Below are 144,179 nucleotides of genomic sequence, written 5' to 3'. Positions count from 1 at the left end.
TTCTCTGGTCAGAAGGTAAGAACATTTAGGCCCGGATTTTCCGATCAGAACACATCCAGACAGCAATTCTGGCCACCAGCGTGACCTTGCCCTGACCCAACACATTTTCCTGGGTCAGGGTCATTATCATATGTAGTCCCAACACTATTATTGGGAGCTTGTCTCAGGCAACTGGTTTCAGCTGATTAAAGGGGCAGGCCAGTGATTTTAAAAACTGCGAAGAAAAACATAAGAGAAGTAGATCTGAGAGTGCTGCAACAGAACACAGAACCACCAAGTTTACATTCTCCTACATAAAGGTTTTATTGGCCCAAATAAGGAAAGGAGGGAGCAGCTCCCTGGCACCGAGGGAAGGAAGCCAACAAAAGCAGTGGTCCAAGCACAGTAAAAGGAGGTGCCCTTGTCAGTCAATGCCATCTCAACCAACCCCCACATAACAGCTCAGTGCCATGAGAGGTTCAGTGACCTTACCAAGTTAGCCAAGGTAAGAGGAGGCAGTCACACCTTGCAACAAGCAGTGTAAACAGCAAGGTTCATATTGCAGCCACCTCATTATTCTGAGAATGGGACAAAGAGACTAAATTGAGCCATAAAACTTAGTTCCTTACTGTTTTCGCAACATCTTCAAAAATCTCACCAACTTCTTCTTTATTACAGGTTTCTTCCATACACTCTCTTTCCAGATTCCCTTGCATAAGCTCCTCTGGAAAATGGTTAGCCCTGCGGAGCCGAGGCAGGAAACGCGCAGCAGATGATTTCTGTAAAAATACTCAATAATGCATCCATATTATTAAAAACCTTGTGCCTGTATTCATATAATGTATCATTATGTTGTACCATTGTAATGTGGTTTTCTCTGAAGTGCTTGTGATATCCTGAAGTGTGAAAGACACCATATAAATGCAAGTTCTTCTTTTTTTCTTTTAAGCATGTGAAAAGTCAGGAATCTAGGCTGGAGTTTCACTGGATATGATGAGACTGGGGTGTAAAATATCACAGGATATAGGGCTGTGATAGGGAATCTCTCAAAATATTGAAGGAAAAAATGTAACAAACTTCTTTTCAAGAATTATTTTGGTGCTACAGTACTATGGCCTCAAAAGGTTAATTGAATCATGGTGTTATATATGCAATAAAGGTTCAAACCGAGTACTGTTTAGCTAAGCAAGATACAACCTTGATTCTGCTTTATTCTGGCCCAAAGTGCCTGACTCACAAAATGGCTGGCCTTTTACACCAGAGCAACACCATGTGCATGTTGCTCAGTGACCTCCAACAATGACACCATTTGGTGGCTGCAAACAGCATGTACATACATGACACATGGAATCATAGAAATTTACAGCACAGAAGGAGGCCATTTCAGCCCATCGTGTCTGTGCCGGCCAACCAAGAGCTACCCAGCCTAATCCCACTTTCCAGCTCTTGGCCCGTAGCCCTGTAGGTCACAGCACTTTAAGTGCACATCCAAGTATTTTAAAAATGTGATGAGGCTTTCTGCCTCTACCACACTTTCAGGCAGTGAGTTTCAGACCCCGATGAAGAAATTTCCCTTCATATCCCCTCGAAACCTCCCCCCAATTACTTTAAATATATGCCCCCTGGTTGTTGACCCCTCTGCCAAGGGAAACAGATCCTTCCTATCCACTCAATCCAGGCCCCTCATAATTTTATACACCTCAATCAGGTCTCCCCTCAGCCTCCTCTTTTCCAAAGAAAACAGACCCAGCATCTCCAACCTTTCCTCATAGCCAAAATTCTCCAGTCCAGGCAACATTCTTGTAAATCTCCTCTGCACCCTTTCCAGTGCAATCACATATTTCCTGTAATGTGGTGACCAAAACTGCACATAGTACTCCAGCTGTGGCCTAACCAGTGTTTTATACAGTTCAAGGATAACATCCTTTTTTTTAATATTTCAAAATATACTTTATTCATATAAAAATTTGTACAGTACATTCAAAAGCAGTTCAGTACATTTAGCTGCGGTCAGCAATCCCATACACTACATTTGGGTGCTGACGACAGTTCCGTTCGATACATTTCCTTGCTTTTCAGTTCAAGTACAATTCGGTACAATACATTGTAGTACATTCAACAAATTACATTACATGTGTCACTATACAGTACATGGATAACATCCTTTTTTTTTTATTCGTTGCCAATCTTTCCAATTCTTTGTCAGATCATCTTGTCAGATTACAAACGCCAGAGGTCACCTTGCACACATCAAGGATCACTCTGCGCCAATGCTCTTAGCCAAAAGGCCTAGAGCCACTGCACCATTCCTGGAAGTACTGCAATACCAGGTTCGTGCCATGGAGGTGGATGGGTCAGGCCCCCCACACACCTCCGTGGAGGTGGATGGGTCAATCCACCCCACCCACCTCCTATTTCCAAAAAGCATAGGAGAATCACCTTCCTGATCCAGGGAGAACCACGTTGGGGTCAGGTCAGTTACGCATGATCTTAGCCAAAAGGCCGAGAAGCGATGTCCTTTTTTTAAAAAATTCGTAGCCAATCTTTCCAATTCTTTGTCAGATCATCTTGTCAGATTACAAACGCCAGAGGTCACCTTGGGCCCATTCAAGGATCACTCTGCGCCAATGCTCTTAGCCAAAAGGCCTAGAGCCACTGCACCGTTCCTGGAAGTACTGCAATACCAGGTTCGTGCCATGGAGGTGGATGGGTCAGGTCCCCCACACACCTCCGGAGGTGGATGGGTCAAGCCACCCCACCCACCTCCTATTTCCAAAAAAGCATAGGAGAACCACCTTCCTGATCCAGGGAGAACCACCTTGGGGTTATGGTGGTTACTCCCCTGTCAGGTCAGTTACGCATGATCTTAGCCAAAAGGCCGAGAAGCGATGTCCTTGCTCTTGTATTCCATGCCTCGACTAATAAAGGCAAGTATTCCACATGCCTCTTAACCACCTTATCTACCTGGCCTGGTACCTTTAGGGATCTATGGACCTGCACCCCAACGACCCTTTGTTCCTCTACACTTTTCAGTGCCGTACGATTTAATGTGTATTCCCTTGCCTTGTTAGAAATTCCCAAATGCATTCCTTCACACTTATCTGAATTGAATTCCATTTGCCACTGTTCTGCCCACCTGACCAGTACATTGATATCTACCTGCAGCTTCCTTCTTCATTGTCAATCACACAACCTATTTTAGTGTCATCTGCAAACTTCTTAATCATACCTCCAACATTCAAGTCCAAGTCATTGATGTATACCACGAAAAGCAAGGGACCCAGCACTGATCCCTGCGGAAACCCCACTGGATACAGCCTTCCAATCACAAAAACATCCATCAATCATTACCCTTTGCTTCCTGTCTCTGAACCAATTTTGGATCCAACTTGCCACTTTGCCCTGAATCCCATGGGCTTTTACTTTCGTGACCAGTCTTCCATGTAGGACTTTATCAAAAGCCTTGTTAAAATCCATATACACTACGTCATATGCACTGCCCTCACCGACCCTCCTGGTTACCTCCTTGAAAAATGTATTCAAGTTAGTCAGACACGACCTTCACTTAACAAATCCGTGCTGATTGTCCTGGATTAATCCATGTCTTTCCAAATGAAGATTTATCCTGTCCCTCAGGATTTTTTCCAGTAATATTCCCACGGCTGAGGATAGGCTGACTGGCCCGTAATACTCGGTCTATCCCTTTTTCCCTTTTGAAACAATGTTAGCAGTCCTCCAGTCCCCTGGCACCACACCTGTAGCCAGAGGGGACTGGAAAATGATGGACGTAGCTTCTGCTATTTCCTCTATTGCTTCTCTTCACACCCTGGGATACATTTCATCCGGCCCTGGGGATTTATCCACTTTCAAAGCTGCTAAGCCCCATAACACTTCCTCTCTCACTATGTTTATTTTGTCCAATGTTTCACATTCCTCCTCCCTCATTGCAAAGTGTGCATCGCCCCTCTCTTGTAAAAAGAGATGCAAAGTATTCATTAAGATTCATACCCACGTCTTCTGCTTGCACACACTTTGTTACTGCTTGGTCTATGACCATTACATATTACATTTTATGCACATTGTTAATTTTCTTCGTATGTTATGAAGTGTTCACTTTTACCTATTTTAACACACAAAATGTTTGGTTCCTGCCCACTGTGCTAGGATCAGGATGGGTATCGCCCAGAATTTACATATTGGGGCCCTGATTTTAACTGCAGGCGGGTTTCTGGCGGGTGATTGGCAGGGCGATTTAGAAATGCACCAGCTGCAGCAGGAAACAGGCCCAGGTGATTTTAACTCCCGGGCCTCAGTAACATGTTGCCATTCCGCTTCCCGTCTGTCTCTGCGGACAAACAGGTGGCCCGTGGCTGCCCATGGGCATGCAAGTAGATGTTGTTGAGTATGGAGAAAGAGTCAGACTGAACACTGTGAGCTCAAAGTAAAGTGTGATCTTAGTCTTTTATTGCAGGTCTCCAGAGTGTCCCTCCTTAAATACCTGTGCTCCCAAGGGATTATAGGATCCCTTGGGACTCCAGGGGATGAGCCCTCTGGTGGCTGTACAGAGTAAATGCAAGTTTACATATATAACAACACTCCCCCCCCCCCGCAAATCTATAGTGTAACTATTGACAATATGAGTCGATCTGGGGCCCTTCTTGCCCTAGTTGATCGTCTCGGTGTGAAAGCTGGTGTTGTTGAATCATTTGTTGGGCCCTCACTGGGCTGCTGTGCAGCAGGCCTTGCTGGGCTGCCTGGTGTGTTGGGCCTTGTTAGGCTATTGTGGATGATGGGTTCTGCTTCTTGGTCAACCGTGGTGCCGGTTGCCACTGGTGTGTATGTTGGGGGATCAAAAAAGGTAGGCTCCAAGGTGGCTTGCTCAGGATAGTCCATGAACCTGAGTTTGATTTGTTCCAAGTGTTTCCAATGAATGAGTTCATTTGAAAGTTTGACCCGAAACACCCTGCTCCCCTCTTTGGTCACGACAGTGCCGGGAAGCCACTTGGGACCTTGTCCATAATTCAATACAAATACAGGATCATTGATTTCAATCACGCATGACAGATTTGCGCTGTCATGGTATGCACTTTGTTGAAGCCGCCTGCTCTCTACCTATTCATGTAAATCAGGGTGAACTAACGAGAGCCTTGTCTTAAGTGCTCTTTTCATGAGCAGTTCAGCAGGTGGGATCCCAGTGAGCGAGTGGGGTCTCGTGCAGTAGCTAAGCAGGACTCGGGATAGACGAGTCTGCAGTGAGCCTTCAGTTACCCTTTTCAAGCCTTGCTTGATGGTTTGCACTGCTCTCTCTGCCTGATCATTGGATGCTGGTTTAAATGGGGCAGATGTGACATGATTGATCCTGTTACGGGTCATGAATTCTTGAACTCAGCACTGGTAAAACTGGCCCGTTGTCACTCACCAGGACATCAGGTAAGCCTTGAGTGGCAAACATGGCCCCCAGCTTTCAGTAGTGGCAGCGGACGTGCTAGCCGACATTATCTCACAATCAATCCACTTGGAGTACGCGCCTACAACCACAAGGAACATTTTACCCAAGAACAAACCTGCATAGTCGACGTGTACCCTAGACCACTGTTTGGAGAGCCAAGACCATAAACTTAGCGGCACCTCCCTGGGTACATTGCTTAACTGCGAGTATGTATTACATCTGTAAACGCAGGAATCTAAGTCCACATCGATACCAGGTCACCACATGTGGGATCTGGCTATCGCTTTCATCATTACGATGCCTGGGTGGGTACTGTGGAGATCATTGATGAAGGTATCTCTGCCCTTCTCGGGAACCACAACTCAATTGCCCCACAGAAGGCAGTCTGCCTGTATAGACATTTCACCTTTGCGCCGCTGGAACGGCTTTATCTCTACCTGCATTTCCACTGGGACACTGGACCAGCTCCCGTGAAGCACACAGCTTTTGACTTGAGATAATAAGGGGTCCAGGCTCGTCCAGGTTTTGATCTGCCGGGCAGTGATGGGTGATTGCTCACTCTCAAATGCTTCCATAACCATGGCTAGATCTGCGGGCTGCGCCATTTCCACCCCTGTGGTGGGCAATGGCAGCCTACTGAGAGCATCGACGCAGTTTTCTGTGCCTGGCCTGTGGCGGATGGCGTAGTTGTATGCGGACAACGTGAACGCCCATCTCTGGATGCGGGCTGATGCGTTGGTATTTATCCCTTTGCTCTCGGAAAACAGGGATATAAGTGGCTTATGGTCAGTTTCCAATTCGAATTTTAGCCCAAACAGGTATTGATGCATTTTCTTTATCTCATAGGCACACGCTAATGCTTCTTTCTCAATCATACTGTAGGCTCTCTCAGCCTTAGACAGACTCCTGGATGCATAAGCAACCGGTTGCAGTTTCCCGAAATCATTAGCTTGTTGCAATACACACCCGACGCCATATGACGACGCATCACATTCTAGTACCAAACGCTTACATGGATCAAACAACACAAGCAACTTTTTGAGCATAACAATTTTCTCACTTTTACAAAGACATTTTCTTGGCTTTTGCCCCAAAACCATTCGTCCCCTTTTCGTAGTAAGACATGCAATGGTTCTAACATTGTGCTGAGACCCGGTAAGAAGTTACCAAAGTAGTTCAGGTGTCCCAGAAACGACCACAGCTCCGTCACGTTCTGTGGCCACGGTGCATTCTCAATTGCCTCTGTCTTCGTGTTGGTGGGCCTGATGCCGTCCGCCGCAATCCTCCTTCCCAAAAACTCCACTTCAGGTGCCAGGAAAATCCACTTTGCGCGTTTTAACCTGAGCCCCATGTGGTTGAGTCGACTAAGAACCTCCTCCAGGTTCTGCAGATGCTCGACTATGTTCTGACTTGTGACCAAGATGTTGTCCTGGAAGACCACGGTGTGCGGGACTGACTTCAGTAAGCTTTCCATGTTTCTCTGGAATATCGCTGCCACCAATCGGATTCCAAACGGGCATCTGTTACAAACAAAAAGACCTTTGTGCGTGTTAATGTAGGTGAGGGCCTTCGATGATTCCTCCAGTTCCTGCGTCATGTAGGTTGAAGTCAGATCCAGCTTTGTGAACGTCTTTCCTCCCACCAGCGTTGCAAAGAGGTCATCGGCCTTTGGAAGTGGGTATTGGTCCTGCAGGGAGAAACGATTGATAGTTACTTTGTAATCCCCATAGATTCTGACGGTGCCATCTCCCTTGAGGACTGGGACAATAGGACTGGCCCACTTGTTGAACTTGATCGATGAAATGCCCTCTCTTTGCAGCCAGTCTAACTCGATCTTTACCCTTTCTCTCATCATGTAAGGTACTGCTTTCGCCTTGTGATGGATGGGTGGCGCCCCCGGAATTAGTTGGATCTGCACTTTTGCTTTTTCTAATTTCCCGATGCCTGGTTCGAACAGCGAAGGAAATTTGTTTAAGACCTGGGCACACGAAATGTTGTCAGCGGGCGAGAGCGCTCGGACGTCGTACCAGTTCCAGCACATCTTTCCCAGCCAGATCTTGCCGAGCAGCGTAGGACCATTGGCCGGTACCACCCAGAGTGGTAGCTTGTGCACCACTCCATCATAGGAGACCTTTATGGTAGCACTGCCGATTACAGGAATCAGTTCTTTTGTTTAAGTTCTTAGTTTCATGCAAACTGGAGTTAAGACTGGCTTTGAGGCCTTGTTGCACCACAATCTTTCAAAAGTCTTTTTGCCCATGATGGACCGGCTCACACCTATGTCCAGCTCCATTGACACCGGGAGTCTATTTAGTTCAACATTCAGCATTATCGGGGGACAATTCGTGGTGAATGTGTGCACCCCATGTACCTCTGCCTCCTCAGTCTGAGGCTCTGGTTCGTCGTGATCCTCCGTGGATCTGTCCTCCTCTGCAACATGGTGGTTTGCAGTTTCACAGGATTTGCAGCTCGCCTGCACGTTTGTTGGAGGTGTCTCATTGTTCCACAGCCCTTGCAAACGTACCCTTTGAATCGGCATGAATGGAAACGATGATCACCCCTGCAGCACCAACAAGGTGTTAATGGCCTTGCATTCATCACCCTTGATGGTGGACTCTGAGACATCTGCGGACGTGCAGCTGCAGGTATGTGTGACCTGCCCTGTACGTTACGATTCGAAAACAACATCACTTTGTTTACAGTACTTGTAGCAGCACTTGTGTGCTGAGAGATTTGCTTCGTATTGTCACTGGTGGCAATGAATGTCTGGGCTATCGCTATGGCCTTACTCAAGGTTGGGGTCTCTACAGTCAAAAGTATGGTTTCGTGGCCAATGCCAAGAATGAAAAAGTCTCTGAGCATGTGCTCCAAATGTCCTTCAAATTCGCAATGTCCTGCAAGACATCTTAGCTCAGCGACATAACTCGCCACTTCCTGGCCTTCAGACCTTTTGTAGGTGTAGAACCGGTACCTCGCCATCAGACCGCTTTCCTTCGGGTTCAAATGCTCTCGGACCAGTGTGCACAAATCGTTGTATGATTTCTCCATGGGTTTCGCTGGAGTGAGCAGATTCTTCATGAGGTCATTCATTGGTGCCCCACAGACGGTGAGGAGGATAGTCCTTCGTTTGGCAACATTCTCTTCCCCATCTAGCTCATTGGCCACAAAGTATTGGTCGAGTCACTTAACAAAAGTTTCCCAATCATCTCCCTCCGAGAATTTCTCCAGGATGCCCACTGTTCTCTGCATCTTTGGGTTCGCTATCTGTATCTCGTCGCCAGTTTTTAAGTATGCAGAAAGAGTCAGACTGAACACTGTGAGCTCAAAGTAAAGTGTGACCGTAGTTTTTTATTGCAGGTCTCCAGAGTGCCTCTCCAACCTGTGAGGACTCCTTAAATACCTGTGCTCCCAAGGCATTATAGGATCCCTTGGGACTCCAAGGGATGAACCCTCTGGTGGCTGTACAGAGTAAATACAAGTTTACATATATAACAGGTGTAGTGTGGGGGGGTTGTGGGAGGATCATTTCCCATATCTAGGGAGCCTCTTATCAACAAGAGCAGACATTGACGACGAGATTCAACACCGCCTCCAGTGCGCCAGAGCAGCCTTCAGCCGCCTGAGGAAAAGAGTGTTTGAAGATCAGGCCCTCAAAACTGCCACCAAGCTCATGGTCTACAGGGTTGTAGTAATACCCGCCCTCCTGTTTGGCTCAGAGACATGGACCATGTACAATAGACACCTCAAGTCACTGGAGAAATACCATCAACGATGCCTCCGCAAGATCCTACAAATCCTCTGGGAGGCACACCAGCATTAGCGTCCTCGACCAGGCCAACATCCCCAGCATTGAAGCACTGACCACACTTGATCAGCTTCGCTGGGCAGGCCACATCGTTTGCATGCCAGACACGAGACTCCCAAAGGAAGCCCTCTACTCGGAACTCCTTCACGGCAAATGAGCCAAAGGTGGGCAGAGGAAACGTTACAGGGACATCCTCAAAGCCTCCCTGAAAAAGTGCAACATCCCCACTGACGCCTGGGAGTCCCTGGCCAAAGACCGCCCTAAGTGGAGGAAGTGCATCCGGGAGGGCGCTGAGCACCTCGAGTCTTATCACCGAGAGCATGCAGAAATTAAGCGCAGGCAGCGGAAAGAGCATGTGGCAAACCAGTCCCACCCTCCCTTTCCCTCAACGACTATCTGTCCCATCTGTGACAGGGACTGTGGTTCTCGTATTAGACTGTCCAGTCTTCTAAGGACTCATTTTAAGAGCGGAAGCAAGTCTTCCTCGATTCCGAGGGACTGCCTTTGATGATGATGATGATGATGGGAGGGTCTCACGGGAGGGGCCTGGGGCGGGGAGGCCTCAACTTCCCTTGGGCCCATAGGATCCATCCTGCTCCTCCCAGTCTCACAAGGAAATGGAGAAAACTTATGTTAAATGGCCTCGTCTGGTCCAGGGTCCTCTTCTCGCTTGCCTTTACCTGGTGGGTGAGCCACAGTGGCTTTCCCACTCAGGCCAGCGATAAATTAACAGTCAGAGCCCGATGATGTCATTGGACGCTGATCTGCATATGTCACCAAGGACCCTGGCCACTTTTCATGGGCTGCTTAGCCACCCGTCCAGAAGCCTGAGTCCAAATCGCAGACAGTGGGATATGGGCAGCTCCAGGTAATGTCAGTAACCTGGGGCATTTTAATTGCCTATCAGCCCTGTTTCTGCCAGGTAGATAGGGTTAAAATCGTTACTGATCTATCCACAAAAATACTTTTCCAATTGTTTAAGTACCCTAATAGTAACCATTCCAAACACCATCATTCAATATCACACAAAGCCAGAAAGAGTTATATGTTAAGTTTGAAATCATTAATGTATTTGCAGCAAAAACTTTCCAATTTTTAAGAAATGAAATTGTTATCCTGTTCCTTGATCTCAACTATGCCTCGGGGCATGGTGCAAAGAAGAGGCACAGACAGTCCACGATAGAGAACGAAGAGCTGAGAGTGGCTAAACACCAGCGATCGACAGGCAGTGGGTGCAAGAGTCAAAGTGGCAGAAAACAGATCAGATCATCAATCTGTTCTTAGCCAGGGTTTGACTCACCACCACCTGTGAGAGGAACAGAGGGAGCCTGGGAAAATACGAATAAAAACACGGGAAACAGATTGCTCCAAGAATGATCATGAAAAGAGTTGATACTTACAGTCATTTGCCTGACAGCCAAAGAGAAGCAACAGCATTATCCCATAGTTCAAAATGACTGTCATCTTGCTTTCAAAACGCCTGCTGAAATTTAGCTTCACAGGAATGGTAAGATGTGGTATCGTACACAATAATTCTGCCTCACTCAAATAGATGTTTCACTGTTTATATAGAGTTTTTCTTGTTCCTGATGTATTTTAGTTAATAAATAACCAGTTATTTTAAAAGGTTCTCACAAATATCCACAGAGCACTTATTCTAGTAAAACATTGCCAGTATTGTTGATATCAGCAAAGAATATCAATTCTTTCTTTTTAGTGTAGACATGCATTGTATCTGCATCGCACAGTGCACACAGGATTTATTTTTGATGGCCGGTTTTGCTTTTCTGCGGTACAATTTTCCACTGCGCTGTCCCAATTTCCTGCCGCAACTTCCTGCTGTCCTGCCCAGTTTCCCCCTGCTATTTCAGACCAAGTCAAAACCTATGAACTCAACCACTTCCTGATTTAACACGTCCTGCAGGTAACCTACCCGTCGTGTCTGCAGACTGAGGCAAATATACTTCTGGCTTAAACAGCAGAATTTCCAGTACTACAGGGTTTTACCCTCAATTTATTGGGTGCTGGTAGATGTATTGAAATGACAGGATAATGAGGAAAACACAACTTCTGTCAGTACCCACATCCACTGGTATTTAGTTTACATTTTAGAAGAGCCATAACTCTGCCATAACTAAGTTCCACCTCATGATGGAAATTGGAACATTTCCTGATACTGACAAAATTCCGGGCTTGATAAGAACAAGTAAGGATTCGGTTTATTGAAAAAATGAACTTGAGGTACGTTTGGGGGGGCATTCCTGTATTACATGGGGAGGGATTATCCAATCACAGGTTAGTATTGTGCCAAATTGCTGCCGAGGCTGGAGACACAGATACTCACTCAGAACTCAGTATATAGGAAATTTCACCTAAATGGACAAGTTCAACAGTGACACACAGAGTGATGGGAGTAGTACGGTGGCAACAGCGAGGTAGAAAATAATGTCACAGAAAATGATACAGAAAGCAAATGTGATACTTACATAAATGCAGGCTTTGCACATGAATGTTAATAATATAGATTAAAGTTTTGAGTCTTTAACACTTTGTGTAATGCACTCAGCACTGGTGATGCCAAGGTTGGCAGCTCAGCAGAGCAGGGTGACTGTTTTAAGCTGAGACCGTTTCATTTTCCATAACTGTAACTTCAGCCAACCTCAGCACCTCTGTCAGTATGGCCAAATGATTCATGTTCAAATTTACTTTTTCTTATCACCGTTATTAAATCTTCACATTTTCTTCTTTTCTCCAGGTACTTCACATAAAGAGCAAGAGCCCCTGCCAATAGAGGAAGAAGGTGCATCGGGGGAACTCATCCCTCCTCAGGACGCACCGTCAAACGTTACATCCGTTGCAGACACCATCGGCAAGTAAAATGCAGCAAGGAATGCAAATGAAATTTTATTTTAATATTGTGAGCTTGCATTAGTTTGAAATCTGCTGTATGCTCCAATCATTCACCCGAAGTGGTACTTCTGTTTAAAAAAATAAATCGTATTGCAGCATTATCCTTAAGAGAGAACAATCTGGGAGCCATCCTTATCATAGGAAGTCAAATCCTTGAAAAGCAAAAGGAAGCTGTTCAATTACATCAGGATCTGATTAGTCACAAACAGAGCGTTTTCAACCTGGCAAAGAGAATACTCGAATAAATCAACTTGTAGCTCGGTTAAAGTAATATAAGCTTGAAATGATTCCTATGTTGGTTATTTTGAATGCAATCTTTAACAGATTATTATTAGCTGGTGTATGCTGAATAATTTTTTCAAAAACATTAAAATCTCATCTTTGGAATGAAAGAAGGACACTTTGTAGAATCCTTTGCACTTTACTGTAACGCTATGCCATAGGATTGCAGCAATTCGAAACATTATAGCTGTAATACTGAATTAAAATGCTTGCAATATTTTAGGTGTACAGCATATTTTGTGCTACAGAAATTAACCAGCAATATTTTATGAAGTACTTTACATCGAATTACATAGAATGTACAGCACAGAAACAGGCCATTCGACCCAACTGGTTCATGCTGGTGTTTATGCTCCACACAAGCCTCCTCCCACCCCATTTCATCTAACCCTATTAGCGTAACAACAACATTAACAACTTGCATTTATATAGGGCCTCTAACATAGTAAAATGTCCCAAGGTGCTTCACAGGAGTGTTATCAAACAAAATTTGACACCGAGCCACATAAAGAAATATTAGGGCAGATGAGATGACCAAAATCTTGGTCAAAGAGATAGGTTTTAAGGAGCGCCTTCACTGAGGGAAAAGAGGGGGAGAGGCGGAGAGGTTTAGGGAGGGAATTTCAGAGCTTATGGCCCAGGCAGCTGAAGGCACAGCCACCAATGGTAGAGTGATTAAAATCGGGGATGCGCAAGAAGTCAGAATTGGAGGAGCGCAGAGATCTCAGAGGGTTGTAGGGCTGGAGGAGATTACAGAGATAGGGGCGAGGCCATGGAGGGATTTGAAAACAAGGATGAGAATTTTAAAATCAAGGAGATGTTCAACCGGGAGCCAATGTAGGTCAGCGAGCATAGGGGTGATGGGTGAACGGCCTTAGTTTTCTATTCCTTTCTCCCTCATATATTTATCTAGCTTCTCCATAAATGCATCTATGCTATTTGCCTTAACTAATCCATGTGATAGCGAGTTCCACATTCTAACCATGCTCTGAGTAAAGAAGTTCCTCCTGAATTCCCAATTGAATTTATTGGTGACTATTTTATATGGCCACAAGTTTTGGACTTCCCCTACAAGTGGAAACATTTTTTCTACGCCTACCCTATCAAAGCCTTTCATAATCTTAAATACCTCTATCAGCTCACCCCTCAACCATCTCTTTTCTATAGAAAACAGCCCCAGCTGGTTCAGTCTTGCCTGATAGGTGTAACCTTAGTTCTGGTATCATCATGAGAAGGGGAGCAAAATGGGTACGTTATCCAGAGGCCTGAACTAATAATCTGGAGACATGAGTTCAAATCCCATGGCAGCTTGGGAATTTAAACTTCAGTAAATTAACAATCTGAAATAAAAAGCTAGTATCAGTAATGATGACCGTGAAACTAGCGGATTGTTGTAAAAACCCATCTGGTTCACTAATGCCCGTTAGGGAAAAACAATAATAAGAATAAAGCTGGACGGACCACCTGGCATCAATCTTGGCACCAGCTTCGGACACAACAATGGCACACCCAGCCTAGTCGACCCTGCACAGTCCTCCGCACTAATCATCTGGGGACTTGTCTCAAAATTGGGAGAACTGACCCACAGACTAGTCAAGCAAACAGCCTGACATGGTCATACTCACAGAATCATACCTTTCAGTCAATGTGCCAGACGCCTCCATCACCATCCTTGGGTATGTCCTGTCCAGTCGGACAGACCCACCAGAGGTGGCGGCACAGTGGGAGTCGGGAGGGAGTGGCTGAGGCAGTCCTCAACATTGACTCCAGACCCCATGAAGTCTCATGGATTTGGGTCAAGCATGGTCAAGGAAACCACCTGCTGATTACCACCTACTGCTCTCCCTCAGCTGATGAACCAGTACTCTTCCATGTTTAATACCACTTGGAAGAAGCACTGCGGGTAGCAAGAGCACGGAATGTACTCTGGGTGGGGTACTTCAATGTTCATCACCAAGAGTGGCTCGGTAGCACCAGTGCTGAATGAACTGCCCGAGTCTTGAAGGACCTATCCGCCCAACACGAGGGACAAACCTACTTGACCTCATTTTCACATATCTACTTGTCGCAGATGCATCTGTCAAAAGAGCTTGCCAAGAGCAGTACCAGGCGTATATAAAAATGAGATGCCAAGCAGACGAAGCTGCAATGACTACATGTATGCTAACCAGTGGAAGCAGCATGCTATAGACAGAGCTATGTGATCCCACAATCAACAGATCAGATTAAAGCTCTGCAGTCCTGCCACATCCAGTCATGGATGGTGGTGGATAAAAAAACAACTAATGGTAGGAAGGGGTTGCATGAATATTCCCATACTTAATGATGGCGGAGCACAGCACACGAGTGCAAAGGGCAAGGCTGAAGCATTTGCAACCATCTTCAGCCAGAAATGCCGAGTGGATGATCTATATCGATAGCTCTGGATTTCCCTAGCATCACAGAAGCTAGTTTGCAGCCAATTCAATTCATTCACGTGATATCAAGAAACGTCAAAGCGTACTGGGCACAACAAAAGCTATGGGCCCGTAACCGGTTGGCTTTAGAAATAAAACAGACTATTTTCTTGACTGAAGTACAGGCCCCGAGGTATATGAAACCCTGAAAAATGTGTTTGTTCTCATCAAGCCAAAGGACATGCCACTGACGGATATGCAGCTCTACAGTTCTGAGCCCTTGGAAATTCCTGAAAGCTGTCATTTTGGTATAGTTGATCAATTAATTGATGAGGGTATCAGTGAGTACATTAGAGCTTTAAAAAAGCTATCCATTCACTATCATTTCGGAAACTTTCAGGACTGAGCATTATGTGGGCCGCTTTGTGTTTGGGATTAAAAATGAAGCAATCAGAAGGAAATTGTTGACAACCCCTAACTTGACCTTTGATTTAGCTAGTCAGACAGCTATGTCAATGGACATGGCCGATGAATACGCCAGAGAATTTTGTGCCATTTCCAGTCATCAGACAATGAGGTGAATCGGCTGCAGGTTAACAGTAAAAAGCAGTTGGGCCCCAAGGCCTCAACAGCTGGCCAAGGTAACAGGACATTGAAGTCATGCTAGCGGTGTCTGGGACAACACATCACTCAAAGCTGTCCATATGTGAAGGAAGAGTGCTTCTTCTGCAAGAAAACTCGGCCTCTTGTGAAGGCATGCCAATTGAAAGTAAACCGATGTTCAATGCTAGAAGTTTAAATCGGCAGAAACTACATAGCATTGAGGAGGTTCTGGAGATGCATTTCATCAGGAGCATAAGGGTATCGAACAGCGATTCATGAAGTATCGTCATCCAAGTAGATGTTGCATAAACCAGGATACCCATTGAAATCGACACTGGTGCATCTGTGAGCGTAATACCGGAATCGCTATATCTCAACAAGTTGCGAGATTTTCCATTGGAGAAATTGAAGATCGAGTTGCGAAGCTACTCAGGAGAGCAAATCCCTGTGGTAGGACATATCACCACATTGATGAAATACAAGGATCAGTTTCAGAGCTTACCTCTCTTAGTAGTGGCAAAACACAAGCCTGCCTTGATAGGTAGAAATTGGTTGGGATCACTGAAGCTGGATTGGAATTAGATTTTTTGTGTGGAAACGAGATTTGCATCGAAAGATGACATCAGCAAGCAGTTTCCGAAGGTGTTCCGAGAAACAGGTAGTCCGATCCAAGGCTTCAAGGCGAGTGTCAGAGCACAGAATGACACAAGACCAGTTTACTGCAAGCCATGTCCCGTACCATACTCACTCACGGAGAAAGTTGAACAAGAACTCAAAGGACTAGAAACTGAGAACATTACCTCCAAGGTGGATCTAAGTAATTGGGCTACACTCATTGTTGTTGTACCTAAGTCAGACAGTAATGCTGATGGTATGTCTAGGTTGCCATCTCCATCACAAGTTACACCCAATAGGGAAGAAGTGTTCTATTTTTCATACATTGATGAACTGCCAGTCACAGCTGAAAGGTTTGGCATAGCAACCAAACGTGACCCAGTTATGCCAAAGGTGTATGATTACATAGAACATGGCTGGCCAAACCAGGTATTAGAGGAAGATATTCATCTATACTTCGTTTGTAGGAATGAATCGTCCATGGATAAAGATTGCATCATGTGGGGTGGAACAGTAGTTATTCCAAATACGTTCAGGTTCAAATTGTTAGGAGATATTCATGACCAGCACCTGAGAATGTGCTTGACCAAGAGTTTCACATGCAGTTACTTATGGTGGTCAGGTTTAGATAAAGATATATGGAGTACATCGTTAAGTCAATGTACAATATGTCAATTGGTAAGCAAAAGACCACCATCTGTACCATTACAGCCATGGGAATGGCCTCCCAGGATGTGGCAAAAGTAGATTTTGCTGAGCTAGAAGGACAACAATTGTTAATTGTGATTGGTAGTCATTCGAAGTGGGTAGAGGTGTTTCCGATGCGGAAAATAACAACAAGTAAAACAATAGAGAATTTGCGAAGATTGTTTTCTTCAAATGGCCTTCCAGAAGAAATTGTCTCTGATAATGAGCCGCAATATTGTTCAGAAGAGTTCGCACAGTTCATGAGCAGAAATGGTGTGAAATATACCAAAGTTCCATCATATCACCCTGCTTCAAATGGTGCAGCAGAGCGCACAGTACAAAGTGTAAAACGTGCCCTCATCAAGCAAATGTTGGATCCAAATCCAAAGAAATGGCAGTTGTCATTGGACCACAAACTAACAAATTTTCTAATTACTTTTTGTAATACTCCTCATATAACTACTGGTAGAACATCAGCAGAGTTGTTTCTCAAACAACAGCCACAAACCAGGTATTCATTGTTAAAGCCAAACTTGGCACAGTCAGTAGAAGAGAAACAATTAAGGCAGAAAGAGAATCATGATGGAGGTAGAGTAAGAGAGAGAAGTGTGAAGTTGAATCAGAAGGTGAGAGTGAAGAACCATCACCATAAATGGTTAAAGTGATTATCAGTAAGAATAGTTAAGATATGTGGCCCTTGCACATATTTGGTCAAGATGTTTGATCATGGACAGGTTAGGTTTGTTCACATTGATGATATTCTGCCTACAGATGTGGAAGAAGTTGAAAGTTGGAATGATTCGATTAATTCTGAACAGCCATATGGTCTTGTTACAAGTAGAGTACTAGTAGCAAATCCTACATCAGAAGTACTAGAAACAAATCCATGAGAAAGTCTGAATTTAAGTCTGAGTCCGAGTCAGGCAGAACAGTCTGAAGTCGTAGAGTCCAAATGTAAATCGAGGGTTGCCCTTGGAGAAAAACTCTCCTCAGGCTCAGCCTAGAATGAATCTAAATTCGACACCAAGTTTGGAAAGTTCTGTTCGAGAGCAAAGGTAACCTCTTTGAAACAGAAAACCAGTGGTTAAGTTTGATTTGTAAATATGGAAAAATAAGTCCATATCGTTTGTTGTGTATAACCACGCAAGTTTTGTATGATGATTATTTTGTTATGATTACTTCTTCATTACGGAGGGGAAAGTTTAATAGAGCTCCCCCTAGTGGACTACTGCTCCACCTAGTGGACTACTGATGTACTGCAACTACAATAAAGGGTTAAAGGGTCATGTGCCAAAGTCACATGCTGACAGGTTTTCTGTATTGGAGCCATCTTGTGTAGTGTGTTTTTGAGTGATGTCATGAGAATATATCACAAATGGGAATCAGGGGGAAAACTCTCCACTGGCTGGAGTCATACCTAGCACAAATGAATATGGTTGAGGTTGTTGGAGGTTAATTATCTCAGCCCCAGGACATTGCTGTAGGAGCTCCTCAGGGCAGTGTCCTAGGCCCAACCATCTTCAGCTGCTTCAACAGTGACCTTCCCACCATCATAAGGTCAGAAGTGGGGATGTTTACTGATGATTGCACAGTGTTCAGTTCCATTCACAACTCCTCAGATAATGAAGCAGTCCATGCCCGCATGCAGTAAGACCCGGACAACATTCAGGCTTGGGCTAATAAGTGGCAAGTTACATTTGTGCTACTTCTCCAACAAGTGAGAGTCTAACCACCGGCCCTTGAAATTCAATGGCATTACCATCGCCGAGTCCCCCACCATCAACATCCAAGGAGTCACCATTGAGCAGGAACTTAACCGGAGCAGTCACATAAATACTTTGGCTACAAGAGCAGGTCAGAGGCTCGGTATTTTGGGACGAATGTCTCACTTCCTGACTCTCCAAAGCCTTTCCACCATCTACAAAGCACAAGTCAGTAGTATGATTGAATACCCTCCTCTTGTCTGGATGAGTGCAGTTCCAACAACATTCAAGAAGCTCAACATCATCATGGACAAAGCAGCTCGCTTGATTGGCACCCCATCCACCACCTTAAAAATGTATTCCTCCACCACCGGTGCACCATTGTTGTAGTGTGTACCATCTACAAGATGCACTGCAGCAACTCGCCAAGGCTTCTTCGACAGGACCTCCCAAACCCGCAACCTCTATTACCTAAAAGGATAAGAGCAGCAGGCATATAGGAACACCATCATCTGCAAGTTCCCCTCCAACTTACATATCATTCAGACTTGGAAATATAGTGCCGTTCTTTCATAGTCGCTGGGTCAAAATCCTGGAACTCCCTCCCTGACAGCACTGCGGACTGCAACGCTTCAAGAAGGCAGATCAGCATCACCTTTTCAAAGGCAATTAGGGATGGACAATAAATGCTGGTCTTGCCAGCGATGCCCACATCCCAGGAATGAAAATAAAACAAAATCGTTTTTGCACCTTTTCAGTGCCTCTATATCCTTGTTATAATATGGAGACCAGAACTGTGCATCTAGAGGTGCCTTCCTGGAGCTATCTAATCGAGTACATTATAAAGTGTGTGTTATCAGGTGGTGAGTTATGTGATGTGTTCTCTGTAATGATCAGGAGGTTGTGGTTTCAATCCACCAGCAGGACTTCAGCAGGTCAGTATTGAGAGAATGTTCTTTTGTTGGAGATGGCATCCTTTGAATGAGATTTTAAGCTGAGGTCCTGACTCTTCCGGTAGCTCCAGAAAAGAACCCAGTGGGACACTGCTACCCACATCCAACCACGCTGAGATACAAACTGCCCTTAACTCCTACTCTTTGCTTCTTCCCTGTACAGTTTTTAATCTAATTTGCTAGTTTCCCCAAATTCCATACCCATTAATCTTCTGCAAAAGTTTCCTGTGTGGTAGCTTGTCAAAGGCTCCTTGGACATTCAGGTACAAGTTGCTTTCTCGTACAGAGTGCGGACTCACTGCAAGTGTTAAAAAGGCAGCTGGACAAATTGCTGGCTAAGGCTTATATTACTGTATCCAAAAGATATCTGTGATGTTGGCTGATGTGCCTCATGGTCATCGTGATCTCCTGGAACTTGGTTTAATCGTCTTCAGCACTCGGAGAGCGATTTGCCAGAATTGTCTTTTCCCTGATTTAATTTTGATTTCATTTTATCTGCTTTTTGGCCTCACCCAGGAGATGACATGGCTGCTGGTGGTGTGCAGCATTGGGAGTCAATGCAAGAAACAAGCTCAATGGACTATTTTGTTTAGATGGGAACAGTTACACATAAGCTTTCAGGTGGGTGTCTAACTGTATAACCATTGAATAACATTCACAACCTCCGAGTACATATACTGGAAATCATGCACATGTATTCACTTAAGAAATTTTAATCTAATTTAACATGAAATAAATAGCTGAATTGTAGATAAAAATTTTTTTTTCCAGATTTATTTCCTGAACAGATTTACTTCTGTTCAGCTTCTCTCACAAAAGTAACGTTGGGTATGAAGGAAAACCTTAAAAAATATTGGAGGTGTTAGAGCATTATTTGCAGCAAGTTGGAGGAAATGCTATTGGATGAGGTTGGAGCGCTATACCAGGCAAACACAACGGGGAGAACTTTTTGGGGGGGTCAGCGGGTGTGCTTGGTGGCATGGGAAAAAACACCTCTACCCACAGCGGGTTAGGACCCTGCTTTCAATCCGCCGTCTCGTTCCTTTCCAAAATGTTGGCTCTGTCAGCGCTGAACAGACCCAACACGCAGCAGCAGGAAAGGCAATTCATGTCATTATGACATTGTTAACAGCCCATTAAGAAGTATTTTGAGCTCAACTTTACATTTTACGAGGTTGCCAGGGGGTCCAGGCTGCTCGGGGATCACGTCAGATAAGGTGGTCGGGCGTTGTGTGACCATGGAATCATCTCATTCCATGACAGCTACAAATGTGCTATCAAAGCTCCCATCTCACAGCTATTCACTTTCCAAGCTCAGAAGCTGTGGCTTACTGCATTTGGAAGACAGATAGAGTTTTATGCAGGTTGCAGGTGTTTGGAGTAAACTCTCTATCCAGTGTCACCTCACTGGAGCAACTTCTCTCACCACTGACAGATCGCTTCTGTCATCTCAAGTTCACCTGCCGTCTATTACATCAGCACCAGTGCCCTTGAAACTATCTCACCTTGGTCCTCAGAATCCCACCATCATCAGCCCCAACACCAGGCACACCTGCAACAGCAACAACACCGACCTTCTCCACAATCAACTGATGCTGCACAGGACACAGGTCATCAGCATTCAGGCACATTGCTGCCCGGGATACCAGCGATGGCCTCACCATGGCCACATTTACTTCACTTAATGCTGTACAAACTGGCTGCCACATGATGCGTCAGGTTGGCACCACCCCACACCAACTCCATAAACATCACTACAATGCCCAAGCTATCTTTTTACACTCATCACCATTGCAGGGGTTATTGTTATGTCTCACCATTCACTGCAACTCACTAAGCCACTTCCAAAGGTGCAATCAGAACTGTCCAAGAATGCAAAGTGTTGAAAATAAAGATTTCAATAAAGTGTTGAAAATAAAGATTTCAATATTTGACAGGACATTAACAGAAACATTTTCATGAACATTGCATAAAACACCCAAGTGTTGTAAGTTGGTGTCTGCTGGGCCAGGCTGCATGCAGCTCCCTCCGCTCCCCGGCCTACTCCGATGGTGCTCGCAGGTCGGGGAGCAGAAGGAGCAGCGTGGCGGCATACCACTTCAAGGAGCAGCATGTGCTGGATCAGGAGAGCAGCGGCAGCGACGAGGCCGACTGGATTGGACGTCACCAAGATCCAGGTCGCTGATTGGAGCATGGGCAGCTACTGCAGGAGTGGCGATGCTGGGGCGAAGGAGTGGCGAGGTTGGGCGAAGGCACGGCAAGAGTTCGTAGAGGGACGTGATCGGGGCCCAGGAGCGGCGAGGGCCCTGGGGCAACACGGGCCAGCCCACACTGCGATATGTGTGCGCACTAGGTCCGTGCAGCAGAGCTGGTCTCCAGTCGTCCTGGTTAATCCCTGCCACTGGATCAAGCCCCTGTGGTGGCTGGTGTGCAACGTCCACCACACGTTAAAAAAATCCACACACAGGCATCTTCCACCCTTCAAGATGTAGTTCGAGATCCAGAATATTAGGTCTTTCATTGAAACACCTGTGAACTCATCCCTTTTCGGCATAGAAGCAAGTCATCCTCGTTTCGAGGGACTGCCTATGATGATGATGCTGTTGTGGGATTACAGACCCAAACTATGTCTGGACCAGGGTCAAACAGGGCTGCGTCATCGCCCCAACCCTCTTCTCAATCTTCCTCGCTGCCATGCTCCACCTCACAGTCAACAAGCTCCCCGCTGGAGTGGAACTAAACTACAGAACCAGTGGGAACCTGTTCAACCTCCGCCATCTCCAGGCCAGGTCCAAGACCACCCCAACCTCTATAGTCGAGCTACAGTATGTGGACGATGTCTGCGTCTGCGCACATACAGAGGCTGAACTCCAGGACATAGTCGACATATTTACTGAGGCGTACGAAAGCATGGGCCTTACGCTAAACATCCATAACACAAAGATTCTCCACCAACCTGTCTTCGCCGCACAGCACTGCTCCCCAGTCATCAAGATCCATGGCACGGCCCTGGACAATGTGGACCATTTCCCATACCTCGGGAGCTTCTTATCAACAAGAGCAGACATTGACGACGAGATTCAACACCACCTTCGGTGCGCCAGTGCAGCCTTCGGCCTGAGGAAAAGAGTGTTTGAAGACCAGGCTCTCAAAACTGCCATCAAGCTCATGGTCTACAGGGCTGTAGTAATACCCGCCCTCCTGTATGGTTCAGAGACATGGATCATGTACAGTAGACACCTCAAGTCGCTGGAGAAATACCACCAACAATGTCTCTGCAAGATCCTACAATCCTCTGGGAGGACAGACGCACCAACGTTAGTGTCCTCAACCACGCCAACATCCCCAGTATTGAAGCACTGACCACATTTGATCAGCTCCGCTGGGCAGACCACATTGTTCGCATGCCTGACACAAGACTCCCAAAGCAAGCGCTCTACTTGGAACTCCTTGGCAAACGAGCCAAAGGTGGACAGAGGAAACGTTACAAGGACACCCTCAAAGCCTTCCTGATAAAGTGCAACATCCCCACCAACACCTGGGAGTCCCTGGCCAAAGGCCGCCCTAACTGGAAGAAGTACATCGGGAGAACGCTGAGCAACTCGGGTCTCATCACCAAGAGCATGCAGAAATCAAGCGCAGGCAGAGAGCGTGCGGTAAACCAGTCCCACCCACCCCTTCTCTCAACGACTATCTGTCTCACCTGCGACAGAGACTGTGGCTCTCGTATTGGACTGTTCAGCCACCCAAGAACTCATTTTAAGAGCGGAAGCAAGTCTTCCTCGATTCCGAGGGGCTGCCTATGATGGATGATGGCCGTTGCGGGAACTTGCTGTGAGAAAATTGTCTGCTGCAATCCTACATTACAACAGCAACTACACCTCAAAATTACTTCACTGGCTGTGAAGCACTTTAGGTTGTGCTGAGATTGTGAAAGGCGATATATAAATGCAAGTCTTTCTTTTTTCTTTCTGGGAACTCACACATGCTACTCAGTTTACACTCATGGCTGGAATGATATGGGCTTTGCTCCCTTTTTAATTTTAAATCAATTATTTATTTTGAAATAATTGCATAAGCTGGAAAATTACTTTTTTGCTTTTGGAACCTGCTTTAGTTCGTTTAAGGAAAGGTTCCAGCTAATTAGGTAGTGTGATAAATCAGAGAAGGCATACCTCCAGAATAAATCCTTGAAGAGAGAAAAAGAAATCACTTTAATAACTGTGCACTTTTAAGGCCACAAAACAACTGAGCCTAATTAAACAGGCTTTGGCGACTAGGGTTTAAATATTGCGTGGTTAGGGAACTTTGCAGATTGGAATTTGCTTGTCATGGTTACAGCTCGGAATTACCCAGCACTTTTAATATTGATTTGCATCTGTGGCGATAGTACAACATGCTAAAAATACTGTTATCAGCACCAGGCACCCTCTTGTGCATTGTTTAAGTGGCAATTAATCAGACCAGAGCCCAGTCTGCCCAATCCCAGCAACAACTAGTCAAACAATCACATTCACTTTCCATCCCCTACTGAAGTTGACATCTTTAAATGTAGTTCTTTCTCTGAATATGATTGAATTTCTTGTATAAAGTTCCAGTTCAATCCCATGCCAGTTATTTCTTTGGTCAGAAGGTAAGAACATTTAGGCCCGGATTTTCCGATCAGAACACATCCAGACAGCAATTCTGGCCACCAGCGTGACCTTGCCCTGACCCAACACATTTTCCTGAGTCAGGGTCATTACCATATGTAGTCCCAACACTATTATTGGGAGCTTGTCTCAGGCAACTGGTTTCAGCTGATTAAAGGGGCAGGCCAGTGATTTTAAAAACTGCGAAGAAAAACATAAGAGAAGTCGATCTGAGAGTGCTGCAACAGAACACAGAACCACCAAGTTTACATTCTCCTACATAAAGGTTTTATTGGCCCAAATAAGGAAAGGAGGGAGCAGCTCCCTGGCACCGAGGGAAGGAAGCCAACAAAAGCAGTGGTCCAAGCACAGTAAAAGAGGTGCCGCTGTCAGTCAATGCCATCTCGATCAACCCCCACATAACAGCTCAGTGCCATGAGAGGTTCAGTGACCTTACCAAGTTAGTCAAGGTAAGAGGAGGCAGTCACACCTTGCAACAAGCAGTGTAAACAGCAAGTTTCATATTGCAGCCACCTCATTATTCTGAACACCTGAGATCTTCCCAGTTATCTGAGCAGGGAAAGGATGAGAAAGAGAAGACGGCAGCGAGAATGGGACAAAGAGGCTAAATTGAACCTTAAAACTTAGTCCTTACTGTTTTTGCAACATCTTCAAAAATGTCATGAGCTTCTTCTTTGTTACAGTTTTCTTCCAAACATTCTCTTTCCAGATTCCCTTGTTTACTCTCCTCTGCAAAAAAGTTAGCTCTGCGGAACCGAGACAGGAACCGCGCAGCAGATGATTTCTGTAAAAATACTCAATAATGCATCCATATTATTAAAAACCTTGTGCCTGTATTCATATAATGTATCATTATATTGTACCATTGTAATGTGGTTGGCTGTGAAGTGTGTTGTGATATCCTGAAGTGTGAAAGACACGATATAAATACATGTTCTTTCTTCTCTTTCAAGTAAGTGAAAAGTCAGGAATCTGGGCTGGAGTTTCACTGGATATGATGAGACTGGGGTGTAAAATATCACAGGATATAGGGCTGTGATAGGGAATCTCTCGAAATATTGAGGGAAGACTTGTGACAAAGTTCTTTTCAAAAATTGTTTTGGTGCTAAAGTACTATGGCCTTAAAAGTTTAAATCAATAAAATAAGTAAACTGGTAGTCATTTATTTATTTATTCAGCTTTGGTTAGCAGTAGAGTCAGTTTAAAAAAGACCCAAGTAACGAAGTTTCCCACAATCCTGTCAAATATACCCAGGCTCACTATCATCTGCTCAGTTATAACATGAGCTTTGTTGCTCCGGAACCTCGGTCTATGAACTTTACATATTAAATGTTATTTTATGTTAATTTTATTTGGGCATTATGAAATTTTCATTTTAACACATTACCCAGTTTAACATGCAAAATGCTTGGCTCCTGCAGACTGTGCTATGATCAGGATGGGTATAGCCCGATACCCAGAATTTGCATATTGGGGCCCTGATTTTAACTGTAGGCGGGTTTCTGGCGGTTGGTTGCCAGGGAAATTCTGGCAGAATTGCCCTGGCAACCTACCTACCTGGCAGAAACAGGGCTGGTAGGCAGTTAAAATGCCCCAGATTACTGACATTATCTGGAGCTGCCCATTTCCCACTGTCTGCGATTTGGACTCAGGCTTCTGGATGGGCAGCCCATGTAAAGCGGACAGGGTCCTCGTTGACGTATGCAGATCGGCATCCAATACACCAATGGCCCCTCGAACCTGCTCTACCATTCAATGAGATCATGGCTGATCTTCTACCTCAATTCCACTTGCCTGCACTATCCCCATATTCCTTGATTGCCTTAATATCCAAAATCTATCGACCTCTGTCTTGTGTATGTTCAACGACTGAGCTTCCACAGCACTCTGGGGTAGAGAATTCCAAAGATTCACAACCCTCTGAGTGAAGAAATTTCTCCTCATCTCTGTCCTAAATGGCCGACCCCTTTTTCTAAGACTGTGACCCCTGGTTTTAGACTCCTCAGCATCCTCCCTGCATTAACCGTCAAGCCCTGTAAGAATTTTGTATGTTTCAATGAGATCACCTCAAATTCTTCGAAAGTCAAGAGAATGTAGACCCAGACTATTCAATCTCTCTTCAAAGTACAGTACCCCCCCACTTCCCAGAAATCAGTCTGGTGAATCCTTCGATGCACTCCCTCTATGGCAAGTATATTCTTCCTTAGATAAGGAGACCAAAATTGTACACGCTATTCCAGGTGTGGTCTCACCAGGGTCCTATATAATTGCAGTAAAACGTCTTTACTCTTGTATTCAAATCCTCTAGTAATAAAGGCCAACATACCATTTTCTCTCTTAATTGCTTGCTGTACCTGCATGTTAACTTTCAGTGATTTGTGTACAAGGACACCCAGGTCCCTCTGAACACCCACATTTCCCAATCTCTCTCCATTTAAAACATACTCTGCTTTTCTATTTTTCCTACCAAAGTGGATAAGTTCACATTTCTCCATGTTATATTCCATTTGCCCCGTTCTTGCCCACTCACTTAGCCTGTCTATATCCCCTTGAAGCCTCTTTGCATCCTCTTCACAACTTACATTCTCACCTAGCTTTGTATCATCAGCATACTTGGATATATTACATTTGGTCCCCTCATCCACATTATTGGTATATTTTGCAAATAGCTGAGTCGAAGTGGCAGAGAACGGATTAGATCACCAATCTGTTCAGAGGGAGCTTGGGAAAATACGTATAAAAACACGGGAAACAAATTGCTCCGAAAATTATCACGAAAAGAGTTGATACTTACAGTCATTTGCCTGACAGCCAAAGAAAAGCAACAGCGTTATCCAAAATGACTGTCATCTTGCTTTCAAAATGCCTGCTCAAATTTAGCTTCACAGGAAAGATAAGGTGCAGTACTGTACTAAATAATAATGCCTCACTCGAACTGCTGTTTCACTGTTTATATAGTTAGCGATTTTTTTTCTTGTTCCTGATGTATTTTAGTTCATAAATAACCAATTATTTTGAGGGGTTCTCACAAAAGTTCACAGAGCACTTATTCCTGTAAAACAATGCCAGTATTGTTAACATCAGCAAAGAATATCAATTCTTTCTTTTTATTGTAGACATGCATTGTATCTGCATCGCACATAGGATCTATTTTTAATGCCGGTTTTGCTTTTTTGCGGTACAATTTTTCACTGCATTGTCCCAATTTCCTGCCATAACTTCAGCGGAAGATTGAACATAAAAACATAAGAAATAGGAACAGGAGTAGGCCATACGGCCCCTCGAGCCTGCTCCGCTGACCATGGCTGATCCGATCATGGACTCAGGTCCACTTCCTGCCCATTCCCCATAACCCCTTATTCCCTTATCAGTTAAGAAACTGTCTATCTCTGTCTTAAATTTATTTAATGACCCAGCTTCCACAGCTTTCTGAGGCAGCAAATTCCACAGATTTACAACCCTTCTGAGAGAAGAAATTCCTCCTCATCTCAGTATTAAATGGGCGACCCCTTATTCTAAGATTATGCCCCCTAGTTCTAGTCTCCCCTATCAGTGGAAACATTCTGTCTGCATCCACCTTGTCAAGCCCCCTCATAATCTTATACGTTTCGATGACTGTTATATATGTGGACTTGTATTTACTCTGTACAGCCACCATAGGGCTCATTCCCTGGAGTCCCAAGGGATCCCATAATCCCTTGGGAGCACAGGTATTTAAGGAGGCGTCGCAGGTTGGAGAGGCACTCTGGAGACCTGCAATAAAAGACTAAGGTCACACTTAACTTTGAGCTCACAGTGTTCAGTCTTACTTTTTCTCCATACACAACAACTAGCGACGAGATACTGGGTATCGGGCCATACCCATCCTGATCATAACACAGTCTGCAGGAGCCAAGCATTTTGCGTATTAAACTGGGTAATGTGTTAAAATGAAAATTTCATAATGTCCAAATAAAATAAAAATAAAATAACATTTAACATGTAAAGGTCATAGACCGAGGTTCCGGAGTAACAAAGCTCGTGTTATAACTGAGCAGATGATAAAGAGCCTGGGTATATTTGACAGGATTGTGGGAAACTTCGTTACTTGGGTCTTTTTTGATTATAAACTGACTCTACTGTTAACCAAAGCTGAATAAATAAATAAATAAACAAATAACTACCAGTTTATTCATTTTATGAGTACTTCTGCTCCTATTTCTTATGTTCTTATGACTCTTGCACCCACGGCTTGTTGACCGCTGGTGATTAGCTACTCTCAGGTCTGCATTCTCTATCGTGAACTGTCTGTGCTTCTTCTTTGCACAATCCCCCAAGACACAGTTGAGATCAAGGAGCAGGAATTAAAAATTAATGGTTTTTTTGAAAATACATTAATGATTTCAAACTTAGCATATAACTCTTTTTGGCTTTGTGTGATACTAGAATAATTGTATTTGGAATGGTTTCTATTAGGGTACGTAAACATTTGGAAAAATGCATTTTGTGGATGGATCAGTAATGATTTTAACCTTACCCACCTGGCAGAAACGGGGCTGATAGGCAGTTAAAATGCCCCAGATTACTGACATTATCTGGAACTGCCATATCCCACTGTCTGCGATTTGGACTCAGGCTTCTGGATGGGCGGCCAAGCAGCCCATGCAAAACGGACAGGGTCATCGTTGACGTATGCAGATCGGCATCTAATGACATCATCGGGCTCCGACTGTTAATTTAACGCTGGCCTGAGTGGGAAAGCGTTCTGATGGCGAGGTACCGGTTCTACACCTGCAAAAGGTCTGAAGGCCAGGAAGTGCCGAGTTGTGTCACTGAGCTAAGACGCCTTGCAGGACATTGCGAATTTGAAGGACATTTGGAGCACATGCTCAGAGACTTTTTCGTTCCTGGCATTGACAACGAAACCATACTTCGTAAACTTTTGACTGTAGAAACCCCAACCTTGAGTAAGGCCATAGCGATAGCCCAGGCGTTCATTGCCACCAGTAACAATACGAAGCAAATCTCTCAGCACACAAGTGCTGCTACAAGTACTGTGAACAAAGTGATGTTGTTTTCAAATCGTAACGTACAGGGCAGGTCACACATACCTGCAGCTGCACGTCCACAGATGACTCAGAGTCCACTATGAAGGGTGATGAATGCAAGGCCATTAACGCCTTGTTGGTGCTGCGGGGGTGATCATTGTTTCCATTCATGCCGATTCAAAGAGTACGTTTGCAAGGGCTGTCGAACAATGGGACACCACCAACGAGTGTGCAGGCAAGCTGCTAAACCTGTTAAACCTGTAAAACACGATGTTGCAGAGGAGGACTGATCCACGGAGGATCACGACGAACCAGAGCCTCAGATAGAGGAGGCAGAGGTATATGGGGTGCACACATTCACCACGAATTGTCCCCCGATAATGCTGAATGTTGAACTAAATAGAGACTCCAGGTGTCAATGGAGCTGGACACGGGCGTGAACCAGTGCATCATGGGCAAAAAGACTTTCGAAAGGTTGTGGTGCAACAAGGTCTCAAGGCCAGTCTTAACTCCAGTTCGCACAAAATTAAGAACTTACATGAAAGAACTGATTCCTGTAATCTGCAGTGCTACCACTCTGGGTGGTACCAGGCGATGGTCCCACGCTGCTCGGCAGGAGCTGGCTGGGAAAGATACGCTGGAACTGGGACAACGTCCAAGCGCTATCACCTGCTGATCACACTTGTGTGCCCAGGTCTTAAACAAATTTCCTTCGCTGTTTGAATCGGGAAATTCCAAGGAGCAAAAGTGCAGATCCACCTAATTCCAGGGGCGCAACCCATCCATCACAAGGCGAGAACAGTACCGTACATGATGAGAGAAAGGGTAGCGATCGAGCTAGACCGGCTGCAACAGATGCCCATTTGGAATCTGATCAGCGGCGGCGATATTCCAGAGAAACATGGAAAGTTTACTGAAGTCAGTCCCACACGCCATGGTCTTTCAGGACGACATCTTGGTCACAGGTCGGAACACAGTCGAGCATCTGCAGAACCTGGAGGAGGTTCTTAGTCGACTCAACTGCGAGGGGCTCAGGTTAAAATGCTCAAAGTGCCTTTTATGGCATCTGAAGTGGAGTTCTTGGGAAGGAGGTTTGTGGCAGACGGCATCAGGCCCACCAATGCGAAGACGGAGGCAATCGAGAACGCACCGAGGCCAGTGATGGAGCTGCGGTTGTTTCTGGGACTCTTGAACTACTTTGGTAACTTCTTACCGGGTCTCAGCACGCTGCTAGAACCATTGCATGTCTTACTATGAAAAGGGGGCGAATGGGTTTGGGGCAAAAGCCAAGAAAATGCCTTTGTGAAAGCAAGAAAATTGTAATGCTCAAACAAATTGCTTGTGTTGTATGATCCATGTAAGCGTTTGGTACTAGCATGTGATGCGTCGCCATATAGCATCAGGTGTGTATTGCAACAAGCAAATGATTTCGGGAAACTGCAACCGGTTGCTTATAAGAAACATAAGAATTAGGAACAGGAGTAGGCCATCTAGCCCCTCGAGCCTGCTCCGCCACTCAACAAGATCATGGCTGATCTGGCCGTGGACTCAGCTCCACTTACCCGCCCGCTCCCCATAACCCTTAATTCCCTTATTGGTTAAAAATCTATCTATCTGTGATTTGAATACATTCAATGAGCTAGCCTCAACTGCTTCCCTGGGCGGAGAATTCCACAGATTCACAACCCTCAGGGAGAAGAAATTCCTTCTCAACTCGGTTTTAAATTGGCGCCCCCGTATTTTGAGGCTTTGCCCCCTAGTTCTAGTCTCCCCGACCAGTGGAAACAACCTCTCTGCCTCTATCTTGTCTATCCCTTTCATTATTTTAAATGTTTCTATAAGATCACCCCTCATCCTTCTGAACTCCGAGTAAAGACCCAGTCTACTCAATCTATCATCATAAGGTAACCCCCTCATCTCTGGAATCAGCCTAGTGAATCGTCTCTATACCCCCTCCAAAGCTAGTATATCCTTCCTTAAGTAAGGTGACCAAAACTGCACGCAGTACTCCAGGTGCAGCTCACCAATACCCTGTACAGTTGCAGCAGGACCTCCCTGCTTTTGTACTCCATCCATCTCGCAATGAAGGCCAACATTCCATTCGCCTTCCTGATTACCTGCTGTACCTGCAAACTAACTTTTTGGGATTCATACACATGTACCCCCAGGTCCCTCTGCACCGCAGCATGTTGTAATTTCTCCCCATTCAAATAATATTCCCTTTTACTGTTTTTTTTTTCCAAGGTGGATGACCTCACATTTTCTGACATTGGCCAAACCTTAGCCCATTCGCTTAACCTATCTTAATCTCTTTGCAGCCTCTCTGTGTCCTCTACACAACCCGCTTTCCCACTAATCTTTGTGTCATCTGCAAATTTTGTTACACTACACTCCATCCCCTCTTCCAGGTCATCTATGTATATTGTAAACAGTTGTGATCCCAGCACCGATTTCTGTGGCACACCACTAACCACCGATTTCCAACCTGAAAAGTACCCATTTATCCCGACTCTCTGCTTTCTGTTAGCCAGCCAATTCTCTATCCATGCTAATACATTTCCTCTGACTCCGCGTACCTTTATCTTCTGCAGTAACCTTTTGTGTGGCACCTTATCGAATGCCTTTTGGAAATCTAAATACACCACATACATCGGTACACCTCTATCCACCATGCTCATTATATCCTCAAAGAATTCCAGTAAATTAGTTAAACATGATTGCCCCTTCATGAATCCATGTTGCGTCTGCTTGATTGCACTATTCCTATAGTTACCTGCCTTTTGTCTGCCCCCTTTTTTAAACAGAGGCGTTACATTAGCTGCTTTCCAATCCGATGGTACCTCCCCAGAGTCCAGAGAATTTTGGTAGATTATAACGAATGCATCTGCTATAACTTCCGCCATCTCTTTTAATACCCTGGGATGCATTTCATCAGGACCAGGGGACTTGTCTATCTTGAGATCCATTAGCACTACCCCACTAGTAATAGTGATTGTCTCAAGGTCCTCCCTTCCCACATTCCCGTGACCAGCAATTTTTGGCATGGTTTTTGTGTCTTCCACTGTGAAGACCGAAGCAAAATAATTGTTTAAGGTCTCAGCCATTTCCACATTTCCCATTATTAAATCCCCCTTCTCATCTTCTAAGGGACCAACATTTACTTTAGTCACTCTCTTCTGTTTTATATATCGGTAAAAGCTTTTACTATCTATTTTTATGTTTTGCGCAAGTTTACTTTCGTAATCTATCTTTCCTTTCTTTAATGCTTTCTTAGTCATACTTTGCTGTCGTTTAAAATTTTCCCAATCTTCTAGTTTCCCACTAACCTTGGCCACCTTATACGCATTGGTTTTTAATTTGATACTCTCCTTTATTTCCTTGGTTATCCACGGCTGGTTATCCCTTCTCTTACCGCCCTGCTTTTTCACTGGAATATATTTTTGTTGAGCACTATGAAAGAGCTCCTTAAAGTCCTCCACTGTTCCTCAATTGTGCCACTATTTAGTCTGTGTTTCCAGTCTACTTTAGCCAACTCTGCCCTCATCCCACTGTTGGCCCCTTTGTTTAAGAATAGTATGCTCGTTTGAGACACTACTTCCTCACCCTCAATCTGTATTACAAATTCAACCATATTGTGATCACTCATTCCGAGAGGATCTTTTACATGGAGATCGTTTATTATTCTTGTCTCATTACACAGGACCAGATCTAAGATAGCTTGCTCCCTTGTCGGTTCTGTAACATACTGTTCTAAGAAACAATCCCGCATGCATTCTATAAATTCCTCCTCAAGGCTACTCCGTGCGATTTGATTTGACCAATCGATATGTTGGTTAAAATCCCCCATGATTACTGCCGTTCCTTTTTCACATGCCTCCATTATTCCCTTGATTATTGTCCGCCCCACCATGATGTTATTATTTGGGGGCCTATAAACTGCGCCCACCAGTGACTTTTTCCCCTTACTATCTCTAATCTCCACCCACAATGATTCAACATTTTGTTCATTAGAGCCAATATCATCTCTCACAACTGCCCTGATATCATTCTTTATTAACAGAGCTACCCCACCTCCTTTCCCTTCTTGTCTATCTTTCCGAATTGTCAGATACCCTTGTATGTTTAATACCCAGTCTTGGCCACCCTGCAACCACGTTTCTGTAATGGCCACCAAATCATATCCATTTGTAATGATTTGTGCCGTCAACTCATTTACTTTGTTTCGAATGCTGCGTGCGTTTAGGTAAAGTGTTTTAATACTAGTTTTTAAACCATGATTTTTAGTTTTGACCCCTCCTGCAGCCCCTTTATATTCATACATATTGTCCCTTCCTATCACCTTGTGGTTTACACTTACCCCAGTGCTACTCTGCTCTGTTGCCTCCTGCCTTTTGCATCCTTTCATGGGGTTCTGTTCATCTGAGCTCTCACCCACTCTAACTAGCTGAGAGCCCTCTCCTGGGTTCCCATCCCCCTGCCAAGCTAGTTTAAAGCCCTCCCAACTGCACTATCAAAACCACCCGCGAGAACATTGGTCCCGTCTCTGCTGAGGTGTAACCTGTCCGGCTTGTACAGGTCCCACATACCCCAGAAGCAGTCCCAGTTGTTCAGGAAACTAAAGCCCTCCCTCCTACACCAATGCCCCAGCCACGTATTTATCTGACTGACCTTCCTATTTCTACCCTCACTAGTACGTGGCACTGGCAGTAATCCCGAGATTACCACCTTTGAGGTCCTGGCTTTCAATCTTACTCCGAGCTCCTAAACTCCGCTTTCAGGACCTCACCCCTCTTTCTACCTATGTTATTGGTACCAATGTGGACCACAACCACTGGCTGTTCCCCTTCCCTACCCAGAATTTCCTGCAGTCGCTCAGTGACATCATTGACCCTTGCACCAGGGAGGCAACACACCATCCTGATGTCACTTTTGCTGCCGCAGAAGCGCCTATCTGCTCCCCTAACTATTGAATCTCCTATCACTATAGCCCTTCCCGTCTTCTTCCTCCCCCGCTGTGCAGCTGAGCCACCCACGGTGCTGTGGACTTGGCCCTGGCTGCACTCCCCAGAGGCATCATCGCCCTCGCCAGTAGTCAGAATAGAGTACCGGTTGGAGAGCGGGATAGCCTCAGGGGACTCCTGCACTACCTGCCTCGCCATACTCTTGTGTGCGACGGTCACCCATTCTCTATCCTCCTGTACCCTTTTAATCTGTGGGTGACCAACGCCTGATACGAGCTATCCCCGTACCTCTCATTCTCTTGGATGCTCCTCAGTGCCTCCAGTCCTCGCTCAAGCTCCGAGACTCGGCGCTCGAGTTGGAGGAGCTGGAGACAATTCCTGCACATGTGGTCATCTCTGTTGCGGGAAGCATCCAGGAATTCCCACATGGCACAGATGTTGCATTCTGTTTGAATGAGCTGCCCTGCCATCCCACTAGTTACCCTTAAATTACCCAGCAAAAACACTGACTCTCACTACACACACTAAACAGCTATTTAGTAATTTATCCTCTTATCTATTAGAACACAAAATCAAAGAGATATACTCACCAGCCGATCAGCCAACCACTTTCCAGCTTGGCTGTGACGTCACTTTTTGATTTCTTGTCCCTCCTCCCCGCACTGCTCGCTCACCGACTGCCGCTGGGCCTTTGTAGGCCGCTGACCCCGGACTGCCGCTGGGCCTTTGTAGGCCGCTGACCCCGGACTGCCGCTGGGCCTTTGTAGGCCGCTGACCCCGGACTGCCGCTGGGCCTTTGTAGGCCGCTGACCCCGGACTGCCGCTGGGCCTTTGTAGGTCGCTGACCCCGGACTGACGCTGGGCCTTTGTAGGCCGCTGACCCCGGACTGCCACTGGGCCTTTGTAGGCCGCTGACCCCGGACTGCCGCTGGGCCTTTGTAGGCCGCTGACCCCGGACTGACGCTGGGCCTTTGTAGGCCGCTGACCCCGGACTGACGCTGGGCCTTTGTAGGCCGCTGATCCCGGACTGACGCTGACGTTGCTCCTCCCCGCACTCTGACGTCACCTCTCGATTTCTCACCCCTCTATCTTTGTCTGCAGCTGGTTGGGCTGGTCTCTGGGCCTCCGTCTCCTACTCTCGCACTCCTTATCAGCTGCTTTAGTGTCAGCACTGGTAGGAAAAACAAAGCAAAACAGCACCTGCCACCCCCGCTTGCCCGAACTCACCCACTTACCAAACTCACAAATGCCACTTTATGCTGCACCACCCAAGAGTCTGTCTAAGGCTGAGAGAGCCGACAGCATGATTGAAAAAGAAGCGTTAGCGTGTGTCTATGGGGTAAAGAAAATGCATCAATACCCGTTTGGGCTAAAATTGGAATTGGAAACTGACTATAAGCCACTTATATCTCTGTTTTCCGAGAGTAAAGGGATAAATATCAACACATTGGCACGCATCCAGAGATGGGCGCTCACGTTATCCGCATACAACTACGCCGTCCGCCACAGGCCAGGCACAGAAAACTGCGCCAATGCTCTCAGTAGCCTGCCATTGCCCACCACGGGGGTGGAAATGGTGCAGCCCACAGATCATGGTTATGGAAGCATTTGAGAGTCAGCAATCACCCGTCACTGCCCGGCAGATCAACACCTGGACAAGTAGGACCCCTTATCTCTAGTCAAAAGCTGTGTGCTTCACGGGAGCTGGTCCAGTGCCCCAGTGGAATTGCAGGAAGAGGCAGACTGCCTTCTGTGGGGCAATCGAGTACTGGTCCCCAAGAAGGGCAGAGACACCTTCATCAATGACCTCCACAGTATCCACCCAGGCATCGTAATGATGAAAGCGATAGCCAGATCCCACGTTTGCTGGCCCGGTATCGATGCAGACTTAGAGTCCTGCATTCACAGATGTAATACATGCTCGCAGTTAAGCAACGTACTCAAGGAAGCGCCGCTAAGTTTATGATCTTGGCTCTCCAAACCGTGGTCTAGGGTACATGTCGACTATACAGGCCCATTCTTGGGTAAAATGTTCCTTGTGGTTGTAGGCGCGTACTCTAAGTGGATTGAATGTGAGATAATGTCGGCTAGCACATCCGCTGCCACTACTGAAAGCTGGGGGCCTTGTTTGCCACACACGGCTTATCCGATGTCTTGCTGAGCGACAATGGGCCACGTTTTACCAGTGCTGAATTCAAAGAATTCATGACCCGTAACGGGATCAGACATGTCATATCTGCCCCAGTTAAACCAGTGTCCAATGGTCAGGCAGAGAGAGCAGTACAAACCATCAAGCAAGGCTTGAAGAGGGTAACTGCAGACTCGCCTATCCTGAGTCCTGCTTAGCTACCGCACAAGACCCCACTCACTCACTGGGATCCCATCTGCTGAACTGCTCATGAAAAGAGCACTTAAGACAAGGCTCTCATTAGTTCATCCTGATCTACATGAACAGGTAGAGAGCAGGCAGCCTTAACAAAGTGCATGATAGCGCAAGTGTGTCACGCGAGATTGAAATCAATGATCCTATATTTGTTTTAAATTATGGACAAGGTCCCAAGTGGCTTCCTGGCACTGTCTTGGCCAAAGAGGGAAGCAGGGTGTTTTGGATCAAACTTTCAAATGGACTCATTCACCGGAAACACTTGGACCAAATCAAACTCAGATTCACGGACTATCCTGAGCAACCCACCTTGGACCCTACCTTTTTTGATCCCCCAACATACACACCAGTGGCAACCGGCACCATGGTTGACCACAAAGCAGAACCCACAGCAGCCCTGCAGGGCCCAACACACCAGGCAGCCCAGCAAGGCCAGTTGCACAGCAGCCCAGCGAGGGCCCAACAAATGATTCAACAACACCAGCTTTCACACTGAGACAATCAACCAGGGCAAGAAGGGCCCCAGATCGACTCACATTGTAAATAGTTACACTATTGACTTTGGGGGGGGGGGGGGAGTGTTGTTATATATGTGGACTTGTATTTTCTCTGTACAGCCACCAGAGGGCTCATTCCTCATAAGTCAACCCCCTCATCTCCGGAATCAATCTAGTGAACCTTCTCTGAACTGCCTCCAAAACAAGTATATCCTTTCTTAAATCAAAACTGTATGCCGTATTCCAGGTGTGGCCTCACCAATACCTGTATAACTATAGCAAGACTTCCCTGCTTTTATACTCCATCCCTTTTGCAATAAAAGTCAAGATTCCATTGGCCTTCCTGATCACTTGCTGCACCTGCATACTAACCTTTTGTGTTTCATGCACCAGGACCCTCATGTCCCGCTGTACTGCAGCACTTTGCAATTTTTCTCCATTTAAATAATAACTTGCTCTTCGATTTTTTTTCTGCAAAAGTGCATAACCTCACACTTTCCAACGTTATATTCTATCTGCCAAATTTTTGCTTGTCTATGTCCTTTTGCAGGTTTTTTGTGGCCTCCTCACACATTGTTTTTCCTCCCATCTTTATATTGTCAGCAAACTTGGCTATGTCCTTTCATCCATGTCAATATAGATTGGCGGGAACCCTAAAGAAACACGCCTGTTCTGCCGAGTTTTCCGCTGCAATTTCAGACCAAGTCAAAACCTGTGAACTTAACCACTTCCTGGTTGAACACGTCCTGCAGGTAACGTACCCCCCTCGTCTGCTGGCTGAGGATAAGGCAAATACAATTCTGGCTTAAACAGCAGAATTTCCAGTAAATCAGGTTTTTATCCTCAATTTACTGGGTGCTGGTAGATGTATTGAAATGACAGGATAATGAGGAAAATGCTTCTTGTGATTACATCCGTTTCCACTGGAATCGAGTTTGCGTTTTAGAACTGCCATAACTCTGCCATAACTAAGTCCTACCTCTTATGACAGAACTATTCTCCTTTTGACCACCAAATAAAATCAATGATTTATGGACCTTGGAAATTTGAAAATTTCTTGGTACTGAAAAAATTCTGAGCTTGGTAAGAACAAGTAAGGACTCTGTTTATTGAAAAAAATGACCTTTAGAGGCACGTTTGGGGGGACATTCCTAAGTTACATGGGGAGGGAATATCCAATCACAGTGCCAAATTGCTGCCTATGTTGGAGACACAGATACTCACTCAGAACTCAGTATGTAGGAAATTTCATCTAAATGGAAAAATTCAACTGACACACATAGTGATGGAAGTGGCGTCATGGCAACAGCGAGGTAGAAAATAATGCCACGGAAAGTGATCATAGAATCATAATAATTTATAGCACGGAAGGAGGCTATGCAGAAACCGTTACCAATATAACCGGCGGCACATTTCCAACATGGAGTGAGTGCGGACACGTTGCTCAACATATTGTGTGCTTAGGAGCTCGATGTAAAATGGGTGTAGCATCTTCAAATTTACAACATCACATTTTGTTACAGATGTAAACCAATCTTAAAAAAGAAAGGCAAATTGCTTTTTTAGACTGGGGAGGAACCTATGGATATGGGGAATGGTAGTATTGTAGTTATGTTATTGGACTAGTAATCCTAAAGTCTGGACTAATTATCCAGAGACATGAGTTCAAATCCAACCACGGCAGCTGGGGAATTTAAATTCCGTTAATTAAATAAATCGGGAATAAAGGGCTAGTATTAGTAATGGTGACCATGAAACTGCTGGATTGTTGTAAAAACCCATCTGGTTCACTAACATCCTTAAGGGAAGGAAATCTGTCGACCTTACCCGGTTTGGCCTATGTGACTCCAGACACACAGAAATGTAGTTGACTCTTAACTGCCCTCTGAAAATGGTGGCTCACCACCACCTTCTCAAGGGCAATTAGGGGTGTGCAATAAATGCCGGCCTTGCCAGTGACGCCCTCATCCCATGAATGAATTTAAAAAAAATCAGTTACCAGTCTACAGAAAAACAATTATTGACATTCGATGTCCCTATGAAGAAATAGCCTTTAATTGACTTTGAGACCTGTCTGTTTACAGCAAGTGGATTTTATAGACTTAAAGGAATATGGCTCTACCTTGGCCGCAGAAGAACAAATTGGGGGAATTTTCCAGGAGGTCAGCGGGCGTGTTTGATGGTGGGTCGGGTGGAAAAATGTTTATTTTTGATAACGGGTCAGGATCCCACTGTCAACCCGCTGCTACATGCCTTTCCCAAATATTAGGTCAGTCACCTTACTTATTCTTACCAAGCCCGGAATTTTGTCAGAACCAGGAAATGGTCAAATTTCCAAGGTCCATAAATCATTGATTTTATTTGACGGTCCAAAGGAGAGTAGCTCTGTCATAGGAGGTGGGACTTAGTTATGGCAGAGTTACGGCTCTTCTAAAATGCAAACTAAATACCAGTGGCAGTGGGTGCTGACAGAAGTTGTGTTTTCCTCATTATCCTGTCATTTCAATACATCTACCAGCACCCAGTAAATTAAGGGCAAAAACCTGTTTTACTGGAAATTCTGCTGTTTAAGCCAGAATTATAATTGCCTCAACCTCAGTCTGCAGGTGAGAGGGGTAGGTTACCTGCAGGACGTGTTAAACCAGGAAGTGTTTGAGTTCACAGGTTTTGATTTGGTCTGAAATAGCAGGGGGAAACTGGGCAGAACAGGTGTGTTGCTTCAGGGTTTCCACCAATCTTCCGTTGAAGTTACGGCAGGAAATTGGGACAGCGCAGTGGAAAATTGTACTGCAGAAAAGCAAAACCGGCCATCAAAAATAGATCCTGTGTGCACTGTGCGATGCAGATACAATGCATGTCTACACTAAAAAGAAAGAATTGATATTCTTTGGTGATATCAACAATACTGGCAATGTTTTACTGGAATAAGTACTCTATGAACTCTTGCGAAAACCTTTCAAAATAACTGGTTATTTATTAACCAAAATATTTCAACAACAACAAAAGTGCTAACTATTTAAACAAGGAATCATCAATTAGAGTGAGGCAGAATTATTTTGTACAGGCATTTTGAAAGCAAGATGACAGTCATTTTGAAATATGGGATAATGTTGTTGCTTCTCTTTGGCTGTCAGGCAAATGACTGTAAGTATCAACTCTTTTCATGATAATTCTTGGACCAATCTGTTTCCCTCTGTTCCTCCCACGGGTGGTGGTGAATCAATCCCTGGTTAAGAACAGATTGATGATCTGATCTGTTCTCTGCCACTTCGACTCAGCTATTTGAAAAATATACCAATAATGTGGATGAGGGGACCAAGTGTAATATAACCAAGTAATGTAACCCAAGAATCAGTGCTTGCACCTCAGCGATTTACAATCTATATTAATGACTTAGATGAAGGGACTGTGTAATGTATCCAAGTTTGCTGATGATACAAAGTTAGGTGGGAAAATACGCTGTGAGGAGGAGACAAAGAAGCTGCAGAGAGATATAGACAGGTCAACTGAATGGGCAAGAACATGAAAAATGGAATATGGGGCCCAAGTTTCGGGCCGCGCCTAAAACGTCGCAGCCCAGACCTGGACGCCCGTTTTTCGCGGCAGAAAGTGCGCCTAAAAAAAACTTACCTATTCTCCGGCTCCCTGCAGGTCCTCTGGAGCTGGGCACGGCGCAGTACGAGCTGTAGGGGGCGGAGCCAGGTCCCTGCACTGAAAACAGTGCCGGGACCTCTGTGCATGTGCAGTAGCTCCAGGTGCCCAAAACTGTGGGAGGGGCCCGAAGCACGCAGCCCTTAGCCCTGGCCGAATGGCCTCATTGGGGCTGCGTGAATAAGGCTCCTCCCACCCGACCGGACCGACCCGACCCCCGCTCTCACCCCCCTTCCAGACCTCCGCGACTCTCTCTCCCCCCCACCCCCGGCCTCCGCGACTCTCTCCCCCACCCCCCCGGACCTCCGTGACTCTCCCCCCGCCCCCCCCGGACCTCCGCAACTCTCCCACCCCCCGGACCTCCGCGACCCTCCCCCCCCCCCCCCCTGGACCCTCCGCGACCCCCCCCCGAGACCCGACGCCACCTACCTGTAATCCAGCGAGTCTTGGGCCCAGCCGTTCAGCCTCCTTTTCTCCCTTCCCCCCACCCCCTCTCCTTCCCTCCCCCCTCTCCTTCCCTCCCCCCCTCTCCTTCCCTCCCCCCTCCTTCCCTCCCCCTCTCCTTTCCTCCCTCTCTCTCTCCTTCCCTCCCTCCCCCCTACCTCCTCCTCCCCTCCCTCCCTCCCTCCTCGCTCCTTCCCTAACTCCTCTCTCCTTCCTCTCTCCTTCCCTTCCTCTCTCCTTCCCTCCCTCTCTCCTTCCCTCCCTCCTTCCCTCCTCTCTCCCTCCCTCCCTCCTCTCTCCCTTCCTCCCTCCTCTCTCCCTCCTTTCCCTCTTCCCCTCTTCCCCCCTTCTCCCACTCTTCCCCCCTCTACCCCTCTTCCCCCTTCTCCCCCTCTCCTCCCCTTCTCCCCCTCTTCCCCCTCTCCTCCTCCCCCTCTCCTCCTCCCCCCTTCTCCTTGCCCCTCCTTCTCCAAACCCCTCCTCCCCTCCTCCCACCCTCCCACCCCTCCTCCTCTCCCCACCAACCTCCTCCCCACCCACCCCCCTTCCCCCTCCCCCCACCCCCTTCTCCCCCCTCCCCCCCCACCCCCCTTCTCCCCCTCCCCCCCCACCCCTTCTCCCCTCCCTTTCCCCCTCTCCCCCGCTTCTCCCCTCCTCGTCAGAAACACAGACACTGACAGACAGAGAGTGAGAGACACACACACAGACAGATAGAGAGATAGAGACACTGACAGAGACAGACTTTGGGGGGTGGGGGGGGGTGCGTCCCAGCACGCTGTTGGAGGACTCCCAGTGCTGCAGTCAGTAAGTAGAAAATGTTTTATTCATTGATTTTTATTAATTTTTTTTGATTGATTTATTGGTTGATTTATTGATGTATTTATCACTTATTATTGATGATGACTCTTTATTTGTAAAACTGAAGTGTTAATGTTTGTAAACTTCCCTTTAAACACCCCCCCCCCCCACCACCCCCCCGCCCCATGCCTAATTTGTAACCTACTCCTGATTTTCTAAAGTGTAGACAAGGTTTTTTCGAACGTACAAAAATCTTCACTTACTCCATTCTAAGTTAGTTTGGAGTTAGTTTTCACTGCCTAAACTTTGAAAACAGGCGTAAGTGGCCGTAACAGGCGTAATTTTGAAAAAAAATTCTGTTCCAAAGTGAAATTGTTCTAACTGACTAGAACTGGAGCAAACTAAATGCCGAGAATTCAAATTTCTAAGCTAGAACATAGAAACAATGGGCCCAAGTTTCCACATGATTTGCGCTTGATTTTTAGGAGCAACTGGTGGAGAACGGACTATCTTAGAAATCGCAATTCTCCACATTTTTTTTTCTGCAGTTCTAGTCAGTTAGAACAGTTCCACTTTGGAGCAGAATTTTTTCTTCAAAAGGGGGCGTGTCCGGCCACTGACGCCTGATTTCAAAGTTCCCACAGTGAAAACGTACTCCAAACTAACTTAGAATGGAGCAAGTGAAGATTTTTGTAGAACTGAAAAAACCTGTTCCACACATTAAAAAATCAGGCGCAGGTTACAAATTAGGCATCCAGAACGAGGGGGGGGGAGAAGGGAAGTCATTAAATTCTACAATAAATCCTTAGTTATACTTATACAAATATTATACAAATAAATCCAACCTGAATAAAAATTTATAAGCAAAGAAAAGATTAAATAAACCATGTTCCTACCTGTGTGAAAGTTCTTCAGGCAGGCCTTTAGGAAGCAGTTTGGCGTCGGGACCGAAGGCTGAACGGGCCGGGCCCGAGATTTCGGGCAGGGCCCGTCCCCAGCACCAGAGGTAGGTGGCGTTGGGTCGGGTCGGGGAGAGAGGTTCGGTTCGGTTCGGTTCGGGTCGGGGGGGGGGGGAGAGGAAGAGGGAGGGAGGGAGGTCAGGTCGGGGAGGGAGGTCAGGTCGGGGAGGGAGGTCAGGTTGGAGGGGGGGGGGAGGTCGGGGAGGGGGAGGTCAGGTTGCAGCCAGTCCGGGGGCGGGGGCAGGAGTAGAGTCGGGTCGAGTCGGGTGGGAGCGGGAGCGCCTGCGGCAGACGCAGACGGGTTGAGTCGGGTCCGGTCGGTGGGGGGGGCGGAAGCAGGAGCGGCAGCGACAGACGGGTTGAGTCGGGTCCGGTCCGGGGGGGGGGCGGAAGCAGGAGCGGCAGCGACAGGCGGGTCGAGTCGGGTCCGGTCCGGGGGGGGGGCGGTGGGAAGCAGGAGCGGGAGTTGGCAGGAAGCAGGAGCTGGCCGTGGGAGGAGCCTCATTCACGGAGCCCCAGTGAGGCCATTCGGCCAGGGCTAGGGGCTGCGTGCTTCGGGCCCCTCCCACACAGTTTCGGGCTACTGCACTTGCGTGCCCACTGTTTGCAGCACAGGGACCTGGCTCCGCCCCCCTACAGCTCCTGCTGCGCCGCGAGAGGGCCAGAGGACCTGCAGGGAGGTGGAGAATACGGAGGTTTTTTTTAGACGTACTTTGTGGCACGAAAAACGGGCGCCCAGCTCGGAGGGGCACCCGTTTTTTATCGTGTGGAAACTTGGGCCCATAGAAACATAGAAAATAGGTACAGGAGTAGGCCATTCGGCCCTTCGAAGCCTGCACCGCCATTCAATGAGTTCACGGCTGAACATGCAACTTCAGTACACCATTCTTGCTTTCTCGCCATATCCCTTGATCCCCCTAGTAGTAAGGACTTCATCCACCTCCTTTTGGAAATATTTAGTGAATTGGCCTCAACAACTTTCTGTGGTAGAGAATTCCACAGGTTCACCACTCTCTGGGTGAAGAAGTTTCTTCTTATCTCGGACCTAAATGGCTTACCCCTTATCCTTAGACTGTGACCCCTGGTTCTGGATTTCCCCAACATTGGGAACATTCTTCCTGCATCTAATCTGTCTGAACCCATCAGAATTTTAAATGTTTCTATGAGGTCCCCTCTCATTCTTCTGAACTCCAGTGAATACAAGCCCAGTTGATCCAGTCTTTCTTGATAGGTCAGTCCCACCATCCTGGGAATCAGTCTGGTGAACCTTCGCTGCACTCCCTCAATAGCAAGAATGTCCTTCCTCAAGTTAGGAGACCAAAACTGCACACAATACTCCAAGTGTGGCCTCACCAAGGCCCTGTACAACTGTAGCAACACCTCCCTGCTCCTGTACTCAAATCCCCTCGCTATGAAGGCCAACATGCCATTTGCTTTCTTCACCGCCTGCTGTACCTGCATGCCAATCTTCAATGACTGATGTACCATGACACCCAGGTCTCGTTGCACCTCCTCTTTTCCTAATCTGTCACCATTCAGATAATAGTCTGTCTCTCTGTTTTTACCACCAAAGTGGATAACCTCACATTTATCCACATTATACTTCAACTGCCATGCATTTGCCCACTCACCTAACCTATCCAAATCACTCTGCAGCCTCATAGCATCCTCCTCGCAGCTCACACTGCCACCCAACTTAGTGTCATCCGCAAATTTGGAGATACTACAATTAATCCCCTCGTCTAAATCATTAATGTATAATGTAAACAGCTGGGGCCCAGCACAGAACCTTGCAGTACCCCACTTGTCACTGCCTGCCATTCTGAAAAGTAACCATTTACTCCTACTCTTTGCTTCCTGTCTGACAACCAGTTCTCAATCCATGTCAGCACACTACCCTCAATCCCATGTGCTTTAACTTTGCACATTAATCTCTTGTGTGGGACCTTGTCGAAAGCCTTCTGAAAGTCAAAATATACCACATCAACTGGTTCTCCCTTGTCCACTTTACTGGAAACATCCTCAAAAAATTCCAGAAGATTTGTCAAGCATGATTTCCCTTTCACAAATCCATGCTGACTTGGCCCTATCATGTCACCTCTTTCTAAATGCGCTGCTATGACATCCTTAATAATTGATTCCATCATTTTACCCACTACTGAGGTCAGGCTGACCGGTCTATAATTCCCTGTTTTCTCTCTCCCTCCTTTTTTAAAAAGTGGGGTTACATTGGCTGCCCTCCACTCGATAGGAACTGATCCAGAGTCAATGGAATGTTGGAAAATGACTGTCAATGCATCCGCTATTTCCAAGGCCACCTCCTTAAGTACTCTGGGATGCAGTCCATCAGGCCCTGGGGATTTATCGGCCTTCAATCCCATCAATTTCCGCAACACAATTTCCTGACTAATCAGGATATCCCTCAGTTCCTCCTCCTCACTAGACCCTCTGACCCCTTTTATATCCGGAAGGTTGTTTGTGTTCTCCTTAGTGAATACCGCACCAAAGTATTTGTTCAATTAGTCTGCCATTTCTTTGTTCCCTGTTATGACTTCCCCTGATTCTGACTGCAGGGGACCTACGTTTGACTTTACTAACCTTTTTCTCTTTCCATTTCTATAGAAACTTTTGCAATCCGTCTTAATGTTCCCTGCAAGCTTCTTCTCGTACTCCATTTTCCCTGCCCTAATCAAACCCTTTGTCCTCCTCTGCTGAGTTCTAAATTTCTCCCAGTCCCCGGGTTCGCTGCTATTTCTGGCCAATTCCTTGGCTTTAATACTATCCCTGATTTCCTTTGATAGCCACGGTTGAGCCACCTTCCCTTTTGTATTTTTACGCCAGACAGGAATGTACAATTGTTGTAGTTCATCCATGCGGTCTCTAAATGTCTGCCATTGCCCATCCACAGTCAACCCCTTAAGTATCATTCGCCAATCTATCCCAGCCAATTCACGCCTCATACCTTCAAAGTTACCCTTCTTTAAGTTCTGGACCATGGTCTCTGAATTAACTGTTTCATTCTCCATCCTAATGCAGAATTCCACCATATTATGGTCACTCTTCCCCAAGGGACCTCGCACAACAAGATTGCTAATTAATCCTCTCTCATTACACAACACCCAGTCTAAGATGGCCTCCCCCCTAGTTGGTTCCTCGACATATTGGTCTAGAAAACCATCCCTTATGGACTCCAGGAAATCCTCCTCCACCGTATTGCTTCCAGTTTGGTTAGCCCAATCTATGTGCATATTAAAGTCACCCATTATAACTGCTGCACCTTTATTGCATGCACCCCTAATTTCCTGTTTGATGCCCTCCCCAACATCACTACTACTGTTTGGAGGTCTGTACACAACTCCCACTAACGTTTTTTGCCCTTTGGTGTTCTGCAGCTCTACCCATATAGATTCCACATCATCCAAGCTAATGTCCTTCCTAACTATTGCATTAATCTCCTCTTTAACCAGCAATGCTACCCCACCTCCTTTTCCTTTTATTCTATCCTTCCTGAATGTTGAATACCCCTGGATGTTGAGTTCCCAGCCCTGATCATCCTGAAGCCACGTCTCTGTAATCCCAATCACATCATATTTGTTAACATCTATTTGCACAGTTAATTCATCCACCTTATTACGGATATTCCTTGCATTAAGACACAAAGCCTTCAGGCTTGTTTTTTTAACACCCTTTGTCCTTTTAGAATTTTGCTGTACAGTGGCCCTTTTTGTTCTTTGCCTTGTGTTTCTCTGCCCTCCACTTTTCCTCATCTCCTTTCTGTCTTTTGCTTTTGTCTCCCTTTTGTTTCCCTCTGTCTCCCTGCATTGGTTCTCATTCTCCATTCTACTCCACTTGATACTCCATTCTAAACCAGTTGCTCCAAAAAAACAGGAGCAACTCAGGCCGAAACTTGGCCCCATAATGTGGAGAAGTGTGAAGTTATCCACTAGGAAAAACAGAATAGTTATTGAATTAATAGAGGCTGGAAATGTTGCCATTTAGAGGGGCCTGGGTGTCCTTGTACATGAATCATTAAAATGAAGATACAGCAAGCAATTAGGACAGCAAATGGTATGTTAGCTTTTGTTACAAAAGAGTACAAGAGTAAAGAAGTCTTACTACAATTATACAGTGCATTGGTGAGGCTATACTGTGTACAGTTCTGGTCTCCTAACCTACGGAAAGAGATACTTGCCTTAGAGGGAGTGCAACGAAAGTTCACTAGACTGGTTCCTGGGATGAGGGGATTTCCCTATGAGGAGAGATTGAGTAGGCTAGGCCTATATTCCCTCGAGTTTAGAAGAATAAGAGGTGATCTAATTAAAACATAAAATTCTTAAGGGGTTTGATAGGGATAATGCTGAGAAAATGTTTCCCTGGCTTGCGAATCTAGAACATGGGGTCACAGTCTCTGAATAAAGGGTCAGCCATTTAGAACTGAGATGAGGAGAAATGTCTTCACTCAAAGGGTTGTGAATCTTTGGAATTTTCTACCCCACAGAGCTGAGGCTGCTCAGCCATTAAGTATATTCAAGATAAAGGTCGATACATTTTTGGGAACTAAGGGAATTAAGGGACATGGGGATAATGCGGGAAGGTGGAGTTGAGATAGAAGATCAGCCATGATCTTATGAAATGACAGAGCCGGCTCGAAGGGCCTAATGGCCGACTCCTGCTCCTATTTCTTATGTTCTTATGTCCTTTGCACCATCCCCCGAGGCACAATTGAGATCAAGGAACAGGATAACAATTTTGTTTATGAAAAATTAAAGGTTTTTGCGCAAATACATTAATGATTTCAAATTTAGCATATAACGCTTTCTAGCTTAGTGTGACACTAAAATAATGGTAATTGGAATGGCTTTTATTAGTATTATATCTGTAATGCATTTATGAATGACTCCACGAGACAATGTGTTGTACACAAACTGTAGTGACTTTGGTCCTTTATTCCAAACTCCAGAGTGAGGCAGCCGCATGGTGGTTCCCCTTTTATACAGCCCCTGCCACCAGGGCAGGAAACCCCAGTCTCCACCAGTTGCACCCTCTAGTGGTGCCAGCATGTGTATACACAGTGTAAACCTTATTGATAGTACATCAGGTAAACAAGTCTCCATCTTATGCAACTATACAGTGACTACATAGAGAGTATATCTATAGTCTGCATATATAACATCACTCTCCCCCAAGTCCTTTGTGCCAATTACCTTTGCACTATGTGCTCTGGTTTAGCTCTCCCCAGACTTAAGTGCCAATAACCCTTGCACCTTGGCTTGGCTCTCTCCCTGTTAATCCCCAAGTCCTTTTGCCACAACATTGGGTAGTGGTTACCAGTTTGGATGGTTCGATGATGCAGTGGAGGTTCCAGTGGGTTCTGGGTGAGATCCATGTGTGTGTCCATGGCTACATACATCCATTCCCCCCACCCCCCCCTCCCCCCACAGCTGGCCCAGCACATTAACATACAGGATCAGCCGCAGTGCAATTACAAAGAAAGGAAGAAAAAACATTTTTTTTTACAGTTTGTATCGTGACACCTTGGTTCAGTGACTTACATTTGCAGGTATACACTCCATACACTACGGGATGGCGGGACTGACATATTAAGAAAGACTGGATCAACTGGGCTTGTATTCACTGGAGTTCAGAAGAATGAGAGGGGATCTCATAGAAACGTTTAAAATTCTGACGGGTTTAGACAGATTAGATGCAGGAAGAATGTTCCCAATGTTGAGGAAGTCCAGAACCAGTGGTCACAGTCTAAGGATAATGGGTAAGCCATTTAGGACCGAGATGAGGAGAAACTTCTTCACCCAGGGAGTGGTGAACCTGTGGAATTCTCTGCCACAGAAAGTTGTTGAGGCCAATTCACTAAATATATTCAAAAAGGAGTTAGATGTAGTCCTTACTACTAGGGGGATCAAGGGGTATGGCGAGAAAGCAAGAATGGAGTACTGAAGTTGCATGTTCAGCCATGAACTCATTGAATGGTGGTGCAGGCTCGAAGGGCCGAATGGCCTACTCCTGCACCTATTTTCTATGTTTCTATGTTTCTTCTTGGGGCTGAGCTGCCTCTCTGGCCAAATCCTGAAACTCCCCGCTGGATTCAAAGTCATCTACCAACTCCTCTGTAGACGGTGAGTCGTATTTCTTTTAAACATATGCTGGAGGTGGCCCTTCGTGTTACAGGCTTTGCATACGTACTCAGCAAACCGACACTGGTGAGCCCTATGGTTTCCTCCACAATGCCAGCATGGTGCTACTCAATTAGCACTCCTTGACGGACTCTGAGTTCTGGAACCCTGAGATCTGTGCTCTCTGCCCTGGGCAGAAACACGTTCTATAGTCTTGCCTGTGAAAGGCACCATTCTGTGTACAGGGAGTTAGGTGTGACCCTTACAGCTAAAGGGATCGGGGGTATGGAGAGAAGGCAGGGGTGCGGTACTGAGGTTGCATGATCAGCCATGATCAGATTGAGTGGCAGTGCAGGCTCGAAGGGCTGAATTGCCTGCTCCTGCACCTATTTTCTAAGTTTCTATGTAAGTACTTGCCAGGTTTGAGTCCACAGGATGAATAATTTTCTTGGTGCTGCAAATCGAGGTCATGAACGCCTGACTGATGCCGATTGCCTTTTGCAAGTTGACTGTGGTGTCAGCAGATAATAGCTTGTGAAGGAGGCCCTCGTGGCCAATTCACATAACAAAGATGTCTCGCAATATTTCATTGAGGTGCGTGCCAAAATCACACGGTGCCGCAAGTCTCCAGTCGGTAGCATATTTTGCAATCTACTGGCCCTCAGGTCTGCGGTGGGAGTAGAATCTGTGCCTGGCCGTGAGGATGCTCTCTTTAGGTTTTAGTTGGTCGCGAATTAGTTCAGTCAGCTCCTTGTATGCCTTATCCTTGGCCTTCGTGATTGTCAGCAAATCCCTGATGAGGCGGTAGACCTCGGGCCCACAACTAGTCAGCAGTATAGCCTTGCGCTTCTCCGCCAATGTGTCCGTCTCCCCTGCCAGGTCGTTTGCCACGCATTATAGCTCGAGCCTTCTGTGAAGGCATCCCAATCATCACCCACTGCAAGTCTTTTAGTGTGCCAAAGGTAGCCATAATCGTGTGAAAGTCCGTATTCTCGTCGCCAGTTATTACGACTGTACTGTACTTATAAATGACTCCATGAGGCAATGAGTTGTACTCAAGCTGTAGTGACCATGGTCCTTTATTCCAAACTCCAGAGTGAGGCAGCCGCATGGTGGCTCCCCTTTTATACAGCCCCTGCCACCAGGACAGGAAACCCCGGTCTCCACCAGTTGAACCCTCTAGTGGTGCCAGCATGTATATACACAGTGTAAACCTTGATAGTACATCAGGTAAACAAGTCTCCATCTTATGCAACTGTACAGTGACTACACAGAGCGTATAGAGAATACATAACAATTAGGGTGCATAAACAATTGGAAAAATGTATCTTGTGGACGGATCAATAACGATGTTCACCCTACTACCTGGCAAAAACAGGGCTGATAGGCAGTTAAAATGCCCCAGGTTACTGACATTACCTGGAGCTGCCCATATCCCACTGTCCGCGATTTGGACTCAGGCTTCTGGACAGGCAGCTAAGCAACCCACGCATATTGGACAGGGTCCTCGTTGACATATGCAGATCGGCGTCCAATGACATCATCGGGCACCGACTGTTAATTTTAACGCTGGCCTCAGTGGGAAAGCCGCTGTGGCTCACTCGCCAGGCAAAGGCAAGCGAGAAGAGGACCCTGGACCAGACGAGACCATTTAACATAAGTTTTTTCCATTTCCTTGTGAGACTGGGAGGAGCAAAATGGATCCTATGGGCCCAAGGGAAGTTGAGGCCTCCCTGCCCGAGACTCCCTCCCCTTTCGCTCCCACAACCCCCCACACTACACCTACTTGCATGCCGACGGGCAGCCATGGGCCACCTGTTTGTCCGCAGAGACAGGTGGGAAGTGGACTGGCAACATTTTACTGAGACCCCGGACTGTTTCCTGCTGTTATTGGTGCATTTCTGAATTGCCCTGCCAATCACCCACCAGAAACTCGCTTGCAGTTAAAATCAGGGCCCCAATTTGCAAATTCTGGGTATCGGGCCGATACCCATCCTGATCATAGCACAGTGGGCAGGAGCCAAGCATTTTGCGTGTTAAAATGGGTAATGTGTTAAAACTGAACATTTCATAACATATGGACAAAATTAACAATGAGCATATAATGTAATATGTAATGGTCATAGACCAAGGAGTAACAAAATATGTGCAAGTAGAAGACGTGGGTATGATTCTTAATGAATACTTTGCATCTGTTTTTACAAGAGAGGGGCGATGCACACTTTGCAATGAGGGAGGAGGAGTGTGAAATATTAGACGAGATAAACATAGTGAGAGAGGAAGTGTTAAGGGGCTTAGCAGTTTTGAAAATGGATAAATCCCTAGGCCTGGATGAAATGTATCCCAGGCTGTTAAGGGAAGCAATAGAGGAAATAGCAGAGGCTCTGACCATTGTTTTCCAATCCTCTCTGGCTACAGGTGTGGTGCCAGAGGACTGGAGGACTGCTAATATTGTACCTTTGTTTCAAAAGGGAAAAAGGGAAAGACCAAGTAAGTACGGGCCAGTCAGCCTAACCTCAGTGGTGGGAATATTATTGGAAAACATCCTGAGGGACAGGATAAATCTTCATTTGGAAAGACATGGATTAATCAAGGACAGTCAGCATGGATTTGTTTAGGGAAGGTCGTGTCCGACTAACTTGATTGAATTTTTCGAGGAAGTAGCCAGGAGGGTCGATGAGGGCAGTGCATATAATGTAGTGTATGTGGATTTTGATAAAATCCTACATGGAAGACCTGGTCACGAAAGTAAAAGCCCATGGGATCCAGGGCAAAGTGGCAAGTTGGATCCAAAATTGGTTCAGAGACAGGAAGCAAAGGGTAATGGTTGATGGATGTTTTTGTGATTGGAAGTCTGTATCCAGTGGGGTTCCGCAGGGCTCAGTGCTGGGTCCCTTGCTTTTTGTGGTATATATCAATGACTTGGACTTGAATGTTGGGGGTATGATTAAGAAGTTTGCAGATGACACTAAAATAGGTTGTGTGATTGACAATGAAGAAGAAAGCTGCATACTGCAGGAAGATATCAATGTACTGGTCAAGTGGTCAGAACAGTGGCAAATGGAATTCAATCCGGATAAATGTGAGGTAATGCATTTGGAGATTTCTAACAAGGCAAGGGAATACACATTAAATCGTAAGACACTGAAAAGTGTAGAGGAACAAAGGATCCTTGGAGTGTAAGTCCACAGATCCCTAAAGGTAGCAGGCCAGGTAGATAAGGTGGTTAAGAGGCATGTTGAATACTTGCCTTTATTAGTTGAGGCATGGAATACAAGAACAAAGTTATGCTTGAACTGTATAAAACACTGGTTTGGCCACAGCTGGAGTACTGTGTGCAGCTCTGGTCACCACCTTACAGGAAAGATGTGATTGCACTGGAAAGGGTGCAGAGGAGATTTACAAGAATGTTATCTGGACTGGAAAATTTTGGGTATGAGGAAAGATTGGAGATGCTGGGTGTGTTTTCTTTGGAACAGAGGAGGGGAGACCTGATTGAGGTGTATAAGACTATGAGGCACTTGGATAGAGTGGATAGGGAGGACCTGTTTCCCTTGGCAGAGGGGTCAACAACCAGGGGGCATATATTTAAAGTAATTGGGGGGGAGGTCTAAAGGAGATATGAGGGGAAATTTCTTCACCCAGAGGGTGATCGGGGTCTGGAACTTACTGCCTGAAAGTGTGGTAGAGGCAGAAAGCTTCATCACATTTTAAAAATACTTGGATGTGCACTTAAAGTGCCGTAACCTACAGGGCTACGGACCAAGAGCTGGAAAGTGGGATTAGGCTGGATAACTCTTGGTCGGCCGGCGCGGACACGATGGGCTGAAATGGCTACCTTCCGTGCTGTAAATTTCTATGGTTCCATGATTCAATTAATCTTTTGAGGCCATAGTACTTTAGCACGAAAATAATTCTTGAAAAGAACTTCGTCACATTTCTTCCCTCAATATTTTGAGAGATTCCCTATCACAGCCCTATATCCTGTGATATTTTAAACCATAGTCTCATCATATCCAGCGAAACTCCAGCCTAGATTCCTGACTTTTCACATGCTTAAAAGAAAAAAGAACTTGTATTTATATGGTTCACACTTCAGGATATCACAACACACTTCACAGCCAACCACATTACAATGGTACAATATAATGATACATTATACGAATACAGGCACAAGGTTTTTAATAATATGGATGCATTATTGAGTATTTTTACAGAAATCATCTGCTGCGCGGTTCCTGCCTCGGCTCCGCAGGGCTAACCATTTTCCAGAGGAGCTTTGGGAAGGGAATCTGGAAAGAGAGTGTATGGAAGAAATCTGTAACAAAGAAGAAGTCCGTGAGATTTTTGAAGATGTTACGAGAACAGTAAGGAACTAAGTTTTACGGTTCAATCTAGCCTCTTTGTCCCATTCTCGCTGCCATCTTCTCTTTCTCATTCTTTCCCTGCTCAGATAACTGGGAAGATCTCAGGTGTTCAGAATAATGAGGTGGTTACAATACGAACCTTGCTGTTTACACTGCTTGTTACAAGGTGTGACTGCCTCCTCTTACCTTGACTAACTTGGTAAGGTCACTGAACCTCTCATGGCACCGAGCTGTTATGTGGGGGTTGATCGAGATGGCATTGACTGACAAGGGCACCTCCTTTTACTGTGCTTGGACCATTGCTTTTGTTGGCTTCCTTCCCTCGGTGCCAGGGAGCTGCTCCCTCCTTTCCTTATTTGGGCCAATAAAACCTTTATGTAGGAGAATGTAAACTTGGTGGTTCTGTGTTCTGTTGCAGCACTCTCAGATCGACTTCTCTTATGTTTTTCTTCGCAGTTTTTAAAATCACTGGCCTGCCCCTTTAATCCGCTGAAACCAGTTGCCTGAGACAAGCTCCCAATAATAGTGTTGGGAGACCACCCTACACATGATAATGACCCTGACCCAGGAAAATGTGTTGGGTCAGGGCAAGGCGCTGCTGGCCAGAATTGATGTCTGGATGTGTTCTGATAGGAAAATCCAGGCCTAAATATTCTTACCTTCTGACCAGAGAAATAACTGGCATGGGATTGAACTGGAACTTTATACAAGGGATTCAATTATTTTCAGAGGAAGAACTACATTTAAAGATGTCAACTTCAGTAGGGGATGGAAAGTGAATGTGATTGTTTGACTAGTTGTTGCTGGGATTGGTCAGACTGGGTTCTGATCTGATTATTGGCCACTTAACCAATGTACAAGAGGGTGCCTGGTAGAACAGTATTTTTAGCATGCGCAGACATTGTACTTTGCCACAGATGCAAATCAATATTAAAATGTGCTGGCCAATTCTGAGCTATAGCCTGCAACGTGACAAGCAAATTCCTATCTGCAAAGTTCCCTAACCACACAACAATTAAACCCTAGTCACCGAAGCCTCTGTTTAATTAGCCTCAATTGTTTAGTGGCCTTAAAATTGCACAGCTATTAACGTGATTTTCTTTTCTCTCTTCAAGGATTTATTCTGGGATTTCTACACAGGTATGCCTTCTCTGATTTATCACACTACCTAATTAGCTGGAACCTTTCCTTAAATGAACTAAAGAAGGTTCCGACAACAAAAAAGCTATGTTCCTGTTAATGCAATTATTTCAAAATAAATAATTGATTTAAAATTAAAAAAGGAGCAGAGATCATTTCATTCCAGCCACAAGTGTAAGCTGAGTAGCATGTGTGAGCTCCCAAAATGAAAAAAAAGACTTGCATATATATAGCGTCTTTCACAACCTCAGGACATCCTAAAGTAATTTACAGCCAGTGAAGTACTTTTGAGGTGCAGTTGTTGTTGTAATGTAGGAAACACGGCAGCCAATTTGCTCACAGCAAGCTTCCAAAAACAACAACATGATAATGACCAGACAATCTGTTTTAGTGATGTTGATTATGGGATAACTATTGGCCAGCACACTGGGGATAATTCCCCTGCTCTTCTTCAAAATAGTGCCACCTGAGAGGGCAGATGACGCCTCAGTTTAACGTCTCATCCGAAAGATGGCTGCTCCAATGGCAACACTCCCTCAGTATTGCAATGCAGAGTCAGCCTAGATTTTTGTGCTCAATTCTCTGGAGTGAAAGGCACAGAGAATTCTCTCTCCTGGATTCTAATAGCACAAATTGGCCAAACATATGAAGATAGTCCTTCTCCTACGAGGGAGTTAAGGCTTCATCCTGGCAATGCTCTGAGGAACACCTGGCTGGAGTGTTTAGCTAGCTCATTCTCCTAATAGGAAAGCTGCCTAAAGCTGGCAAGAAGGTGAGGTTTGACATTGTGCAGTCGACCTCTGGAACACTGCAATAATATATGGGAAAAGTGGTTTAATTGATGTATGCAACTTCAATACTTGACATGACAATAACCTAGTCCATTTAACTGTAAAATGTAGAGGCAGAATGTAAAAGGGAACAGTTGGACGAGAGTTAAGAAATATTAGACTATCAATTACAGTGGCCGGGATCAATCGACGAATGCGCAACCCATTCAAATCAATTCCTCTATCTACTTTCGTGGAGAAGTTATATCTGCTGATATTGGCAGCAGTTATTTCTAAACTTTTAAGATGGGTCTGTGCAGGAAAATCTATCGAAATAAAGTGTCAAAATGTGTGCTAAATGTAGAAAACATCATGCTGCACTTGATGTCAAATGGAACTAAAAACTCTCCAATTTAATTTTCCTTTCTCAGGAGGATTTATCTCTGTGTAAAAATGGTGCTACTTGTGTGGCTGTCTAAAGGAAGGTTCTGTGAAACAGGTCAGAGAATTTTCATTACACAATGTATTTTTATCGAGAGAAAAGGCTACCGTGCCATTACATATGCCAGATTTCCTCTCAGAATTCCCATGGGGCCCCCGTCAGACACAGCATACACCAGTGGCGTACTGCACTTGCGAGGGGAAGAGTGAGTGCCCTCCAGTTTCCTGTCCTGAGCTATTTGCGTGGCTCAAGTGCACTCCTGGTGTAAGCCCGTCCCCTAATAGGGTCTTGCACTGGGATACTTGCTGGGGTGTGGGTGGGGGTGAAGCTGGAGCGGCAACAAGAGGGTAGCTGTGCAGCTCTTGCTCACTAGCATTGGGGCCCTCTGGGTACCGTAGGAGTACTGCAACCGAAAGGAGTCGAGGCTATAAGATTATCGCGGGAGTAGGGGCGAGGAGATTTGTTAAAATGAATGACTGAACTGGGCTCTTGAATGGCCAAGCTGCCCCCAGCGCCTCTGCAGATCCTCCTGTCTGTGGCGCCCCCTCCATTGGAGTGCAGCAAGGCCGGATGAATAGGAAAGTGAGGCAGAAAGTCTGAAACAGCCCCTTTCCCCCCCCCCTTCATTACAATATCCACGCTGGGCTTGTGACTACTCCAGGTGCAGGTCGAGCGAATTTGAGGAAGCCAGAGACCTGATGCAATGGGTTTCAACCGCATTTTCTCTTTGCTGTGCCTGAGAACTGAGTCTACCCCAGGCGCAACAAAGAGGGACGTCTCCCCTAATGACTCTTGCATATTTTCAGTACAATTCTTAAGACAAAAAAGCACCGGGATATCATAATACAATCTTGCACCTGTTTCCTTCCTGCATTCCTTTCACACTCAGAGAGGAACTGCTAGATTGTGAAGTGTAAATGGTTGTTGCTGCAAATCTATACCATCTTTGTTGATTTGGCCAGCATGGGGCAGATGATCCAGTAAGATCCAGGCCCTGAGTGTGCCTGTACAAAAATGAACTGACCGTGCCAGATAACGCTAGGCCGCTTAGAACAAAATGTCTGCCGTCTTGGGCACGTGTTGTGTTGGGACAACTATAGGCAGAATGTCAGGTTCTAGCAGCCAGTAAAGGCCTGATGGCTGCTCCCTTTGCACCAGGCAGCTTTTCAATGTGAGGGGTAGTGGGCACAGGGAAAGGAGCAGATTGGGCAATGGGCAGGGGAAGACAGGGGGCATGGAGTAGGGGCACTGGGGCCACTAGGCAAGGGTACCCGGGATTTTTTTTAATGATGTAGTCCGACCTCACTTTGAGCGCCCAATCCTTACAGGCTGCTCCAGCCACTAATCAGCCTAGCACCCGCCTTGCGTGCAGGCACCCAGCTCTCTCTGTGCTTGACACTTGCACTGGGGAATGCTGAGCACTTTGCGCATTGTAGGCCTCAGGCTTCTGCGCCCAGTAATACAAGAAATGGGCCCCTAACGTGCTGAAATGCATCAACATCCTGCCATTAGAGTATCTGCCCATATATTTAAGCTACTAATATCGTAGGACTGAGGTCTCCAACACTTGTGTCTTCGTGGGTGGCATAGATGCTGACCCAGTCATATAAACCGGGTAACTATGGTAACTGAAAGGAGTATTTCATACGTGTACTCAACAAGAGTAACAGTCACCAGAATAAGTTGTAGTTAGCTACCAATATTTTATAATTTTTTAAGTAAATATTTTTGTACTCACTAATATGAGGGGTGTTAATGCTGGGAAATGGAGCTTTCCAGGTTAGGTATAGCATAGCTGGATACAGAGCAAAGTTTCCTCTGTTGCACTGCAATGCCATGTTTCAGCCTCCACATAAGGAGAGCACCCTGTACTACACCCGTGCATCATTTTGTCCATCTCCCACACATCTCACCCTGTGATCTTTCTGAGTGAGGCAGATTTGTGCCATTGGCCTGTGTCCACTAGGAATTGGATTTAGCTTTTTCAAATGTCTCGCATAGGCACGATGGGACAAATGGCCTCCTTCTGTGCTATTTGATTCTATGAAGCCTAACCAAAGGATCCCGAAGTCAGCAGGGACTTTATTCTGATCATTCTGGATTTGAATCCAGCTCTCAGAGGTCAAAGGCCAGCATCTAAACCACTGCACCATTTATTTCTGCTCAAAAGGGTAAAATGTTATTACAGACACAGCAAATCATGTGGTTCATAATCAATGTGTGTTCATATTATTTCAGATATTAATGAGTATGAGCTCGTGCACTCTTGCCCACCAGGAACTATGTGTGTAGATGGAATCAATAAGTTCACCTGCAATTGTCCAGTTGATGGGTGCAATGGTTGACAAACACCTCAAGATCTCTGAATAACAGGATTTCAATTAAAAGTACAGATGAACTTGCAGTCAATGAAAAAATAAGACATTTGTTTCCTAAAGTCAAGAATTGCCTGTGATTACAGATGTTTTCTGGTTCTGGTGATTGCATGATGATTATATGATGCCTGTGATTGCTACAGCCTTGGGACAATATAAATACAAGTTGTTTTTGTTATTGTACAGTTGTATGATAGCTAAATCAGTTGTCAGTGCAACAAGCTTCTAATATTCTTCGAGGAATAATGCTATGTATACAACGTGCTTCATGTTAATATTCAGCATCAACACTAAAGGGCAGGATTTTCGGCTTTGATGTTTTTGGGGCGGTAATGGTAGTGAGGCGGTAAAGTTGGCGCCCAGGAACAGTTTGCACCTCAGTAAGTAAAATTGGTCAGCTGGGCCCTGAGTCAGGGGGCGCAGCACTAAGTGAGGCGTTATACACCTCTTTTAGGGCGTTGGATGGGAAAATCCCGAGCTAAAAAGACGGGCCGGGAGCGCTCCGAGACACACCTGGGGGGGGGGGGGGGAAGGAAAAAACCTTTTAAAAAACCCACAAAAACATTCCCGAAAGATTGCCCATGCCACCACATTAAAAATCACAAAAAAAATTAAAAGAAAAAACAATCCCACTTACTTGAATTCCCTGGCGTTCACTGTGGGTGCGCATTGGGGCATACGGGTCGGACTGAAGTCAAAACTCGCGCCGGTGCTCTTCTGGGCGGTGCTGCTCAGCACTGCCACGAAACTATACCCGAGGATCGCTGTGGGCCGCTGGAGGCTGACCGCCCAGCCAAAACGCCTCACCACCACTATTGCCGTCGCTTCGCGGCAAAATGGAGCGGAGAGGAACCGAAAATCCGCCCCTTCATATATTCCTGATTTAAGTAAAATAACTTCAGTTTAAAATGTAGCATTGTGTGATGGACCATTGTTATTCTACCATATTGTAGAAAAATTATTGTCTATTATACGCTGAAAATTATTATAGTTCACATCTATAATTTCATCCACCTCAGAAGATTAAATAAATTGATTAGAGCACACAATAATGCAAATTGTATCTGTCTTTTACAAAAATCCTGCTTTGACTTCTTTCATATAGTTTTGATATATTTTCAGTTCCAATCATAGACAACACTAAGTTTGGAGGAAGAAGGTGGGCAAGTTGAATGAGGCAGCCAAGGAACTACAAAAGGGGTTACATGCAATGGGCTGGAAATTAGGTTCCGGCCATTTTGAGGCATTATTCCTGGCAGGGTGGTAAGTATAGCGCCCTCTAAAAGTGTGTGCCTCCTACTGGGAAATTTGTTTGAAATGCAGCAAAAGGGAAAGGGGGCACTAAATCAGGCGTTCCACACCCGTGTTCGGGCATTGTAACCGAAAAGCTCAGCGCTAAAATGGAAGGCGAAATGCACATGCTCCGAGGCCTGTAATAGATCCCGGGCCCAGCTGATTCTTAAAGGCGCGGCATACAAAGTCTGTGCATACACAGTTCCAACTGTGCACTCTGAGCAGAGCGGAAAATGGAGGAGCAGGAAGATCGCCAGCGTACACACCGCTTCTCAGCCACGGCTGCTGAGGCGTTGATAGAGACTGTTGAAAGGAGGTGGCATGTGTTGCAGTTTCCCGGAGGAAGGAGGCCCATCCCACGAGTTCATCGCAGGCTTTGGAGGGAGGTGGCCCAGGACGTCTCAGCTAGAGACACGGTGCCGCGAACTGCGACACAATGTCGGAAGAAGTTCAACGATCTCACGAGGCTCGTCAGGGTGAATACCCTTTATATTAATGCACCAATGCCATGATGTGAACCTCACTGTCTCACACAATGTAAAGTGTTTGCAGCACTTGTCCCTTCTCTGTGTTCCAGGCCATGGTCTTGGTTGGTGAAGCCACCTGTAAAGTGAGGCTCAGTTCACCAGCCATGCCCTTCTTGTTCCCTCCTCGCACTACCCTTTGACTCTTGATATGCGTTTTCAAAACGTCAGCCTGATCCGTAATCCTAGATGGCTCTCACCTCATCCCACCGTTCCCACATGCACTGTGCGCAGCCACGCAGATTCTAATGGACATCTGTACACTTCCAGACAGTAGAAGCTAATCTACTATGGAAAGCACATGTGCCACACGATGGGCTGCACACTCACTTACACCACCTTCTTTTTCTTATTGCAGGCAAAATTGGCTCATAATCATCGGGAGCAGCAGCGCACCGGAGGTGGGGCGCCTGATCAACAGGACCTCACTCAGGTCGGGGAGCGAGTGTCCGCCTTCCTGGGCACACCAGTTGGCATGGTGGAGGGTGGCAAAGCAGAGCACCCTATGGATAGTGACGGTATGTGAATAGCGTTTGCGACTCATGTGAGTTCCATGACCCTTGATATCAATTGGCCTACCCCCTTTACATATAAATGTCCAATGCCCCCTACCCTGCTGCTAATCACATGTCTGTTGCTTTGTGCTTAGAGATGATGAGCTGGAAGCATGGCAGCCTGTCCCTAATCCTTGTACATCGGCCGATGGGGGAGATGACAAGGGAGTGGACGACAGTTTGGTCACCGGGCGTGACACTTCATCAGTCCCACCAAGTGGGGACACCACATTGGTCGAGGATCTTGAATTACTGAGGTTTGAAGAGGCTCCTGGCTCCATTAGCCTACAGCAACACCCAGCACGAGGGGAGGCTCGGAGGTCAGCTCCCTAGAGGGTGAGTTGGCCCAGGAGTCCTGCTGAGACACAGGCGGACGGGGACCTGGACATGGAGGCTATGTCCAGGGAGTCCATGCAAATGCATGGGTGCATTGGAGAAGGTCCTGCAGAGCATGGATGCACTTGCTGTGAGGTTGGGGAAGGCCGCCTCAAGCACTGCCTGTGCCTCAGGCAGTCACCAAGCCCATCCTTACCCGCTCACAGAGGAAGATGGACTCAACGAGTGACAGTGGAGTCCCAGAGTGGATGGTGCGTGCCATTGTTGATGTGGTCGCTTCACAGGCCCAAGCCATGCAAGGACTTTGTGATGCTGTCAGTGATTGCTGGCATGAACTCGCAGACTGCTGCGTTTCAGGCTCACTGTGCTCTGAGTCAGTCGCAGAGTGATAACATGCACACACTGACCACTGCCATTCTCTCTGTGGTCCCCACAGTTGGACGGGAAACTGACCGTGCCGAAGCAGACCAGCAATGTGTGCTCACACATCTTGCCCTGGATGCTAACGCTCCGCCCCGGGTGCGCAGCAGTGGGCCGCTGGAAGTGGAAGGTGCTGTCTTTCCTCAAGATGACAGCATTCCATCTCCCACCACTGCCACTCCGCCTTTGCACCTACCGCAGTCTACACCTGAGCCACCCGAGACTGCTGCTGCTGATGCTGAGGCAGTGGAGACCGCAGTTAGGCCTTCAAGGCCTTCTAGGCCCAGAGCTGGTCCAGGGCGCCCTGCTGGGCCGCCTGTACTGTCTGCCCCACACACACAGACTCAAGTACTGTAGGCACTGAGGCAACATTGAGGAAGAGCACTTGGGTGAAAGATTTCTAAATCTCCGGTATTAAATTGACAGCAAGACCAATTCTTTTAAAATAATTCGGAATAGTTTATTAAACACACACATATGCATATTTATCAGCAGTCGTCAGCTATCCTACGGATCTAGTTAGTTACAACAGAGATACGATGTTACAATAATGATTTATAAAAAGGTATAGAAAGGTGTACGTCACTTCCCTCTGGCAAAGCACACGGCCTGCTCCTTTATTGTAGAGAGGTCCTGTCCTTGCCGTGTGTTTAACAAAAGAGACAGAGCAATCTTTGGCTTGAGTTTTTATATCTCTTACGGCCATTGTTTCTCAGGAAGCCTCAGGATTGGGTCTTGGTTCCAGGGCCGTACCTTATTGGCTTCTCCTCATACATGTGTCTGTCTGGAGGGCTGTGACATTCCTTGATTAGGACAATGTCTTTCCAATACACATCTTTAAGCTCTGTCCAGCCAGAAGACAATATACACACAGAACATGCTGGAAGTCTGTGAGCGTCCATTTTGTCTCTTTCAAAACTGTCTTTTCGTAATCTCATTTTAAAATATTTATATATATATATATATATATATATATATATACAGAATCAATTTTGCCATTACTGAATACTTTTATTCTTACAAACTGTGGGACGGGGGTAAAGGTAAGGGGATGGCAAATGTCAGAGGAAGTCAGAGTGAAGAGTTTGCCCATCATGGACAGATGTCCTCATCATGTAAATGTAATGTTGGAAAGTGTGAGGTCATGCACTTTGGCAGAAAAAAATCAAAGAGCAAGTTATTATTTAAATGGAGAAAGATTGCAAAGTGCCGCAGTACAGCGGGAGCTGGGGGTATTTGTACATGAAACACAAAAGGATAGTATGCAGATACAGCAAGTGGTCAGGAAAGCCAATGGAATCTTGGCCTTTATTGCAAAGGGGATGGAGTATAAAAGCAGGGAAGTCTTGCTACAGCTATACAAGGTACTGGTGAAACCACACCTGGACTACTGTGTGCAGTTTTGGTTAAGCGTAAGGCCTATGCTTTCATACGCCTCAGTGAATACATTGACTATATCCTGGAGTTCAGCCTCTGAATGTGCGGGTTTGGGAGGTGCTGCTGTAGAAGCCTTAGCGAGTTGCTGCAGTGCATCTTGTAGATGGTACACACTGCAGTCACGGTGCGCCAGTGGTGGAGGGAGTGAATGTTTAATGTGGTGGAAGGTGTGTCAATCAAGCGGGCTGCTTTGTCCTGGATGGTGTCAAGCTCCATGAGTGCTGTTGGAGTTGGACTCATCCAGGCAAGTGGAGAGTATTCCAGCACACTCCTGACTTGTGCCTTGGAGATGGTGGAAAGGCTTTGGGGAAATCAGGAGGTGAGAGACTCGCGGTAGAATAACCAGCTTCTGTGTTTCTGACAAACTGAGTTTGTGTCCTCTGATTTCCCTGGATATGAAAGCTTTTGTTGCGTTTCACCCATTTTTGATCCCACGAGTAGTTCAAAAGATCCAAACATACCGTCTGAAAGTCGTACTGATGACGGGAAGTCACTGTAAGTGACTGACATTACTACAGTGTATCCTTGCAAGATGCTGTTGATGTCTTAATCCTGACCACAGTAGGCAAGGTAGGAGTTGCCATGCATGGTGTAGTACTGTTGATGCTCACTGACATGATAACCTCCTGTCACTACTGTTGTGCTGCATTCCTCTGCCCCAAACACAGTCCTCACGGGCAGTACCATTCTTGGGATCTCTCCCGCAATATTAAAATTAAACTGATCCTGGAAAATTTGGTAAAATGAGCCCACTTTTCATTCAGCGAGTGCTGCTCTGCCATTTCACCACTTGGGTTTTTGCCCGAGTGCAAAATTCTGCCTATATGTATGTGAATTGTACATAAACCCCGATTATTTGCCAGGTTACTGCCCAATTTCAGGCAAACATGGAGCAGGCAACGGTGGGAAGTCAGCAGGACAGCTATTCTACCAGTGAGCCTGGTCACTTTGGGAATTTTCTGCTGGAAGTGACGGCAGCTGCTGATTATGTCCACTCAAATATGGGGAGGCATTTTCAAAATTACACAGTAAAGTGGAGTCATCAGATGTCATATTTTCCATCATTACCGCCAGAGCACTGCTGAACATAAGTGACACGAGCATGTAACTGTTGTCCAGTGATGCCACGGTGGGTGGGGAAACATTTACTTTTGGAAAGGCCCCCTAAAGGAGTGTAATTGATTGCGGGTCAATCTATTGCACTTGCAGCCCTGAAAATGTAAACTTGTTCCAAAAAACTGAATGTCCTCTTCAGGTGTCCCACAGGCAGTTAGCCCTGCTGAACCTGGTGATAAAGCAGTGTGACATACAACATATAGGGCCCAAGTTTCCACAAGAAAAAAAACGGGCGTCCCTCCGAGCTGGGCGCCCGTTTTTCGCGCCTAAAACGGCGCCAAAAAAAATCCTCGGTATTCTCCACCTACTTACAGGTCCTCTGGCCCTCGGCGCATCGCAGCACGAGCTGTGGGGGGGGGGCGGAGTCAGGTCCCGGCGCTGAAAAGAGTGCCGGGACCTCTGCACATGCGCGCTACAGTCGGCACGCAAGTGCAGTAGCTCCAGGTGCCGAACTGTGTGGGAGGGGCCCGAAGCACGCAGCCCCTAGCCCTGGCTGAATGGCCTCACTGGGGCTCCTCCCACGGCCAGCTCCTGCTCCCTGCCCCCGACAAGACCCGTCACCTGCTCCCCTCCCCCCCCCGACCCGACACCCGCTTCCCCCCCCCCCGCCGACCAGACCCGCTTCTCCCCCCCCCCGACTGACCCGACCCGCGCTCCTGTTCCCCGACCCGACCTGACCTCTCCCTTTCCCTTTCCCCCCCCCTCTGTCCCTCTCTCTCCCTCTCTCTCCCTCGCTCTCCCTCGCTCTCCCTCGCTCTCCCTCGCTCTCCCTCGCTCTCTCCCCCTCCCGCTCAGCGACACGAACGGCTGCAGAATTCTCCCTGGCTGAAGCACTTTCACACAGGTAGGAAGATGGTTTTTATTTAATCTTTTCTTTGCTTATAAATGTTTATTCAGGTTGGATTTATTTGTATAATATTTGTAGAAGTATAAATAAGGATTTATTGTCGAATTTAATGAGTTCCCTTCCCCCCCCCTCCCTCGTTCTGGACGCCTAATTTGTAACCTGCGCCTGATTTTTTAATGTGTAGAACAGGTTTTTTCAGTTCTACAAAAATCTTCACCGGCTCCATTCTACTTTAGTTTGGAGTACATTTTCATTGTGGAAACTTTCAAATCAGGCGTCAGTGGCCGGACACGCCCCCTTTTGAAGAAAAAATTCTGTTCTAAACTAGAACTGTTCTACCTGACTAGAACTGCAGAAAAAAAAATGTGGAGAATTGCGATTTCTAAAATAGTCCGTTCTCCACCAGTTGCTCCTAAAAATCAGTTGCGAATCATGTGGAAACTTGGGCCCATAGGGACAGGTTGTCAACCTTGGCTTACTGCTAGCACCCTCACCTGAGTCAGAACATTGTGGATTCCAGCCCCACTCCAGAAACTTGAGCACAGATTCTAGTCTAGTCTTTCAGTGTAGAATTGAGGGCGTTATACACTGTCGGAAGTGCTGTCTCTCAGATGAGACATTTAATTGAGGTCCTGTCTGCCTTTTCAGGTGGATGTAAAAGATTCTATGGTACTTTTTGAAGATGAACAGGGGAGTTCGCCTGGTGTCCTGGCACTGTTTATTACTCAATCAACATCACGAAAGTAGATGATCTGGTCATTTATCTCAGTGCTCTTGTGGGACCTTGCTCTGCGCATTTTGGCTTCCACATTTCCCATTACAATAGTAACTATACTCCAAAAGGAATTTATTACCCATAAAACATTTTGAGACATCCTGAGGTTGTGAAAGGCGCTATATAAATGCAAGTTATTTCTTTCTTTAACAAAAATTCCAGTGTATGAATTTACACCATGTAGCTGTCAGTGCACAAATATTCAAACTTTATACATACTGTTTATCCTGTGCGAGTGGATAATTCCACTTCTAAGAATTACATGGACCTTTTAAATTACGTATTAGGTAATGTATCATTGAAATCAAACCCAAACAGCATTTCTTACCACCATTAACGACAACTGGATGGACCAACTTGGTCAGGAGAATGCTGATAAGTACACCAGGGAGAAAAAAAATAGGTTATGCTGATAGGATCAGATGAAGAAGGGTGGAAGGAAAATCGTGTGGAGTATAAACACTGGCATAGTGGGTCAAATGACCTGTTGATGAGCTTTACATAGGATATACAGCACAGAAACAGGCCATTTGGTCCAGCCAGTATATTCCACTCGAGCCACCTCCTGTCTTTCCTCACCTAACTTTATCAGTATAACCCTAAAGGTGGGACTAACAAATCTAGAGCCCCCAGTGACATACAGGGTAGGATAAAGAAAAGAGGGAAGCTTATGACAGATACCGAGGGCTCAAAACTGCAGAATCTCTAGAGGAGTATAGAAAGTCCAGGGGTGAAATTAAAAGGGATATTAGGAAAGCAAAGAGAGAGCATGAAAAATTCTTGGCAAGTAAAATCAAGGAAAACCCAAAGATGTTTTATAAATATGTTAAGAGCAAGAGGATAAATAAAGAAAGGTTAGGGCTTATTAGAGACCATGAGGGTAATCTGTATGTAGAGGCGGAAGATTGGGTATGGTTCTTAATGTGTCTGTTTTAACAAGAGAGGGGTGATGCAGACACTGCTATCGAGGAGGAGTGTGAAATATTAGATGAAATAAACATAATGAGAGAGGAGGTATTAAGGGGTTTAGCAGCTTTGAAAGTGGATAAGACCCCAAGCCCGGATTAAATGTATCCAAGGCTGTTAAGCGAAGTAAAAGAGGAAATAGCAGAGGCTTTGACCATCATTTTCCACTCCTCTCTGGCTTCAGGTGGGGTGCCAGAGGACTGAGGACTTCTAATGTAGTACCTTTGGTTAAGAAAGGAGAAAGGGATAGACTGAGTAATTACAGGCCAGTCATCCTAACCTCAGTGGTGGGAAAATTACTGGAAAAAATCCTGAAGGACAGGATAAATCTACATTTAGAAAGACACGGATTAATTAGGGACAGTCAGCATGGATTTGTTAAGGGAAGGTCGTGTCTGACTAACCTGATTGAATTTTGAGAGGAGGTAACCAGGATGGTTGATGAGGGCAGTGCGTATGATGTACTGCACATGGAATTTAGCAAAACTTTTGATAAGGTCCCACATGGCAGACTGGTCACGAAAGTAAAAATCCATGGGATCCAGGGCAAAGTGGCAAGTTGAATCCAAAATTGGCTCAGAGGCAGGAAGCAAAGGGTAATGGTTGGTGGGTGTTTTTGTGACTGGAAGGCTGTTTCTAGTGGGGTTCCGCAGGGCTCAGTACTAGGCCTCTTGCCTTTTGTGGTATATAGCAATGATCTAGACTTGAATGTAGGAGGTATGATTAAGAAGTTTGCAGATGATATTAAAATCAGCTGTGTGGTTGATAATGAAGAAGAAAGCTGCGGACTGCAGGAAGATATCATTCAACTGGTCAGGTGGGTAGAACAGTGGCAAATGGAATTTAATCCAGAGAAGTGTGAGGTAATGCATTTGAGGATGACTAACAAGGAAAGGGAATACACATTAAATGGTAGGACACTGAGAAGTGTAGAGGAACAAAGGGACCTTGGAGTACATGCCCACAGATCCCTGAAGGTAGCAGGCCAGTTGGATAAGTGGTTAAGAAGGCATATGGAATGCTTGTCTTTATTAGCCGAGGCATAGAATATAAGAGCAGAGAGGTATGCTTGAACTGTATAAAACACTGGTTAGGCCACAGCTGGAGTACTGCGTGCAGTTCTGGTCACCGCATTACAGGAGGGACGTGATTGCACTGGAGAGGGTACAGAGGAGATTTACGAGGATGTTGCAGGGAGTGTAGAATCTTAGCTATGAGGACAGATTGGATAGGTTGGGTTTGTTTTCCTTGGAACAGAGGAGGCTGAGGGGAGACCTCATTGATGTGTATAAAATTATGAGGGGCCTAGATATAGTGGATAGAAAGGACCTATTTCTCTTAGCAGAGGGGACATAAATTTAAAGTAATTGGTAGAAGGCTTAGAGGGGATTTGGGGGGAAATTTCTTCACGCAGAGGGTTGTGAGGGTCTGAACCTCACTGCCTGAAAGGGTAGTGGAGACAGAAACCCTCACCACACTTAAGAAGTACTTGGATGTGCACTTGAAGTACCGTAACCTGCAGGGTTACGGACCTTGAGCTGGAAAATGGGATTAGGCTTTATAGCCTCTTGTTGGCCAGCACGGACACGATGGGCCGAAATGGCCTCCTTCCGCGCTGTAAACTTCTATGATTCTATGATTCCCTCATATGCTTATCTAACCGCCCCTTAAATGCAACTATACTATTCGCTTCAACCAATCCCAGTAGTAACGAGTCCCACATTCTCATCACTCTCTGGGTAAAGAAGCTTCTTCTGAATTCCCTTTTGGATTTCTTAGTGACTAGCTCATATTGTCAAAAAGCACTCTTGTGAAGCGCTTTGTGACGTTTTACTACTTTAAAGGTGCTATATAAATACAAGTTGTTGTTAATGGACTCTCGTTATGCTAATGCCCACAAGTGGAAACATTCTCTCTGTGTCTACCCTATCAAAACTTTTCATCCTTTTAAAGACCTAGAATCATAGAAATTTGCAGCATGGAAGGAGGCCATTTCAGCCCATCGTGTCCACATCGGCCGACGAAGAGCTATCCAGCCTAATCCCACTCTCGGTCCGTAGCCCTATAGGTTACGGCACTTCAAGTGTACATCCAAGTGCTTTTAAATGTGGTGAGGGTTTCTGCCTCTACCACCCTTTCAGGCAGCGAGTTCCAGACCCCCACCACCCTCTGGGTGAAAATATTTCCCCTCATATCCCCTCTAAACCTCCTACTAATTACTCTAAATCTATGCCCCACTGGTTCTTGACCCCTCTGCTAAGGGAAATAGGTCCTTCCTATCCACTCTATCACAGCCCCTCATAATTTTATACACCTCAATAAAGTCTCCCTTCAGCCTCCTCTGTTCCAAAGAAAATAAACCCAGCCTATCCAATCTTTCCTCATAGCTAAAATTATCCAGTCCAGGCAACATCCTCTTAATCTCCTCTGTACCCTCTGCAGTGCAATCACATCCTTCCTGTAACGTGGTGACCAAAACTGCATGCAGTACTCTAGCTGTGGCCTAATTAGTGTTTTATAAGAGTTGAAGCATAACTTCCCTGCTCTTGTATTCTATGCCTCAGCTAATAAAGGCAAGCATTCCGTATGCCTTCTTAACCACCTTATCTACCTGGCCTGCTACCTTTAGGGATCTGTGGACCTGCACTCCAAGGTCCCTTTGTTCCTTACACTTCTCAGTGTCCTACCATTTAATGTGTATTCCCTTGCCTGGTCAGCCCTCCCCAAATGCATTGGGGCTGAAATTTCTACGCAAGTACCTGGTGGTCCTGGAGGAGCGAGAGATTCCAGTGGGGAGGCCTTTTCTTCCTGCGCTGCGGAGCGCGCACCCATCCTCCAGGTTCCCACGGAGATGATGCTGTCACGTGTGACTGCTCAGCCAATTAGGTTCAGTATTCCACAGCTTTCTCATTAATAGCAATGGGAACTCCGTATCTACCAATTCTCAGTGCTAGTAATTGAGAAAAAACAAACAAACACAATAACACCAAATAAAAAAATAAAAAAAACACCCCACATAATTAAAATTAATTGAAATTAAAGTTAATAAATATCTTCGAGAAAGAAAATTCCGAGTTTTTAAAATGTTTTTTTTAAATTATAGTTAAAAATAAATGTAACATAGTGAACAGGGTTTTTAAAAATAAAATGTGTTTTTTTAAAAATTTAATTAAATTATATTTTTGTATGTTTTTAAACTCTTATGCCTGTAAAAGTAGGTGATGAGCCTGCTTTTATCAAGGGCAAGAGTTTTTGAGGACATTTTCTGGGCAAGATATGGGTAAGTCCCGCAATCTTGCCCATGCGAATGTCCTGGCTCCCGAGATGCGGATGATCTGTCCAGCTCCAGCTCCAGCTCGGCAGATCGGAAAAGCCGGTTTTCAGCGCATGCGCATTGTGCGCTGAAAACTGGCTTTTGCAATGCATTCCTGGATCCGTACACGCTCCGTACAGATCCCGAGGAGTCCGGGATTTCCAGGCCATTACCTCTCAATTCTCCGGATTGAATTCCATTTACCACTGTTCTGCCCACCTGACCAGTACATTGACATTTTTCTGCAGTCTATAGCTTTCTTCTTCATTATCAACCAGTCAATTTTTGTATCATCTGCAAACTTCTTAATCATACCCCCTACATTCAAGTCTAAATCATTACTATATTACGACAAAAAGCAAGGGACCCAGTGCTGTGCCCTGCAGAACCCCACAGGAAACAGCCTTCCAGTCACAAAAACATCCATTACCCTTTGCTTCCTGCCTCGGAGCCAATTTTGGATCCAACTTGCAAACTTTGGATCCGACCTGCAGCTTCCATGTAACATACTGAAGACGTGGGCCGTGCTGTGTCACCTGCCATGAAGCAGGGTTGTGTGCTGACAGTAGCACCAGTTGTCCTTCACGCTCGGTGCCTCCCTGGCCTCGGGGGGCGGGGGCGCTCTTCCCACAATGCCCAGGGGCGGAATCTCCAAAATGGCGGTTGTGCAAGTGCCCGGTGTGAAGGCGGGAGGCGGCGAATCTCCCCGCGCTGGCCCGCCGACTCTTCGTAAAGCGGTTAGAGTCGCGGCAGATCAGAGAGATGCCCGAGAATAAGGAGACGCGCCGCCGCCAGTTTTTTTGTTCTTGCTGAATTTTTGTTTTGTTGTGTGAATTGCCGGAGAGTTGGGCAGCACGAGCTATCGGTGAGTTCCGGGTAAAATCCGGCTTAAATGGTCGACTGTTGTATTACATTTTGTATTCAATGGTCGACTATTTGTTTCCCAAATGTTCCAGATTTAATTTATGGAAGAATGAAGTCGGAGGCTCGACTGGTGGCGCATGCGCGACAGCCAGAAAGGTCCCGGATGGCGGTTGCCATGGAGACCCCGGGCCACTCCTGGGCTCCACATCTCCAGGCAACTCATCACTGCACCACATTAGGGTTACATCTCGAATGCACCTCCTCTGAAAAACTTGGGTTTTATTTACAATTGTTTCATTTTGACAGAAATAATGTTGGGGATGCTGTAAAGGGTCGTAGCTGTCTTGCAGTATTTTTAAAAAATCGTTCCAAGAAATCTGGTATAATTAAGTAATTATTTCTAACTAGTAGGTAAGTGTACCTCATTCTGTGACATTGAACCCACAAACCAGAAAGGTCCTAGTTACAACTGGTGGCTTCTGAGTTGCTGGGAATGCCACAATGGCTGCAGGAGGGAAACATAGACTGCTGTAAAGTCGTCATCGTGTGGAAGTCAGGAAGGCTAGTATGTGCCAAACAGTCAGATTTTCTGCTGATGGTCCCTCTTGAAGAATAGCCTCTTGGCTGAGATTCCAGAGAGCTGCCAGTGTCTGTGGGATTGAGTCCTTGTGTAAATTGCTGCCTTCAGATTTGAGTACTGTTGGGGGGGATGACTCATCAGGGGAGGGCAGCAGCAGCCGCCGAGTTCATGGCACCGTGGCTGGCTCTGTTGCACAGAAGGGCAGGAAAAAGAGTGGGAGAGTGATAGGGGATTCAATGGTGAGGGGAATAGATAGGCGTTTCTGCGGCCGCAACCGAGACTCCAGGATGGTATGTTGCCTCCCTGGTGCAAGGGTCAAGGATGTCTCGGAGCGGGTGCAGGACATGCTGAAAAGGGAGGAAGAACAGCCAGTTGTCATGGTGCACATTGGTACCAACGACATAGGTAAAAAAAGGGATGAGGTCCTACGAAACGAATTTAAGGAGCTAGGAGGTAACTTAAAAAGTAGGATCTCAAAAGTAGTAATCTCGGGATTGCTACCAGTACCACGTGCTAGTCAGAGTAGGAATCGCAGGATAGCGCAGATGAATATGTGGCTTGAGCAGTGGTGCAGCAGGGAGGGATTCAAATTCCTGGGGCATTGGAACCGGTTCTGGGGTAGGTGGGACCAGTACAAACCGGACGGTCTGCACCTGGGCAGGACCGGAACCAATGTCCTAGGGGGAGTGTTTGCTAGTGCTGTGGGGGAGGAGTTAAACTAATATGGCAGGGGGATGGGAACCAATGCAGGGAGACAGAGGGAGACATAAAAAAGGAGGCAAAAGCAAAAGACAGAAAGGAGATGAGGAAAAGTGGAGGGCAGAGAAACACAAGGCAAAGAACAAAAAGGGCCACTGTACAGCAAAATTCTAAAAGGACAAAGGGTGTTAAAAAAACAAGCCTGAAGGCTTTGTGTCTTAATGCAAGGAGTATCCGCAATAAGGTGGATGAATTAACTGTGCAAATAGATGTTAATAAATATGATGTGATTAGGATTACGGAGACGTGGCTCCAGGATGATCAGGGCTGGGAACTCAACATCCAGGGGTATTCAACATTCAGGAAGGATAGAATAAAGGAAAAGGAGGTGGGGTAGCATTGCTGGTTAAAGAGGAGATTAATGCAATAGTTAGGAAAGACATTAGCTTGGATGATGTGGAATCTATATGGATAGAGCTGCAGAACACCAAAGGGCAAAAAACGTTAGTGGGAGTTGTGTACAGACCTCTAAACAGTAGTAGTGATGTTGGGGAGGGTATCAAACAGGAAATTAGGGATGCATGCAATAAAGGTGCAGCAGTTATAATGGGTGACTTTAATATGCACATAGATTGGGCGAGCCAAACTGGAAGCAATACGGTGCAGGAGGATTTCCTGGAGTGCATAAGGGATGGTTTTCTAGACCAATATGTCGAGGAACCAACTAGGGGGGAGGCCATCTTAGACTGGGTGTTGTGTAATGAGAGAGGATTAATTAGCAATCTCATTGTGCGAGGCCCCTTGGGGAAGAGTGACCATAATATGGTGGAATTCTGCATTAGGATGGAGAATGAAACAGTTAATTCAGAGACCATGGTCCAGAACTTAAAGAAGGGTAACTTTGAAGGTATGAGGCGTGAATTGGCTAGGATAGATTGGCGAATGATACTTAAGGGGTTGACTGTGGATGGGCAATGGCAGACATTTAGAGACTGCATGGATGAACTACAACAATTGTACATTCCTGTCTGGTGTAAAAATAAAAAAGGGAAAGTGGCTCAACCGTGGCTATCAAGGGAAATCAGGGATAGTATTAAAGCCAAGGAAGTGGCATACAAATTGGCCAGAAACAGCAGCGAACCCGGGGACTGGGAGAAATTTAGAACTCAGCAGAGGAGGACAAAGGGTTTGAATAGGGCAGGAAAAATGGAGTACAAGAAGAAGCTTGCAGGGAACATTAAAGCGGATTGTAAAAGTTTCTATAGGTATGTAAAGAGAAAAAGGTTAGTAAAGACAAACGTAGGTCCCCTGCAGTCAGAATCAGGGGACGTCATAACGGGGAACAAAGAAATGGCAGACCAATTGAACAAGTACTTTGGTTCGGTATTCACCAAGGAGGACACCAACAACCTTCCGGATATAAAAGGGGTCAGAGGGTCTAGTAAGGAGGAGGAACTGAGGGAAATCGTTATTAGTCGGGAAATTGTGTTGGGGAAATTGATGGGATTGAAGGCCGATAAATCCCCAGGGCCTGATGGACTGCATCCCAGAGTACTTAAGGAGGTGGCCTTGGAAATAGCGGATGCATTGACAGTCATTTTCCAACATTCCATTGACTCTGGATCAGTTCCTATCGAGTGGAGGGTAGCCAATGTAACCACACTTTTTAAAAAAGGAGGGAGAGAGAAAACACGGAATTATAGACCAGTCAGCCTGACCTCAGTAGTGGGTAAAATGATGGAATCAATTATTAAGGATGTCATAGCAGTGCATTTGGAAAATGGTGACATGATAGGTCCAAGTCAGCATGGATTTGTGAAAGGGAAATCATGCTTGACAAATCTTCTGGAATTTGTTGAGGATGTTTCCAGTAAAGTGGACAAGGGAGAACCAGTTGATGTAGTATATTTGGACTTTCAGAAGGCTTTCGACAAGGTCCCACACAAGAGATTAATGTGCAAAGTTAAAGCACATGGGATGGGGGTAGTGTGCTGACGTGGATTGAGAACTGGTTGTCAGACAGGAAGCAAAGAGTAGGAGTAAATGGGTACTTTTCAGAATGGCAGGCAGTGACTAGTGGGGTACCGCAAGGTTCTGTGCTGGGGCCCCAGCTGTTTACATTGTACATTAACGATTTAGACGAGAGAATTAAATGTATTATCTCCAAATTTGCGGATGACATTAAGTTGGGTGTCAGTGTGAGCTGCGAGGAGGATGCTATGAGGCTGCAGAGTGACTTGGATAGGTTAGGTGAGTGGGCAAATGCATGGCAGATGAAGTATAATGTGGATAAATGTGAGGTTATCCACTTTGGTGGTAAAAACAAAGAGACAGATTATTATCTGAATGGTGACAGATTAGGAAAAGGGGAGGTGCAACGAGACCTGGGTGTCATGATACATCAGTCATTGAAGGTTGGCATGCAGGTACAGCAGGCGGTTAAGAAAGCAAATGGCATGTTGGCCTTCATAGCGAGGGGATTTGAGTGCAGGGACAGGGAGGTGTTGCTACAGTTGTATAGGGCCTTGGTGAGGCCACACCTGGAGTATTGTGTACAGTTTTGGTCTCCTAACTTGAGGAAGGACATTCTTGCTATTGAGGGAGTGCAGCGAAGATTCATCAGACTGATTCCTGGGATGGTGGGACTGACCTATCAAGAAAGACTGGATCAACTGGGCTTGTATTCACTGGAGTTCAGAAGAATGAGAGGGGACCTCATAGAAACGTTTAAAATTCTGATGGGTTTAGACAGGTTAGATGCAGGAAGAATGTTCCCAATGTTGGGGAAGTCCAGAACCAGGGGTCACAGTCTAAGGATAAGGGGTAAGCCATTTAGGACCGAGATGAGGAGAAACTTCTTCACCCAGAGAGTGGTGAACCTGTGGAATTCTCTACCACAGAAAGTAGTTGAGGCCAATTCACTAAATATATTCAAAAGGGAGTTAGATGAAGTCATTACTACTCGGGGGATCAAGGGGTATGGCGAGAAAGCAGGAATGGGGTACTGAAGTTGCATGTTCAGCCATGAACTCATTGAATGGCGGTGCAGGCTAGAAGGGCTGAATGGCTTACTCCTGCACCTATTTTCTATGTTTCTATGAATAAGGGAGAAGAATTGCAGGCTTTTTGATACTGGAGTACTGGAGGGAAAGTCGGCATGGGACATCAAGAGAAAACTTTTACTTGTCCCTCAGACCTGTCCAAATTTTCAGAGAATTTTCCAATATCTCACTGCTTCCCTTTGCCAGAACTAAATGGTTATGAAAAAGGGGAGACAACAATAGTGGGCTTGGGTAGCTCACCATTCTCCCCACAAAACACAGTGGAGCAATACCAGAGTATAAATACACAGGAATTACATAATGTTTAGAGAGTTATTGATACCACTACTGAGATTGCTCATTCAGTCACTCACCATAATGACCTACATTAGAGATTTTCGCAAAAAAAAAAATCTAATTTCTACTGTATGGTCCCCATCAGTTGCTAGAATTATTTTTCCATGGTCTACTTACCTGTAAATGTGTTTTGTGTTTCAGTGTGATTGTTGCCATAATGGAGGCTGCACAGAAGGAACAACTGATCTTTGCTGCACAGAAAAGCTTAAGGATAAAGCAAAGGAAAAATTTCTCTGAATCACGTTGCTTGAATCTCTCTGCTGAGATCCTAACTGTAGATTCAGGATTAAAGCCCACTTTCCTGTTTGATTACAGTCTAGCAAAAGCAGAACAGATCCAGAAATATGTCCAGGAGATACAGAAAACTGGGCTTCTCTCTCAAGATTTACACATCCTCAGCATTGAGGACAATGTACTAATAATAAACTTAAACAAAACCATCAGGCACTTGGAAAAAGTACTGCAAGAAAATGAGGTTCCAATCATTGATGTTTCTATGCATAGAGCCAGCCCGGGACTAGCTGAGACACGTGTTACTAAACAAGTGAAGGGTCAGGTGGACCTTATTTTGCAGCACTTGAAATTCCAAGATGTTCAAAGGGGGAAGAGTGAATCAGGTTTTGTTAGTGTCAGTGAAATTTTCTCTTCAGAGTGGAACCTATGTACACTGTTTGGATTTCTCCTTGGGTTCCCAGTTTCATACTGGTTTGATTTTAATAAGAGTTTTGAGAATTGTTTGAGCATGACTGAGCTTCGGGTTTTCTCTGTCTCCGCATTTTGTCCCAGAGTCACTGAAAACCTCAAACATCGAATGTACTCATTCAGTGTTCCGGAAATCCTCCTCTTGGATTTACAGAGCAACATAGAGACTTGGAACAGGGATCTGCAGTCAGATTTCAACAAGCAGTCCGCTTTCTCTGAACTCAGTATTTCCACAGAAACCGTTTGTCTGCCTGCAGTTACACTGTGAATATTGTGTAATTTGGGAAGTGTCTGTTTAACTGCAAGAAGCAAACTAGTAGAGATGCTGGAAATCGGAAATAAAAACAAAATGCTGGAAGCACGTAGCAGGTCAGGCAGCATCTGTGGGGTTCTGACAAAGCATTGTAAGACCTGAAATGTTCATCCTAACTTCCTCTCTCTACAGATGCTGCCTGGCATGCTCAGTATTTATTTCTATTTAACTGCACTTCATTTACTTGAAAGTGTAGCACTGCTTTGTACCAGTCACTCAGGCTATACAATTGTGATAAAAAATCCATGAAGTCAGAGGGACCCTGTGAAATTGATCAGTTACTCCTAAAATCAATTAAAAACACTATTATAAAATTCATCAATGAATTTTACAAGGCTCCCCTGACTTTATGGATTCTATGCAAGCTGTACAACTAACACAAAACGTACAGGCTGTTTGATGACCAGTAGCTGCAATAAAACCGTAGGTTCAGGGGCATTACCATAGCTCTGTCTTTGGTGGCATATGCTGGTACAGGTTGAACCTCTCTTATCTGGCAACACCCTTCGTTCGGCACCATTTCCAGCCGACGCATGCGCAGAACGCAGCCGGTCAAAATATCAATCTTTCAAAAAAAAACTTGGCCATTTAACTTGCACGACACATTTCAATCTCAACAGATCCATAATAAATTTACCCAACTTTGGAGCCGACACCTTCGGGACACGCCGACATTTCAGGCCTGCTTGGGCCACTGCCCCCTCCCCGCCCCAAGACGTGAGTGAAAGTGGCAAGAGCTGCTGCAGCGTCGAATATGGGATGGTCAGAATCAGTGCCAGCGTCCCTCACCGACCCACACTCACAGCCCCGGGCATGGCAACCCGCATTGCAAGAGATGCACATCCCACGAGAGAGACAGCCTAACACATAGCGAGCTGCAGCCATCGAGCTCCCAAGTGTGCCATTTCGCAGTATTCCCGCTCTCTGTGTCTCTGTGCTGGAAGCCTGTGGGGGGGGAGGAGGGCGGCAGCTCGAGCGGGTCCCAAAGGAGCTTGAGGCTGGGAATGGGTTTGTATAGCGTTGCAAACATGTGACCTCCCCTCATTCGGCAAAATCCCTCATTCGGAACAGACCAGGTCCCGGATAAGGGAGGGTCACCTGTATTGCTCTAAATCTATTTCTTGTTATAAAATTTGGTTATATGTTTTCACAAAATAAAATACAGATGAAGGAGGCTATTTAGTATCAAATTTCTTAGCTCATCCGTCCAGCAAATAAATTACTTGATACCTCTCATCATGTTGTCTCACTGGATCGTGAATGATTCTAACATTTTTGCCTCCACTATACTACTTGGAAGAGTATGCCAAGTGCTGATCACTCTTTAGATGAAGAATTTCTTCCTAACATCAGTCCTAGATCCAGTTTTAGCCAATGTGTCATTATTCTGAAGTGGTTCTCTGGATTTTGTTGTGACTTCTTTTTAGGATATGGGAAACATTGTTAGGGCCACATTTATTGGCCATCCCTAGTTGCATTGAGAAGGTGGTGGGCCTTTATGAACAACTGCATTTTTGAAGTGGTTCTCTGGATTTCCCTTTCTTGCTATTCTGACTTCAGACCCCAGACAGGATAGAGCTCCCCCCCCCCCAGGCCAAGTTCATGCCACCCCCAGCTGAAGTTCCTGATCCCATCCCAGCCCAAGTTCTTGACCTTACCCCACCCGCCCGTTATAGATGGGGCATTGTGTGTGGGTCATGGATTGTTAACAGGTTTATAGGGTATGAAGTGAATAGTGACAGTGTCATTACTTCTGGATTTCATCCACTCCAATGATTTCCTTGTCACACACGCACCGAGCTTTCCGAGACTGATTCCTGGGATGGCGGGACTGACATATCAAGAAAGACTGGATCAACTGGGCTTGTATTCACTGGAGTTCAGAAGAATGAGAGGGGATCTCATAGAAACGTTTAAAATTCTGACGGGTTTAGACAGGTTAGATGCAGGAAGAATGTTCCCAATGTTGGGGAAGTCCAGAACCAGGGGTCACAGTCTAAGGATAAGGGGTAAGCCATTTAGGACCGAGATGAGGAGAAACTTCTTCACCCAGAGAGTGGTGAACCTGTGGAATTCTCTACCACAGAAAGTTGTTGAGGCCAATTCACTAAATATATTCAAAAAGGAGTTAGATGTAATCCTTACTACTAGGGGGATCAAGGGGTATGGAGAGAAAGCAGGAATGGGGTACTGAAGTTGCATGTTCAGCCATGAACTTATTGAATGGCGGTGCAGGCTCGAAGGGCTGAATGGTCTACTCCTGCACCTATTTTCTATGTTTCTATGTCTGGTTATCTCAGTTTCTATCCAGTATTTTTAACACCTGTAGAAAAATATGTATATATGTAAAAACTTTTTTAAGGTCGGAAGTGTTTATATCATCTTTGTGCCTTTTTCTTCATTGGTGCATTGGTGTCCACAAGTAAATTTGATAGATTTGAGTGTGGATCAAAGATAGTACTATAATATTAGGGTTGATTTTGCAACCCATGCTCCAGTAGCGAGGCTTCATGCTTTGCAAATGACTCTTTGTCATTATGTTCCCCCTGAAAAATTCACAAAAAAGGCATTGTATCCTGCTCCAGGAGATTTATTTTTTAGCAGCTATACAATGTCTTTACAACAGCGAAGACAATATTTTACACATTGTATATCCAAATATTATCACTTTAAAAATACAAATATTTTCAAGAGGAAATGTTTAAAAGTCTGGAAATGAAAATGAAGACAAAGTTCATAATAAACATTTATTTTGTGCTGGTTGGTTTCAAGTGAGGTCTGAATAGAGCATTAGTTCTATAGATTAAACTATGAGCAAAATGTGTTCTTGGGATTCTGAGCAATTCACAGCATGGTGAATACCATGGTTTAGTTCGATGCACAAATATTTACGGGTTTAATTTAACCACGTGTCCAAGTTCTTTGCAATCCCAACTTGCCACGTTCTTATTCTTGGATTGTTTTGCAATATTTCATCGATATGGGTTTTCAGTTCTAACTGATATCATGTGCACACCAAGACAGGACCATCATCATTGTGAAAGTAGGAAGACATGTGCCATTCCCATCTTCGGCACAAGTTTAAATTAGTTTTGCTTCCACTTTTTTTTTTGCCCTCCCAGTTTTCTTTCATTACCATCCTGGGCCATTTGCCTCCCACAGCTGAGGGAATGGTGCAGGTAACCTTCTTCTGGGGCACTCTCAGTGCCTTTGTTGGCCAGCTGCTAAGATGTGCATGATAAAGGTCCAGTGAAGACCATCTGATTCCACCCCACCCCCCCACTCCATTCCTGCAACAGCACGGACAAGATTGGGTGCCAAGTGAGTGGGGAAATGATCTTGGATCTCGTCATCCCAAGGTGCCAGAAGATGCTCTACCATTCTGCACCCCCTACACCAGCAGATTTGCGTACAATTTAAAATGTTTATGAAAGAATTCAACATATCTGGAGACTAGCTATCATCTTGAAATATTAATATTACTATACAAAAAAATACTGCATTTTCAGCTGCCATTTTTGAAGTCAGTAAATAATACTCAAATGTGAATACATCTTTCATTCCCCTTTATATCTTAACAATGAACATGACAATGACGTAATAGGGGGGTTTAACCATGTACATTGTAAAGTGGATTGTGCTGAAATGGAATTTTTGTCCATGGTTTCATCTCTACTTGTCCTAAATAGTAGTTCAAAAATAGCACTCTCAAAAATAGGAGTTACCAATAGATAAGAAGTCTGGTTCGCTGCCTTTGAAGGGAACAAAGTATTTTTGACACACAGATTGCAAAGTTCATGTGGCACCAGAGCACTTCATGTTAACTGCATGAATTGCTCATCAATTGCATTTGTTGGACTACCTTGTATTGTTATCTAAATAATGTACTCGCCCTGTAATCTCATCAGCATCATCTGCTGAGAATTACCTAAAAGAAAGCTGCGTTTAGACTAAAGTGGAATCCTGAGCTTAAATATTACAGAACTATCAACTTTAGTTCATCTTGCCATGTCACATGGAGGGAGTGAAACATCTTCCAATAAATGTGATATTCTGTTTTCATTGAGGAACAAGGTTGTTTACTTCCTTCTGAGAAATACATCATCTCAAATTTCTGTAAATATAATGCAAAGGGAGTTGCCTGAGCTTTTTTTAATGAACTCCTTGTGAACTGCTTCCAGATTTCTGGTTCTGTATTGAACTATTCAAAATCTTACCAATTGCTTCCATCTTAAAATAACTTTGTTCATGAATAAGCCTATTTAATAATTTAGCCTTTTAAAAAAAAATGTCTGCCATGGCTGATATTATCTGTCTTCTGAAGTGACACAAAATGTATTGGAGTCCTTCATACTAAATGAAAACAAGAGATGCTATAGCCATTTTACTCCGAGGATGTAAAGTGGGCACATTCAATATGTGGATATCAATATTGTGAATAACTATTTGACTGTGGTAGTATTGTGTGATTACTTTTAAGCAAGTTCTCACATAACCGTCAATGCAAAGTGGTAAAACACTATTGTTTTAAGTTTTGTGCTGTACTTGTGTTAAACAAGAGGGTGCGTCACAGTTGTTATTTGAAATGTAAACGTTTGTTCACACTGTTGGGAGAAATACAGATCATGGAAAGTGGACCTGTGCAAAGATTGGTGAGCTTCTGTTCAGTTAATCATCACGTTAATTCCATCAATCAACATAATGATTTTATAAGGAATAACATCTCTATGAAATCAGTTATAGTTGAACTAACCGCTTAGTAGTTGATTCTCCAGTGTAAATGAGCTCTGCATTCAAAACGGTGATTCACAGGTTTGCTGTATTTTCCTCCATAAAATGCACCATTCTCTCCCAAAACAGTGACACCATTTTTGTTACTGATTCCCAACTTTTCAGCAGTAAGTAGTTTCATTGGCTTGATTCATTATAGCCAACACATTTACTGTGCAAATCCCTGGCCTTTCATTAATAGGGGCTCCTGTATTTAGTATTCAAACAGATTTCCAACTGCTTGTCTCCCAACCACTTATCAAATCGTGATTTTGAAACCCTGGTATCAGAGGCAGGTTACTGTGGAGATTTTCAAGAACTAAAGTTTTGAGGTTAGCCAGACATTGATGATGAATGGCAAGATCTATGTTTCATTGACATCTGTTCAAATATATTTGATTGATACAGATGTTGCATTTGTTTACAAGTAGGCAGATTCTCTCCACCTACAATAAAATGTGATGCAACTATTGTAAATTATTGTTCCTTTTCTCCCCCCATTTTAAGGCATCGTCCATTTGCTTCTACCAAGCATTATCATGGCGGGAGTCAAAGGTCAGTCAAGAAAGCTGCTCCATAACCTCTGCTGATAGTGCTTTGTAATCAACCAGTACAAGATGCATGAAGGCTATCTGAGGTAAAATATCTCTTCTTGATTTTGGTTTCTCCAACCAAAGGAATGGTGACCCCCCTGCTTTGGGCTCCCATTTGATAACTGAAATATCATCATCACAGGCAGTCCCTTGGAATCGAGGAAGACTGGCTTCTACTCTTAAAATGAGTCCTTAGGTGAACAGTCCAATATGAGAGCCACAGTCTCTGTCACAGGTGGGACAGATAGTCGTTGAGGGAAAGGGTGGGTGGGACAGGTTTGCCGCACGCTCTTTCTGCTGCCTGCACTTGATTTCTGCATGCTCTCGGCAATGAGACTCAAGATGCTCAGCGCCCTCCTGGATGCACTTCCTCCACTTAGGGTGATCTTTGGCCAGGGACTCTCAGGTGTCAGTGGAGATGTTGCACTTTTTCAGGGAGGCTTTGAGGGTGTCCTTGTAACGTTTCCTCTGCCCACCTTTGTCTCATTTGCCGTGAAGGAGTTCAGAGTAGAGCGCTTGCTTTGGGAATCACGTGTCTGGCATGCGAACGATGTGGCCTGCCCAGCGGAGCTGATCAGGTGTGGTCAGTGCTTCAATGCTGGGGATGTTGGCTTGGTCGAGGACGCTAATGCTGGTGCGTCTGTCCTCCCAGGGGATTTGTAGGATCTTGCAGAGGCATCATTGGTGGTATTTCTCCAGCAACTTGAGGTATCTACTGTACATGGTCCATGTCTCTGAGCCATACAGGAGGGCAGGTATTACTACAGCCCTGTAGACCATGAGCTTGGTGGCAGTTTTGAGGGCCTAATCTTCAAACACTCTTTTCCTTAGATGGCCGAAGGCTGCACTGGCGCACTGGAGGCGGTGTTGAATCACGTCGTCAATGTCTGCTCTTGTTGAAATATGGGTAAGTAGTCAGTATTCCACACATGATCTGGGTCAGGTTGGATAGGTTCTGTGAGCGTATACATCTATCTAATTTTATTTTATAATATTCAGCATGTCCAGTAAATTATTTTAGCAAATTTTAAAAGATTAAAAAAATATGTTTTTTTTGAAGGACATTCAGTGTTCAAAGTCTTAAGCAAGTTTATGCCGATGACAAAATGTGTTTTATTCCAACTTCTTAGAAAGGAATGTTATCCAGATTTGCCCAAAGTACAGCAAACCCTGCCACCGTTGCAGCCAGCAGGAGGAAGGCCACACATCGACAACATTGACAGCATCGTCTCTAAAAGAGAGAAAAAACATTCAGTCAATAAATCACTGGATAGAATCACCCAAAAATCTACCTGAATATCTGTGTGTGTGTGTGCGTGCTAACTCCGTTACTTACTGGGTTCTGATCTGTGCTTGGAAACATTCATTAACCCTGTGGCAACTTCAGATTGCATAATTTGTTCAAAGCCATTCATAATTTTCATGAATACGATGAGCTGACTTTTGCTTACTATCTCCTAAATCTGTAAATATGATGCAAATTTGATAATTCATATATGGGCATTGATCCTGTTCTCCCCAAATATTCTTCATAAGCTTAGAAAAATTCTGAATATTCTTTATTTTGTCTGCAGCATAAATATATCAGTGACATTATGTAATATAAGATTGGCAGCTTCAATGTGATACTGTGCAGCATGGCAGTGTTCAGGTCTATGTGATGTCAGGCTATGTGTTGAATTCCAGATGAATGATAGAATGATGGTTCTAGATGAATGACACGTTCCACATGATATATTCTAGATTAATCAAATACTAGGCAGCATAGCTTAGTCCAAATCAAAGTGAGATCATGAAGCACATTATGCAGCTCTACATCTATGTGATAACTTTAAGAATAATGAAAAAACTCTCAAAATGTTCATATTTAGTGCATCAATTGTCCCCAGTTGAAAGTTTCTGTCAAATCTAAGGCTTCCTATAGCAGTTCAGCTGGCTCCTGCCTATTCATAAGGTTATTTTACAATGTGAGTGTATATATATTTATAATGTTTAATGCAGCACCTTACATTTTGCTAGTGTTTGCCTAACATAAACTACTCTCCAGCATTTTGTCCTGGCTTTTCTGTCTCCCTTACCCATTGCCTTTTCCCAGCTTCTCTCCCTCATTGGCCTGTTGCATAGTGCATATTCTCGGATTTTCTCCCTCTTGAGTTATGGGTCACATACAGTTTCTCATCATTTCTCTCTCTTTCTTAGCAACACTATAATCTGTGTTTGCTAATATTGGTCACACTATCTTTCTTTACCTCATGATAATGAGCTGTGTCTTCCTGCTTGATGAGCTGACCATGACGGAGATAGAGCTAATTAACAATTTCTCCCTTTCTCATTCCTCTAAATCCATTACCATTATCTCCCTGTTAATGAACTACTGAGAAGATTAACATATTAAATATGTATCCGCTTTCTCTCATGTTATTCCTGAACCGTAAAGCCACTATCTGATTACTGCACTGTTGCCAATTATTACTGATTATTACCAAATCAAAGCGCCGGCAGTGGAAGGAGCGTGCGGCAAACCAGTCCCACCCACCCTTTCCTTCAACGGCTGTCTATCCCACCTGTGACAGAGACTGTAATTCCTGTATTGGACTGTTCAGTCACCTAAGAACTCATTTTTAGAATGGAAGCAAGTTTTCCTCGATTTCGAGGAACTGCCTATGATGATGATGACTGCACTGTGAAAGCTCCTTAGGAAGCTTTTCTATTTTAAAGGCACTATATAAATGCAAATTGTTGTTGCAGTGAACTATTGCACAAGTCCACTAACTGCAATCCAGCTCAGGTTCACCAAATCAAGTCTACTGTAAACAAACATTTTACTCTTAAAACACAAATATTAATGATTGTTAATTTACTTACACCATTAGAGTTTGAATGCAATGCCTGGTAGCAACCAATGGATTACCAAAAAATAAAAACACTGGGGTAGTTGGGAGAGATTTAAAACGGGCTTCCGACTCGCTATCATCCATTTTATATCGTTCCACAAAGTGAAGATTTGCCCCACCTTGTGAAATTGGGCCCAATAATCCATTCAGTGTTATTCAGCCCATTACTGCATGCTAAATTCCTATGTGCTGTCACATCGTGTAGTCTATGCAAGAATATTTAAGCAAGTGTGGCACCCTAAATACCAGAGATGACAACGATAGTATATTTAAAGCTATATAATCTTTTATTGTTTACTTCTAAAATAACAAAAAATGTTTTAGGCTGACCGTATAGGATTTTTTCCAATAATACAATGCAATCATGTTTCACACAGGGGTTGACTGATTTTTCTCTTGTTTTGGATACACAAAAAAAGGATTGACTTTATAATCAGGATAAAATGTATCACATAAAACTGTAGTGAAATGTGTTAAAATAGCTTTGCAACATTGCAGATAAAGGTTTTGTCATAGCTAAAGATAATGTCTGTATTTAGGATGTGGAGAACGGAAGTGAAAGAAGTGGATGCAATGGTTGTAATCTACCAAAATTCCCTGGATTCTGGGGCGGTCCCAGCAGATTTGAAAACTGCAAATGTAATGCCCCTATTTTAAAAAAAGGAGGCAGACAAAAAGCAGGAAATTATAGACCAGTTAGCCTAACATCTGTCGTTGGGAAAATGCTAGAGTCCATTATTAAGGAAGCAGTAGCGGGACATTTGGAAAAGTGTAATTTAGTCAAGCAGAGTCAGCATGGTTTTATGAAAGGGAAATCATGTTTGGTGGAGTTTTTTGAGGATGTGACGAGCAAGGTAGATAAGGGGAACCAGTAGATGTGGTGAATTTGGATTTCCAGAAGGCATTCGATAAGGTGCCACATAAAAGGTTACTGCACAAGATAAAAGTTATCGGGGTTGGGGGTAATATATTAGCATGGATAGAGGATTGGCTAACTATCAGAAAACAGTCGGGATAAATGCGTCATTTTCCGGATGGCAAACAATAAACTAGTGGGGTGCCGCAGGGATCGGTGCTGGGTCCTCAACTATTTACAATCTATGTTAATGACTTGGATGAAGGGACCGAGTGTAATGTAGCCAAGTTTGGTGACGATATAAAGATAGGTGGGAAAGCAAGTTGTGAGGCGGAAACAAAAAATCTGTAAAGAGACATAAACAGACTAAGTGAGTGGGCAAAAAATTGGCAGATGGAGTATAATATGGGAAAATGTGAGGTTATAAATTTTGGCAGAAGAAACAGAAAAGCAAATTATAATTTAAATGGAGAAAAAGTGCTTCAATACAGAGAGACCTGGGGGTCTAAAGTTAGTATTCAGGTACAGCAAGTAATCAGGAAGGCAAATGGAATGTTGGCCTTTATGGCAAGGGGGAGAGAGTCAAAAAGCAGAGAAGTCGTGCTACAACTGTACAGGGTATTGTTGAGGCCACACCTAGAGTACTGCGTGCAGTTTTGGTCTCCGTATTTAAGGAAAGATATACTGGCATTGGAGACTGTACAGAGAAGGTTCACTAGGTTGATTCCAGATATGAGGGGGTTGAATTATGAAGATAGGTTGGGCCCATACACATTGGAGTTCTGAAGAATGAGAAGTGATCTTATTGAAACATAAGATAATGAGGGGACTCGACAAGGTGGATGCAAAGAGGATATTTCCACTCATAGGGGAAACTAAAACTAGGAGACATAGTCTCAGAATAAGGGGCCGCCCATTTAAAACTGAGATGAGGAATTTCTTCTCTCAGAGGGTTGTAAATCTATGGAATTCTCTGCCCCAGAGAGCTATGGAGACTGGATCATTGAATACATTTAAAGCGGAGATAGATGGATTTTTGAGCGATAAAGGGTTATGGGGAACGGGCAAGGAAGTGGGAGCCAAGTCCATGATCTAATCAGCCATGATCTTATTAAATGGCGGAGCAGGCTCGAGGGGCCAGGTGGTCTACTCCTGCTCCTATTTCTTATGTTCTTATGAAACCTGTTTGACTTTTAAAGCTGGTCTCTTAAAGTCAGCCTTCTATAGATCCCTTTGGCTTAAAATTACTCTGTGGGATACTGAAGGATGAAGGCCCTCTGCCATTTCAGCTGAAACATTAACACATTTATTCATAACCTCCGCTGAAAGAGTAGAGCGAGAAAAATTTCAGACAAACACAATTCAGTACGCTTGTCTTTTCCGTCTTACACGGATCAATGCACCAATTAACAAGTCTTGTTCTAAAATTAACAAGACCGCTGGAAGGTGGTTTTCAGGGAAAATGGATACATTTGTGGAATAACATCCCGAAAACACTGATAAAAATGCTAGATTCGCATGCAATAAAATGGATTTGATTTATTTGATGGCCATAAACCAATTGCACTAATTATAAACAGGCAGAATTGTAGAATTCGATCCCCAAACACCAATAATAGTCCCCCAAAATCCTTGGAATTTTGCTTATTCGGTCACTGTAAACCAGTGCACCTAAAAATGAAGTTTCTTTTATGGTTGTCTTTTTAGTGCAGATTCTGGGAAACCAGTGCCTAGTTATACCTGAGTCTACAATCTGCCTGGTAACACAAAATTGATTTAACAGTATAAATGTCATAGCAGGCCCAAAGATGCTAGGATCCTGGGATCTGAGTTAGAAGAATAGTGTAAAAGCAACTTTAAATTCGCCCACAGCTTACTAGGGCAGTCTGCATCAAATAAGCCATGAATAAAAACAAAACTGTTTTTAAGATTCGTGGAATTACCTCTTACAAACTGAACAATTTGAAGAGATTATTTTAATAGGAATATGGAATTAAAAAATAAAACTCATGGGCTGATACAGCTTTAAAGGTGAGCTATCCAACAAGATATTTTGCTAAATTGATCTACCTAGAGACAGCACAGTCACACACTGACACTAGTCACTGGCTATCTTTGCACAACCGTGTCAGTCACCTGCTGGTTTCTTCACAGTGGCCAAGAAATTGCGGTTGGAGGCATCCTGCGGGCGGACGCTTCAGACCGAAAATTTTTAAACAAAAGTACCTGGTGGTCCCGGAGGAACGTATACGTGCACTCCGAGGCCCAGCTGTGCAGTCCAGCGTATGGGCTCACACATCCCAAGAAGACAAGCGCAACATGGGATCACATGGGCCTGGACCACCAATGAACATGGAATATTCTCATTGATAATAATGGGAGCTCCGTTTGTACAAGCTCCCATATTTAAAATTAATTGCAATTGAATTTAATTAAATATTTTAGACAAAAAATATTTCTTCAATTTTTTAAATATGTTTTAATAGGGGTAAAAATAAACTTACCTCAATTGACAGTTTTTAATATAAAAATTAGTGATAAAATTAAATTTTTCTATCTTTTAAAACTCTTATGCTGGTTTTAAAAAAAAAAAATCAGGCTATACGCCTGCCAGGTGTAAGAATTTGAAGGCCATGCGCTGGGCAGGAGTTGGGCAAATAGCCCAAATCTCTGCTCGTGAATGTCCTCCCGTGGATGCGGTATTTTGACAGTTCGCAAATGCCGGTTCTTGGTGCATCGCGTGCTGATAACCGACACTTGCGACGCCACTTCGGGTGCGTGCACACATCGTACGCACACAGAGGCCGCAATGTATGTCCCAGTATGTCCCAAAATTTGTCTGAAGGGACTGGCAAAATATTTGGTTTACATAAATTGGCTTGTTTGTCAATTTATTTTGTCCTTACCAATTTTCTGTCAAAATATCTAATGATAATCCAAAAAGTGACATTGGAGACTCCGGGGAGCAAGATGGCAGCAGATTAGTTTTAGGCTGCTCTAGCAAAGAGCAGTCGCAGATACGATGAACCGAAGAGCTGCTTCTGTGCTGTAAACTAGATGAGTACATGAGAGAAAAGGGAATAGAAGGATATGCTGAAAGGTTGAGATGAGGTAGATGGAATGAGGGGAGATTCGAGTGGAGTATAGGCACCAGCAAAGACTAGTTGGGCTGAAAGGCCCGTTTCTGTGTCGTACATTCTATGTAATTCTTTGGTTCTTTGTCTGTTTAAGTTAGTGTTATCAAATTAATTCAAAAGGGCATCACCAAACGTGTTCACATAATGTTCCAGTTTTGATGGGTTAATTCGTGATTAAGATGGTTATTGATGACACTGACAAAAAAATCATCAAACTAATGCGTGAAAAGTACATTACTTGGCAACCAATTCGATAAAGGAAATCTGTGACTTCATGAAAAGCGGGCTCTTGTGTTTGATTTCAGAATTTGAAATAAAACCTGGTAATTTGTTGCCTGTTATCTGTTAAACTCTGGTATTTGTTTGGCCATTTCTCACCTTGCGTTGCGACTGCAGATGCTGTCAGAACCTCACCTGGGCAGGTTTCTTCTGAAACCTCTTTGGCTCATCCTGGCGATGCTGCAGATTTTTTAAACGGGCACGATGCTCATTTTGCACAATCGTAAGCTTTGAGTGAAGTTCAGTGCACTGTAGATTTGATGAGGAAGAGCAGATCACACAAGTGAGGAAAATAAAAGGGCCCATAAACAGCATCAAGAGGCAGCAGTTCTCCATAAGCTAACAGGGAGGATTCCACCTCCAATAAAGGGTATGGTTAAGACTGTGTACCATTTTGACCTACATACAGAGATTGAATGACCTACATAGAGATTGAATGACCCTAGTACAATGCTGTTCATTTACTATGCTATGTTCTGTGGTATATCCCAGAATTACATCACACGATGAAGGCCGTGCCTTCTGTTGCCTGGGCCCTAAGCCCTGGAATTCTCGGCCTAAACCTCTATGCCTCACTACCTCTCTTTCCTCTTTTAAGATGCTCCTTAAAACCTACCTCTTTGGTCATGTGTCCTAATTTCTCTTTATGTGGCTTGGTGTCAATTTTTTTGTCTTATAATACTCCTGTGAAACGCCTTGGGACATTTTATTATGTTAAAGGCGTTATATAAATACACGTTGTTGACACCCTCAAAGCCTCCTTGATAAAGTGCAACATCCCCACCGACACCAGGGAGTCCCTGGCAAAAGACCACCCTAAGTGGAGGAAGAGCATCCGGGAGGGCGCTGAGCACCTCGAGGCTTGCGCCGAGAGCATGTGGAAAACGAGCGCAGGAGCGTGCGGCAAACCAGACTCCCTACCCACCTTTTCCTTCAACGACTGTCCCACCTGTGACAGAGACTGTAATTCCCGTATTGGACTGCACAGTCACCTGAGAACTCACTTTTAGAGTGGAAGCAAGTCTTCCTCGATTTCGAGGGACTGCCTAGTTGATGATGATGTTGTTGAAATAATGAGTTGTAATTGAAATCTCTGTATCTAACTGATTATGTCATTTCATGCCATAATGGACGAGCATTAAACCTGCAACCACAGTTTGAGAGGAAGGTGAATCTGGTATTTGGTGTGACATAAAACTTCTCATCCATAGCTTCATTTTTAACTTAACTTAATTTAATTTAAAGCTCCTGCCATGTAAAACATGTTTCAAAATCGGTCAGCCGGGCTTTCTGGGGACAGAAATATACTTCTCTTTATTTCAGTATTAGATAGGTATGAAGTTAATCTAACATTGTAATGCCGAATACAATCCTACTGTGTTATTAGTATTACAGAAAAAGCACTCCTGACTGTAGATATGAATAAATTGAAATACTTGAGCCCAAGATCGCCAAACCAGATATTACTTTAGTTTCTAAAATGGAGCCTTAGCATTGATGCACTTCAAAAATCTCTTACAAAGAATTATTATAAATCAATACGTTGTGTTTCCATTTTTGCATATTTGGGATTACTGACATAATATTTATATTTAAGAGTTGCGTCTTGTATCGCGTGAGCCAGTGATAGCTTTCTCACCTCCTTCTCTTTCACGTGGAGCAGGGCTGATTGGCTTTCCAATTGATTGCTCAGCTCTCTGATCTCCAGCTGGAGTGCCTGGTGACGGTGCTCAATCAAAGCACTAAACGTGACTAGAATGAATCAAACCCAAGGTTGACATTGGTGCTCAAAGAAAAAGAAAGAAAGACTTGCATTTATATAGCACCCTTTCATGACCGCCGGACGTCTCAAAGTGCTTTACAGCCAATTAGGTTCCTTTGGAGTGTAGTCAGTGTTGTAATGTGAGAAATGCAGCAGCCAAGTTGCGCACAGCAAGCTCCCACAAACAGCAATGTGATAATGACCAGATAACCTGTTTTTGTTATGTTGATTGAGGGATAAATATTGGCCAGGACACCGGGGATAACTCCCCTGCTCGTCTTCAAAATAGTGCCATGGGATCTTTTCCATCCACCTAGGGCCTCGGTTTAACATCTCATCCAAAAGACGGCACCTCGGACAGTGCAGCTCTCCCTCAGCACTGCACTGGAGTGCCAGCCTAGATTTATATGCTCAAATCGCTGGAGTGGGACTTGACCCCACAACCTTCAGACTCAGAGGGGAGTGTGCTACCCACTGACCACAGCTGGCACATAGCCGAGAATAAAATGTTGAATTACGCGCGGGTGCCTGTGACCTCTCTACTAACCATTCTGCTGTATCACTTTCTCTTGCGCCGTTGTCTGGGTGCTTTTCTTCTGTAACGTGTCTGCAATTTGAACAAAAATTGAAAAGCATGACCATCAGGCACACACTGGCTCACCTCGGCTGAATTTCACTGCTGCTCAAAATCAAACCTACATGAGTGCACAAAGAGCTAGTGTCAGTTCTTTCCGTAACTTTTGCGGCTATCTGCGGCAGTCAGGTGAAATTTACATCGCTGATCTCCCGGGCTGCTGGAGGCAGTGCTCGGGGGCAGAAACTCCCATTCTGGGAAACTCACGGTCAATCTGGGAAGGTTGGGAACTCTATCCCGTTCCCCCCCTCCCTCTCCCCTCCTTGAAAACATCCTTTGTAGTTGAAACTTTATGGCGTATATTTTCAACTGAGCATGACACTGAAAAAATATATGTTCTCATTGGTTTATAGTGACAATTTAATAAAAAGAAATTCTCTTTAAATTTGCACACACTGGAAAAATTCCCCCATCGAGCGATTACCATCATTTATCCCCGAGACCAGCATCCTGGCTTTTGTTGGATTCCTGAGGATCCAACCTTTTGAAATATTCTCAAAGCGAGTTGAACTATCGGAGCCATTCATGTAATGGATCAGTAATATAACGGAATAGTTTAGCTGGGATTCAAATTTGGTGCGCAACAGAACAGGTGGCATTCTCATTCACAAACCAATTCATCAGATCAACCATGCCATACAAGTTAAATAAAATAAAAAGGAAACGAGATTGTCTATAGTAGGTGCACACACTTCACTGTGTATTTCATGTGGGCTGTTTTCAAATTCAGGTCACACATTTTCCATTGTAATATAAGTCTACTGTGACAGCAACACAACAGAGGAAGGTCATGCCCTTACCTTGTAGGCTACTGATTGTAGATGCCATCATCTGTTTCTGCTGCTCTGTACTTTGTAGTTTCGCTGGAAAAAAAGCAATCTACAATTATTTTCTAGCTCACAATATAGCTGTACTTGGTGGGAGTTTGCAACCCACTCAGAGGTCAGATAACACGTAACCCGAACAGAAACAGTTGATGTTCCTGTACTATCCGACTCTATGATTTAACCCTCAGCTGCAGGAGATAACCCTTGATTAGTGCTGTGGGCAGCAAAATTTAATCTGCACACTTCCCTCAAATGCTCGCCTCTGCCTTCCTCCAGATACAAGTGCTTCTTCCTCATTTGCAGCCATGTACAAGGCAGCTGGTTGACTATATTGACTCAGTTGGTGTCCACCCAATATGAAGCTGGTATCTGTGCTTTTACTGGAGGGCAGGGGCGGGGTGGACGGGACCTTCAGCCCCAAATATGACCATTCTCCTTTCGTGCCCCAACCCTCCCATCCTGCAGCAGGACCTCCAATTCTTTAGCAGCAAAGGGAGCAATGTTGCCCCCATGTCTGTGCTGTGCCATTTTGGTGCTTTTACTGGAGGGCAGGGGCGGGGTGGACGGGACCTTCAGCCCCAAATATGACCATCCTCCTTTGGTGCCCCCCTCCCATCCTGCAGCAGGACCTCCAACTCTTTAGTAGCAAAGGGAGCAATGTTGCCCCCATGTCTGTGCTGTGCCATTTTGTACAATTAGGCAATTTTTCTGTCACCACCATAACCTCTCCTTTTACGGGGGCTGCATCCATTTAAGAGCTGCTTCCTCACCGGGATGTTGCCCCTATAGATTTTTGGGGCCACAGACTCACAGCCAGGCTTGTTACAGACCAAACTACTCAAATTAGGGAGCGGGCCGTAAATCGTAGAATTCATTGCGGCCCGCCCACTGAACTACTGGTACAAAGGAGTCTGGGCCATGGATCAGAACAGACCCAATTTTCCTGTCTAATTTCACAGGTGGGAATGACCTCTTGTGCAAAGTACCAGAGACCAGTGTCCAAAACTTCTACGCCTGGACGAATCAGCAGCTCTGCAAATCCATAGGGACGACATTGCAGCATAAATGCCGGATGTGTCCTCCTGGAGCTTCTGGCCAGGGGGAGATTCCTTGATTGCGGTGGACATTCACGCCACGAAGGCTGCATCTTAGGTGCTTTCCAGATCACAGAAAGTTAACATGCCGGTGCAGCAAGCAAGTAGGAAAGCAAATGGTATGTAGCTTTTATTACAAATAGTTGGGGTATAAGAGTAAAGGGGGTACAAATTGCCCCCCGCCCGAAATGGGGCGCTCCCACCCTGTTTTGGTGTTTTTTACCGCAGCTGCGGTTCAGGTCGACTCTTTCGCGACATTTGGCTCTTCGATTTTTTTTTTGTTTTGATCCGGAGGTTGGTCATAATGGAGGTGACCACACTTGAGGGGCAAAACCGAGGCGGTGACGGTAACTGAGGGGCGGAAGTTGGTGGCGGTGCTGAGTGACCGGCGCGATGACGTCATCACAGCGCCGCGTCACCACGGCTCACCCCTTCCCTTAAAGGGGAGAGCCTTCACGTTTTTAAAGCTTCGGCTCACTGGGCCACCAATGAGAGTTTCGGCTGGGCCAGCGGCCTGGCACCCAAGGGGGGGTGCCAGGCTGCCTGTTGGCGGCCCGGCCAAACCCGGGGGGGCATATTTGTCGGCTGACAAAAAAAAAACATGGCGGCTGCGGCAGTCGGTCCTCCCCTTTAAGGGAAGCCGCACCACCACTACAGAAGACCAAAGCCTCACTGGACCACCGGGGAAAAGCTTGTTTTGGCACAGCCGGGCGGGCGGAAGATTTTTCAAGGGGAATGTTGCCGCTGGGGGGTTTGATCAGCGGTGCGCACGGTGATGACATGCTGACTCCCGATTGGCAGCAGTGGAGCGGTAAGGGGGGGGATCGAGGCACCGGCAGGAAAGCTCGGGAGGGCAATTGGGCTATCAGCGGCCATTCCTCGGAAAGTCAGTGGCCACTCCACAGCGTGGCCGTCACTTTTCAGAGGTAACAGGCCTTAAGGAAAGGGACAATTTCAGGTCCAAGAAATCTTACAGCCTCGGTGAGACCACACCTGGAGGACTGTGTGCAGTTTTGGTCTCTTTAGCGAAGGGGCAGTGCAACGAAGGGTCACTAGACTGATTCCTGGGATGAGGTGATCTCATTGAAACATATACATTTCTTAAGGGACTTGACAGGGTAGATTCTGGGAGGATGTTTCCCCTGGCTGGGGAGTCTAGAACCAGGGGTCACAGTCTCAGAATAAGGGGTCGGCCATTTAGAACTGAGATGAGGAGAAATTTCTTCACTCAAAGGGTTGTGAATCTTTGGAATTCTCTACCGCAAAGTTTCTTCAAGACAGATATTGATAGATTTTTGGATACTAAGGGAATCAAGGGAAAGTGGAGTTGAGGTGGAATATCAGCCATGATCTTATTGAATGGCGGAGCAGCCTTGAAAGGTCGAATGACCTACTCCTGCTCCTATTTCTTATGTTCTTATTCTCTCAGAGGGTCTGATACCTGAATACTATAGAGGTAAAGAGATGGCCAAGATGGGGTCTAAAGCTGAAACATCAGTTTAGCTCACATTTAGCGCGAGATGGCATCTTGGCAAATGAGTTGAAGCACACGCTCGGAATAGCCACTTGGAGGATGGTTAAGATGCTGATTGCCACTTAAATTGCCTGCTCGCGCTCATTAACGAGGCTGAGCGACATTTTGGTAGCTAGTGCTTATCCTAACGCCCTCTCCTAACAGCAACAAACTGATTGGGAGTAAGCAAAGCAATGCTGAGGATTTTTGAAGCCTGTTTTCTCCCTTTCACCAAAATGACCTCCCGCATCTCTTTTCAGCTGTACCTGAGAACTTAAAAAAAAAAGTTCACAATTTTACGAAGGATGTTATTTTTAAATAATTCTGCATTTAGGCTGTGAAATTACTTCAGATTTTTTCTTCACTGCAAGCTGCAACTGTCATTGGTGCACCCGCCATTAAGTTGGACCAATAGGGGCCTTTGTTCCAATAAACTACTGTCAAATATGGCCTATATTGTGCACGTGCCCCAGCTACCAACCCTCCAGATTAAAAGGACACATTCAGAGATCGGCCATAAATAGGAAATGATGGCTTTCACTGCAATATCAGCACTCGCCCCACTAGCTGCTCCTCCCAGGTGACCACAATGAGACTGAAAATAACACTGCATACTTTTAACACGCATCAAATACAGGAAGTTCATTCTGCAGATTTGTTTCTAAGCATTGGTAAGTGATTCTATTTTCTACATTTCTTTATAAGTTATTTTGAAAACCACAGATGTGACTTGCAGAAACCTTTAGCTTAAGACTTGAGAGTTTCTCTCCAGTCTCTTCTATTCAATCAGTAACCCATGTTTTATTACAATAAAAACGGAAAATGCTGGAAATATTCAGCAAGTCAGGCAGCATCTGTGAAGAGAGTTAACGTTTCAGGTCAATGACCCTTCATTAGAACTGGAAAAAGTCCCATGTTTTGCTGTTGGCTTGCTGTGTAAAACATTTTATGAAGACATTTTGTGACTTGTCTTTATCAGATTGAGTGCCAGCTTGGCTTAGATTGCAGGACTTTCACTTCTGAAGCTAAATGCCAGGACTTGAGCTCATATAGTGCAGTACAGAGGGAGTGCCGCACTGTTGAAGGTGCCGTCTTTCAGGTAAGATATTAAACCAAGGTCTCGTGTTTCTATTCAGTTGGATGTTAAAGATCTATTTGAAGATGAGTGGGGAGTTCTCCTCGTGGACTCACAGAATGTTGTACTAAGGCCTTGTACAAGTTCAACACAGGGGCCTGGATTTTCAGCAATCCACCCTCCCCTCACCCCTACAGATCTACATTGTCAGGAGCCAGCCAATTGCTCCGGGATGCTCTGTGTCCCCTACTTCCTGTCACTTTCTCAAAGGCAGCCCATGGCATGGCCTCACCCATATTTGGGCGGGAACATGCAAAAAACATTAGAACTACGGGCCATGTTTCCTGTCACTTTCCCTGATTGACATCCAGCCGCCAGCTAGACTCAGGCACCCCCATTCCGAGGTGGAAAGAAGATGATGTCATCCTCAAGAGCTGAAGAAATTTATGCTTTTAATTTTTTTTTTATACTTTTGAATTGGCAGTCTCACTGTGCGGCATGGCCTCCCGTGATCTACCACTGCAGATTCCTGCCTCAAATCCAGTGGGAGTCCCCCAGCGGAGCTCAATGAAGGCCATCGCTTACTTGCAAATGGCCCCAGGGATCAGAGGGGATCTTCATTGGGCTGAGTTCCTGCTCTGCCAGAGCTGTGCTGCAACAGAAAGTCCAGGCTAAAATAGTTAACATTCCTGTGAAGCACCTTGGGAGATTTTACTATGGTAAAGGTGCTATATAAATGCAAGTTGTTGTTATTATTGCTGAGTGATGCAATGTGGGGCTAGCGAAATTCAAATTCTTCCTGTCTATACAGGATGGATTTTGACAATTGAGACAATTTAAAGACAAGAAAATTAAGATAGTCAAACATCCAGGAATTATGAGATTGAAACGTTTGATTATTTTGTTTTAAATTCAGGAGTGCTGAATTAAATCTGAAAGATTAGATATATCACAGTACATCAGATTGACTAGATCACAGCAGCTTTTCCACAAGTATATTTGGCAGTAAGTAACATAACATAAGAAGTAGGAGCAGGAGTAGGCCACCTGGCCCCTCGAGCCTGCTCCATCATTTAATATCATGGCTGATCTGATCATGGACTCAGTTCCACTTCCCTGCCCGCTCCCCATAACCCTTTATTCCCTTATCGCTCAAACATCTGTCTATCTCCGCCTTAAATATATTCAATGACCCAGCCTCCACTAAGGCAGAGAATTCCATAGATTTACAACCCTCTGAGGGAAGAAATTCCTCCTCATCTCAGTTTTAAATGGGGGGGCCACTTATTCTGAGACTATGGGCTCAAAATTGGGCCCTGCCGATTTTTGGCGTACTCACCCATGGTGCGACGCTTTTGTCTGCCTCCAAGCGCGCCGAAAACCTTCCTCCCGACTTTGGCCGCTGTCCGGCCTCTCCTCGGTGGTGGCGTAGTGTGACCAGTGGATTGGGGGCGGAGCCAGCGTCCCGGTGCTGAAAACAGTGCCGGGATGTCTGCACATGTGCATTAGAGTGTGTGTGCACGCGCAATAGCTCCTCGCCCCCAGCGCGTCCTGCAGCCTGTGAGAGGTACCCGATGCTCGCAGTTGCTGCCCCTAACCCTGTCCATGGTCAGATGAAAGTAGGACTTCTATTTTTTATTTGTTTTTTGATTGTTTATTACTTTTTGTGCTTTGTTTAGTGCTTTGTAAGTCTTGGTGCTTTAGAATATATCTACCTGCGCTGATTTCTTAACTCTCCACAAGGGTTTACTGTGCAGCCACAAGTGGCCACATACGCTGGCCTAAGTTATTTTGAAGTAACTATTAGCTGTCCAAAGTGGCTTAAATGGCCACAACTGGCGTGGTTGGCTGATAACGCCCCCTTTTGAAAAAAACTAAACTAAACTAAAGAAATCCTAACTAACTCACTTACACTGGCGCAAATTGAATGTGCAAAATGGGGATTTTCAAGATACTCCAGAAAAATCAAGTTGCTCCAAAAAAAACAGAGCCACTCCTGGCCAATTTTGGGCTCTATGTCCCCTAGTTTTAGTTTCCACTATGAGTGGAAATATCCTATCTGCATCCACCTTGTCGAGCCCCCTCATTATCTTATATGTTTCAATAAGATCACCTCTCATTCTTCTGAACTCCAATGAGTATAGGCCAACCTACTCAAACTATCTTCATAAGTCAACCCCCTCATCTCCGGAATCAACCTAGTGAACCTTCTCTGTACAGCCTCTAATGCAAATGTATCCTTCCGTAAATACGGAGACCAAAACGGCACGCAGTAATCCAGGTGTGACCTCATCAATACCCTGTATAGGTGTAGCACGACTTCGCTGCTTTTATACTCTCTTCCCCTTGCAATAAAGGCCAATATTCCATTTGTCTTCCTGATTACTTGCTGTATCTGCATTCTAACTTTTTGTGTTTCATGCACAAGCACCCCCAGGTCCCTCTGTGCTGCACCACTTTGCAATTTTTCTCCATTTAAATTATAATTTGCTTTATTATTTTTTCTGCCAAAGTGGATAACCTCACTTTTGTCAACATTATACTCCATCTGCCAAATTTTTTCCCACTCACTATCCCTTTGTAGATTTTTTGTGTCCTCCTCACAACTTGCTTTCCCACCCATCTTTGTATCATCAACAAACTAGGCTACATTACACTCGGTCCCTTCATCCAAGTCATTAATATAAATTGTAAATAGTTGAGGCCCCAGCACTGATCCCTGCGGCACCTCACTAGTCACTGTTTGCCAATCGGAAAATGACCCATTTATCCCGACTTTCTGTTTTCTATTAGTTGTGCCACTCAGTATTGGCAGTTCCAATTTGTTTCTGGGCCACATTTTCAGATAAAAGCCCTTTGTTACATTATTGTTTCCCAATTAAATATACAGCATTTAATTGTAAATCACATAAAATGATGAACTGCTGAACAAATGCCCTTGCCCAGGTGGAAGCAATACCTTTGCAGGTTAGAAGCTGCTCTTGTTTGAGTTCATTGTCTTCTTGTAATATATCAATTTGATCCAAGAGTCTCTGTGTCTCACTTTCTACAATTTCCAACTTGGTCTGTAAATTTCTGTGCACCACCTCCTCATTTTCTGCTCTCTGAAAAAAGAGGGGATAAAGAGATGGAAGCAAAAAGCACAAGAGTGATAGAAAGTGGGTTAAAAAATAAGCTATACTATGGACAAAGGTGGGCCAACATTTTTATTGATACCCTGTATGAAGTATCCCATTAAGTTAAAATATTGAATACTTAATTTTGTTACCTCAGTTTCCAAATATTTTCCTTTTAAATATGTCAGCTGCTTTGCATTTTCAACCAACAGAACAGGAACAAATCTACTCCAAAACCCATTGACCCTCATTAAAACAGTCCATTATGAACATTGCACCATCTATACCCAATCGGTACATGGGATACATTATCTGTACTCAGCCAGTATATTGGATACTCCCGCTTAAACAACTAGTTTATGGGATACCCCCTCTGAAGCTAACTAATGTATGGAATACTCTCTCTGTAACCTGCCTGTAAATTGTCCTCTGTAACCCTCTGTAAATTGTCAAACTGCTTGTCCGACATCCAGTTCTGGAGGAGCAGAGGTTTTCTCCAATTGAATATTGGGAAGACCAAAGCCATTGTTTTCGGTCCCCAACCACAAACTCCGTTCCCTGGCCAATGACTCCATCCCTCTCCCCAACTTCTATCCTGCAATGTCGAGCATTCCACTTCCTGTTGGGGTGGGTTCTGGGACACTACTTGCGCGCGGTCATCAGCGGTAAGCGGCAGCTCTGCGTAGCGCTGATGCATTCAACGCCCCTCCCCTTCGGTTAAAGGGGAGGGCAGCTGCGCACACTGCAGGACCTTTGATAGCTTCCACTGTGCCACCAGAGTGGCGTGCCGAGGCCACAGCCCGGGGCCCAAAACCCAGGGTGAAGTCGGGCTGATTGGTGAGTTGGCCAAACCTGAAAAATGGCGGCATGGGGGCGCTCCCTACCTCCCCATTAACTTCCACCCCGTGAGCAGATGTCGGCCCGGTTCGCCACTCGCGAGGCTGGTGCTGACACCGTTCACGGCAGCCTCGCGGGGCGATGCCCAATTTCCGCCGTGGGCCATAAAGGGGTCTGCGTGCGGTGCTAAGGGGTTGCTGTGCACGGCGATGACATCATCGGAGGTTGTGCGGCGGCCCGGGGTGCTACCGTGGCAACGCCTCCATTAACTCCCACGCAATTTCGCGGGAGCCGGTAGCACTCCTCCCACAGAGGCGCTAACGTGAGTTACAAAATAGGGCAATTTCAACCCTCTAGACACCTGAGTCAGAGCCCCCTCAGTATGCTGCAGAGCCAGGGGAGAATTACTGTGCAATCTGAGAATTTTTATTGGATAATCCCAGTTAAAAGATTGAGAACTGTCTTGATTTTCTTCCAGGCTGCTTTCACGGCCAGAGGTGTGGTGGGGTGATACTTCCACCTCTGCACAGGCCTCAACGTGACCCTGATCCATTTACCTGGGTCAGAAGTCATTATATATGCAGGGCGGGCTCCTGGGGGGAACTTGTGCTATACGAAGGGAATCCACCGTTGCTAGTAAGGGAAATACTGCAGCGAGTCACTCACTATATCACCAAGAAGAGGGAGGATCCAAGATTAAAGGGGAAAGGCAACCCTGGAAGATTACATTTGAGCATAACCTCAAGTGACCTGGAAGAGCCAAAGTAGCAGAACCAACCAGGAGGCACACATAGAAGAGGGAGAGATGGCCAGTAATAGGTCCTCTCATTCAGTCTCTTTCATTGATACCCTGACCACTGCTGCCCACTTCTGGTCTTACCTGGGAAGGCAGGGAAATCGGCCTGTTTTTCTTGATTCACCGTCGTGTCAGTATAGTGGGGCAGGGTGAGGTGGCAAAGGGATGAGTGGTCAAGATCCGAGATGGGAGCTTTCAGTTAGTTTCGGAATCTGAATCAACTCCACAAACCCTGCTACCACCGCAGTATATTGGGCACCATGGCTAGTCTGTGCTGAAACAGATATTGAAGCTGATCCAGCTTAAACTTTTACATTGTGTTCTTAAGTTATTCTTAGATTTTCTCCCTTTCCCCTTTTACGGTATAGCTTTGTTACGGGGACGAGTAAGATGCTACTTGGTTCCTGGCTCCTAGGTGGGTAACCAGCTGTTAAGAGGTGCATGGGAGTGACCTAATCTCTGACTTCCTCCCCTCCCCGTGGCCTGGACTTCCACTCAGCCCCTCTCTTCATTGCCATAGCTGAGGCCGCAAACCCAATGGTCGGGCAGCCATGGATGTACAGCAACAGCGTATCACTGTATGGCATAGAACTTCTCCGCTTCATCAAGCAGTGCAACTTTTTATCACTTTTAATTCATGTTCTTCTTTTAAAAAAAAATCAAGCTAATGTCTTAAGCATAATTACACTTTTAAAATAACTGAGTCAATGTGCATTATGCACTAAATTACCTGCAGTTTGCTCTGGACTATGTGGAGTTGATCGGTGGTCTCTGAGTGTTTGGTTGTCAGTTCGGCATAATCTGCCAGCACTCTATTATATGACTCTCTCCAGTGAGCACACTCCTGCTCTGCTACACTCAGTGATCTCTGCAAACACAAACAGGTAGGATTTATGCACCGTCACAAATCGACCGTTTTGAGGAGATATCACAGGGGATGATTTGTTCAGAATTGATAAATTCTGTCTCTCTTCGCCACACCTTGCTGATTTGAAGATTTGGGAGAACCAATCGAACATCTCGTCCTGTACCAATAAACTGACCACAAATCTTTTATTATAACTTTTGCATTAATTAAAATGATCTGAAAATTAAATGGTAGGAGAATCATTGAACTATGTACGACGTTAACTGACCAAGAAAGAAAGAAAGACTTGCATTTATATAGCGCCTTTCACGACCACCGGACATCCCAAAGCACTTTACAGCCAATGAAGTCTTTTTTAAAGTACTGATGCAATGTAGGAAACGCGGCAGCCAATTTGCACACAGCAAACTCCCACAAACAGCAGTGTGATAATGACCAGATAATCTGTTTTTAGTGATGTTGATTGAGGGATAAATATTGGCCAGCACACCAGGGATAACTCCCCTGCTCTTCTTCAAAATAGTGCCATGGGATCTTTTACGTTCACTTGAGAGAGCAGATGGGGCCTCGGTTTAACGCCTCATCCAAAAGACAGCACCTCTGACTGCAGCACTCCCTCAGCACTGCACTGGAGTGTCAGCCTAGAGTTATGTGCTCAAGTCTCTGGAGTGGGACTTGAACCCACAACCTTCTCACTAAGAGGCAAGGGTGCTACCCACTCAGTCACTGGTTGATCTAACATACAGTAGCAGGATATCTTTCATAAAGAAAACCATTTCAGATCACAACTGTGGCAAATCCAATCTTACACAGTACTCAGACCTGTTTGAGGTTGGTTTAGAAATGTAAGCTATTTTGATATTTCTCACTCTTAAAAATAAACGCAGCTCCATGTATGAGTTTGTGGCCTGCCTCACTCTTTTTGTTCATAATTCTCAATCCAGACGTTTCCCCTGTGTTAACAGCTGTGATGGGCTCTCAGTTGCTCTGAACCTTGCCTTTCTGCCTCTTACCTGGACATTGGCCAATGTTTCTTCAGTGGACGTTTTCTCCTTGATTGCTCTCTGGAGTGATTCCTTAGCAACGAGCTCATACTTGAGTTTCTGCTCCTGCATGTCAATCATGCTTTCCTTCACACTGTCTCGCGAGTGATTCTATGGGAGAAACAATATAGGCTGAAGATCAGTATTAATGATCAGAGAGGGTTTACCTGTCTATAATCGAGGAGCAACCCTATGCAGTTTTTTTCTCTTTTCTGCTGCAACGTTGAAACTTAAATACTTAAAAATATTTGGTGCAAAATGTTGTTTTGTGGACAATTATTAAATGGCTGATTTCAATACTTAACCTGTTACAAATTGTATTAGAATACACTGCCCTAGATTAACATTTTGTTAAGAAGTCCTATATTAAATGATAAAATATAATAAAGAATACAAAAGTAATGGTTTACAAACCATTGGGGGTAAATTTGGGGGATTTTGGGTGGGCAGGGGGCGGGGCAAGTGCAAAATGCAATGAATGGCCTAAGTTTCAGGCCTGGGGTATTTTAACTCCCAGGCTGCATTTAAATGGCATCAGTCCACATCCCACCCACTCCGGCGGGAAAAGCAAAAAACAGTGAAAAAAGCCATAAGCCAATTTAGACAAAAATTGTACCTCCTGACATTCTAACCTTTGATCACATTTATTGTAAAGCATTCCACATTCTAACAATCCTACGTGAAAATATTTCATTTCACTTCCCCCTTCATTCTTCCTGATTTTATGCCCCCTTGTTCCTAACTCACCAACCAATGGAAACAATCTTTCACTATTTACACTCTCAAAACGTTTCATAATTTTGAAACGCTTCATTAGTTCCCTCCAACCTTCTCCGTTCCAGTAAAGAAATAGCCCTGGTGTTATAAGCTTTTTCATGGTATCATTGCAGTGAATTTTCGCTGTACTCTTTTCGTGGCTCAAATATCCTTCCTACAATGAGTGCCCAACTCCAACTTTGACCTAAATAATGTCTTGCACATGTTCAATATTACTTCTTTGCCATTCTATCCACTGCCCCCTGTATAAAACCCACAATTTACCATTTGCTTTTTTATGGCCTCTTCTACCTGCAGACCCACCTTTAAAGATTTATTTATCAACAACAACAACTCGCATTTATATAGCACCTTTAATGTAGTAAAACACCCCAAGGCGCTTCACAGGAGCGTTATCAAACAAAATTTGACACCGAGCCACATAAGAAGATATTAGGACAAATGACCAAAAGCTTGGTCAAAGAGGTAAGTTTTAAGGAGCTTCTTAAAGGAGGAGAAAGAGAGAGAGAGAGGTGGAAATGTTTAGGGGGGAAATCGCGGCCGCCAATGGTGGAGCGATTAAAATAGGGGATGCATAAGGGGCCAGAATTAGAGGAGCACAGAGATCTTGGAGAGCTGGAGGAGATGACAGAGATAGAACAAGGATTAGAATTTCAAAAAGAAGTGTTGCCACACCGGGAGCCAATGAAGTTCAGCGAGCACAGGGGTGATGGGTGAATGGGACTTGGTGCAAGTTAGGATAAGGACAGCAGAGTTTTGGATGAGCTCAAATTTAAGGAGGGTGCAAGATGGGAAGCCAGCCATGCATTGGGATAGTCAAGTCTAGCGGTAACAAAGGCATGGATGAGGGTTTCAGCAGCAGATGAGCTGAGGCAGGGGAGGAGTCAAACGATGTTATGGAGTTAGAAGTAAGCAGTCTTGATGATGGTGCAGATATGTGGTTGGAAGCTCATCTCGGGGTTAAATATTACGCCATGGTTGCAAATGGTCTGGTTCAGCCTCAGACGTTGCCGGGGAGAGGGATGGAGTTGGTGGCTAGGGAACGGAATTTGTGCCGGGGACCGAAGACATTGGCTTTGGTGTTCTCAATATATAGTTGGAGGAAATTTCTGCTCATCCATTGGATGTTGGACAAGCAGTCTGACAATTGAGAGACAATGGAGAGGTCACGAGAGGTGGTGGTGAGGTGGAGCTGGGTGTCGTCAGCGTACTTGTGGAGCCTGATGAAGTGTTTTCGGATGATGTCGCCAGGGGGCAGCATGTAGATGAGAAATAGGAGGGGGCCAAGGACAGATTGTTGGGGGATTCTAAAGGTGACGGTATGGGAGCGGCCTCCCTAGATCCCTCTGTTTCTCCACTCTGACTGTTTAGGATATATTTCCTTTCACTGCTCTTTTTATGAATAAGTAATACCTCACATTTTTCCCTGTTAAATTGCATGCATTAATAACATCACACTGTGCATTAATCTTAATGGTATTTTTGCTTCTAAACATTTGTAACATAACAATTTATGGGAATTAGCTCAGTTCAGAATTTATTTCTCTAAATATGTATTTTTTTCTGTTACCTGTGCCCAGGTGTGCAACTGAATCTCAAGTGACTGCAGTTTACATCGCTGTGAGTCGTCATTAAATTGCACCTAAAACACCAGAAATAAAGATTCAATTCAGAGTCAGTAGCAGATAAAAAGTTTGAATAAATAACTTTTATGTCGCGCCCTTGTGGACCAGGATAGCAGACGTGCACCTCCTGCACCCTCACCCCACCCACCGCAAGAATACCTTGGGCCCTTTTGAGTTATCAGCTTTTTCCTACATTACAACAGTGACCACACTTCAAAAGTACTTAATTGGCTGTAATTTTTCTTTCTTTCTTCCTTTCTTTCCTTCCTTCCTGTTGGCCAGCTTCAGCTAGTCTTCTAGGTTACCATATATCTGCCAACCTTCTCAGTTATGGAACTGTGTTGTGTGAGAGAATGTAAAGAAAAATGGGGATGGGGAGGGGATGGAACCTAAATGAGGTTCCATCTCCAAGGACTAGCCTGTTCTATTATATTTCCTGGTGTCGTGTGATTTCAATACAGGCTGAGATTGAAGTGGAGCATGGAAAGCGTATTTAATGCTACTGCAACACATAAAGTGTTGCCACAGGATATAATATTATGAGGCTATTGATGTAAATTGTACCGTTGCTATTTAACACAGGGCGGAATGCCTGGGATGACCTCTGGACCTCATTAGTTAAAGTCATCACTCTACTGCGCCCATCTTGCTATTAAAATGTTATCTATAGCTATTTTCTGTAAAACGCAACACAAATTAAGCTTGTAGGTGTTGTGGTATAAGTGTACAGCAATGTTTTTCTTTTAGTGTGGTTTGTATAAATACCTTTATCACTAATAATAAAAATAGAATATATTGTGCCTTAAAATAAGTACTGATGCTAAAATGGAAATTGAATTTTCTTGAACAAGTATAATTACAGAAAGTACTACTTTGTGTTAGGACCTGGGTTAAAGTCAACACACTGGTCTTCTAACACAATCCAGCCTTGTGTCTGCTGGATTATTTTTCACTTCCATTCTAGGAAATTTGCTGGAAGTATATGATCCTAGAGTATAGTCCCCTCAAATAAAAATAAAACCAGCAAATACATATGAACATAACTTGCACACCTCTGTCTCTTCAGTACAATGGAACAATGACATTCTGCTTATCAACAAGGGAACACACCATCCTGATTTGAGCACATACTACTGTTCCTTCACTGTCGCTGGGTCGAAATTCTGGAATTGTCTCCCATTGTGGGAGCACCTTGACAACAAAGTCTGCAGCAGTTCTAGAAGGCCCACCATCACCTTGTCAGGGCAACTAGGGACGGCCAATAAATGCCAGCACTACCAACATCCCTTGAGAAAACGTACAGAAAAATACAAGATTTTGGATTTAAATGCCAGTAGTAATTGGCAACAGATTGCCCCACTCCTTTCGTACCTTCCATGATTTCTCTGTCGCCTGTAGGACTGTTGCAAGTAGCTGCTGGAGAATTGTGAGCTTCTGCTTCAGCATCAGCTCTCGATGCAGTGCTTCCTGCGAGAGAAATATGCATTCAGTGCCAATCAAAACTTGACACAATCTCATCAACTCATATTATTGCTTGGTTATTAAAACGACATTAAATTATCAAGAAATTTGCACACATTTGATTTTAAAGGTGCAAATCTTAAAGTAAACATATATAAAATGACAGAACCCATTTACTTTGGTGAGTTTGAAGTGTATTTTTGATCAGACTTTAAATTGTCATTGCTGTCTATATATAAGGAATAGTGAGGTACCTTTAAATATTCAGAGAGCTGCTGTATCTCCTGCAAGACATGAATTACAGGTTAAAAAAATTAAAGATGCAAAATTAAGTCGAGATGAAGGCCATTTAGCTCATCAAGCTCTCCTTCCATAGAAACCTCAATCCCTCCATCATAGTGTCCAAATCCCTCTTGTGTGACTGCAGATTTTGTCTCCACTGTCCTATCCTATTCTACCCTACCCAGAAGACCATTGCAGATTCTAATCACCTTTTCTGTGGTGTTTCCTGACATCAGTTCTGAGCGTGCTTTTTACCAGTTGTACCTTGTACTTGCAATCATGAAATAGTGCTCAAGGTCAACTTTAGCTGTTCCACTGGGTATCTTAAATATCTCTAGCAGGTTCCCTCCCATTCAACTCCTTTCAAGTTTGAAGAGTCCAAGTGTTTCTAGCATTTCCTCATAATTCAGTCTTCGGATACAAGGGCTGAGCATAATTTCCCTTCTTTGCACCACTTTTAGGGCTTGGATATTTCCATTGTACTTTAGTGACCAGAACTAAATGTGGCATCCAAGACGTGGCATGACCAGAGCACCACACAGCATCATCATAAATCCTTCAGACTTAAATGCTACTGATAACTGAGTACAAAAGCAAATTAATGTGGATGCTGGAAATCTGAAATAAAAACAAAAAGTACTGGAAGCACTCAGCAGGTCAGGCAGCTTCTGTGGAGAGCCAAACTGAGTTAGCATTTCAGGTCGATGACCGTTCATCAGAACTAGTAAAAGGTCATCAAACGTTAACTCGGTTTCTCTCTCCACAGATTCTGCCTGACCTGCTGAATGTTTCCAGCGTTGTGTGATAACAGAGTAATCTGTTTGCTTTGTTAATTGTTGCTCTAAAATGATTGAACAAAGTCAGTGCAGAGGCTACTACCATTTCAGCCTCTCCCTAAGCTAGTTCATCACCATTCATTAGGTATGCTCCTTATTTTTCCCACAATGTGTAAAAGCGATCAAGGTTGCAAATACTGATGTCAGGTCATCATCAGAGACGGTCCCTCGAAACGAGGATGACTTGCTTCCACAACAAAAAAAAGGATGAGTTCACAGGTGTTTCGAATGAAGAACCCGAACGACATCCTCAAGGGTGGAAGATGCCTGTGCGTGGATTTTTTAAACATGTGGTGGCCATTGCACACCAGCCACCACACGGGCTTGACAGAGCTAGGTCTTGGTCTAGTGGCATGGATTACCCAAGACAACTGGAGACCAGCTCTGCTGCACGGATCTAGTGCGCACACATATCGCAGTGTGGGCTGGCCCTGGGCCCCTGGCCCAGAACTCACGCCTCCCCTGGGCCCCGATCACATCCCTCTACAGTCTCATGGCTCCTTCACCCTGATCTCGCTGCTCCTGCTGCATCTGCCCACGCTCCAATCACCGACCTGGACCTTGCCGACGTCACTCTTCGCTGCCATCGCAGCTCGCGCTGTGCCCTGTAGTGGCCTCCAGGCTGCTCCTGGGCCTCCACCGCCGCTCCTTTCATGGCCCCGACCTGCCGCTGATGGTCTCCCGCATGTCGGGGCCTCCACGCTGCTGCTCCTGGGCCTCCGCACGCTGCTCCTTTTATGGCCTCGACCTGCCAGGTAAGTGTCGCTGTCAGGTAGTTGTTGCTAAATGTTACAAAATGATCAGCAACAATAACAACAACAACTTGTATTTATATAGCGCCTTTAACATAGTGAAATGTCCCAAGGCACTACACATGAGTATTATGTGATAAAATTTGACACCGAGCCGCAAAAGTAGAAAGTGGCGCAGGCAAAGAGGTATGTTTTAAGGAGCATCTTGAAGGAGGAAAGAGAGGTAGAAAGGTGAAGAGGTTTAGGGAGGGAGTTCCAGAGCCTGGGGCCAAGGCAACAGAAGGTATGGCCACCAGTGGTTGAGCGATTATAATCAGGGATGCTCAAGAGGGCAGAATTAGAGGATGCAGACATCGCAGGGGGTTGTGGGGCTGGAGGAGATTACAGAGATAGGAAGGGGTGAGGCCATGAAGGGATTTGAAAATAAGGATGAGAATATTGAAATCGAGGCAATATTTAACCGGAAACCAATATAGGTCAACGAGCACAGGGGTGGTGGGTGATCATTCGATTTATTGGGTGAAGTAGCTGTTCATAATGTCAGACTTTGTGATTATTGCTATAATTCTGCTAATTGCTTGTCATCAGTGACACCCAAATAAGAATTACTGCATTATGAAAAGACTGGAACACAGCATGACGGGTGGACCTTTGATGTATTTTTTCTTTACCTTATCGAGAACAGCTACACCGCATCTGTAAAGAAAAATCCAAAAACAAATTCATTAGAGACATTCATTGGGCAATGGGCTCCAGCTTGACTGATGTGAATCTTCTCTGTAAATGCTTATACTGCTCCGAGAGGATGTGTATAGGATAGACATGTGAGCCATGCACCGATGTCCATTTTCATTCTGCATGAACTGCATATAGTGCTTTATATTAAGGCAGTTTAATGGGGCAACAGGCAGAGCAAAAATGGGCACCATTGCCCAGATCATTCTCTCCCTCCCATACAGTAGTTCCCTTTGACCTACCTTGATCACTGGGCAGGAACCAGATATGAATATATATTTTTTTAAATTAACGAAGTAATAAATATTAGACAAGGCATAAGACAGTTGAGTAAGCTGGTAAGAATCAAGTCTCGGAATAACAGTTCAAGTGATGGTAGGTCTGCACATACTCTGTTTGTTGGCTTGCTTCTTTCCTGATCAGTTCACCATGACTGTCGGAAGGCATCTGTGTGGCTGTTCAAAAAAATGAGAAACTTTAGTTGAATAAATACAGTGACGGCTAAAATTCCCCCAAAAAGTTCAGAAATAACTAGTATCTTAAAACTGACTTGTGGCAGTAACGAAGTGTAACATCTAGAATATAACATTTGCCTCTATTATTTACTTTAATAGTTAGATATTATACATAAATAAATAACAGAATTGGCCTGGATTTACTCTCAGCCGCAATGGAACAGCGCTCGCTGTTCACCCCACTGACAGTTGTCCACAGAGTTTTCATGGGTTTGTCGGTAGAGCTTCCCCCTAATCCGGCGTTTGTTTCAATGCGGCGCATTCTACAGATGATCCCTGTTATCTATGACCAAGGAAAGCAGCAGTGAGGCTCTTCAACCGATCAGATTGGAGAATCCTCACTGAGCCATGCAGAGCCCAAACCAGGAAGTATAAAGCAGGAAATATAAATTAGACTTAAATAGTGTACAGAAATGGAAATAAAGATGAGATTAAGGGAAAGAGATAAAAGAAAGTTAAAAATAATTATTAAAAAAAAATCCCCAACATTAATTTTCTTCTGAGGGAATGAGACGCTACGTTTATAAAATTGATTTCTTTCAGGGCCAGAGAGGTCATTCAGCAGTAATGATCATTTATTATGCCATTAACAACTCATTTATTCCTCAATGCACCAGTCCAAACTTTTTCAGCAGTTTTTTGTGCGCAGCTAGTGGGTAAGTACAGCAAGTTCATGCTATTGCAGTCATTTCAATGCTGAGATTATTTGTGGAGGAGCAGGGTATTTCTGACAGCAACATCTGGATTTCTGCATTTAACTGCACATGTGTGGGCACCAGATGTTGCTGTCAGATTTATCCTGTAATAACAGCGAGCGCTGATAGCTGCAAAATCAGGGCCAATATACATAAAAAATTATATACTGGTCTCAGATCCAGGAATGAGATAATTTTATTCAAATATATCTGCTTGATTAGCAGAGCCATGTGAGATGTTAAAGAGCAACAAAGACCATCAAGCACAAATATGGATATTTAGAAAATCTAATTGTTCCAAACCATATTAAAATGAATAGACAGGATACCATAATAACTCAAAATCGACATATGATGCCAAATTTATTATAAAAGTTTAATCTCTCTCTGGATTGTAACCTCTGTCAAAGGCTCACGTGGCATGATGTAATCCCCAGAGGGTGGCAGTCAGCTAGGACAAGCATTTCATGCATCTTCAGTTCCAGGGGATCCTGAATCATCCTTAATAAGTCCAACAAAAGGGCCTAAATACACCCTACCAATGTAAACAAACTACCTTTTACCATAATTAAACTGTAATATATTGTAACCAGAGCTATTCTACTCAAGCACAAACTCTCACCTTTATCCCTTTTAGAAATTTTCTTGATGGCTGTGTCATGTTGGGGTGGGGCACTGGTGTGGAAACTGAAATTTGAATCCTTTGCTGCCCACTGAGAGGATTTGATTGTTAATGGGGTGCCATTGCTGCACAACTTTAACTGTGGAGACATCTGTAAACAGGAAAAGAGAGCTCACTTAAGAATATCAGTCAACAACAAAGCATTCTTCTAAGGATCTGATCTACATAGAACCTGAACAATTCCTTCTCGTACACCGAAAATAGAAACCTTTCTTCTCTGCATCTGTGAGCATTTAAACAATATTTATATTAACAAGGGGCATTCTCGAGGGGGCAAGGCTTGGACTCGGACCAATGCTACTAGTTTGAAGGGATTTTTAAATGCAATTCAGTAGTAAATTGGTCTTGTTTCTGATTTGAGGAAGTGATTTTCTGGTTTCTAATATCTCCTGATAAGAATCTGTATGCAGATAATAACTGAACCAGCCTAATTAATCTTCCATTGGTTAAAATTTCCGGTTTAACTTGTTTTTACCAGATATTAAGGAATGGTAAATATCACTGATGTTGAAAGTTATTTGAGTTACTCAATCTTAATTTTAATAGTAAATGCCTTTTCCCTGCCTTGCTAGCTGAATTGTATGGGCGACCATATTGTACCAAATTTTAAGTTGGGATATTTTCTTTAATTTTCTGTTTGCAAATCTGGAAACTAGCGCTGTTTCAGAAAAATATATTATTACTCGAGTGCCATTTTCAGCAGAATGATGTATCTTTACTAAAAGATGATTCATCTTCAGATCAAGAAACAAAAATGTCAAAAGTCCCACAGAGCAGTGGAATTTTTGTGAAATGCCTCCATATTCTGCTTTGCAGAAACAGCTCTACAGAAACAAATCACCACATCAAAGGTAAAGTGAGTCACATTGAAACAGTCTGTTCCAGACAGACAGTCCTCCAACCCAGCTCCTACCTCTGCTGCATTGAGATGAGTAGGTGCAATAATCTACAAATGCTGGCTGCATTTAGTGATAAACTATTGTTCCAAAGATTACCAAAGCTTATGATAGTGTGCTCTGCAATTCATAGATTGGCGGTGTCTGGTAGGATAACGCACCGAGACTCCCTTCTGTTTGACTAACTATACTGTCAATATTTTGGAGAGGATTGCCCAGAATTTCCTCGATCCCACTTACGCCGAAATTTACACCGGTTTCTGCGCCGATCTTGCTGATGGGAACTTATGCCCAAATTTCCTGTCGGAGTTCATTTGCCTATGCCAGAACTTAAAAAGGAGCATAAAACAAATGTGGGTAGAGTGTTATGTGTGTTTGTGTGTGTGTGTGTGTGTGTGTGTGTGTGTGAGTGTGTGAGTGTGCGTGTGAGTGTGTGTGTGTGTGTGTGTGTGTGTCTGTGAGTGTGTGTGTGAGTGTGTGTGTGTGTGAGAGTATGTGTGTGTGTCTGTGAGTGTGTGTGAGTGTGTGTGTCTGAGTGTGTGTGTGAGTGTATGTGTATCTGTGTGAGTGTGTCTGTAAGCGTGTGAATGTGTGTGTGTGTGAGTGTGTGTGTTCCCGTGTGTGCGTGTGTATGTGTGTCTGTGTGTGAGTGTGTGGGTCTGTGTGTGTGAGTGTGTGTGTGTGCCTGTGTGTGTGTGCCTGTGTGTGTGTGTGTGTCTGTGTGTGTGTGCCTGTGTGCCTGTGTGCCTGTGTGTGTGTCAGTGTGAGTCTGTGTGAGTGTTAGTGTGCATGTGTGAGTGTGTGTGTGTGCCTGTGTGTCGGTCTGTGTGTGTGTGTGTGTGTGTGTGACTGTGAGTGTGAGTGAGTGTGTGTGTGTCTGAGTGTGTGTGTGTGTGAATGTGTGTGCCTGTGTGCGTGTGTGTGTGTGTCTGTATGCCTGTGTGTGTGTCAGTGTGAGTCTGTGTTTGTTTGTGTGTGTGTGTGTGTCTGTGTGAGTGTGTGAGTGTGTGTCTGTGTGTCTGTCTGTGAGTGTGAGTGTGAGTGAGTGTGTGTCTGTGTGTGTGTGTGCGTGTGTGTGAATGTGTGTGTCTGTGTGTGTGCACACTGAGACTGTCTGCCCTTTGCTTAGTTATATAGCAGGTCTCGATAAGATTTTGTTTCAAATTGCAAAGAAAATTTCTATCATACTCCTGAAATTTCAATTACGCTGATATCAGGTGACTTTGGATCATGCAACAGCAACATTTTTGATCATTAATCTACACCAGGGCAATACAGGCGCAAATGCAGGAAACTCATGCGAGCCGTTCTTTTGCATGGGGGAGTAACTATGTACGTTAGCCGCTGAGGGTTTCTGCAGACATGTCTCCGAAGAAAGAAAGACTTGGCATTTATATAACCTTTGATGATCGCCATCAATGAAGTACTTTTTGAAGTGTAGTCACTGTTATAATGTAGGAAATACAGCAGCCAATTGGTGCACAGCAAGCTCCCACAATGTGATAATGACCTGATAATCTGTTTTTTTCTTAGTGATGTTGAAGGATAAATATTGGCCAGGACACTGGGGATAATTCCCCTGCTCTTCTTCGAAATAGTGCCACGAGATCTTTTACGTTCACCTGAGAGGGCAGACGGGGCCTCAGTTTAACGTTTCATCCGGAAGACGGCACCTCCAAATGTGCACCACTGGAGTGTCAGCTTAGATTTTTGTGCTCTGGAGTGGGATTTGAACCCATCACCTTCTGACTCAGAAGCGAGGGTGCTACCCACTGAGCCACAGCAGCGCAAATGATTGAGGAAATTCACGTGGACTGATATTTCAGTGTAAAATTGGCAGAAATCACTTAAGCGCAAATGTGCTCACAAAAAGATGGCGGTACATCACACTTACGCCATAGTTCCAGCAAAAAGTTCCAGGAAATTTTGGGCCGATATATAATGGCTGTGTAATCTCCCTATATCACAGAAGCAAACATTTCTCTGCATCACTGGCATTTCCTGACATCCAGAATGGTATCTTTTTGTTCAAAAAGCTATTACACCCCACGCCCAGTCACGTGATATAACAACAACAAACGTCTTCGGAAAACTGTCAGAATAAATTTAGGTCTCTGCAGCATCAGCAGGTTTTATAACATCTTAGCTGAGCATAAATATCACAAATTACAGATCTACTGTGTACTTTGCGTACTGGTTAGGGACTGAGGATAAGGTCTAGAATCTGCACCTTTCACCTCTAGGGCCTCAGTTCAAATGGAGTACAAACTAATAGAATTAAACCCTATGGGCTAGATTTGACACTTTTGTTCAGATCGCCCAAAAATGGGCGTTATTTCCGGCGTGGGCGGTAAAAATGGGTTTTCAAATCGCCGGCTTCTCGCCCATTCTCAAAGCACCTAGTCTCCATTTTTTAAATTGGGATTTCAGGTGATGCGCTCCCTGGTGGTGGAACATGGGAGTGCATGCTTCACAGATACACAACATCACGCCCCCCGCAAAGTCAAAGTCAAAGTGAAAACTATTTACAAGGTGAGGCGGTCGGGAGCTTTTCTTTCCCTGTGGACCGCCTCGGTACAAATGTCTGTTCTGGTGTGTTGGCTGTGCCCTCGCTGGGCTGGTGTGTTGTTGGCCCTGCAGGGCTGCTGGGTGAGCCTGGCCTTGCTGGGCTGTTGGGCGTGATGAGTTTGATTTCCTGTTCCGACGTGGTGTTGTTGATCCTTTGGGAGTGTGTTGTGGGCTCGAAAAAGGTGGTGTCTGCTGTGGGTTGTTCAGGGCAGTCTGTGAACCGCAGCCTCGTTTGGTCTAGGTGCTTACTGCAAATGTTTCCATTGTCTAGTTTGACGACAAACACCCTACTCCTTTCTTTAGCTATCACCGTGCCCGCGATCCACTTGGGACCATGTCCATAGTTTAGCACATACACAGGGTCATTCAGATCAATTTCCCATGACACAGTGACGCGACTATTGTTTACATTTTGTTGCTGCCGCCTGCTCTCTACCTGATCATGCAGGTTGGGCTGAACCAGCGAGAGTCTGGTTTTAAGTGTCCTTTTCATGAGTAACTTAACCGGGGGCACCACTGTGAGCGAGTGGGGTCTCGTGTGGTAGCTGAGCAGTACTCGGGACAGGCGGGTTTGGAGTGAGCCTTCTGTGACACGTTTGAGGCTCTGTTTGATTGTTTGTACTGCCTGTTCTGCCTGCCCATTGGAGGCTGATTTAAACGGGGCCGAGGTGACATGTTTGATCCCATTGCGGGTCATGAATTCTTTAAATTCGGCACTGGTGAAACATGGCCCGTTGTCACTGACCAGTATGTCAGGCAGGCCGTGGGTGGCAAACATGGTCCTCAGGCTTTCAATAGTGGCGGTGGCAGTGTTTCCCGACATTATTTCACATTCAATCCATTTTGAAAAAGCATCCACCACCACCAAGAACATTTTACCGAGAAACGGGCCCGCATAGTCGACATGGATCCTCGACCATGGTATGGAGGGTCAGGACCACAAACTTAGTGGTGCCTCTCTGGGCACGTTGCTCAACTGAGCACACACGCTGCATTGCCGCACACAGGACTCTAAGTCAGAGTCGATACCGGGCCACCACACGTGGGATCTGGCTATCGCTTTCATCATTACTATACCCGGGTGTGTACTGTGGAGATCCGAGATGAATGACTCTCTGCCCTTTTTTGGTAGCACCACGCGGTCACCCCACAACAGGCAGTCTGCCTGAATGGACAGCTCGTCCTTTCGCCGCTGGAATGGCTTGATTAGCTCTTGCATTCCAATGGGGATGCTGGCCCAGTTCCCATGCAGTACACAGTTTTTTACTAGGGACAGCAGAGGATCTTGGCTGGTCCAAGTCCTAATCTGGCGGGCCGTGACAGGTGATTTATCATTTTCAAACGCTTCCATGACCATCAACAAGTCTGCGGGCCGCGCCACCAACAACAAGTTTGCAGGCTGCGCCATTTCCACCCCCTTGGTGGGCAATGATAGCCGACTGAGAGCATCCGCACAGTTCTCGGTGCCTGGCCTGTGGCAGATGATATAGTTATACGCTGATAGCGCGAGTGCCCACCTTTGTATGCAGGCTGAGGCATTAGTATTTATCCCCTTGTTTTCAAGTGAACAGGGATGAGGGGCTTGTGATTGGTTTCCAGCTCAAATTTGAGGCCAAACAGGGACTGATGCATTTTCTTTACCCCGAACACACACGCTAATGCCTCTTTCTCAATCATGCTGTAGGCCCTCTTGGCCTTAGACAAGCTCCTGGAGGCATAGGCATTGCAACTTCCCCACAACATTAGCTTGTTGTAATACACACCCGACTCCATACGACGACGCATCACATGCTAGCACAAGTCTTTTATACGGGTTATACAGTACAAGCAGCTTGTTGGAACATAAAATGTTTCTGGCTTTCTCAAAAGCAATTACTTGGTTTTTTCCCCCATACCCAGTTCTCACCTTTGCGCAATAACACATGTAGGGGTGCTAGCAGGGTGCTTAACCCCGGTAGGAAATTACCAAAATAGTTGAGGAGTCCCAGGAACGACCGCAGCTCCGTGACGTTCTCTGGCTTAGGCACATTCCTGATAGCCTCTGTCTTGGCATCTGTGGGCTGAATGCCGTCCGCCGCGATGTTTCTCCCCAAAAATTCCACTTCTGTTGCCATGAAGACGCATTTCGACCTGTTCAGCCGCAGCCCTACGCGATCGAGTCGCTGGAGAAACTCCTCCAGGTTTTGTAGGTGCTCGACGGTGTCCCGACCCGTGAGCACCTGAAAAACCACCGTGCGTGGTACCGACTTAAGTAGGCTCTCCATGTTTCTCTGGAAGATCGCTGCAGACGACCTAATTCCAAACAGGCATCTGTTGTAGATGAACAGTCCCTTGTGCGTGTTGATGCAGGTGAGGCCCTTCGAAGACTCCTCCAGCTCCTGCGTCATGTAGGCCGAAGTCAGGTCGAGCTTGGTGAACGTCTTGCCACCTGCCAGCGTCGCAAATAGGTCATCTGCCTTAGGTAGCGGGTATTGGTCCTGTAGCGAGAAACGATTAATCGTTACTTTATAATCGCCGCAAATCCTGACTGTGCCATCACTTTTGAGTACTGGAACAATCGGTCTGGCCCACTCGCTGAATTTCACTGGGGAGATGATGCCCTCATGTTGCAGCCTGTCCAGCTCGATTTCCACTCTCTCCCTCATCATGTGAGGTACCGCTCGCGCCTTGTGGTGAATGGGTCGTGCCTCTGGGATCAAGTGAATCCGCACCTTCGACCCGGAAAAGTTTCCAATGTCTGGCTCAAAAAGGGAAGGAAATTTGTTAAGAACCTGGGTACATGAGGCCTCATCAAACATGTGATAGCGCTCGGATGTCATCCCAGTTCCAGCGGATTTTGCCCAGCCAGTTCCTTCCAAGCAGTGTGGGGCCATCGCCCGGGACAATCCAGAGTGGCAGTTCGTGCCCTCATAGGTGACCTTGACCATGGCGCTGCCCAGGACAGTGATAAGCTCTTTGGTGTACATTCTCAGTTTCGTGTGGATGGGGCTCAGGGCTGGTCTGAGTGCTTTGTTGCACCACAGTCTCTCAAACATCTTTTTACTCATGATGGATTGGCTAGCGCCAGTATCCAGTTCCATGGCTACGAGTAAGCCATTCAATTTTACATATAGCATTATAGGTGGACATTTCATCGAAAATGTGTGCACCCCGTGTACTTCAGCATCTGCCTCCTCTCTCTGAGGCTCGAAATTGCTTTGATCCACCATGGACCGATCTTCCTCTGCCACGTGGTGGTTAGCAGGTTTTGCAGAGCTTGCAGCTCGTCTGCAAGCTCGTTGGAGGAGCTCCTTTGTTCTGCAGCTCTTGCAAACATATCCTTTGAAGCGGCATGAATAGGCTGAATGGAAGCCTCCACAACACCAACAAGGTGTGGATTGCCTTGCATTCATCCTTTGTTGTGGACTCTGAGTCATCTGGGTCACCTGAGGCCTGCTGGCAGTTGCAGACTCGTGGTTTCTGCCCTGTACATTTCTGCTCGCAAACACAGTTCCAGTTAATTTATGAACATTGCTGGCACTTGTGTGCTGAGAGATTTGTTTGGTGTTATCACTGGTGGACATAAACTCGTGTGCTATCACAATGGCCTTACTGAGGGTCGGTGTCTCTACAGTCAAAGGTTTTCGTAGGATGGTCTCGTGGCCAATGCCCAATACAAAAAAATCTCTGAGCATTTGCTCCAGGTAGCCATCAAACTCACATTGTGCTGCAAGTCGCCTTAGCTCGGCGATGTAGCTCACCACTTCCTGATCTTCAGATCGCTGGCACGTGTAGAACCGATACCTTGCTATCAGCGCGCTCTCCCTCGGGTTAAGATGCTACCGAACCAGTGTACACAGCTCCTCATACGACTTATCTGTGGGTTTCACCGGAGCCAGAAGATTCTTCGTGAGGCTGTAGGTCGGTGCCCCGCAGACCGTGAGGAGGACCTCTCTCCTTTTTGCAGCGCTTCCTTCTCCGTCCAGCTCGTTGGCTACAAAGTACTGGTCTAACCATTCGACATAGGCTTTCCAGTCCTCACCCTCCGAGAACTTCTCCAGGATGCCCACAGTTTACTGCATCTTTGCATTGGATTCGTGTACTCGTCGCCAGTTATTGTGTTCCTAACACAGATGAGACTGCACACAGGGAGGTTAAAGTAACAGTGACCTCAGTCTTTATTAAGGCACTCCAGAGTGAGTAACAGGCCTTAGGGGCCGGCTTATATACAGTGCTCCCAAGGGATGCTGGGATCCCTTGGGACTTCAGGGGATGCGCTCCCTGGTGGCGGAACATGGAAGTGCATGCTTTACAGATACACAACAGGGTGTTACCGCAAGCAATATGAAATGGGTAGTAGTGTTAAATCTCGCTGACCTTCTGCCGTAAAATGTCGCCGTTCGTAGCAACGATTCAGGAAGTCAAGGGTCATCATGACATGCGCGAAAGAGAGGGAGCTGAGAAGGACTGAAGATGTGTGGGGCTGTGGTGTGTGATTGTTTGCCTATTGTGCGAGGCACGGCGGAGATTCACTAGCAGCAAAAAGCCCACTAAGCACAAGAACATAGTTGGCACCGAGTTTTTGTCCAACAAAAAAGATATAACATGGAAGGAATGGTGGAGGCCCTGGAACTGGTAGCCAGGAACACTGGTGGCAGAGGGCTCCCAGGGTCGTGGAGCACGGCACTGAATCCCAAGGTGCCGCACCCCCATTGCCAACCACACTTGAGAGCCAGGAGCAACATCTTGCTTCTGGCTCGGAGAACATTCCCACCTCGGGACCGTCCTTTCCCGTATCCATCCAAGCAGCGGTTCGGCCGTCATCCCCCCCCCCCCCCCCTCCCAATGAAGCATCATCTGAGGAGCTCCTCGGCCAGGCGGCTTGGAGTCAGGAGGGGAAGGGGAAGGGGTAGAGGTGGGAAAGAGAAGCGGGCGGGGGGGGCACGGAAGGTTTGGTTTTTACAGAAATCCTGATGATTTCAGACAACTGTTCGGTTTAAATGTTGTTTATTTAACAAAACCTTGTTGGGCATTGGTTCAGATAGCTACACCGTTACATGCTGGTGATTCCTTAACACCAATGTTCTTTTAAGCAAAGCGCTCATTGATGAGCTCCTGATGCAAGGCTCTTGCAGCTATCATGCCACCACGGGCCCTTTCATGCGTTCTATAGGGGGGCGGGGGCATGGCTTCAGCGTCAGCCTGATTGTCTGGACCGATGTCAGCGTCCACTTCCTCGTCCTTCTCTTCCTCTCTCTGGTGAGGTGAACTGTCAGACTCTTCAGGCAATTCTTGTCCCCTCCTGATAGCCAAGTTATGCAGCATGGAGCACACCACGAATTGAGCTACCTGCTCAGGGTGGTATCGGAGTTCGCCTCCTGAGTACTCCAGGCATCTAAAGCGCTGCTTCAGCACTCCAATGGTTTTCTCCATGATACTGCAAGTGGCTCTGTGGCTCTCGTATCGCCTCTTGGCTTCGGTGTGGGTGTCACGTAGGGGGGGGGGGGTCATTAGCCAGGTGGCGAGGCCATATCCTTTGTCACCAAGCATCCAGCATTGACCTTGTGGCTGATTGTTAAACAAGTCAGATACCGTGCTCTCACGCAGGATGTGAGCATCATGGATGCTGCCCGGAAGTTGAGCATTCACTGCCATCATAATTTTTTGGTGGTTGACAATGAGCTGGACATTCAGGGAGTGGAATCCCTTGCGGTTCCTGAAAACCTCTGCATCCTGAAAAGGTGCCCGCATTGCGATGTGCGTACAGTCTATTGCTCCCTGTACCTTGGGGAAGTTTGCAATTCTGGAGAATCCTAGAGCCCTCTCAGTCTGAGCCTCCCTGGTCACAGGGAAGCTGATCAACTCCTTTCTGTGTGCGTACAGGGCTTCAGTGGCCTGTCTAATGCAGCAATGTGTGGCATGCTGAGACAGACTGCAAATGTCGCCAGCTGAGGCCTGAAAAGAACCCGTAGAACGACAGTGCCGCGGTGACTTTGACATCGATGGACAGTGCAGTACTGATGGTGCTGGCAGGCTGCAGATCTCCCCTTATGAGCTGATGTACCTCAGTGTTAACCTCTTTGTGGAAGCGCAGTCTCCGAAGGCAGGTAGTGTTGGGCACATCAAGGTAAGACCGCTTGTCCCTGTACTTGCGGGGTGGTAACATCTGGTCCTCCTCATCAGTCTGGCATGTCTTACATTGGGCACATAATGCTGTGGAGCGTACCTTCGGCCCTCTCGAGTCTGCAGCATGAATTTGGCCATCAAGAAAGGGTGAGAAAGGACAGGCCCCATTGCAATAGCTCTCTGTTTGCCACCGATTGGTCACAAACAATGAATGTCCCGACGAAGACACCTATTAAATTCCAATCGGTCACAGTATGGTCAAGATGTTTGTACAGATGTTCACATCAACTCCAACGATCTCCCCCAAGGTTGAAGCACAGCAGCCTTTTGAAGGATGCGATATGTGAAGTAGAACATGGCGTCCATAACGCTGTGATTACTTCCAGTTAGTTCCACTTTTTCCGGGCGGTTTTTTGGGCAAGCGATATTGTGGCCGATATGTGTGCGAGGTGGTGAAAGTGACACTGGGCGATCTCATTGCCGCTAGTTTCAGCAAATATGATCTTTACGACAAAAAAAAGTGGGCGGTCGGTATTATTTTTTCCCGGCGTTACGCACATGAGGAAAGTAACGCTCGGCGATAAGTTTCCGAAAAATGCCTGTCAGTTTCCATTTTGTGGCTTAATGGGCAATATCTGGGCGTTATATGTTATTTCAGCGGTAAAATGGACATTAAGTGGGCGTTAAGCATGCAAAAAAAGTGGAAAATCTAGCCCATTAAGTTTTCTTTACTAGCAATTCGGCATCTACACAAAATACATTTGGGCAATCTCCTCTTTTAGTTTTACTAGGTGTGGGCTGACAGCACAAATCCTACACAAATTCACAAACTGAGGATGTGGGAATGAAAAGCCTGACCGTGGTGTAATGGCGGTGCTCTTCTGAGGATAACATTATGGCACAGTGGTCAGGAAAAATAGAGGGAGCCTATGTACAGAGAAAAGGCTGGTTAGCATTTCAAATGTAGACCTTTATCAGAACTAATGTTCTCATAAAGGGTCTACATCCAAATCATTGAACTACATTTTCCCCTTTACAAATACTGTTGGACCTGGTGTGTTTGTTTTAACCCAGGATCGTGCTTTGGGATTATTTTAAAGATTGTAATTAAATTATTTTTTAGTTCTCTGATTCTGTACAATGAGATTCACTGAATCGTTGCCCAAGAATGTGTATTGCTGCGCTTCTTTCCCTCTGTACTTTAAGGTGCATTGAACTGTATATCGTGCTAGATAAATGCTCAGCTACGCAAGTCCTTTAATGATTATTCCATTGTTGACCATTAATTTCGGTATAAACTTGGATGCACCCCCACTAATTTAGGTGCCTCTGTTGGAATACAAGTCTTCTGCAGTGAATGTTAGCATGAAAATGTATTCATCGAGTGACAACGTTTTACAGCACAGAAATGGGCCATTCTGCCCAACAGGTGTCTGCTGGTGTTTATGCTTCACACCAGCCCCCTCCAATGACATCATACACGGGGCAGCAAATCAAAATGTAGCATTCAGAATTTCAGCAATAGTTTTAGGCTAACAAATATCTTATCTTGTTGTCCTTGAGAGTTACCATTTTTTATAAACTTTATTACAAATATACCATAAAAATCATTTTTAATGGCTTATTGGCCCTGAAATTCCGATGTCCCGGGTCCGTATGAATTTTCTACGGACCCGGGAAAGCATTGGAAAAGCCAGGTTTCAGCGCGCAATGTGCATGCGCTGAAAACCGGCTTTTCCGATCTGTCAAGTTTCTGGCTTGACAGATCCTCCGTATCTTGGGAGCGAGGACACTTGCAGGGCAAGATTTCTGATATTTATGAATATCTTGCCCTGCAAATGTCCTTTAAAATCTTGCACCTGAAAAAACAGACGTATAGCCTACTTTAACAAGCGCAAGTGTTTAAAAATACATAAAAACATTAAAATTAAATAAAATAAACACATGAAAACATACTTTATTGTTAAAAACCCTCCCCACTACGGTAAGTTTATCTTAAGGCATCTTTAAAAAAATCCGGAAAATATTATTTTTTATAAGAACTTTAATTTAAATGATTCTTAAATATGTTGTGTTTTTTCTATTTTTTATTGATTTTGTGTGTGTTTGGGGGGGTTCTCATTCATAATAATGGGAACTCCAACTTACAGAGTTTCCATTATTATGAATGAGAAAATACTGTACCTTGATTGGCTGCCCAGAGCCATGTGACTACAGCTCCAGCCCTGCACACGTCCCAATGTGCACATACTCCGATGCGTAGGAGTGAAGGCCTCAGGCTCGGAAGTTTGAGTGGACGCAGCATCAGCAGGTAAGTGTGCAGTTTTTTACTTTTTTATTTAGTTTGCCCACCAGAAGACCTCTAGTGGAATTTCAGGCCCAATATGTGTGCTTGTTTTGTCCTTTTTATTTATCTTCGCTCCCAATTATCACTAATATTTCTTACTTTGCTTTTATATATTTCCAATATTTTCCAATATTTCTCTTTAAATTAGTCATTGATCTTCCATGGCATTGTACATGGAAAGTGTAGTCTTCAGGTGAATTGATGTGTTGGTGTGCTGGGGATAATTGCACCAGGGTGCACAGATGTAGTTCAGTCCCCATCTTAATGTCACACATTCTTTCTTTCCTTTTATATAATACTTTTAGTTGATGGTATTTGTATTTCATTAGCAAAACTTACTGCGAGCAGGAAGCGGAAAAGTAGAGTTGGTTGAAGTATAGGAGTTTGTCTGCAGTACAGATTGAGAAGCTGGGAGATGTGCTATTGTGACACCACTGGCGGGAGGCTGCAATTACAGCATGACATGTTTGCAAAGGCAGTTTCGAACATAAACATGTGCAAAGGAATTTACAATGGAAAAGTGTGACAAAATGTGATAAGAGGAATTAAGATTTTGTAGACAGGAACTGCATGTAGATGTATTTTTAATATATTGTACAGATATATCTGGTTTTCTTAGTACTTCCTCCACCTCTAAAATTAACTATTTTGGTATCTTCCTACTTCTACGTAGTATGCATCTAAATTATAGCCTTTCCAGTTTATCGTGAAAAAGTATTCAATTTTTGTTTATTGTTACCAGCACCCAGTTTTATTTCCCAATTTATCTTAACTAGTTTAGAAAGAATGACTTGAATTTATATAGCACCTTTCATGACCACCGGACATCTCAAAGCACTCTACAGCCAATGAAGTACTTTCTGAGTGTAGTCACCATTGTAATGTGGGACACACGGCAGCTAATTTGTGCACAGCAAGCTCCCACAAACAGCAATGTGATAATGACCAGATAATCTGTTTTTTTATTATATTGATTGAGGGATAAATATTGGCCCAGGACACCAGGGATAACTCCCTTGTTCTTCTTTGAAATAGAGCCATGGGATCTTTTACATTTACTTGAGAGAGCAGACAGGGCCTCAGTTTAATGTCTCATCCGAAAGGTGGCATCCACAACAGTATAGCACTCGCTCAGCACTGCACTGGAGATTCAGCTTAGATTTTTTTGTGCTCAAGTCCCGAGAGTGGGACTTGAACCCACAACTTTCTGACTCAGAGGTGAGGGTGCTACCCACTGAGCCACAGCTGACACAGTTTTACCCACCTTGCCTGAAAATTAACCCTTTTGAAGTATTATATCTTGTTCTAGCTATTGCTGCAGGGTCAAATTTAGTGACATTGGGCCCAAGTTTCGGGCCGCGCCTAGAACGGCGCAGTCCCGACCTGGACGCCCGTTTTCGCCTCTCCCCCCCTTCCCCTTCTCTCACCCCCCTTCTCCTCCTCCCCCCCTTCTCCTCCTCCCCCCCCTTCTCCTCCTCCCCCCCTTCTCCTCCTCCCCCCTTCTCCTCCTCTCCCCTTCTCCTCCTCCCCCCCTTCTCCTCCTCCCCCCCTTCTCCTCTTCCCCCCCTTCTCCTCCTCCCCCCCTTCTCCTCCTCCCCCCCTTCTCCTCCTCCCCCCCTTCTCCTCCTCCCCCCTTCTCCTCCTCCCCCCTTCTCATTTCCCCCTTCCCCCTTCCCCTTCTCCTCCTCCCCCGCCTTCCCCTTCCCCTTCTCCCCCACCTTCCCCTTCCCCCCCACCTTCCCCTTCCCCTCCTCCCCCCCTTCCCCTCCTCCCCCCCTTCCCCCCTTCCCCTTCTCCTCCTCCCCTTCCCCTTCTCCTCCTCCCCTTCCCCTTCTCCTCCTCCCCCCCTTCCCCTTCTCCTCCTCCCCCCCTTCCCCTTCTCCTCCTCCCCCCCTTCCCCTTCTCCTCCTCCCCCCCTTCCCCTTCTCCTCCTCCCCCCCTTCCCCTTCTCCTCCTCCCCCCTTCCCCTCCTCCCCCCCTTCCCCTCCTCCCCCCTCCCCTTCTCCTCCTCCCCCCCTCCCCTTCTCCACCTCCCCCCCTCCCCTTCTCCACCTCCCCCCTCCCCTTCTCCTCCTCCCCCCCTCCCCTTCTCCTCCTCCCCCCCTCCCCTTCTCCTCCTCCCCCTCCCCTTCTCCTCCTCCCCCCCTCCCCTTCTCCTCCTCCCCCCCTCCCCTTCTCCTCCTCCCCCCCTCCCCTTCTCCTCCTCCCCCCTCCCCTTCTCCTCCTCCCCCCCTCTCCTCCTCCCCCCCTCCCCTTCTCCTCCTCCCCCCTCCCCTTCTCCCCCTCCCCCCCCTCCCCTTCTCCTTCTCCCCCCTCCCCTTCTCCCCCTCCCCCCCCTCCCCTTCTCCTTCTCCCCCTCCCCTCCCTCCCCTTCTCCCCCCTCCCCCCCCTCCCCTTCTCCCCCCCTCCCCTTCTCCCCCCCTTCCCCTTCTCCTCCTCCCCCTTCCCCTCCTCCCCCCTTCCCCTTCTCCTCCTCCCCCCTTCCCCTTCTCCTCCTCCCCCCTTCCCCTTCTCCTCCTCCCCCCTTCTCCTTCTCCCCCCTTCCCCTTCTCCTCCCCCCTTCTCTCCCCCTTCCTCCCCCTCTGCCTCCCTCCCCTCCCGCTGCCCCCCTCCCCTCCCGCTGCCCCCCTCCTCCCCCCTCCCCTCCCGCTGCCCCCCTCCTCCCCCCTCCCCTCCCGCTGCCCCCCTCCTCCCCCTGCTGTCAGAAACACAGACACTGACAGACAGAGAGTGAGAGACACACACAGACAGACAGACAGAGAGTGAGATAGAGACACTGACAGAGACACACTGGGGGAGGTGGGGCATCCCAGCACGCTGTTGGAGGGCTCCAGGTGCTGCAGTCGGTAAGTAGAAAATGTTTTCTTTATTGATTGCTTTTTAAAAAAATTTATTAATTTTTTTTGATTGGTTTATTGGTTGATTTATTGATGTTTTTATCATTTATTATTGATGATGGCTCTTTATTTGTAAAACTGAAGTGTTTAATGTTTGTAAACTTCCCTTTAAACCCCGCCCCCCCTCCCCCCCCCCATTCCCTATCCCTGATTTGTAACCTACGCCTGATTTTCTAAAGTGTAGACAAGGTTTTTTCGAGCGTACAAAAATCTTCACTTACTCCACTCTAAGTTAGTTTGGAGTAAGTTTTCACTGCCGAAACTTTGAAAACAGGCGTAAGTGGCCAGACATGCCCCCTTTTGAAAAAAAAATTCTGTTCCAAAGTGAAACTGTTCTAACTGACTAGAACTGGAGCAAACTAAATGCCGAGAATTTGAATTTCTAAGATACTCCGTTCTACACCAGTTGCTCCAAAAAATCAGGAGCAACTGAGGCTGAAACTTGGGCCCATTATTACAATCATTGGCACTCAACTGCTGCTCAACCTCTAAATGTTCCACCACCTCAGACTAATCGCTAAGTACTAGCTCAAGTATGCCCCTTTTCTGGGACATTTTTAATATCTTCCGGGGACAATGTTCCTTTACTTTGTGCCCCATACGCACTTACTTTCTGGGGCAGTCAAAGCAGAGAATGAGAAAGCAGAGATCTGGGTCTCTGCTCCCTTTCTTCACGTGCATGTCTGGGGCTATCCCTAAGTGTGGACAGAGAGTCCCTGCCATACCCCCTGCCTGAAACAGTCGGGCACATTTCACAGATATACGAATGATGTGAGATTGATGTCAAAGTTTCTTGGCTCATTTGTGAAGACGCGCTGCTTGGGGAAGGTGCTCGGGACTGGCTGGCTGTCCTATCACAGTGCCTTCACTGTGGGGGGGAGGGGATGTTAGAGAGTGATGTGAAGATGATTTGATTGGGAAAAGACTCAGTTGTGTCGATAATTGCTGTCTCTTGACTCACAGGTGTTCGATATAACTGCACAGTTCTAATCTTCGAGCAGACGCTATTGGGTTAATACTGCAAGGCTTCGCTGTCAGTGTGAAGCCTCATTAACAGTGAGCACAGATCAGAAAATCAGCATTACTGTTCACCATTGGTCAAGGCACTATGCCAGGACCATAGCAATAATACCCCTTATAAACACAGAACCATTTATACAATGGGAAAATAGATCACAAGCCCACTGATGATTCTTTCCTGGGTAAGGGTTAAGGTTAAATCACTGTTGGTAATCCACATTATGAGTATTCCCAAAATCAGATAGTTAAGCAATTATATATTATGACATCACTGGTGATTTTGTATAGTTCAAATTCTTCATGCTATATTTAAAGCTGTATGATTGAGTGGACATATTAAACGAGGACTCCAATCAGGATAATTACACCAATTAAAGTTCTCTGAACTTTTTTGTTAAGGCCGTTTAAGTCCCTTAAATAATTTTAGTCTATTCTTTGTTTGAAAATTGGCGTATTCCTTCAAGCAACCTGTGCTCAGTTAGCCCCAGTGGAACCCATGACCTTGCAATATTTAAATATCATTCATTATATTCAGCCTCTTGTGCTTAATCTTCAGGTACTCCTGCTCTTACCTGCTCATAAAAATGTCACTGTTATCCTGATAACTAGTGTCATGATAGCATTAATAGAAAACGAAGATAACAGGATAAATATTCATTCCATCATTTTCCAGCATTTCAGTGTGTGTTGCATACAGCACAATGCAAGCATGTTGGGTCAGGGTTCCGAGTCAGGATAACTCGGGTGGGTAGGAGAATTGGAAATAAGGCGAAATTAGGGCAGATGACCAAAAGTTTGGTTCAAAGCTGTAGGTTTCAAGGAGTGTCTTAAAGGAGGAAAGAGAGGTAGAGAAGTGGAGAGGTTTAGAGAGGGAGTTCCGGAGCTTGGGGCCTTAGCAGCTGAAGGCACGACCACCAATGGTTGAGCGATTATAATCAGGGATTCACAAGAGGGAAGAATTAGAGGAGCACAGATATCTCGGAGGGTTTTGAGGCTGAAGGAGATTACAGAGATAGGGAGGGGTGAGACCATGGAGGGACATGAAAACATGGATGAGAATTTTAAAATTAAGACATTGCTTAACCGGAAGCCAATGTAGGTCAGCGAGCATAGGGTTGATGGGTGATCGGGACTTGGTGCGAGTTAAGACATAGGCAGCAGAGTTTTGGGTGGCCTCAAGTTTACAAAGGGTAGAATGGGGGAGGCCAGCCAGGAGTGTGTTGGAGTACTCAAGTCTAGAGGTAACAAAGGCATGGATGAGGGTTTCAGCAGCAGATAAGCTGAGGCAGGGGTTGAGTCGATGTTACGGAGGTGGAAGTAGGCGGTCTTAGTCATAGCATGGATATGTGGCCGGAAGCTCATTTCAGAGTCAAATATGACACCAGGGTTGCGAACAGTCTGGTTCAGCCTCAGGCGGGTGCTAGGGAAAAGGATGGAATCGGTGGCTAAAGAATGGAGTTTGTGGCAGGGACCAAATGGCTTTGGTCTTCCCAGTATTTAATTGGAAGAAATTTCTGCTCATCCAGTACTGGATGTCAGACAAGCATTACTCTTTGCTGAACGCTTTGCTGGGTGGATTGAGAGGTAGAGGTGGGTGTCATCAGCGTACATGTACAAACTGATACTATGTTTTCGGATGATGTTGCCGTGGGGTAGGATGTAGATGAGAAATAGGAGGGGGCCAAGGATAGATCCTTGGGGGACACCGGAGGTAACGATGCAGGAACGAGAAGAGAAGCCGTTTCAGGTGATTTTCTGGCTATGATTAGATAGATAAGATTAGAACCAAGCAAGTGTAGTCCCACCCAGCTGGATGATGGTGGAGCGGTGTTGGAAAAGGATAGAGTGGTCAACCATGTCAAAGGCTGCAGCCAAATCAAGAAGGATGAGGAGGGATAGTTAACCTTTGTCACAGTCATAATGGATGTCATTCGTGACTTTGCTCAGAGCAGTAGAACACTGGTCTTTCATCTCTGAGCATGGGTTTGAGTTCACTACAGAATGAAGCAATGATGGTTTGCTCTCTTTGAAAACTGAGATGAACTTTGACAGCCCAGTTCTGAGCTGGCACGAGCACAAAGGAACAGCCAACCACTAGGAATAAATTGACCATTTCACTCTCAGAGGCCGCAAAGATGGCTGGTGTTGAAACTGAAGTGGCACAATGTTGGAGTAGAGAGATTGCAGTTAAGGTGCATTGTCAAGGCAGTGTAAAAGGAGTCCTAGTGATATCTAACCGTTGCTGTATCTGACCAGGATAGTGACAATGGACGCAAAAGTGAAGAATGTTTAATTCCCGAACATCAGCGTCTCTCAACCTGAAGAGCGGAAATTTTATTAAAAAATGCAATAATTTCTGTGATCCTGATTGAGTAACAAAATGCTGTGATGTTTTAAAAAAAAACTCTTGTGGCTTGAACAGTTCATGTATCAAAATTCCTCATCATTTTGAACATAATTGTCACCACTTAGCAGTAGCACATGCCAAGAAAATGAACCAAAAAGCAAACAGCAAGGACACATCGCACCAGATAGTGCATCAGCCATTGGCTAGTGAGGAAGAGCAAAGGGTCACCGAGGAAATTAATTCAGTTTGGCTTGGTGTCATTACTTTCTAGTGTGCTTTTAAAAAAAAAATGCAGAAAAATAGAACTTTATTTTCAGAATCAATTTCTGTTTGAACAACCGCAATGATTTGCTGTACATCTTTAACTTTTAGCAGACAATAGTTACTGTGTTCTCTCTCACCACATTTATTAAAGCAGATAGTCTTACCTGACTGACTGCAGTTAAATTCTGTTGTGTTGGCTTCAAACCCACTTCCGGGGCTGTAGTGGCAGCTGCTGCTATCCTTTCCACTCTGCGGCGTGTTACATGGCACGCCTTTGGTTTAATCTCCTCTTCATCGATTATTAGGTTCCTCCGTTTCAGAAAATACTCTTGCCTTGAGTTCTGTTCCACGTTCCGCTCCCTTGGCGAACTGCGGCAGGTCGTGATGTTATTTCGACCAATGAGACTCTGATGGTTTTCATGTCTCCGGTCGAGTTTCTCATCGTAGCTTTCAGCAAAGAGTCTCCTCTTCTTGGATGAGTCGGCTCCCCCCGGGCTTAAACCTCGCTTTGGACTGCTCCCCGACATTCTGAAGAGCGTTAGATCACTGGCCATTTCTTGTGATATTTGCAGACCACTTGTAGGAACAAACCTTTTAGCCCTCTTGTACCTCAGTGATTGATTGTGGCGCCAAAAACACTACACAGCTTTCACAAGAATTCCTGAAGTCCTACAGTTTAATTTAGGCCTGATACTTGCAAAACAAATGGTAAAGTTACTCGAGAACATTTCCGGTTACTTGGACTCATAAATGAGCTCAATAGGCAGGCAATACCATGGCCGAAAGTAGTAATTACTCTGATTAAGAACTGTTTTCTAACACACAAATATAGGCGAAAAATAAGAGTTCATTCAGGCCAATGTGATTATTACTCTTTGGAACTATTACTTTCTTTACCCACTTGCAAACGTTACTGTGTTCTCGATGGGTGAAGCACCATTCATTTGTCCACTATTTTTGATTCTTTCCTTTCAGACTGGCACAGAGTGTCGCTCTCTGGACACACTTGCCACAACCAGAGGAGGTGCAGGTGTTGACTCGGCAAGTAAAGGGTCAACTAGGCCTCACTGTGCACATTCCACATGTTCTTGTTATCCATATGTAAAACAGATATCTGAACTTACTAAGCCAGAGACGGAGAGAGACACATCAGTACTGTCAACAGTCGGAGAGAGAGTTACTTCTTGGATGCTGCTTACAGCCTGGAGATCAGTAGGTGCCTCAGCTTCTCATCTTGAGTGCCGTAAACTCCAATTCCAGCCACGTTCTTCACCATTATCAACCTTCACTTCAGCCTGGCAGGAAGGTTGCTCTGAGAGCGATACTTATGGCTTGTTTGAGCCGTGGATCAAATTGGGTCCCTGCATTCCACTCATTTACTTCCACTGTGCTCACCCTCCTTTGCAATTTAAAACAGGAAATAATTTTTTTTTAAATAAACCACCGCGCTTCTAACCTTCTTCCTGTCTCTCACACACAGCTCAGAATGTGTGGTTTCTTCACCGCTATGTCAGTTAGGTTTGTGCACCGTTTTGCAAAAGGTTGTTGCGTCTCTCTGCACACCTAGCAGGCAGCCGTGCTCCGTGCTGGGTACCTGTCGTGTTGTAAGAGCCTGTGTCTGCCTGTGCACACAGGTAAAGGTCCAACTTTGCTCCTGCAATGTGCTCAGTTCAGTTTCTCCTTCTTTCTTGTTCTCTCCTTAACTCTGTGACACCCTGTCTGCTGACTGGCTGTATCTCAACAGCACAGTGGCTGAGATAACCCAATCACACAGGATATGGTGTGTCTTAGGCTCCGAGCTCTGACAGATGTTTATCAGTTTTTGGGAGGGGGAAAGAGTTTGTGAGCCGAGAAAATATTTTAAGCACACCCACAAATTTTTTAAAACCACACTGCCAATCGTGTGTTTTCTTTTCCTACAATGCCACCGTCTTGTTTGCTGATTGTACACTGCATCGTACAGCATCAAACTGTAAATTGTTTCTGCCGCATACTGGTATACTTTAGTTTTAATTGCAGCCTGTAGGAGCTGACCTGGTTTCACATCTTAAAATGTGCGGCTTCTTGCAAAATCGGTTACAAAAAAAAGTTTTTAAAAGGGTTGGCAACGTGTGACATCATCTCCTATTAAAGGGGAACTTGACATGAATTATATTTGTGAGTTAGATAACCTGCTACCTCTTGTGCTGGAGTGTCGCAGCTCATCTTTCTTATACCAACAACAACAGCTTGTATTTATATAGCGGTTTTAACATAATTTAACACCCCAAGGCGCTTCACAGGTGTGTTATAAGACAAAAATTTGACACCGAGCTGCATAAGAAGATATTACGGCAGATGACCAAAAGCGTGGTCAAAGATGTAGGTTTTAAGGAGTGCCTTAAAGGAGGAAAGAGAGGTAGAGAGGCGGAGAGGTTTAGCGAGGGAGTTCCAGGGCTTGGGGCCTAGGCAGCTGAAGACACGGCCACCAATGGTTGAGCGATTATAATCAGGGATGCTCAAAAAAGGCAGAATTTGAGGATATTTTGGGGGGTTGAGAGGCTGAAGATTACAGGGAGGGGCGAGGCCATGGAGGGATTTGTAAACAGGGATGAGAACAAGGATGAGAATTTTGAAATTGAGGCGCTGCTTAACCAGGAATCAATGTTCGTCAGCGAGCACAGGGGTGATGGGTGAACGGGAGTTGGTGCGAGTTAGGACACGGGCTGTCGAGTTTTAGATGACCTCAAGTTTACGTAGGGTAGAATGTGGGAGGCCAGCCAGGAGTGCGTCGGAGTAGTCAAATCTAGAGGTAACAAAGGCATGGATGAGGGTTTCAGCAGCAGATGAGCTGAGGCAGGGACGGAGGCGGGCCATGTTACGGAGGTGGAAATAGGAGGTTTTAGTTATACCATCCAAAAAACAGTTGCAGTTATTGATAAATTCAATACCTTACAATATACTGTCAGGTATGTTTCCTTCTGGTCACTAACTTGAGTGAGAAAGTCAGACCAAGTACATTTGTTTAATATTCACCCTGAATACCCAGATCAAGCCAGCACTCACTCGCAATGTTCCCGCAGCCGTGCAGTAATCTGAAAGGTCCCGTGCAGACTGCTCACCAGCTCTTACATTGTAAATACCACGCATGCGCAGAAATTTACAGGGCCGGTGCAATGAGAGAAACAGGCCGCGTGAAACAATGTTCAGTTTATAGGGAACATTCAGTCTTAGGATAAGGGGTAAGCCATTTAGGACCGAGATGAGGAGAAACTTCTTCACCCAGAGAGTGGTGAACCTGTGGAATTCTCTACCACAGAAAGTTGTTGAGGCCAATTCACTAAACATATTCAAAAAGGAGTTGGATGTAGTCCTTACTACTAGGGGGATCAAGGGGTATGGCGAGAAAGCAGGAATGGGTTACTGAAGTTGCATGTTCAGCCATGAACTCATTGAATGGCGGTGCAGACTCGAAGGGCTGAATGGCCTACTCCTGCACCTATTTTCTATGTTTCTATGTTTCTATGCTCACTCACTCCAACATTCGGCAGGGGATTGCATTATTTCTTTAGCAAAGGATCACAAAACACTACTTCACATCTTTTCTTTTTACAGTTTCCAAGCAAGATGACATGGCCTACCTTTGAGGACCTTTGACTAGATCGTTAGATCCCACACCACCAAATCACCAGTACGAATGCATTTGCAAAGAAAGGCGGATTGCCTCAGTTGTCAGCAGTAATGTGCCGTCAGATACCAGGAAAGTTACCCTGGTACTGGTTAAAATGTAAAGTGAAGTGGATTCATGTCATAAATTACAGATAGAACACTCTTACTGCAAAATACTCGGCAGATCCAGATTATCTTTCGGGGTAGTGGAGCATCGTAATACTTGCAAATTTTACAAAAATATGCTCCGTTCATACATCTGATACAGAAGCACTGCAGGGATTAAAACTTTGAGTCCATTCTATTGTGGAGACACTTATTGAACAGGATAAATGATAAATTCCAAATGAGGTTTGCCAGGTTTTTATTCAAACCATTTCTTTAAAATGGTGGGGGGACCAATCTATGATTCTATGAGTCGTGGGGCGGTGAGAAAGTTGAAAATATCCGAGTCCTCTATTTTCTTCTGCTTCTTAGTGTCACTGCCCCGAGGACAAGCAAGCAAAAACTTGCTCCCAGGTCTCTACCAATGATGCTCTTAAACTGGATTCCAGGAGGAACTATGTTGCCAACTAGGCTTCCAGGATAGTCCTGGAATCTTTTGCACTCGACTGCAAGAAACCCGAGCCAGAAGACACAAGGAGATTTTTTTAAATTGAGGTTTTTTTCATTTTCTGCGAGTTTTCAGACAACAGAATGATGCCTTTGGGGACGTGACGGAATGATCCCCAGCAGTCAGATAAATGCTTAGAAGATGGGGGTCAGGAAGAACATAAGAATTAGGAGCAGAAGTAGGCCATTCGGTCCCTCAAGCTTGCTCCGCCATTCAGTAAGATCATAGCTGATCTCATACCTCAACTCCACTTTCCTGCATTGCCCCATATTCCTTGATTCCCTGAATATTCACAAATCTATCGATCTCCGTCTCGAATATACTTCATATGCCTCATAGCCAAGGGTAGGGGAGGGAATCCTGGGGCAGAGGCCCAAGATTGCAGTGTGGGGATCTGAAGGAACACTCCCGCTTATCCTGGTCCACAAGGAAACAATTTTTTTTTAAATAACTTACTCTTCTAACTCCAGATTGCTGCCAGGCTAGCCACGACAGTTTCTCCGCTCTGGCCTGGGGTTAAAATTGCAGTCGATCCCCAATGACATCTTCAGAGCCTGATCGGTATATTTAAAGTAGGATCGCAAAAGAGCAGGTTAAAATCGCAACCCATGGGAAGAGAGGGGGTTCGGAGAATCATAATTCGCTTCAGGCACCTTAACTGACTGGCCACCAGACGGGCAGGGTTAATATCAGCCCTTCTATCTCTTTCATTTCAATTCCGTACTGTTTCTTTACATCACTTAATAGCCTACTTACAAATAAATATGTTCCTCCCTTTTAAACTCAATAGATTCTGCATCGATGGCCTTCTGGGGTAGTTTGCCCCACATTCTCGCAAGATTTTGGTTGAAGAAACATTTCAAGGATTTGTCTTTAACCAGTTTAATTCTAGTCTTAAGATTATGTCTTCTTGTTCTGGATTCCTGTCTCTACCTTGTTAATTCCTTTGATTATTTCAAACACCTCAGCCAGGTCATCCCTTAACCATCTCATCTCCGGAGAATATTACCCCAGTTTCCCAGTCTCTCATCAAAGCCCTTCATCCCAGCTGTTGTCCCGGGGAATTGTCCCTGGACCTCCTCAAATGGGTACTTAAGTTACAAAGGGCTGGATTTTGGAGTCTTCGCTCTGTTTTTTGCCCCGGAGTGGCGGCAATGGCGGCGGTGAGGTGTTTTGGCCGGGCAGTCAGCCTCCAGCGCCCCGCAGGGATACTCGGGTCCGGTTTAGCTGCAGCACGGAGCAGCACTGCCCGGAAAAGCTGCGCCGGTGTGCAATGCCCCTGGTTGCAACACCGGCGCGATGTTTGACTTCAGCCCAACCCGTATGCCCCAATGCGCACCCTGCAGTGAATGCCAGGGAAATCAGGCAGTCCAACGATACCGACAGCGAAGAAGTTAGTAATGGACTCTTAAGGCAAATGTGATAGTTTTTTCTTTTAATTTTTTTTGCGATTTGTGTTGTGGTGGCGTGGGCAATGTTTTGGGAATGTGGTTGTGGTATTTTTTTAGGGTTCCCCCTGCCCTGCCTCTCAGGCGTCTCTCGGAGTGCTCCCGGCCCGGCTCTTTAACTCGGGAGTTTCCCATCCTAGCGCCCAAGAGAGGTGTACAACACCTCCCTTAGCTCTGCGCCCCCTGACTCAGGGCCCAGCTGACCAAACTTACTTACTGAGGCGCAAACTGTTCCTGGGCGCTAACTTTTCCTCCCCGCTGCCATTATTGCGCCAGAAACATCAAAGCCGGAAATCCAGCCCATGGTATTGCATACTGTTTACAGCCATTCAGCCCAACTCATCCAAGCCAGTGCTTATGCTCCACAGGAGGTTCCTCACACCCTTATTCATCTAACCACATCAACACATCCTTCTATTGCTTTCTCCCTCATGTGTTTATCTCGCTTCCCCATAAATATATCTATGCTATCCGCTACAACTACCATGTGGTAGTGAGTTACACATTCTCACCACTCTCTGGGTAAAGAACTTTCACCTGAATTCCCTATTGGATTTCTTCGTGATGATCTTATATTTGTGGCTTCTAGTTCTGGTCTCGCTCGCAAGTGGAAACATCTTCTCTACATTTACTCTATCAATCCCTTTCATAATCTTAAGACCTCTATCAGGTCACCCCTCAGCCTTCTCTTTTCTAGAGAAAAAGCCCCAGCCTGTTCAGTCTTTCCTGATAGATCTAACCTCTCAGTATCATTCTAGTAAATCTGTTTTGCACCTTCTCTAGTGCCTCAATATCCTTTTTATAATATGGAGTCCAGAACTGATCATAGTATTCCAAGTGTGGTTTAGCCAAGGTTCCTGAAGAAAAGAATGTTTGAAGACCAGGCCCTCAAAACTGCCACCAAGCTCATGGTCTATGGGGCTGTAGTAATACCCGTCCTCCTTTATGGCTCAGAGACCTGGATCATCGACAGTAGACACCTCAAGTCGCTGGAAAAATATCACCAACAATGTCTTTGCCAGGTCCTACAAATCCCCTGGGAGGACATACGCACCAACGTTAGCGTCCTTGACCAGACCAACATCCCCAGCATTGAAGCACTGACCACACTTGATCAGCTCCCCTGGGCAGGCCACATAGTTCACATGCCTGACACGAGACTCCCAAAGCAAGTGCTCTACTCGGAGCTCCTTCACGGCAAATGAGCCAAAGGTGGGCAGCGGAAACGTTACAAGGCCACCCTCAAAGCCTCCCTGATAAAGTGTGACATCCCCACTGACACCTGGGAGTCCCTGGCTAAAGACCGCCCTAAGTGGAGGAAGTGCATCCGGGAGGGCGCTGAGCTCCTTGAGTCTCAACGCCGAGAGCATGCAGAAATCAAGCGCATGCAGCGGAAGGAGCGTGCAACAAACCAGTCCCACACACCCCTTCCCTCAATGACTATCTGTCCCACCTGTGACAAAGTCTGTGACTCTCATATTGGACTGTTCAGCCACCAAAGAACTCACTTCAGGAGTGGAAGCAAGTCTTCCTCGATTCCGAGGGACTGTCCATGCTGATAATGATACAAGTTTAATATAACTTCTCTGCTTTTCAATTCTATCCGCCGCCCCCCCCCCCCCCCCCCCCCCAGAAATGAACCCCAGTGCTTTATTTGTTTTCTTTTATGGCCGTATTAACCTGCATCTGTACTTTTTGTGATTTGTGTATCTGTAACCCCTGAACCCCCTGTTCCTCTGTCCCTCTATATTGAAGTTCATTTGTCAATTACATGCCCATTCTGTAGGTTTATTAATGTCTTCCTGTATTTTGTCGCAGTCTTCCTCTGTATTAACTACACCCCCCAATCTGGTGTCAGTGGCAAAATTTGAAATTGTACTTCCAATTCCCGAGACCAAATCATTTGTATAAATGATGAACAACAGTGGTCCCAGCACCGATCTGTGTTGAACACCACTTCCCACCATTTGTCAATTTGAGAAATTGCCTTTAACCCCTACTCTCTGCTTTGTAGCCAGCTTGCTATCCATTCTGCTTCTGTCACCTGACTCCACACGTTCTGACCTTAGTCATGAATCTACTATGCGGTACCTTATCAAAGGCCTTGTGGAAATCCAAATATATTATATCTACTGCATTGCCTTTATCTACTCTTTCTGTTACTTCTTCAAAGAATTCAATTTGTTGTTGTTGATGTCTTTATAGTGTCACTTCTATTTCACTCTGAGGCCTGTTATTATCTCTGCAATGTGGTGGAAGCTCAATTACCTGTCGTAATGGTGGAGGCCAACATCTGAGTCGGATGATAGGAATGTGGTTATTAAAAGGTTTCACTGTACCATAATCTTCAAAAAGTGAAGAGAAATTAAACTCACAAATTCTGTTTTTTAAGGAAACTACAATAATGGGTCTCACTATTTACAATATTTGCCCAATGGGCACAGCCGATAAAATGATCCATAGGTAAACACAGATAAGGAGCAATATGTGAAAACGCAGAATATTTCAGAAAAGTGGAAAAAAATCGAGTGTGAATTACTCCAGATTAAGGTGATGCAACATATAGTCTTAAAATAACAAAAAAAAATTCATTGTCATGGTTATGGCTGCAGGAACCATTTTAATTGCTTAATGGTATTTGTGTGGTTACCAAGGAAACATATGTTGAACGTAAAAGGATAAATGTTTGTCTTTAGTGCTTCAGGCTAATAGTTCGGTGCTCCAGAGTGCACTTTAGGAATTTGGGTATGAGCCTCTCCATGCTTTTCCATCCATTAAAATGTTTGTTAGCTAAATTAAAGCCCATGGGATGAAAGGGACAGTGTCAGCATGGATACAAATTGGCTAAGGGACAGAAAGCGGTGAGTATCGGAGAACGGTTGTTTGTCAAACTGGCACGAGTTATACAGTGGTGTTCCCAGGAGCCGGTATTAAGACCACTGCTCTTTTTGATAAATATTAATGAGCTGGACTTGGGTGTACAGGGCATAATGTCAACATTTGCAGATGGCACAAAACTCAATACTGTAGTAAAAAAATGGGAAGGATAGTAACAGACTTCAGGAGGACATAGACTGATGAAATGGGCAGACGCATGGCGGAGAATTGAGAAATTATACATTTTGGTAGGAAAAATGAGGAGAGGCAATATAAACTAAATGCTACAATTTTAAAGGGGGTGTAGAACCTGGTGTGCATGTACACAAATCTTTGAAGCTGGCAGAACAAGTTGAACAGGCTGTTAAAAAAACATACAAGATCCTTGGTTTTATTAATAGAGAAAGAGAGTACAAAAGCAAGGAAGTTATGCTGAACCTCAGCTGGAGAATTGTGCAAGAGGGTGCAAAGGAGATTTACGAGACTAATATCTGGGATGAGGGACTTCAGTTGTGTGGTGAGACAGGAGAAGCTGAGGTTGTTCTCCTTTGAGCAGATAACGTTAAGAGGATGTTCAAGATTCTGAATGGTTTTGGTGGAATAAACAAGGAGAAACTATTTACAGTGACAGAAAGGTCGGTAACCAGAGGACAGAGATTTAAGGTGATTGGCAAAAGAACCAGAGGAGACATGAGGGAAAACATTTTTTACACACGTTGTTCTGATCTGAAATGCACTGCCTGAAAGGATGGTTGAAGCAGACTCAGCAGTAACATTCAAAGAAGAATGAAAGAATAAAGAGCTAGAAAATACGTAGCGCCCCGTTTGGAGCGATAACTTTTGCGGGAGCGCAAAAGTATCATCGGGCGCTACACAATTGAATCCAACGCGAACTTCTGGTTTACCGCTTCCCCTGGAGCGCTAAAGGGAGCAAGAAGGGCGGTAGCAGCAGAGTGTTGCACAATGGCCCATGCGGTGCTGCCAGAATCACAGGCTCCTTCCCTTCTGAGGTCGTATCAAGGTAAGGTTGCAAATTGTCGGCGACGGAGCTGCGATCCACGATGAGCAACCCCAAGCAGTCTAAGAGACTGCAGGGCTGAACAATCACGGGATGGAAAAAAAATTTAAAACCACGGGATACAATAACATTTTGGCCTACCTGACCACCACTGCCTTTAATTACTGCCTCCCGAGGTGGACGGTTGAAGTCACAACGCCTCCTGCAGCTGCCATTGTTGACACCCGGCGATGCTGCAGGCTGGCAGAAGCGAAATTTACAACCCGGGCAATAACGGGGCGCTGCACACCGGATGATGCCATGATCTCTGGGGCGCAGGAGATCACGGCGGTAAGTTTTAACTCACCAGCGCTAACCCACCATGCAACTTCGCGTACGTCAGTAATTTCGCCGTGCCCAGTCGGTAAGCCGTTAGCGCCCCGTTATCGCCCTCCGGAGGCGCTAAGGGGAGGCGCGAAGGTGGCCAATTTCTCCCCCAAATACTTGAAGGGAATAAATTTACAGGGCTATGAGGAAAGAGCAGGAAAGTGGGATTAATTGGAAAGCTTTACCACAGACACAATAGGCCAAATAGGCTGTGTCACTCTCTGATTCTATAAAATGATAGAACAGAAAATCATGGAATGCACCCAAATTCCTGACATGCACTCTCGCCCACAAAGTTCTGCACTAGAAGAGTAATGTAGCCTGCAGTTCCTTGTAGAATGCAAATGAATTAGGAATGCACAGAGCTCTTGGTTAACAACACTTAAGGCGACAAAGGTACAACAAGCCTGTTCTGGTTTAACAAGCTTGTCAAATTCCAGTGCGTGTTTACGTAATTATTTGGGAGTGATTATGTGAGTAGTATACTTTACGAACTACAATATGTGCACTTGGGAGTTGTCAGCACTATGCATTGTCTATACAGTGGGGTATGTTCACACTGTGCATTATCAGTACTGTGGGGAGTGTTCACACTGTGCATTTTGTATACTGTGGACAGTGTTCATACTGTGCATTGTCTATACTGTGGACAGTATTCATACTGTGCATTGTCTATACTGTCGAGAGTGTTCACACTGTACATTGTCTATACTGTGGTGTATGTTCACACTGTGCATTGTCTATACTTTGGGAAGTGTTCAGACTGTCCATTGTCTATACTGTGGACAATGTTCACACTGTGCATTGTATATACTGTGGGATATGTTCACACTGTGCATTGTATATACTGTGGGGAGTGTTCACACCGTGCATTGTCTATACTGTGGACAGTGTTCACACTGTGCATTGTCTGTGCTGTGGGGTATGTTCACACTGCATTGTCTATAATGTGGGGAGGGTTCACACCGTGCATTGTCTATACTGTGGACATTGTTCACACTGTGTATTGTCTATACTGTGAGGAGTGATCACACTGTGTATTGTCTATACGGTGGGGAGTGTTTACACTGTGCATTGTCTATACTGTGGTGAGTGTTCACACCGTGCATTGTCTATACTGTGGTGAGTGTTCACACTGTGCATTGTCTATATTGTGGGAAGTATTCACACTGTGCATTGTCTAAACTGTAGGGTATGTTCACACTGCATTGTCTATAACGTGGGGAGTGTTCACACTGTGAATTGTCGATACTGTGGACAGTGTTCAGACTGTGCATTGTCGATACGGTGGGGAGTGTTCACACTGTGCATTGTCTACACTGTGGGGATTGTTCACACTGTGCATTGTCTATAATGTGGACAGTGTTCATACTGTGCATTGTCTATACTGTGGGATATGTTCACACTGTGCATTGTCTATACTGAGAGGAGTGTTCACACTGTGCATTGTCTACACTGTGGGGATTGTTCACACTGTGCATTGTCTATAATGTGGACAGTGTTCATACTGTGCATTGTCTACACTGTGGGATATGTTCACACTGTGCATTGTCTATACTGAGAGGAGTGTTCACACTGTGTATTGTCTATACTGTGGGATATGTTCACACTGTGCATTGTCTATACTGAGAGGAGTGTTCAAACTTTGTATTGTCTATACTGTGAGGAGTGTTCACATTGTGCATTGTCTATACGGTGGGGAGTGTTTACACTGTGCATTGTCTATACTGTGGACAGTGTTAACACTGTGCATTGTCTATACTATGGGGTATGTTCACACTGTGCATTGTCTATACTGTGGGGTATGTTCACACTGTGCATTGTCTATACTGTGGGGAGTGTTCACACTGTGCATTGTCTATACTGTGGGGAGTGTTCACACTGTGCATTGTCTATACTGTGGGATATGTTCACACTGTGCATTGTCTGTACTGTGGGGTATGTTCACACTGTGCATTGTCTATACTGTGAACAGTGTTCACACTCTGCATTGTCTATACTGTGGACAGTGTTCACACTGTGCATTGTCTATACTGTGGGGTTTTGTTCACACTGTGCATTGTCTATACTGTGGGAAGTGTTCACACTGTGCATTGTCTATACTGTGGGAAGTGTTCACATTGTGCATTGTCTATACTGTGAGGAGTGTTCACACTGTGCATTGTCTATACTGTGGGATATGTTCACACTGTGCATTGTCTATGCTGTGAACAGTGTTCACACCGTGCATTGTCTATACTGTGGTGAGTGTTCACACTGTGCATTGTCTAAACTGTAGGGTATGTTCACACTGCATTGTCTATAACGTGGGGAGTGTTCACACTGTGAATTGTCGATACTGTGGACAGTGTTCAGACTGTGCATTGTCTATACTGTGGACAGTGTTCAGACTGTGCATTGTCGATACGGTGGGGAGTGTTCACACTGTGCATTGTCTACACTGTGGGGATTGTTCACACTGTGCATTGTCTATAATGTGGACAGTGTTCATACTGTGCATTGTCTACACTGTGGGATATGTTCACACTGTGCATTGTCTATACTGAGAGGAGTGTTCACACTGTGCATTGTCTACACTGTGGGGATTGTTCACACTGTGCATTGTCTATAATGTGGACAGTGTTCATACTGTGCATTGTCTACACTGTGGGATATGTTCACACTGTGCATTGTCTATACTGAGAGAAGTGTTCACACTGTGTATTGTCTATACTGAGGGATATGTTCACACTGTGCATTGTCTATACTGAGAGGAGTGTTCAAACTTTGTATTGTCTATACTGTGAGGAGTGTTCACATTGTGCATTGTCTATACGGTGGGGAGTGTTTACACTGTGCATTGTCTATACTGTGGACAGTGTTAACACTGTGCATTGTCTATACTATGGGGAGTGTTCACACTGTGCATTGTCTATACTGTGGGGTATGTTCACACTGTGCATTGTCTATACTGTGAGGAGTGTTCACACTATGCATTGTCTATACTGTGGGGAGTGTTCACACTGTGCATTGTCTATACTGTGGGATATGTTCACACTGTGCATTGTCTGTACTGTGGGGTATGTTCACACTGTGCATAGTCTATACAGTGAACAGTGTTCACACTCTGCATTGTCTATGCTGTGGACAGTGTTCACACTGTGCATTGTCTATACTGTGGGGTTTTGTTCACACTGTGCATTGTCTATACTGTGGGAAGTGTTCACACTGTGCATTGTCTATACTGTGGGAAGTGTTCACATTGTGCATTGTCTATACTGCGGGGAGTGTTCACACTGTGTATTGTCTATACTGTGGACACTGTTCACACTGTGCATTTTCTATACTGTGGGGATTGTTCACACTGTGTATTGTCTATACTGTGGACAGTGTTCACACTGTGCATTGTCTACACTGTGGGGAGTGTTTGCACTGTGCATTGTCGATACTGTGGGAAGTGTTCACACTGTGCATTGTCCATACTGTGGTGAGTGTTCACACTGTGCATTGTCTATACTGTGGGGAGTGTTCACACTGCATTGTCTATAACGTGGGGAGTGTTCACGCTGTGCATTGTCTATACTGTGGACAGAGTTCACACTGTGCATTGTCTATACTGTGGGGTTTTGTTCACACTGTGCATTGTCGATACTGTGGGGTATGTTCACATTGTGCATTGTCTATACTGTGGAAAGTGTTCACACTGCATTGTCTACACTGTGGACAGTGTTCACACTGTGCATTGTCTATACTGTGGGGAGTGTTCGCACTGTGTATTGTCTATACGGTGGGGAGTGTTTACACTGTGCATTGTCCATACTGTGGGAAGTGTTCACAATGTGCATTGTCTATACTGTGGGGAGTGTTCACACTGTGCATTGTCGATACTGTGGGGTATGTTCACACTGTGCATTGTCTATACTGTGGGGAGTGTTCACACTGTGCATTGTCTACACTGTGGGGTCCATTCATATTGTGCATTGTCTATACTGTGGAGAGTGTTCACACTGTGCATTGTCTATACTGTGGGGAGTGTTTACACTGTGCATTGTCGATACTGTGGGAAGTGTTCACACTGTGCATTGTCCATACTGTGGTGAGTGTTCACACTGTGCATTGTCTATACTGTGGGGAGTGTTCGCACTGTGCATTGTCTATACTGTGGGAAGTGTTCACAATGTGCATTGTCTATACTGTGGGGTATGTTCACACTGTGCATTGTCTATACTGTGGGGAGTGTTTACACTGTGCATTGTCGATACTGTGGGAAGTGTTCACACTGTGCATTGTCCATACTGTGGTGAGTGTTCACACTGTGCATTGTCTATACTGTGGTGAGTGTTCACACTGTGCATTGTCTATACTGTGGGATATGTTCACACCGTGCATTGTCTATACTGTGGTGAGTGTTCACACTGTGCATTGTCAAAATTGTGCGAAGTGTTCACACTGTGCATTGTCTATACTGCAGGGTATGTTCACACTGCATTGTCTATAACGTGGGGAGTGTTCACACTGTGAATTGTCTATACTGTGGACAGTGTTCAGACTGTGCATTGTCGATACGGTGGGGAGTGTTCACACTGTGCATTGTCTACACTGTGGGGATTGTTCACACTGTGCATTGTCTATAATGTGGACAGTGTTCATACTGTGCATTGTCTACACTTTGGGATATGTTCACACTGTGCATTGTCTATACTGTGGGGAGTGTTCACACTGTACATTCTCCATACTGTGGGGTATGTTCACACTGTGCATTGTCTATACTGTGGGATATGTTCATACTGTGCATTGTCTATACTGTGGGGGGTGTTCACACTGTACATTGTCTATACTGTGGACAGTGTTCACACTGTGCATTGTCTATACTGTGGGGTTTTGCTCACACTGTGCATTGTCTATACTGTAGAATATGTTCACACTGTGCATTGTCGATACTGTAAGGAGTGTTCACACTGTATATTGTCTATACTTTGAGGAGTGTTCACATTGTGCATTGTCTATACTGTGGACAGTGTTCATTCTGTGCATTGTATATACTCTGGACAGTGTTCACACTGTGCATTATACTGTGAGGAGTGTTCACACTGTGCATTGTCTATACTGTGGGGAGTGTTCACACTGTGCATTGTCGATACTGTGGGGTATGGTCACACTGTGCATTGTCTATACTGTGGACACTGTTCACACTGTGCATTGTCTATACTGTGGAC

At 45.2% G+C, this 144,179-nt stretch overlaps 2 protein-coding genes and 2 pseudogenes across 4 annotated transcripts; 1 reads left to right on the top strand and 3 right to left on the bottom strand.

Moving 5' to 3' along the window:
* Nucleotides 1-2,272: 2,272 nt before the first annotated feature.
* LOC139228447 (U2 spliceosomal RNA) lies at nucleotides 2,273-2,493 on the bottom strand (annotated as a pseudogene).
* A 136-nt stretch (nucleotides 2,494-2,629) lies between these two features.
* Nucleotides 2,630-2,869, bottom strand: LOC139228339 (U2 spliceosomal RNA; annotated as a pseudogene).
* Nucleotides 2,870-70,206: 67,337 nt separating this feature from the next.
* Nucleotides 70,207-77,352, top strand: c17h1orf74 (chromosome 17 C1orf74 homolog). Its single transcript, XM_070859444.1, has 2 exons — nucleotides 70,207-70,425; nucleotides 75,243-77,352. The coding sequence occupies exon 2, from the start codon at nucleotides 75,259-75,261 to the stop codon at nucleotides 76,069-76,071; it is 813 nt and encodes a 270-aa protein (XP_070715545.1). The 5' UTR covers nucleotides 70,207-70,425; nucleotides 75,243-75,258; the 3' UTR covers nucleotides 76,072-77,352.
* Nucleotides 77,353-78,728: 1,376 nt separating this feature from the next.
* traf3ip3 (TRAF3 interacting protein 3) lies at nucleotides 78,729-130,687 on the bottom strand. Of its 3 annotated transcripts, none has more exons than XM_070859029.1 (15): nucleotides 129,179-130,687; nucleotides 110,511-110,661; nucleotides 109,070-109,133; nucleotides 108,615-108,639; nucleotides 106,328-106,357; nucleotides 105,984-106,079; nucleotides 104,558-104,629; nucleotides 102,181-102,321; nucleotides 101,030-101,167; nucleotides 98,510-98,654; nucleotides 91,842-91,904; nucleotides 90,955-91,014; nucleotides 90,285-90,397; nucleotides 88,781-88,894; nucleotides 78,729-82,710 (listed from the first exon to the last, which is right to left on the bottom strand). In XM_070859029.1, exons 1-15 carry the CDS (start codon nucleotides 129,566-129,568, stop codon nucleotides 82,606-82,608), a joined length of 1,707 nt encoding a protein of 568 aa, XP_070715130.1. In that variant the 5' UTR covers nucleotides 129,569-130,687; the 3' UTR covers nucleotides 78,729-82,605. The 3 variants fall into 3 exon arrangements, with proteins under 3 accessions (XP_070715130.1, XP_070715132.1, XP_070715131.1); XM_070859030.1 differs by having other exon boundaries at nucleotides 82,679-82,710; nucleotides 88,745-88,894; XM_070859031.1 differs by lacking the exon at nucleotides 88,781-88,894.
* Nucleotides 130,688-144,179: the final 13,492 nt, after the last annotated feature.

The sequence above is a fragment of the Pristiophorus japonicus genome, chromosome 17, assembly GCF_044704955.1.
Source record: "Pristiophorus japonicus isolate sPriJap1 chromosome 17, sPriJap1.hap1, whole genome shotgun sequence".
In the NCBI taxonomy this organism is placed as follows: domain Eukaryota; kingdom Metazoa; phylum Chordata; class Chondrichthyes; family Pristiophoridae; genus Pristiophorus; species Pristiophorus japonicus.
The sequence above is the reverse complement of the archived record's forward strand: the minus strand, read 5'-3'. Positions and strand labels throughout refer to the sequence as shown.

What these genes read in the sequence shown, in the direction of transcription:
- c17h1orf74 (XM_070859444.1), top strand. Translation starts at nt 75,259, where the DNA reads ATGGAGGCTGCACAGAAGGAACAACTGATCTTTGCTGCACAGAAAAGC.
- traf3ip3 (XM_070859029.1), bottom strand. Translation starts at nt 129,568, where the DNA reads ATGGCCAGTGATCTAACGCTCTTCAGAATGTCGGGGAGCAGTCCAAAG. An exon ending in TCCACGTGAAAGAGAAGGAG is followed by an intron (nt 88,895 to 90,284) that starts GTGAGAAAGCTA and finishes TCAAATCTACAG; the next exon opens with TGCACTGAACTTCACTCAAA. An exon ending in TTCAGAAGAAACCTGCCCAG is followed by an intron (nt 82,711 to 88,780) that starts GTGAGGTTCTGA and finishes TCTCTCTTTTAG; the next exon opens with AGACGATGCTGTCAATGTTG.